Here is a 111706-nt window from a genome sequence, read left to right on the forward strand (position 1 = left end):
CTGCTGCAGCTGCTGTTACTGCTGCTCCTGCATTTTTGACATGCCTCCACCCGCTACGTCACCACCACACTTTTCGCAGGAATGACAAAGCACAGTTCTGAGCTAGCCATACCGACATAAACGAGTGGTAGGTAATAAGAATGCCTCTTAATGGACCCTAAACGACCAAAGTATACATGCAATTTCAATAAGTCTCGTAAATCATTCGCAAACTATGAAATTTATCGTTAGATATTTTTAAAATATCAGTGTGTCAAACTTACAATTATATATATATAGAACCGTATTTTGATTCACTATATATATATATATATATATATATAATGTAGACTGGAGGGTTATCCTTAATTATTCAGTGTAAAATTTAAAAAATGGAATGGAGTACTCTGAAAAATGTTAAATGCTTCAAGACCTCGGGGGTTAAAGTTTTAATTATCCATAACAGTTAAGACAACAGGAACAAGACGAGATTTGTTGAATCTCACGGGTGTAAGTCCTTCAGTTACGCGCATAGCATACATTTTTCAACTTCTCGGGGAAATTTCTATTATTTATTAAAATGCACTATTAGCAGTCTGTATTTTATCGATCCGCTGAAACGTTTCAACATTTACGTTGCTCCACTTGTGAATAAAAAATTATTTACTTTGCGTGTCAAACTCGCTTTGATAAGAATTCTCCAAATGCAAAAGGGAATAACTTTTCCGCTAAAATATAATATTATAATACCGAAAAGGAAGTTTGAATAGTTTTTAAATGGAGTACACAGTTGGGTCCCCTTTAAAACCCGGAGAATTCGATGAAGCAATATTATATATGTTATCAAGTTACACAATATATTATGAGTTTCGTCCGAAATGAGCCGGGACGTTCCATGGAGCGAAGAGAAGCCTGGCCATATCTAGGATGCATCAGTCTAGTTCGAAGTAGCCGGGTCGAAGTTTGAGCGGATATTGCCAGGTGGAAGACGCGCGAAGGGAGTGAAACCGGAGTTCGGAAAGGGGGGAGGGAGGCGAGACTATCGGCCAGCACGATGACTGGATAAGGGGGAACCGAGGAAGAAACGGAGACGAGAGTGCAAGATAAACGTGATCGTTGGATGGGATGGGAAATGCTCGAAGAAAGAGTAGGGATTGCACGACTCGGTTTTTAAGTAATTGCCGACCCTCTCGAGGGCTTTCGTCCGAGCGAGGCGAGGAGGAGGACGAGAAACGAGAGCATACCATAGTGACTCGATTAAACAACACCCCGAAGCGCCATATTATAAACGCACCGTTATTCCTCCTCCTCCACCTCCTCCCCGTTCGATTCTTCCGCCTTGACTTCTTCGATTTTCAACACCCTCCCCCTCCTTCAACGCGATGAAAACAGAAATCAGAAATTTCAACCGTATTACTTTATTTTCGGATTCGTTATTCCAGAATCACTTTTTCTCAATCCGCCCAGCATATTCATTAATGATTGTTAAAGACTAATGAAGATTAAGTTTCACGGATATTTGACGCATAACTTTAGATATTCCGTCGCATTAGGACCGTGGACGGAAATGTCCGTTAAGGCTGTCGAGCACGCGATTTCCGTGAATAAGTATTTCACGCCAGTGTGCCGCAAATTTTGTTTCGTCAGCAGAGCATCGCTAACTCCCCCCCCCCCCCCCCTCCTCCTCTTTCTCCCTTCCTCTCTCTGCTTCCGGACCTGGTTTTCTGGCAAGACGCCAAGATTAATTATTGTCTTTGAACAAGCCATCTGCGACACGACTGGGTACGCTTCTTGATTTTGTTGTGCAACCACCTCGTCTTTGATGCTGCCATTCTCCGGCAGGTGCAAACTACAGATCCTCATTACGTACCAATACTATATACAGCTTTCTATCTTTCAGTTTCTGGACCAGGTTGTAATCTCGCGAGGCTCCGGGCTACAATGAAAATATTAATCTTCGTGAAACTCTACTAAGAAAAAAAGATCGGAGATAAAGAAGAATAAAAAATAACATAGATATTACACGGAATGCTAGAAACTTGAATGAAAGTGTTGAATATATATATATATATATATATATATATATAAAAGGTAGGTAACGAGCAACTCGAATTTTATTAATCCGACTAATAAAAGATTATGGATCACAACGACACCCACAGCTGCAATACGATGACACATGGAACGTTACAACTGTTATTATTGCATCCCCTAGCCAATAACAGTCTTTTGAAAAATACACAAAGCAAGCTTCCTACGCATCTGCGACTGATTTAGTGCAATTGACGTTTTAATAACGAATACTAAGAAAATCTATATACAGATAATAAGTATCGGTCTTAATACTCGACGCTTCGTTCTTCCGCCTATGACCATTGTAGCAAATTTCCCTCTCTATCCTTTTTACTCGTAACGATTTTACCATCTGTTTAATTATCGAAGGTGACCTTTGATGATTGCACTTTAATTACGTTGTTAAGCTGATGCGATACTCGATGAAGCGCACATTTCTCCATAATGCCTTGACCCGTCCATCGTGCTTGGGTATCACGTGTTTCATTAACGCTTACCATGTTTCATATCGACCGCATCCATGCTCATCAAATGGTTTTAGCCCACTCAAAGTTTCTGCACTTGCTGTTTCGTCCCGAAGAAAAAGACATTTTTCAACCAAACGCATCATCGTTCCAAGAAAATATTTCAAATTATTAACAGTTATCATCGTTTCGTTGCTAAGAGGTTATGAAATTTCTTGCAGATTTGATCGGACAATTTTAAGAAGAGGAGGGCCATGGACGCTGGCTGGTACGAAATGCGAGGCAATTTTAAGAGGACAAAAAATCCAATGGGGCGTGTGGACTATTGGCGAAAAAGGAAGAGAAAGAAGATGGGCAAGCTGGATGGAAAGAAATGGACGGACAGTGATTTCGCGCATCCCGATAGTCGAGCGAGGAAACGGCAGGTGTACTTTTGGAGGCAGCTGCAATCAAAGCCACCATCTGCTGCTGCAGTAATATACGTTCGGTTCGGCCACTTCGGTCGGCCTGCGCCAGAAAACGATAGGCCGTTCGTGCGCGCTGTGTACATAAAGATTACCTGCCTATAAGGAGCCGTTGTGCTGTGCCCCGACGCTCGCAATTAGACCTACCTGGCGAACACGCGCTGCGCTCGCTTAAGATTACCTGATTTCGCCAAACCCGATCCTTCTTCAAAGTCTTCCTCTCTCATCTTACCTTCCTTCGCGCTCGCGCCTCGTTCCTCTACTTTTTTCTGCCCTTGTATAACTTGTCGTAACAGTTGGACGGCACGAGTCAACCTGCGCAAAACTCCAACAATGGCTTCTCTCTGTCGCGCGCGCTCACGCTTAATTTAACCTCTACCCAATATTCAGTCCCTCGAAAGACTGTTCGATCGTTCCCCTTTTAAGAGGCTAAATTTCTGCTTTGAGGTTATGTGAAGAAACTTGTATTACTTTAAGAGTATGTGTAGAGTATTCTTTATATTTATTTTTTCAATCTTCATGGTAGATAGTTCTCTTTGGAGAATTAAAACAATGTTTTATGCAAAATGTAACTATCATAACAATGATTAATCCTTATGATATTGTGTTTGAAAGTATTGTACAGGTACTGCCACCTATACCGACGAAAGCCAACTATACACGTATAAGCTGAATACCAACATGTACCGTTTGTGTACCAATGTGTACTTAACTAGTTATGTACACTTGCTAAAGTAGATTTTCAACGCGCGCTTGCTAGTAATTATATTTGTGCTGAGAGAGAAAGATGGAGATAATAACTTTTTTTACAAATAGATCATAACTTCAAATTTTTGCGACCCGAAAACATCAGGATGCGTTGAGAGATTTCTGTACAAATATTTTAACGTAATGCATACATTTTAGAAATAATTATTTATTATGAATACATGAAACTTTATACACTCTATTATTGTTAAAGCAAATTAAATCTTACAAATGCTTCGTCAGTGAAACATATAAACCTCACAATCAGGTATCTAACTCAGTAATATATAGTTACAGCTACCTATAAACACATCGATCAATTACTTTACATCTTAGTGGTATAAAACATTACACATTACAGGAATAAAGTATAAAACTATTTTAATAACGTCCAGATCGGCCATCCCTGCCTTTGTCGTCTCTTTTACGGCGATCTTTTGATCGCGATCTTCTTTCGCGCGATCGAGATCGGCGCTTCCGATCTCGTCCTCGTGATTTGGAACGAGATCTTGATCGTCCTTTTCCACCTTTCTTTCGACTGTACAAATATCGGCGTAAATCCCGAGATATGGGCTTCAGATGCATGAAGTTACAAAACCCAGAGCGAGTGCACTCCCTGAAAAGTTTGTTTCTTAGCTACAAGTTTAGATAACTATTTTTTTAAATTATGAATATTTTATTTGGAGATTATACTTCAGTTATACCTACCCCATTTCATACTGACGACAACAAGCTTCACGAAAATCTGTCACAGGTGATAATTCTGCATATACTGGTCTGCCTCCAAACCATCGATTATTTAAATCGTTCACTGCCTTTTCCGCATCCTCCTCCCTACGGAACTTAATGTAAACGTTTCCAACCAAATGGTCTCCCAGATTATCACAGACGTTCATTTCTTCTATCTCTCCATATTTGTCTTCGCATTCTACAAAAACATCTTCAAAAAAGTTGTCATAATGCTCTTGCATTTCTTCATCCGACACATTGGCAACCACTAGAAAATATAAAAAGTATTATTAGATCCTAAGCATAGCGTGGTTGAATAATTTATCAAAGCTTGATTGCTTACAGTGGGAACCATCCGCGCTCTTAGCTGAGTTTTGTGGATTGACATAAAGATTTTGAAGTAAACACGTCTGTAAAATTCAAAATGGTTAATTAATATAATTAATGCATTAATTATCCAGGAAAAGGGTAATATCTCAATGGTAACTAATTTAAAATAAAAATACCGCCAATATACTACTATTAGCATCCATGCAAATTTACATGACTCCTATATATAGTTTGTAAATTATACGTTTACTATTGTCCTAAACTTTACCTGGCTAAATGTAGGTTTATTGTGAATTCTGGAGCATCGGTCCCCATGTCGACACGCTCCAATTTTAAAGTAAAACGAACAGTTTACCCTGTAAAAAGAAAGTTTTGTCTAACCACAAAATTTGTATACCTGATCGCGCAAAATTGACATTACGACTTACTTGTCTTTTTCAGTTCCAAAAATAGAAGCTAAATATTCGGCCATGATGTCCAAAAAACCTTCTATTTGTCAAAGATAAAAATAATAACTTTTAATATCTTTTGAGTTATTGCCAAACCTAATCAACTGGACACTGGAGCTGGACTAAGCTGGACTAACCTCAACCCAAACTAACCTCTTTAACTTAAATGTTTCTACGCGTTGTTGCACATGCGCAAACAGCACAATAACGTACGGCGCGCATTTCAAATCCTTTAACAGTAATTTTATTAATCAATAATTACTGATAAAGCAACATAAAAGCAAAGAATATATTATAAAAAATGAAATTTATTCAACAAAACAAACTTACGTTATCTTAAAATTATTTTACACATAAAAGACGCACAAATATAAAAAATATAATTATAATGATAGTTCTCTGGGTATCAAGCCCTCCTCTTCCAAATGTTGCCTTAACTTATTTTTCTGTATTTTTCCGCTAGTAGTTTTAGGATACTCGTTAACAAAATGTATGTAACGCGGAATTTTAAAATGTGCTATTTTTCCCTTACAATATTTCCTCAAATCGTCGGTAGAAACTTTGGCTCCATCTTGTAAAATTATGCATGCGCAAATTTCCTCACCGAGCACCTTATCATAAGCTCCTACAACCTGTACCTCTTTGATTTTCGGATGAGTTATTAAAAAATCTTCAATTTCCTGAAAAAAAAAATCAATTTTATTCCTTTATATCAAGTTGATGCTTCATTGATATATATATATATATATATATATATATATATATATATAACGTGTACATAAATATAATAAAATCTATGAAAGAAAACCTTAGGAAAGATATTTTCACCACCCCGAATAAGCATATCTTTGATTCTCCCTACAATGTGTCCATAACCATCTTCGCGCAGAATAAACTGGTCGCCTGTCTGTAGCCAGCCATCTTCACGAATCATTTTTCTCGTACTTGTTTCATCGTCAAAGTATCCTAACATATTTATGTAGCCTCTAATCCAAAGTTCTCCAACCTGGCCAAATTGAACGGGAGATCCATTCTCGTTGACTACCTTTCAAGTTAAAGGACAAATCTGCAATAACGTTACCAGTTTTACAAGAGTATACTTTTTCAATTTTTACCGTAGCTTCTACGTGATCCGAAAGGTGACCAACGGTGGTTTGAGCCAATGTCACGTCCTCCCCAGGTAACGATTGAAATGCTACTCCAGTACACTCGGTTAAACCGTATATTGACTTAAAAAGAGATAATTTATGGTAATTATTAATTAATGACAAAACTGTTCCGTAAGAAACGAATCTATATAGTCGGCGGGGACACGTTAAAGGGAAAGCAAAGACTTTAGAACTTCATTTGGAAAGGAATCGACCGTTGCTTCGGTTATCCCTCCTAGGAACAGAGTTTATGCATACGAACCAAGGGACTCTTGTAAGATATGTGCATAGATACAGGAGAATTCGAGTCATCGACCCCTCTCTCTCTCTCTCTCTCTCTATCGCGCGCTTCCTCTACTCCCGAGTCTCTATATGGTTCATTGTGTTACACTTATTAGAACAGTTAAGTTGGTAATTAACACCTTATGGGATGGGCAAGAATCTTTTAACCTAATTCGATAAAATGCATATTTGCAAAGTACACACCAAAGCTATATACGCTATCTTCAATTAATGCAATAATTTCATTTCTCAATAATTAATGCTCCTCTAAAAATAGCTTTTGCTCGAAAAAAAATAATGCACGCGTCTTTAGACCATATTCGTGGTTTACCTTCATATTACTCAGACCAAACAGGTCTACGATCCTCTTAAACATTTCAGGTGACGCTGGAGAACCTCCAGTTTGGCCAACACGCAAATTTGTAGGCAATTTCATTCGTTGCTGCGCATCTAATAAGTTCAACTGAAAAAGAAAACAGTTTTAATATTGATTAAAGTCATTCCGAAATAGAGAGAGAGACTGAGTTTTCACTCACCCACATTGTAGGAGTCCCAAAAGAAACGGTACATTTTTCAATAGAAATAGCTTCCAAACTTTTAACTGGATTGTAAGAGCGTGATTCCAGTACTATAGAGCTGCCTTCGTGCAAACTTCCCAAATACCCTGACAATAATCCAAATGCATGGAAGAAAGGTACGTTGAAACAAATTTTGTTATAACCCACGCCCAGTTCTGCCCTGTGTGCTACCTATATATACACAAATTAAATCTCTAAACCTATATTGAGAATAATCGGCAATATTTCAATCTAACGAGAACAGCGATAGTAATACCTGACGAGAATTATTTACTAATGATTTGTGCGACAGAAGAGTGGCTTTAGGATGACCTGTTGTCCCAGACGTAAATTGTACGTTGGCACTCGAACGACAGGAAATATCACTTTGCTCGGCGCCTATGGCTTCAATTTCCACTCGACTCGCCGAACACTCGACGTCGCAGAATCGATGAGCACCACTGCGAATAGGCAAGGATCGTTGACAGTGCCCTTCTTGACATTAATATATTCAAGTATAAGCACAAAACATGTATTGAATAATCTTACGAAATGTGGTCATCGGAGTAAACGATTATATGCTTCAAACGAGGACACGACTCTTTGGCTTTGAGCAACATCCGTGGGTAGTTTTGTGTTTTGAATTCCGCAGGTGATATCACAGCCTTAACGTCAACTTTATTCAAACAATATTCAAGCTCCGATTGTTGGTAGGCAGGATTGATACCAATCAGAACCTGGCCCAACCTAGCTATTGCTGCAGCAGATATCAACCACTCGACGTCGTTCGGACCCCAAATTCCCACATGATCGCCTCTCTTCAGTCCCAATTTTTTCAAACCTCCTGCCAACTTATCAGCCCTCCGAAGAACCTCGGAAAACGTCAAGCGAATGTTTTGGTGGACGGAAAATATCAATTCTCGATCCGGCCATTTTTCCACACTCTCCTGCAACAATTGACCAATCGTCTTATCGTTTATAGGTTTCTCACTGGAATGCTTCAAGTAGGCAAGATTCTCGTTTGCTCCGGTGACGCCTTGCTGCTTTTCTATACGCGATTCGTTCCTCGTGCACGAATGTCGCGCTGCAAATATATGAATAATTTTAGCAAAACACGCGCAAATATTATGACATGCAAATTTCGAGGACGAATCTTTATCGCTATAAAGTTGTCGTAACTTACCACAAACATTGCTTCCTAGTGCGTGGAAACATTTCAATTTGTGTTTCTGATTTCTCAAACAAGTTAAATGGTTACAAAATTGTTCCACCAACCGCAACATTTTCCACAAATATAAACAGTAATTTCTTTAAAGCATCTAATTACTCTAGACTGATTTTTACTTCCAGCCGAGTGCTCCGAAGTACCATTTCCTTCATTCACTAGATATATATAAAACACTCCGAAGTAATAATTCAATCCAGTTTATATTATAGTGTGTATGTGCTAACTAGCTACTATCCATGAATATTTCTTATCTGTACTTCTGATAACTTTATTTCTAATTTACGTCAACATAAACAGGGTCCCGGAGGAGAGAGATAAAGTTGGTGTATGTATAAAAAAAATCTGATTAAATACCAAGTGTATCTTTGAGGGGGATATACATAATATAAATAAAAAAAGTTTGTGTCACCGAGTACATATTTTACACGTTACGTCAATTAGTTATGCTAGGAAAATCTTTTACCAGATAAAATTTTAATAAACTCTCTTAACACTGACAGTCCATACTGTCGTAAGGCAGCACAGTGACTAACTCGCTTTATCAAGGAAATGCAGTAAAAAAATATTTGCATTTCAATATCAAATGTGTTGTTTTCCTATATACTACCATCGTATAAGAATAACTTAAGATAGTAATTGTTTTAAAACAATTACTAACGTACAACGAAAAAATATAGTCTTCAGCATATTTTTATCAACCGATAATGGTGTCGATATAAATTTTGTTTAAAAGCAGCTTGGTTGTCTTCAGAAGGAATCATTTTTAATCAATGACCCTCGTAACTTTATCAAGACTTTTACATTTTGTATTACGTGAAAAAAGTAAAAGCATACTTGGGGTTATATCTAAGCACAAGATTGATCTAATCATGCCAGTCTCTCTACCGCAATGCACCTTAGTACGCTCACAGTAGAATATTTATTAGCGATTAAATATGCCAATTGGATTCACAGAGGCGTTCTAGTTGAGCGTTCTATAAACTATATTTAAGCCATGGACGCCGCCGAGTAATGAGAGCTGACCTAGTATCTCGACATTGACAAAAACTGGCCTTTCGCAGTAACAAGTCAGTTTTCTTTAGATGTATGGCATTCACATGCTATTAAGCAAAGATTTATTTCGAATGTTGCGACACCAATTACCGTTCTGATAATATACTTTCTTATACAATGGCTAATACATATAAGTATACACCTAAACCAACGAAGCAACGCCTCGGTATATAAATGAGAATAATCACCAGCAGCATCGCGAGAGCTATTATAATTCACGTGGTAAAAAAAGAAAAAAGATGTTTAAATGAAAAGGAAAGAAACAAATTTGGATGGTCGATTGTAAAATTGCTGAAAATTTGGAATAAAGAGAAATGTGCTATATAATTACGTGTGTGTTTTTATCGAGGGTATATAGCAAGAGTATATTTGAATACGATCGGTAGTCCATTAAGAGAGTCGGTTGATAAAAGGTAAATTCGTGTGAACTTGATTCGTTGACACGAGGGAAGGCTGGAATGAGGGAAAGACGTTGAAGGAGAAGGATGTGAATAGAGTCGGTGCTTGTCGGTCGGAACAAAGGGGGTCTATAGCACAAGTCAGAGGCTTTCGAGATAGGTGGATGGCGTGCCTACTGGCCAGCACCGGAAGTCGCGTGTCGACGGTAAGCCTGCCTCCCGCACCCTGGCCCCCCCGAGTCCAACGACCATTTTCTTACGTTAACTTCCACCGACGAGACCAGCACGAGCTACCACCAACGCTCACTCTTCTCCGCAAGTACGTGCGATCACTGGTGATAGTGTGGTGTTGGTGAGCAACCACCCTGACGAACCTCGGCAGCAACACGACGATTGGTCGATCCCTCCATGAAGCACCGCACGAAACCTACCCTCCTCCACGTAGCGTCTTCAGAATCGTCAGGATCACCGTTGTTACCATACCAGCCGCGCAGCCCTTAGTTTAGTTTCTGACGGCCTTCGACTCGCCCAACACTCAACGCGCAGTTTAAACCACGCGTTCCAAAAGAACCAACCTTTTCACCCTGTCGCTCCAATTTTATACACACTCGAACGTAGCAGTGAAAATCCCAAGATCCAACCTTTTTCTATCCCGTTTAAATATTGAGATTCTGAAAGAGAAAGCAGTGTGCGAGTCTTTGAGGAGAGGCGTGAAATTTCTCGACGAACGCGTTCGGAGAATACGTCGTGCTGTATTTCAGAAGTATATAGATACGATGAAAGGATTTTTCTTGTTAATCTCGTAAGAGTGCTCGGGGGGTGAGTTGGTAATTTTTCGTGCGCTCGATAGGGTTGGCGTGAAACGACCTCGTCCCAAATGTAAATCTCGACGCGAAAAGGGGTGGGAGGGGGCTCGATAGGTGAGGGAATTCAGAGTCGGGGAGTGACAAGGGTCAGCAGTGCGGGGTTAAAGGCTAGCCCGCTTGGAGAACAGGGTTGATCGCGAACAATGCTGACGTGTTACGGTGTAAGATGAGTAGCAACAACAAGAAGGGTGGGGCTGGAAAGGACGAGAAGAAGAATCCATCTAGCAAGGAGGACAGTCCTTCCGGCGTGAAGGATGACGGGGGCTCCGCATCGACCGGAAGTAATGGCGGCCCCAACGCGGAAACCTCTCAACCCGGAAGCAAGCCTGGATCCGCCGGTGCAACCGGAAGGGAGCAGGCCCAGAGGCTTCTGGGCCTTGCAGCCCGCGGAGAATGGTCCCCCGTTGACCAGCTTCTCAAATCTATGGAAAAAACGGTACAAAGCGCGGGCGAAGATGGCGTCGTGGCTCCTCTCATTGGCGTAGCAGATCCGGTTCGTAAATATTTACCGCATGCACTTATCTTCGAGAGAAACACTCGACTCTCTCTCTCTCTTCTTTATTTGCTCCGTTCTCCAAAATGAACCCTATATATATATATATATACACGCAGGCTACCTCGATGACACCGCTGATGTACGCCGTGAAGGATAACCGTACAGGATTGCTGGATCGAATGATCGAGCTGGGCGCCGATGTAGGAGCTAGGAACAACGTGAGTTTCTCCCTCTCTTCTGTGCGGTAACAAGATTGCACGATAATAGTATAAATCATGCTACAGGAGATTTAAGTGCGTTGGAAAATGAGGAATAATTGCATAATTGGGATAAGAATAATGGGAAGGGAATTTGTTTCTTTCTTTTCTGCCGTTGAAATAGTTGGTAATAGGAAATAATTCAAGGCGACATTGTGCTATTAGAATCGGTTCGTGATCGTGTTACGTGGCACTGGCACATAATCTCGCTCGAGCAGCAGGATGGCAATGAGGCAGCTGGTATAGGTAGGGGCCTACAACACGAGCCACGGAACGTGTACAGTTAATGATCTGCCTGTAATCCGTGCTAAGTCGAGTTGCGGGGGTGAGTGTAGGTTGAGAGAGATTGCGTGAAGGAGGGCCAAGGCCAAGGGGGCTTTAGCGAGCGAGCCGGGGAACGAGTGAGTAAACGAGCAAGTAGGCCGACCAGTCACTAGGACGAAAAAGTAGTCCGATTCCTAGCCGAGATTAATAATATAGAGTAAACCGTATAAGGCTGAGCAAAGCCTCGTGAGTGCAAGCGGAGACTCCCTTGTACTCGCGCGCTCAAAGGTTAAAGCAACAATTACGCTCACCCAAGCGTTCCGCCACTCGAATTCTTCGCAATCAATTTTACTTTTCAGGGACACGGACTTTTTCCGACATCGATAACTCTTTCTTAGAATCCATCTTTTGTCCGTCCAATGCATCTATATACACATATATTTATTTCCATAAAACAGCACGAAATCCCCTTCGCCAAGGTCAAGATCGTCACTTAATGGATTAAAATTCCTTCGCTGCGATGAAAATGCAATCCTATCGAATCTTGTAGGATTGGTCACGGGACATTTTTCTTACGCTCTTGTACGAATCGTAGACATAATCACCGGTCGATGTTATCTTTGATCAAACTTGGTCTTGGCTGGGAGTAATTTCGACCGGTATTTTTTTGCTGACGATCGTAAAATAAATGCTTTGCCAAGTTCTCCAATACATGTATGTATATATAGATATAGATATAGATTCTCTGCGAACTTCGGGTCTAAGACGGAAGGTAAGATGAAGCAATTCGCGGGAAAGAAAATTTTCGTTGTGCGTGCAGAGTTGGTGCACACCTGGTTTTATCGACCAAGGAACACCGCTCCCACCGTGACCCCGATATAATTTTCAAATTGCATGCTAATAAACTGCGATTGGAATGGTGAAACGCCGCTTAGGCTCGTTCGGTTAATACTGGGCGAGGCAAAATGAAATTTACACCCTTATTACGTTATTGCTGAACCCATTCAGCTCCCACGTATATATATACACATATATATGTACTGTATATATCCAATGTCCTATAAATCCGTAGCCGAAATGATGCACGAAAGGTATCAGTGTACCACAAGCCATGGAGGTTTCATTCGAAATCAATTATTCCACTGTTCGCAGGACAACTACAATGCTCTCCATATCGCTGCTATGTATTCGAGGGAGGACGTGGTCAAATTGTTATTGGCCAAGAAAGGGGTGGATCCTTATGCCACTGGAGGGGTAGGTCTAGCTCCGTACTATCCCTAAAAACTTTGAATCTCTTATGAAAGAAATGGAAAAAAAATTATAGTCGAGGCAACAAACTGCTGTTCACCTGGTGGCATCGCGTCAAACTGGTACAGCAACCTCGATTCTACGTGCTCTATTGGCAGTGGCAGGTCGTGATATTAGATTGAAAGTCGATGGTGTGAGTATTAGAAATTATTGTCTTAAAATAAAGCTATGATACTCGTACGGTGGGGGGGAGAGCTTTAAAACTTGGCACATCTTTCTTGTAATAATCGTAACTCGAAGAAAAACGTTTATTTGGTCCGCTTTGTGTATTCACTTTGTCCAAGGACCAATAATTACATGGCAATTTTTAATGGCTAATTTTTTATAAGTTTATTTCATCGGAGGATTCTTTTGTTTCGGAGAAAAATTAACGAATGTTCCAAGGTGTGAGAAAGGCGAACCAAAGGTACAAGCTTCTGCCCTATACCGCACGAATTTTTTCATCAATAACAAAGTTCTCATATACGGTAGGTGAATAATAATTTGCGTTTCATCGCAGTACCAAAGGTCAATGACACGTTCGTGTTGAGATTGCAATGAATCAAGTTTGTATAATAGCCGGAACGTCGTTACTGATTAGAGAGAATTAAACGATCCAGAGAGAGAGAGAGAGAGCATCGCGCAACTCGCATATAAGTTGGTCTAGAAAAATGAAGAATTTTCTGTGGTTCGCGCCGAGCGATGCTCCGGGCCGTTTCATGTCCGCATTGCTCGCGTGATGAGAGCCAAGCACCGAAACTACCAGTGCCTGGCACTGGATTCCACCATAACTCTTCTCTCCCTTGCTTTTTCTCTCTTTTCCCTTCTTCTATCTTTTCTTCCATCTCTGCTTTTCGTCCACCTCTCCCCTCCCCTCCCCTCCCTCTCTCATCCCCCCTCCAACCATTCTCCGCACTATCAACCGAACCACATTTGCATGGAAGCCTCGAAACTTCCTGCAAACTCGTCAATTTTTCCTATTTATTTCTTGCTACAAATGTCACTGAATTATTACAGCTCGATAAATCGATCATTCTTAGAGAAGAAAACTATAATACTGCATGTGACGCAATTATTGAACGAAATAATTCTACAATTCATTCGTATTGCTGAACTTTATTGCCGCGAGAATTGAAAAGTGTTTCAGCATTTTGTTGCGTTGTATCTTGCGGCTAACCGTGTGCAATAGTTCGAAGGTATCTATTAGTCGTAATTATCGTCGTTTCGTGATAAAGAATCATTGAATTCAAAACTACCACGTGCGCGTGCATGGAACATTCATCTACGAACCGAAAGGAAAAGTTTAAAGTTAATTCGGAAACAAAGTAGCTGATAAAATAGCTGGAAAAGTTGAAGAAAACTGATAAGTTTTTCTCTTTCAGAATTATAGTGAGAAAATTCAAAAAAATTATACACCGAGAAAAAATTGTCCATGCACGATTATTTAACCGCAATGTAAAAATTTTGCATTACATCAACGAGTTGTTCATTATTATAGAACAAAATTGCTCGTCGCTTGAACAATGCTTGAATATTTTTCTCTGTGTAGGAAAATTTTATTGCTCCTTGGTCAAATTAAGAATAAATGTGTGTACAGCATTGAATGAAATAATGATAGATGGACAATAATGAAATAAATAATTCACAGCGAGGGAAGATACCGCTATTGTTGGCAGTGGAAGCAGGCAATCAATCTATGTGCCGAGAACTTTTAGCACAACAGGCACCGGATCAACTCCGTGCAACCACACCAGCAGGAGACTCCGCTCTGCATTTGGCAGCTAGGAGGAGGGATATCGATATGGTCCGAATTTTGGTTGATTATGGTGCTCCAGTGGACATGCAAAATGTAAGACAATTAATTCATAGCTATAATCTGCAGCACATGCGCATATATCGCTTCTAATTCCATTCAAACCAAACTCTTCTTTACAACCTGCACACATGCCCCTCTCCGCAACTATATGTACGTGATACAAGCTTTCATAGTTGAGTTATTTAAGACTCGACTGAAAACTCACAACACACTTCCAATCCGTAATAAAGCCTCTCCAGGATTACCATTGATATCGATCGAAGCCCATTCCAAAGGCGTGCAAACAAACACCTCCTTTTATACAAATTTCATAAACGGTCGCTTGAGTTTACGTTTCTTGAAATTTCATATATACATTGCATATGTTTCAAGAGAACGTCATCCTAGTTCAAGGTTTCTGTTTATACGTTAAACAAATTAAATGCAACTGCGTATCACAGCCGTATATATATAAAGTAATAAAACTGTTCAGCGTTTTCTTTCCCTTTTGAGAGAAATTTATAAGCAAGCAGATATGGAATTAGAAAAGGGATAAGGTAATAAGAAAACACTATTTTAATCTGATGAATTTATTTTAAGAGGAGCATTTCGTATATTTGCAGCCGCGTTATAATTCACTGATTAAATCGTACAAATTTTACGAGCATTTCTATATTAAGGTGGAAAATGTGCATGCGTAATGAATGAGAGTAATTGTCGCAATGCGTCGACGACTTTCCAACTTCTCGGAGCTTGAACGAGATTTTAGTCGGAGTAAGTTCGTCCCGTGTGAAAAAACGCAGGCGGGGTCGGTCCGTACGGTTGGCGCGGTAAACGGAGGGATTTCGCGAGAGCCACGGATGAACCGTATATATAGGATCATCAGTGAACCCTATATAATTATCGACCAAATAGGGAATGTTTTTAATTGCGCGAAGAGAGCTTTAATCCGGTATATTAAGATTTTTAATCAATCGTTATATATATATAGGGTGACGGTCAAACGGCGCTCCACATAGCTAGCGCCGAAGGGGATGAAACGCTGGTAAAATATTTTTACGGCGTGAGGGCTTCGGCATCGATCACGGATCATCAGGATCGCACGCCTATGCACCTGGCAGCGGAAAATGGACACGCATCCATTATAGAATTGCTCGCGGACAAATTCAAAGCGAGTATCTTCGAGAGGACCAAGGACGGATCAACCCTGATGCATATCGCGTCGTTGAACGGCCACTCGGAGTGCGCCACGATGCTCTTCAAGAAAGGCGTGTACCTGCACATGCCTAACAAGCGTGGTGCAAGGTCCATTCACACCGCAGCCAGATACGGCCACGTGGGAATCATCAGTACTCTGCTCCAACGGGGCGAAAAGGTGTTCCTTCAGTTTTCATCCTAATACATATGTACCATAAATCCTGATGAGAGAATCAGTGTATATATTGATACACGAGGAAAAGGGGAGATGAATCAATCGAATGATATTCGTAGGTGGACGCAACGACCAACGATAATTACACGGCCCTTCACATCGCCGTGGAGAGTGCCAAGCCAGCGGTCGTTGAGACTCTTTTGGGGTACGGAGCAGAGGTGCACGTTAGGGGTGGGAAAATGCGCGAGACGCCTCTTCACATAGCGGCTAGGGTACTGGATGGGGATAGGTGTGCCCTGATGTTGCTGAAATCCGGAGCTGGACCAAACTTGACGACCGACGATGGACAGACACCGGTCCACGTGGCTGCTAGCCATGGAAACCTAGCCACCCTCCTCTTGCTCCTGGAGGACGGTGGAGATCCAATGTCCAAATCCAAAGTACGAATTTTCACCTTCGTACAATAATATACACCTTTGTAAAGCAATGATCATTGTTCTCTTTATCAATCAACGTAACTGAATGTTGTGAATCTCAATATCCTTAGAACGGCGAGACGCCCTTACACCTGGCCTGCAGGGGTTGCAAAGCAGACGTTGTGAAGCAGCTGATAGAATTCGTGAAAGAGAAGAAGGGTTCGGAGGTGGCGACTTCTTACGTGAACAGTTTGACCAACGAGGGTGCCAGCGCTCTTCACTATGCGGCGCAAATCGAGCCATCGGAAGTCGAGACACCCGGGGACGACAGGTCGATAATAAGGGTGCTGCTGGAGAACGGTGCCGATGTCTCGATGCAGACGAAGCAGGCGCAAGAATCGGCCTTCCACCACTGCGCTTTGGCAGGGAACAACGAGGTCCTCACCGAGATGATCAGCAACATGAGCTCGACGGAAGTCCAAAAGGCCTTGAACAGGCAGAGCGCCGTGGGTTGGACGCCATTGTTGATAGCTGCTCATCGTGGCCACATGGAACTCATAACTACCCTATTGGCCAATCACGCGAGGGTTGACGTATTTGACCTCGAAGGTCGCTCCGCCCTTCACTTGGCCGCAGAACACGGTTATCTTCAAGTAATTACACACTATCAGTTCCACGCACGCACACACACGCACACGTCTAGCTTTCGCTATTAAACAATAACCTATATATAAAAATGCAATTCTTACCCGATCAGGTGTGCGACGCTCTTCTGGCGAACAAAGCCTTCATCAATTCGAAATCTCGCGTTGGCAGAACCGCGCTTCATCTGGCAGCCATGAACGGCTACTCGCATCTCGTCAAGTTCCTCATACAGGATCATGGAGCGGCCATAGACGTGTTGACCTTGAGGAAGCAGACTCCGCTGCATCTGGCAGCAGGAGCGGGTCAGCTGGACGTTTGCAAGCTTCTCCTGGAGCTCGGGGCCAGCATAGATGCCACGGACGATCAAGGACAAAAGCCCATTCACGCCGCAGCGATGAACAATTATGCGGAAGTGGCGCAATTGTTTCTTCAGAGACATCCTAGTCTGGTTATGGCTTGCACCAAGGACGGCAATACCTGTGCCCATATCGCGGCGATGCAGGGGAGCGTGAGAGTCATCGAGGAGCTGATGAAGTTCGATCGACAAGGCGTCATAACCGCGAGGAACAAATTGACCGAGGCCACCCCCTTGCAGCTGGCCGCCGAGGGGGGTCACGCGGAAGTCGTCAAGGCCCTCGTCAGAGCTGGTGCATCCTGCGCCGATGAGAATCGAGCTGGATTCACCGCTGTCCACCTCGCTGCTCAACACGGACACGGACCGGTACTGGAGGTCATGAGGTCCTCTCAGAGCCTCAGGATCTCCAGCAAAAAATTAGGCGTCACCGCACTTCACGTTGCTGCTTATTTCGGACAAGCTGGTAAGTCAATGTGTTTCGATATACTGTAAACAGATATTGTATGGATATAGTGCGTCCAAACTCAAATTTGCACACTCTGTATCTTCAGTCGAGTTGAAATTTCGAAAAAATGCTGAAGCAATTTATTTTTAAGTTATCGAGGGGGTGAATTTGAAACTTGGACGCAAGATTTGATCGATCCTTCGAGATAAAACTGACCTTGGGCATTTTTTATTTGAAAGAAATAGGAGATTGTAGATTGTGCAAATTTTAATTGTGACTTATACTATATACTACTGTATTATATATTTTCAAAGAATTTAGCTTTTTTCTATGCACGAACGTTTTCGTCGATAAAACAATGATGGATTTATAATTAAATATAGTTTCTTTTCGTCAGTCTTAATTTCATATACCGAGTAACTTTGAATTTAAGAGGAAGAATTCTATTAGATTTTGGTGAGTGTATTAAAGTCGCGCGTTATCTATCATCGGTTTTCCCAAAGCCGCACGGATACGACCTACAATCTTAAAGCAGATTTAACCTGGAAGACTATTGCGGAGCAGCTATAAAACACAGTGGTTTGAAATGGCATTAAAGGACTAAAAGTTCCAGATCTTCCAGATGAAAGATAAAGAGCACTGCATCGTGTGCGACTAATTTAAAGTTAGAGTTCGAGCAAGTCCATTAAGATGATTAATGTCCCGTAATTATACTAAGTAATAATTAAGATCGAAAGATGACCGAATACTTTGGAAAAAGTTGCATATAACGAGAGTTTTTAGCGCGTGCTCGAAAAGAAGCTCGAAGAAGCCTTGATCTATTTTTAAAAGCAATAAGTTTTATACACATGTGTAGATACGGTAAGAGAATTATTGACCAATGTACCTGGGACTGTAAAATCCGACCCTCCAACGGGAGGATCGTTAGTGGGGGAACTGGGAAGTGAATCAGGCATGACGCCGCTTCACCTCGCAGCGTATTCTGGAAACGAAAATGTCGTGAGGCTTCTTCTGAATTCCGCCGGAGTTCAGGTAATATTACATCTGTGTATATATATATATACACACATACACATATATACTCTGATGTAGGAATAAAATGAAACGATAAAAGGAATAATATTTCTCGCAACATCTCTAACGTCGCTTGTGTTCCATCGTGAAAAATTAAGGTGGACGCAGCTACCACCGAAAACGGTTTCAATCCTTTGCATTTGGCCTGTTTCGGAGGACACATCACGGTCGTTGGCCTTTTATTGAGCAGATCGGCCGAATTGTTGCACAGCTCGGATCGTTATGGAAAAACCGGCTTGCACATAGCAGCGACTCACGGCCATTATCAAATGGTGGAGGTTCTCCTTGGCCAAGGGGCTGAGATCAATGCGACTGATAAGAACGGGTGGACACCGCTTCACTGCGCTGCTCGTGCCGGCTATTTGGACGTGGTGAAACTCTTGGTGGAGAGTGGCGCTTCGCCGAAGAGCGAAACGAACCTTGGCTGCGCACCCATTTGGTTCGCTGCGTCCGAAGGTCACAACGACGTCCTCAAGTATCTCATGGAGAAGGAACACGACACTTATGCTCTGATGGATGACAAGAGGGTGAGTATACGGTATACAATTGACATATATATATATATATATTTCGCTAAACAAACAACAGCGACGAGAACAAATAACAAGCTCGGTTTGTCGCATTATTATTGCACAGTTTGTCTACAATATGATGGTGTGCAGCAAGAGTCACAATAACAAGCCCATCGAGGAGTTCGTGTTGGTCTCGCCGGCCCCGGTGGACACCGCTGCGAAACTGTCGAATATTTACATGAAATTGTCGGAGAAGGAGAAGGAGAGAGCCAAGGACTTGATAGCAGCTGGTAAACAGTGCGAGGCTATGGCCACCGAACTTCTGGCTCTGGCGGCTGGCGCGGATTCGGCCGGGAGGATTCTGACGTCGATGGATCGCAGAAACGTGGAGTTTCTCGATGTCCTGATCGAGAACGAGCAGAAGGAAGTGATAGCCCATACGGTGGTTCAACGTTATCTTCAAGAACTCTGGCAAGGGAGCCTCAACTGGAACGCCTTTAGAACGATCTTGTTATTTATCGCTTTTCTCATCGTCCCTCCGGTGTGGGTGGTTTTTGCTCTTCCACTGGGTCACAAGTACAATAACGTGCCCATCATCAAGTTTATGTCTTACCTGACGTCACACATTTATCTAATGGTCTTTCTGCTATTGGTTGGAATCACTCCCATCTATCCAGTAGTCAGGGCCAGTCTTTTGCCATACTGGTACGAGTGGTGTCTTCTGGTCATGTTATCCGGCCTGCTGCTCTTCGAGTTGACCAACCCGAGCGACAAGAGCGGTTTGGGGTGGATCAAGCTGGCCGTTCTTCTTTTTGGAATATTCGGCGTCGCTTTCCACCTCATGGGATTCGTCGTGGTGGAGAGACCGTACTGGCCGACATTGCTCTACTTGAGGAACCAACTGTTCGCCTTGAGCTTCCTGCTGGCCTGTGTGCAGATCCTCGATTTCCTGTCCTTCCATCATCTCTTCGGACCATGGGCCATCATCATCGGCAACCTCATGAAGGACTTGGCCAGGTTTCTCGCGGTGCTGGCCATCTTCGTATTTGGATTTTCCATGCACTTCGTGGCCTTGAACCAGGCCTTCAAGAACCAATCTCTTCACGAAGCTCGCATAGAAGACAGAAAGCGAAAGAACGCCTTCAGCGATGGTAAGTCTGCACATCTACGCGCACATTCAAATCTTTTTTCCAAATACTCTTATACTTGATTCCATGGCGATACGCCACTTGTAGAGGAAGAAACGTTAGACCTTGGACAAAGTATACATATATATATATATACTATACCTATATATGTCTTTTATATATCTCATTGTTAGACAAGTGAATGTTGAGTAGGAATAATTTTGTATACCTTCAAGTGTGTTGCGACGCAGTCGAGATGAGACATGCAAGGATACGTATATAATGTACATACGACATATACATATTAATATATATATATAAATTTCTATAATGTCAAGTATACCTATTATATGTGTATATATAAAGAGGAAAATGTGTTTGACTGCGTCGACAACGGTAGAACAATTGTTTCAGTATATATACTTAGTTTCCTTCCAATATGTATAATTAGTAAACGTAGAGTATTGAATTTTGTTCGATTTTATGAAAGTGCAAGCATTTCCTACGCTTTGTTGGTATCACCAATTTTTACTTCTCACGATGTCTCCCCAAGGATGTCCCGGGTTTGGTCAGGCCCCCTAATTCGAATAAATCAGACCCTCATCCAAAAGCTACGTATGATCTACTTTGCGTTCACTTCGTTGCTATATAAGGTTTACCAAAGGTTCGGATAAAAGTGTATCGCTATACAAATGTAAATATGCACGTGCAGCGTACTTAAATAAGTAGGAAAATTCTGATCCTCGAGATTCTAACATTTGACAACAATGAAGATCATATATATTTAGGTTCTTGTATAGAAGAGGGAAGATTTGGACTTTTATCATTTATCTTAAAATGCATTTAATCGTTCAATCATTAGTGTAACAAAACGCCATCAATGTCGAATCATTTCACAAGCATATAACGAAATAAATTGCCATGATAGATTTGTTGATGGCCAATGATACGGAATGGATGATGGAGACGCCAGCACCGGCGCCTCCTCGTCGCTACGGCCGGTACAAGAAAAAGAATGAGTGTTGTGACGATAGCAGCAAAGATTGTAAGTTTTGCCGAATGACAAAATTGCAAGCAGAAGCAACAAAAGACAAGAAAACAAACAGCATTGGCACATGCAATACTGAATGCAGGACATATGCTCCATTTTGGTGTTGTCCCGTTTGCATTGTGCATCTTGACCGATGTGGCCCAAATGTGTGCGTGAGTGTGTGTATGTCTGCGTGTGCGTTGCCTTTTAAACATGCTGCCTGATAACAATACAACAAAATATGCAACATCGATGAGTCTTCATCCAATTATGCTATTTCCGCTGCGATTCGGAACCATAATGCACGCTCTGAGGAATATTCTTACCTATACTTGCACCTTCGGTCTCTCTTTCTACCTTTCTTTCGACCAACAACAGCTTTTTTTTGCATCTTGATAATCGAATCAACGAGGAAGAAGCTAAGAGAAACACGAAGAAACATAATCGAGTGCGTATACCCTATACGACAATTCCACGCTTTCAACTTTTGGCCAAGCCGTTCAATAACATGCAGCTTTTCTCAATTACTTGTTATGTCAGTATTCCGAATCGCAGCATCAAATCTTTTCCAATTCTAGAAATGAGACAGCAGTAGCGGATGTGCTTGCGACTCTCTCCCACGCTCCATGGCAGTTTAAAACTATATTTTTTTACAGGCTATTGACAAATGTACTCCTAACGAGTTCAAGTGTTTTTTTCTCATCGTCACGTGATCGTGCGACATCTGCAATTTTTATGTTGCCTCTCTGTGTGGCAATATTATTGACCATTTTTTCCTCTAGACTTATCACATGTACTTATACAATCTATTTTTCATACGAAAACAATATAAAATATATATATATAATATGTGTATATAATATTTTATATATCGATGATGAGCATTTAACAAAAAGGAATATTTCGGTTCTGTTCGCGAAAAAAATCTCTTGAAAATTTTCACAGTAGAGGAGAAAAGAATTTTAAAGGAAAATCCATGAAAATGCTGCTCTTTGTACGCTTAACGAAAAACTATAGATGGAAGAAACGGGACACCATCGACTGTGGTTTCATTTTGCTCATCGTGCCATTCGTATACTTCTCGTATGAAACGTGGACTAAGAGCTCTTCAACGATAGCTTGCATGCGCTCGATGTAATACGAAACGTTTGATTCGAACGTTCGCGCTTACTTGGATCCAGGTGTACCGGGTGTGGGATCAATTCGACGTTAGCCCTGAAACAGCGTAAAGGGGACAAAGCGATTCCGAGAGGAAAACTTTCGCGTGTCGTTGATAAAATTTCTCAGGAACTCAAACATTTTTGTTCACGACTACCTTGCACTGGTCGAACATTCGTTCCAATAACGGTTTTTCTCTATAGAGTCCCCCCGCCTCTCCTTTTATCACGTTTCCGCACGACCAACTCGAAGTAATCTCCCACCCGGTAGAAACACCTAAATTACACACACCCTATAGCTGAACATGTAAACGATCGGCATAACAGTATAGCGTACGACTCGAACGTTTTATTGAAATAAAAAAATAAAATAGAAAAAAAAAGGAAAGGTGCGCGTTTAAATGTTTTTCACGGTGACGTTGAGAATGAGAAACTCAGCAACGGGAAGAAAAAAATTTGTGTGTGCGGAGATGCATGTCGCTTTTTGTTCGAAGCGAACCACGTCTTGATGTGCACAACAGCCGTGAGCGAAGGACCAGGCCAGGGTTCATCCGAAACGCTATCGCATCGTCCTTGGTGTGGCGATCGAAAGAACAAGAAGATATTTTTCTGGATGTTATATATACGTTTAAGCATTACGCTGATCCGTGCACCCAATTGTGCACCCCGACCCCCCCCCCCCCCCCCCCTCTCCCACGCAGTTTATTGACCTGCATCGATATGCGATTATCAGTGTCACTTTGTCGTTTGCACGAGGATTCGCCAATACGCGCCCTTCTCCGCGTAATCAGATCTTATCCCAACAACCAATATAAGCTATGATAGAAAACTTTCACGGAGACTCTAGAGACCTCACGATGCATGCTTGGCGACGAATTTACGCTAAACGAAGCGAAAATAGAATAGAATATGCATATATTTATTACTATAGATACCTCACAGCATCCTAGAGGAATAACGATAGAAATCTCTTATATATATATATATAACAAATATGCATATATGCAGAGACACAGACGCGACGCACGAGGTGCATGCATTCGAAGCGGAAGAAAACCCTGGCAAAAACAAAATTTCCTCCAACAAAAGAACCCAAAAACAGCAAACGAACAAACAAACAAACCAATCAGAAAAAAAAACTAGCAACGACGAGAACAAAAATTGTATCGATACAACACGGGGACAGAGACGCTAGTGACAGAAAAAAAAAAAAAAAGCTGAGCACACCTTGAGATAAATACGCCGGCATGTGCATTCGACGTTACATATATATACCTGCAACAGCCCGAGCATGGCCTTTTGAGTCCGTAAACAACGTTATAAATATAGCATGAGCATGTTTCATTCGTTACACACGCTCGGCATATACACATGTGTTGCGGTCCACAAAGTAGCCAGCCTGTGTTGTTTTACCGGCACGAAAGCAACTCTTATAAAAAAGCTAACCGTCCAATTTTCTGCCAACAAACAAAGCAAGCCAAAGCAAAAAAAACAACAACAGCAAACAATTAGGAGCGTAGAAAAGAAAAGTATACCTCGAATTCCAGTAAAGATGAGTCCGATACTCGCCTTTGAGTACCTTTTCTTCGCGGTATTTGGCCAAACGACCCACAGCGAGCTCAAGGTCGAAACCATGCAACCCGAGTGGACCTCGGTCCTCTTCAAGCTGGCCTTTGGCGTTTACATGCTGGTCTCGGTAGTGGTGTTAATTAATCTTCTCATCGCCATGATGAGCGATACTTATCAGCGAATACAGGCACAATCCGACATTGAGTGGAAGTACGGACTCAGTAAACTCATCAGAAATATGCACAGGTAAGACTCTCACAACTCTCTTTTCTTATACTTTTCTCTTGGTCCTTTTTTATCACCCTGTATATATATATATGCTGCATAAGAAAAAATTCGCGAGCAATGTTTTTTTGCAGAACAACGACGGCTCCATCGCCACTGAATCTGCTTACCACTTGGATAGTGTACTTTATCAAGATATGCAAGCAACGAGCCGCGAAACGCAAACGTCCGTCGTTGATCCACATGATGGGTCTGCAGCGTACCGGCAGACTCTCGCCAAGGTCAAAAATGGGAGCCAAATGGTTGGCCAAGGTTAAGAAGGGTCAGGTTCGACCCAAAGACAGCGTCACTCTATCCGTGATGCACTTGAGTCCTCTGGGTAGCCAATTGTCGTTCAACAGTGCTACCAGAATCGAGAGCGTCGTCGATTGGGACTCGATCAGGAAAAAATATCTAGCCTTGACCGGAAATATCGAGCCGGAGAAGGAGCACGATAAGGAGGAGAAGGAGAACGAGGAGGAAATGGAGGATGATTATGGACCTACCGCCTCGAATGCTTCTACCGTGCCCGCAACGGCGACCACTCCTCCGATATAAGACTTCTCGATAGCCAGAAAAATCATTGTTTATATACTAATAAGGAAGAATGGAGGGAAGAAAACTCCAAAAATAGATGGATAGAAACAATATTATAATATATAAGAGAGAAAAAAAGGCAAATAAGATTTTTATATACTTATATACATATAGATATACTTAGTTTTAAAAAATTGGCACTTGTAAGTCTCTTGGGCAAGAAAAGTTTGCAGGCAACCCCTATTGGTATACAGAGGTAACGGTAAATCCACGAGGCAAAAGTCTTCAAGATCTTCCGTCAGTCGACTAATTCTTTAGGCTCTGATAGTAAGTAATTTGATAATAAATTATGTATGCGAGCGTTGATACACATGTTTGTATTGGAAAGAAATAAATGTTCATTCGCCTGTTCGGAGCGGGCGCTTGTATCCTATTTCCAGCATGGCCAACAACGTTTGTCGATCGAATCATCATTATTGCCATTCATCATCCACAGCAGCAGTCCCTTCATAAAGCGCGGCACGAAGAGTGCACGCATTGCCGCGGATGTCCGCCGTTACGATATGCCACAATAACGACGCTTGCCGTGGCAACAGATATAGTTTTCAGGCTTAAAGCTGATTCCGCATATATATATATATATATATATATATACTGCATGCAAAACAATGAGGCGCCCCTACCCTATATACCAACCTACCCCCCCCCCCCCCCTCAAACCCTCTTTCTCATTTCTTTCTTCGTCGTCCTAAATCGATCATCACCTAGCATCGTTGACAATCGCATCCTTTCTAATATATACTAATGCGTTTAGAATCCTGATAGATACGCCAATTTGAGAATACAAATTAATATACACACCCCTCTATACCCTATACCCCCTATCTAGCTTTGGTCTGAGAATGTATTAGTTTTAGTTGATTATATATGATTTCTGTTGAATTTTTTGTCTGTGACATGCCAATGATCGATATCGCTACCATATAGCTATATAATATATTACACGTATATACATCTATGTAAGTAGTGGATATATATATATATATAGATGTAATAGCATGACGTGTAAAGGGAATGCGAGGCAGTAGGGAAAAATGCGGAGAAAAGGGAGAATTGGAAGACTCGTGGTGATGAATGCGTATTTACAGTAAAGATGAATCCAATACTGGCAGTTGAGCTACTGTTCTTCGCCATCTTTGGGCAGACGACGCACGAACAGTTCAAGGTCGAGCCAGTGCAGCCCGACTGGACCACGGTTCTGTTCAAGCTCGCGTTTGGCATTTATATGCTGGTGTCGGTGGTCGTATTGATAAACCTTCTCATTGCCATGATGAGCGACACCTATCAAAGGATTCAGGCTCAATCGGACATCGAGTGGAAGTACGGCTTGAGTAAACTCATTAGAAATATGCACAGGTAAGAGAAAACGGGCCATCGTCGTCTATATATATATATATATATATATATATTGCTCTTCCTCATATACAATTTCTTTTCTCTCGATTAACGTATATATATATATATATATATATATACACGTATGTCGATCGTATACGCGCGACCAGCACACTGGGCGTCTGGGCCGCGCTACAGGGTCGGGAGATCCAATTTTGATGCATGACGCATGATTAATTTTCTCTGTCGTGAATTGCACCAAGTTAATGACGAAAAGCGCCACGAGGTTGATTGAATCGTTGTGCGTAGGACAACCACCGCACCGTCGCCCTTGAACCTTCTGACCAGCTGGCTCTCCTATCTTTACAAAGAGTGCAAGAAGCGCGCGACGAAGAAACAGAAACCGTCGCTGGTGAATATTATGATGCGAAGAACGGGCAGGCTATCCCCGCGCACCAGGATGGGCGCGAAATGGTTGTCGAAAGTGAGGAAAGGTGCGGCGGCTCAGAAGGACAGCGCCGCTGGACTCTCGGTGCTCCGCTTGAGTCCTTTGGGGAGCCAGCTGTCGTTCAGAAACGCAGTTAGAATCGACAACGTCGTTGATTGGGACGCAGTGAGGAAAAAGTATCGTGACTTGTACGGGAATAACGATCAGCCCGAGAGATCAGTGGAGGAAGCCAAAGAGGCGACCATCGATCCTTTGGCAGCATTCGAAAACCCTGGCGCAACTTTCACTGGCACCGACGCTATTTTACCAGCAGCCTAAATTCTCCCCAACGCAGCCACTCTACGCTTATACTATATATACATATATATTTTTATACACGCAGCCAATACTGGAAGACGATAATGTATCGCTATATACCAACCATGTGCCTTCGTACGTGTCTATGACTCTATACATGGACAGTATATTTACTTGTCGAATAAACGTTTAAACTGGTACACGAACGAATATTGATGAAATGTTTATATAGTTATCCTATCCTATCCTCGATAGCAAATGACTAATCAAAACTGCCTATACCACGTTTTAGAGACTGACATGGAAAATTCTGTGCGCATAGGAACTGACCCTGCGTCTTATATTTTACGGTTAGTTCAAATATTAATACAGACATTTTCTTTTTATTTCTTTCCATCTCTATCTATCTCTTTCTCTCTCTCTCTCTCTCTTTCTATATATATATATATACATATATATACATATCTTTCTTTCCGTCTCTCAATGTATTTTATGTACAGACAATTTTTCAGAATTTTTACCAATTTTTATTCCGTAGTGCTGCGGCTGACTGTATAGAGCGTACGCATATAGAGCGATTGAAGCACGCACCACAAATCTTATGCTAATGTTGTCATTGGCGAACTCGAGTGTATGGAAGAGAAATCTCTGTGCTGATCACACGACTTTTTCCCTATATACTGTATAAAAACTAAGTCGTTTTTGAATCGACGTTATTTCTTTTTGCAATAACGGCCAATCTCTGCAAGTATATATCGAAGTTCGCTGACGCTCCGTTTTACTCACGTTAATAATTGTACTCGACGTCATGACGTCGTTATAACCTTTATGTATCTATACATTTATAAAACATGCAATTATAGTGTATATAATGTATAATACATTTTACACGCTTCCCACACCAAGTCTTGTCATTGCGAAATAAGTTTTTCTCTCGATAATAGCAGCCGATGGACTTCCGGTTGCTACGGCGTTCGAAGCCGGAAAACTTACGACTCGTGACAGATTTGATCGGGAAGCTGAAACGTCATCCACATATATGCCTGTGAATTTATCATGATTTCATCATTCAATGTGGCATGTGTGCTTGTGAAACTATCATCCGTCATTTATGGCAGCGAGTCCTTTAGAGGCACTCTTCAATTTATTATTCGCACGGTTTACACCAAAGACACACCTATACCTCGAGACAACAATATTTTATGGATTCACGAGCAAATACAGAAACGAAAGACTTTCGATGCATTTGTACAATGCGCATATATTATTCATCTCATCCACCGCAATCATTCTCCCATGGGTCTGAAGATATTTTTAATGGTCACATTGTGAATTTTTTGTACAGTGATAATAATCAAAGGGGTATTTTTGCGACCACTTTTTCAACTAGAAGCGATCATCATTTTATCGCATGTTTAGATCGATCAGTTTTTCTCGATTTTTGCAAAGTAGACAAATTTTTAACAGAGACCAAAAGTACAAAGTTCAGGGGATAAGGAGGCAATTGGTCGGGCATGAATGTTTGCGTTATTTTGTAAATAGGTCTAAGTTTAGTGCTTAGAGAATAAGTTGCGAAAATAGAAATACATTTTTTCAACAAGTACACGCATTAATATTATATGGTACACGTTTCTATCATCAGTATTTTAATTCTTATATATAATATATGTATCTGCAAATTATTCATAAAATTTTAACTGCCATTCTTTTATGCATACGATAAGTATATTTTTTGTCGCTTTTAGATGGAAAATCATTTAACGAAATTTTGAAGGAAATCAAAATCGATAGTCAGTTCATGCGAATTAGATAGTCAGTGAAACTGTAAAATCCTAGCCTTTAGAATGCTCTATATAGACAAGACGTTTGATTCTATCAGTCGACTCATCAATAACTTAACGTAATTATTGCTGGCTTTTTGCAGTTAATGTCAGTCTAATCGACATCACCGAAAATCTGTTCTTTGCTATTTTTGGACAAAAGGACACTGATAACTTCTCCATCTCATTGAAAAGGCGAATGCAACCAACATGGACGATATATCTATTTAAGGTTGGACGTTGATATTTTAACTTTGAATATACTCTAACGCATAAATTCGCTTCGAATCATTAATCAATCGGTTCTTTCTTTCCGCAAACAGATGTCATTCTCCATCTATATGCTTGTCAGTGTTATAGTGCTGATCAATCTACTGATCGCTATGATGAGCGATACTTATCAGAATATTCAATCCCAGAGCGACACTGAATGGAAATATGGGCTTAGCAAACTAATCCGTAAGATGCAAAAGTAAGCTTTAATATTGCTCAATGAGATCGTCGAGTTTTCTCTTCTCTATATGTATAGCATATTTTTAAATCGATAAACTTGAAATTGCCAGAACTCGCACGGCTCCTTCGCCCTTGAATCTGATTACCAGTTGGATAACGTATATAGCCAAAGCTTGCAAAAAGAGAAGTAGCTTGAAGAGACGAGCCAACGTTGTTCAGGGTTTCGTAGGACGCAATGCTTTAGCCAAGCAGCCGTTCTCTCGTGTAAGTGCTAATACTTAATCTTCGGTCCATGTTGCATGCGTGTCTCATTATTTGCTGTTTAAGCGAAACAAACGCTTTCCTTTCTTTACAGGATAACAAAATAATTCCTCTGCAACGACACAAGGATAGCATAAACTTCTCGCTGTTACAAACGAGTCCTCTGGGAAGTCAGTTATCTCTGAGACAGGCGCTGAGAATCGAAAATGTTGTTGACTGGAATCTTATACGCCGAAAGTACAGAATGAGATTCGGAGATGAAGTTGAGAAGCCATCGGAAGAGAACAATGCTCTTAATGGATCGATCTAAATGACTCTCTCGTATATAATTCTTTATAGACTTTGTAGATTTTTAATATTCTCCTTTAAACATATATAAGATTATTATCATATTTATACTGTAACCATGATATAAGTTTAAACTTGTAAGTATTATTAAAATACCTCCTCTGGATTAATTTAAGTTTCGAGCCCCATATTACCAGATGTATTTCTGTTCATCTCTACCTTATTAAGAATCATATATGACACCTTTGCCATACGGCGGATTGGAATTAGTTGCCAAATAAAACACTCCTCGTGATCCGGTGTCTACTTTCTCACCCATAAATACAGTAAGATTCGATTTGCACTGCTTAGTCTTAAATCTCAGCCAATCATCACACGGAAGACTAGGAAATCCGGTAGAATTAACGATGGACCACGTCATAAATTCGTGCGATCTTCCATGACTGCAGTATTCTTCAAGAGATAATCATTGATATATTTTCAAGAATTTTTCTGTTTTTTTTTTTTTTTTTTTTTTTTTTTCATTATTATTTATGGATATAAGAATGAAACTTACGTGTTGTAAGAATTGCGCATCCAGGCTGTTTGAAAGTTCCACCGTTTGGATAAAAATCAACATGACCAATAGGCCTAATGAAACCTACAGTTCCTGCACAGGTATGTATAACGTCTACAAACTTTGCATCTGAAGGATCTAACCGATCCATTGGACTCTTGAGAAACGGTGATTCGAAATTTGGTCTGGCTGGATCCATACCGGTAATTCTTCCAATCTTCCCCTGTAATTTTTCTCCTGCAGAACCAGCTATATGGGCACCCAAGCTATGACCTAGGACGTGGACATTGTCCAAAGAAAAATTCCTTGCGCTCGCCAGAAAGTGTAAAAAGCTGCCTAAGTAGTTCCCCACCTTTTGACATACATTAGCATCACGTTAGATGGAAAGAAACAAGCGTATAATTGAATAAACTGAAAATTTCCATTGATAGACAAGCATACCTGACGAGTGAGCTCAGCTGCTATCGAATATTCTTTAAGAGATCCAGGAAACCAGTTCAGACAAACCACATTGTAATCCCCTGTCTCGAGATATTTTGTTTTCATTTCTAGAATCCAACGTTCTCTGGAACTATCGGTCCAGCCATGAATAATTATCTTTGTTGTTCGCGAGCCACTGAAGGGTGATCTTCTTAGCACCTCGAAATCTCCCACTTTCAAATAGTAAGCATCAAAAGGATTCTGCCTCGTGTACAACTCGAACAGTATATCGTTTTCTATTATAGAAACAAAATAAGATACATACGTCATCATCGTAGTATTACTTTTAATTGATAAAGACGAATCAAAGAATTTAAATATATCAATTATGAGTTATTTGAAATAAATACATTAATACATTTTTTAGATGGGTGAATAATTAAATTTCAACGCTAATTCAGAATTAAATTATAGAAATCAGTGCACTTTTAATTGAGTTATTATACTAAAATATTTTTAAATACAAGTAAAATTTATTACTTGTAGCGAGAAACGTAAAATATGCCAAGGTAGAAAGATTCATGATTGCAACATAGCAAAAATTACGCGAGCTTGCTTTATGTACTCCAATTTTTACCAATTTGACAATTTAAGTTTATCATTTCTATTATCTACTACTATTGTTAGATACAGTCAAATAGATAAGTACTACCTTACTTATACTTACCGTAACCCGTATACTTTTTGTCATTTCTTTTTCTCAACCTAATAATAGCTTTAAACATTTTATAAAATTAGTAAATATGCAATAGACATAAAATGATCTTTTATTAGTTTTTAAACAAGTCTTACAAAAATTCTTTATCACAAAATATATGTGTTGGAGATCGAGTAGCAATCTGAAATGCGGACGGCTCGGAACTCTCAACTATATAAAAATATTGTAAGATTTTAATTTCGTAAAAAAAAATAAGTTAACAACAAAGTCGGTGTCTCACTTATAATTAAAAAACTATATTGACAATGTTATTATATTTAAAAAAAAAGATTAATACTAACTTATTAGTTAACATACTGCTAAATTTTTGGTGATACTAGTTTTTTGGCCATTTAGTAGTTAGACTTATTTAAATATAATCTTTGTGTACCCATCCTTTCATGTTCAGTTACATGTATATTTAGAGAAGCAGCGTATTCCCTTATACAGCCTTCTTCTTCCGGTGTTAGACCTTCAGGAAGCGGCTGTCTTAATAAACCATCATCACGTGCAAAATTATCACATAAATCACGAATGGCAATTTGTATATCTGTTGTATTCTCTTGGTTTTTAGAGGTATTCAAACATTTGGACCATAAACGTTTTTCTGCATCTAAATATTTTCTCTGTTTTTCATTAACCTGTAATGAAATTTCAACTTTTTTAATAAGTACTTTTTGCTAAAGCCTGCGGCGCTCTATGCTGAATTTCATGTTAGATTGCTTGCTAGATTTGTTAGGTCCGATCAGATTTTTACATATAGTTCACATCTGAATCACCATTGACTTTCACAAATCTAGCAAACGATCCAACATCAAATCCAGCATAGGCTGCCGACGGCTTTAGATAATAAAAAATTATCATCATGACTGAACTAATTGATAATTACTAATTGAATTTCTTTTAATATATCAGGATTGCGTGGCTCCATCTTATTAGCGATTTGAAGCATTTGCATTGACCTAGTGTATTCACCCATTTTTAATAGTGCCCGGCCATGACTACATAGAACAACAAATAAAATCGTAAATTTTAATAAATTAAAGGTAATTGTACTAACAAACCATTAGCAATATATATGATCTAACTTAAAATATGTCTTGACAGTCTTTTCAGGAGATTTGTTACAAGCAACACAAGCTAATCGTGGCATATCCATTTTATTGCAGCAGATTGAAAGATTAGTGTAAGCCTTTGTGAGTAGTTTATTCATCTCCTGTTCCTCTTCTTCATTTTTCAACACAGTACCATTTAACCAATCAATGGCAATTTTATATCTGATAACAATAAATGAAGAATTAAAGAAAACAAGTTTTGACATTAGTATTTTTATATTTGCAAATATTTGTAGAACATTTACTCACTCTTTTATAGCCATTTTAATATTATGCCTTTGGTAGCTAGCCCGAGCGGTATTTAACATATCGTTAACTCGCTTTGCAACATGACAGAACATTTTCTTTTCTTCTGGTGTAAGATTCTCGAATGTGCCTAATGTCCCATTGTCAATAAAATCAAATAAATGAACAACAAACAAAACATCTTCGTTAGGTGGAATACGCGGAGGACAGCCAAATTTCCCATACGCCAAATCAGAGCTTACAATAAATACTGCAATTTCATGCTTTTGCATTGTTTTTATACCACATTCTAATCCCGCTAATAGCTGCCCTTGATTGAGACGAACTGAATTTGGTCTGCCATGAGCATAAGTAGAATCAAAAGGCTCATCATTGTGTTCCAAATATCCTATATAATGAATTGTAACTTGAGCATCATGTGGAATAATATCTCCAGTCCCTTTTCGCTTCACCAGTTTCAAAACCTGGAAACATTTAATAACTCCTTTTTTGTGAAAGGCAATGAAAACAATAAGTTCACTACAAAAATACAATAGATTCTAAACCTTTCCATCCCGATTTGGAGAAATATCTGACATTTTTTCTTTTAACGTTTCAAAACCAATAGTAAAAATCATATTTTGTGCTTCATCATCTTCCTCACCATCCGAATCCTCCATATTTATCATTTTTATCATTTCATCACTATTTAATGTTACACCTGGTTTGTAATGATACTCATCTTCATCTTCTTCAATGTAATCATCTCCAAGTTCAAAAACCATTCCATCTTGTGACATTAAGTCTCTATATTTCAAAATTATAAAAGTAAATTAAAAGCTTATGACAAACTATTATAATTAATATAAAAAAAAAAAACAATTAAGATAAATTTTGTATCGTTACTTTAGCTTAAATCCTTCAAGTGCATTTTTAAAAGATGCCATTTTAATGATTATATGTACACGTGATCAATCCAAGGCATCCAATCCAAGGTTCGATTTCACTTGTCGCTCCGCGCTCTGCCGCGCTCGTCGCTACTCGCTACGCTAGCGACAAATGGTCACGTGGGACAAAGTATACCCTTTCTCTTTTACATACATAGGGTCTTTTCCTAACAGCGGAGCATAGGAGATTCGTGTTAGTTGACTATAGCACTCGGAATGATCGAATCTGAGAGCGCTGATTGGTCAATATTACGTAGTATCAACAGATAATAAGCCGTTACCAATAGTTGGATACAAAAAATGAGATTCATCCGCCATATTGGTGTGGAGAATGTTTACATGCTGATCGTAGCAGAAAGAGGTGTAAAATGGAAAAATATCAAATGTTGTCGTTACTAAAATAAAAATTGAATACTTTAAATGAAAATGAAGAATATTCGTACTTTCCATTCATTATTTTCAATTTTTACTTTAGTAACCTTACCATTTGACATTTCTCCATTTTACACCTCTTTCTGCTAGGATTAGCATGTAAACATTCTCCACACCAATATGGCGGATGAATCTCATTTTTTGTATCCAACTATTGGTAACGGCCTATTATCTGTTGTACTGACACCGGCCCTAAATTGCTGATTACTGCGAAACAATAGCGGGCATGGGGAATGAACATATGGCGAATGGTCATCGAATACCGAAGCCAACACAGAAAGAAGGAAGGAAGGAAGGGAATGAACATCTCATCTCTCCTAGCCTAGCCTAGCTGAGCTGACTTACCACTGCTTACCACCACTTGAGGCGTCCCGCGTCCCGCGTCTGAACTCTGAAGTCTGAGCTACGACTTAGGGCCGTATTCATAGACGTCACTCGAGTTCAACTCAAGTTTTAATGCTACAGTTTACGTTACATATACTGTAGTATTTTAGCCTGTTTCGAGTTCGAGTGGAGTCACGTCTACATATGAACACATATGAATACGGGCATTACGAGTCTTTCGACACAAACATACTAATCTCATATTTCATTACAAAACGAGAGAAAAAAACAGTGCCTTTTAACTCTGTTTTTAACCACCTAAAATTTTTTATTCAATTAAGCTGTAGAATAGTGTAGAAGGAACTGTAAAGCTGTATAAAGAAAATATGAATCCTAGTAGCTCTAATATATTTCTAGACGTGGATGATGCAGCATTGGCAAATAAATTATTGCTTCCTGTAAGTTAATTTTGAAAATTATACTTCTCAATCTTTATGAAAGGCAAGATATCTTCTTTATAATTTACTAATCAAACATTTTTTTTAAAGCAAAATGAAGAGGATTGTGAAGTTAATGAGATGATAAAACAATTTGAAGAAAAACCATATTTTCTGATAAAACCTGTACCTGGTATATATTGTTTTTAATTTTACTTATAATTTGACAAATTATATTTACTATTGTGTAAAATTATTGTTATTCTAGGAGTTTGTATAAAAACTAAAACTTCTGAAGGTGAAAAAGTTTTTATTAATGTATGCACTTCACCAAAAATACCACCTCCAAAACACATATCAGATGACCAATTGTTAGAGATATTATCCGAAGAAGAGCCTACCTTTACAATACCAATGAGTATAGGAAATGAAAGACTAGAAAATGACAATAGTAATTACCTACCAAGTGAAAATATATTTATTATATAGCTTTTTAATGTATAGAATTTTAATATTATTTATTATTACATAGAAGGTTGTGCCTGTTCGACATATGATATAGTATTAAATAATGAATATTTTGACAAATGCCAAAAGAACTATAGCTTTTGGGTATTTACAATATCAGTTATGATGGATGGCGTCTCTAATAAATTTCATAAAACTCTAAAGATAAATGATTATGCGATTTTAAAGAATAAAAAGGTAACTATATTAACAATTTTTTAATCTAACATTCAATTAATATAGTGATATATAAATGATAATGCACTATTAATATATTCACAGGTAATGGGTAAGTTACAAGAACATAGAATAGAAAATCGTCAGGTTAAACAATCTCTACCACTTAAAAAACCATTGATTGAAGAAATAGTTTCAACAAATAAAATAGAAGACAATAAACAAATTTCACAAGATACGGGTAAAGAGTGGCGATATCTACTTTTAGAAAATTCTGGGATAAATTCAAGAAAGTGTCTAATTGGCTTATTCAAAATATCACTCATGGTATGTCCAATTCAATTTATAATACATAATGCTAATGTCATATTAATAAATTTCTTTTTATCTTCCACAGTGCCATGAAAGTATTCCAGTAGTCCACGTAGGACCCGATCGTGTTGTTATTGTTGTCACGAAAAATAAATTAGTGTATGATGTTTCATTACCATATCTCATAGAACCTGCAGAAGTTGAAGGTCTTTTTGATACAAATATGAAAGTAAGAATGATTAGAAACCATGTTTTAAGAATTTTTATAAAAAACGGTATTTTTTATTTCAGATGTTACGATTAAACATGCCCCTAAGTATTCAAAAACACTAAGTATATAATTAGTATACATTTTTGCTCCCTGTTTTCTATTTAAATTTAAAGGTGTTTTTAACACAAAAAGCTTTATACATCCACAATACGTTTATAAACTTAATAACAGTAATAAGGGAGATAACAATAAGCAAAGAATAAAATTGTTCAGCTCTAAGGATATTATACTTAAATCTAAAGTATCGTTAACTCACCATACTAAATTTTACCAATTTATTACATATTTATGGTTTAAAGTTTTTGTTGTCAGCAGACCAAAACTGGATTCTTTAGAAAAGAAAAGTTAATTTTAATGGTTTGATTGCAGGCAAACCAGAGTATGGTTTTACTTTACAAAAATATCTAATATAGCTTGTTTCTACATACGAGGCTTCCTCAAAAAGACGAGTTTCACTATGGACCGAGAATTTATTTATGAATACTTAGAAAATATTAAAATGCGGGATTTGAATATCGAAATCTTTTCTTCATTTATTAAAGACAAGTCATTTATACAATTGTGTTGTATATAGATATAACTGAAGTCTTTTTACTGTTTAAAAGTATTACATTTGGCAACTCTATTTAATAAATTAGGCTTACATATTTAAAGCTTTGCAAATTGCAAGTATAAAAATGTAGTAGCATATTAAGTATAAATAATAATCTGTATTTCATTAATACCATTGTAAATAGGTAAACAAAATTGAGGGAATTTTATAACTCTGTATAAAATGTTGAGCGGCCAATACCAATTATGGTAAAGATATTAGGTATTAGGTACACAGCGTTTACACCTATCATAAAGCAGATTACGTATTTACTGACTAGATCAATAAAAATCTTTTTAGGATTCCCTGAGAAATTTTGGCTTTGCAGTAATTCTTTATAATTAAGTTTATATATAGCACAAAAAATGGAATAGACAAGGTATTTACAGGTTACCTTAGTCCCAATAACTAAACTGAAACCTATAACGGTTCTTAAAATAAGTTGACTTAGCATAATAAATGATGGCCAAGTAATTTGAAAAGGAGGTGACAAAGTTAATGTTGTATATAAACCACTAATATAATTTAACCAAGTTCCAATATGAACACCGACTGTTACTGAAACTACCATAGTTGTATCCCCCCTATAATAAATTGTTTTTTATATTGTTAACTCCTATCAATAATTATTTGTAGATAATAAGTAAATACCTATGCTCATACCTTGTTGGTGTCCACTTTTCACTTAATGGATGATAAATTATAACACAAATACTAATGGCAGCTAGTATCAACAAAAACCATATATTTGTGACAAGATAATAATCTGTTATCTCCATAAGAGGTACTAATGGAATCATTAAAATAATTGCTAATAATAAACCAGCCACAATATCTAAGATTGTATGCATTCCTAAGTAGATTCTACTTGTAGAAACAAGTGTGCACCTAAAAAAGAAAACAAGTTTATTGAACTAAGTGCATATTAAGAAGCATTTATTGATTTAGTAATTAGTTATTCTGTAAACATAAATCTATCATTACCAAAGAAATGCAATTAAACAACCAATAGGAAACTGATATGTGTATCTATTCATAGTGAATAAAACTACACTGAAAGGGATTGAAACTCCAATCATGGCATGAGTTGATGGCATTCCATATTCCTGTGACCATTTACTCTGTAATCTTACTGCTGGTGGACATGACGGCCTTGGCCAACAAATTATATCTTTTAACACTTGACCTAAAAATAAGAAAGTATGTTTGAATTTCATTCTATTATAAAAAGTGATATAACTTATAAAGTCAAGGAGAAGCAATGTGATCTTACCAGTGGTCATAACAACAGCCCAAACCAAAATAATTCTACGTCCCACAGCCCCATCAATATTCCAAAACCAAAATGGAATGAATGTTGAGTAAAATATTTCATCACCTAACTCTGTTCCAAATAAAAATAAGTAATACCAATAATAATTTGTAATTGTATATGATTGGCTCATGGAGGATCTAAAGTATTTTTCCTTTGAATAAACTTGCTCTTCTTTCGTGGAAACATCTGATTTGGCATATCCATTATAATTCGTTTGTAATGTTGAACAACCATTTATATTTTCTGTTAAACTATGATTAACGTCTATATCATTGAAAGAGCCATAATGTGAATAAATTTTATTCTCCTTTTCATTCTTGTAATACTTAACTTTTTCATTATTCTCTTTAGAGTCATAATGAATTTTAATACCAAAAAATTCTTGAATATCAGCAACCAAATCTGAACTTTTTAAATAATCAATTGCCTTCCACATGTTTTAAGTATACTAATACTAATGGTTTATATATGTTAATTGTATGCTATGCACCATCTAAATAAAAATGTTACATTTTAGGAAAAAAATAACAACTTTTCTTAGCTGTGTGATGTATTATTTGATGAAAATGATTAAACACTTTACTTGGCTCAAAAAGTGTATGAAATTCAAATAAATGATTCATTATGCAAAAATTTAGTAACATTTGCATTATTAATTATATTTGATAAAATAATACTCTAAAACTCACTGCATTTTTCTAGTTGATTTTCTTTCATAAGCAATCTTAACTGATTAGGTATAAAGGGAATAAGTACTTTATTGCATCATCTAGAATAATAAAAGTAATATTATTAGCATTAATGAAATTGAGATTGATTGAATAACTTATTTAACACGTGATATTTTGCTGACACGACAATACATTATTATATATAAATTGGTATACAAAAATATTACGAAAAAAACGTTACCTAACCCAGCACATCTTAAAAACTTGTAATTGTACACAAATAGGTTTTTAAAATATTTGAGATTTATAAACAAATCAAATAAACATTATATATGTATTGAGATAAATTCAATCCTTTTTAGAATAATTTTTGAATATCCATTACTTTCTATTCACATAAACTCATTTTTTTACCACAAATAACATAAATATACAGGAAAGTCAAAACCGGCTATACAATTGCTATAAGCCTATAAATCATTAGGTGTGTTTTATTTAGCTACACTTTTAACACTTTTCTACACTTTCCGTATTTCTGTCTTTGTCCATAAAAAGTGCACAAAGTGTAAAAAGTGTAGCAACTTTTTGCTAAATAAAACAGCTATTAATTATAATCACATACACTATTGCTCAATAATCTTGCGTCAGGCGAGGGGCAGTGGGGATAAGAGAGGCAAGGGGTTATCTAGGGAATTCTAGTGGACACCGTCAAATTTTTGATCGGCTATCCCTTTGACGCAAAAGAGCTGTCAAAAGCTAAATTAACCTGTATTTTGAAGAAATACAGAAACATAAATATTTTTAAAAAACAAATAAGAAGAAAGAAAGAAAGGATTTTAATAAATATATAAAGAAAAAATATCAGATGAGTATTAGTTAATAGGAAATGTTAAAGTAATTGTTAATTATTAAGAAAATATACTTTGTGGTTTTTTTATTTCTGTTACAGGTTAAATGCTGTTTCTGATGAGCTTAAATTACAGAAAAGAAATATATATAGACCAATAAATAAAAAAGGACTAATTTATGAAGCATTTCTGTGTGGACCAGTCATTTCAATAATTATGATGTAATGTTCTAATAGTGAATGTGTAAGCGTTTGGTGTATATACACAAAGAAATTTTATTATAAATTAATAATTATATATAATAATGTGTTGATTCTTATTACTATAAATTAAAGCTAGTTCAATTAAAATATTCTTTTTCTTTCCTCCTTATCTGAATTCTATACATACATAGTAATTACATATTCTCGTAGAATCTATTCTTTAAACTAATTAAATTGTAACTATTTGGAATGTGCAAGTCATAACTATTTGCTTCAATGATATTTATTATTCATTGTAAGAGAAATTGCATAGAGCCTCTGCAAATTTCTTATTAATATGTCACATCCTTCTACATATTATCTTTTATGACATTTATATGCCTCCTTTGCACTATTTTCTTCTAGTCTATAACATATAAAAATAATTTTACAATCATTAATTATTATACGCAGATCTGATGATTCTGCTGATCTCTAATTAATTTTATAAATATTGAAATCATTGATAAACCATTGTCTAGTTAAATTTGAAAAATAGGCATTTGAATGATGTTATTTAAATTTGGTATCTCTTTTGTGAGATATGTTTTCATAGTACTTGGGAAGATAAAGTTCTTTAGAAGGTATGTGTACACTAATGAGTTCATTTTGCTTTCAGCTTCGAATAGTTTTTCAACTACGTGTTTGGATATACATTTTGAATATAGAATATATTTATTTTGTTACTCCTATTATAATGTTGACAGAATTGGTAGTAAGATATATCAATCATCTGAAAATAATAGAATATATATATGGCGACTAGATAAATTAAGGATTTAAGACAGATAATTCTCAACAACAAATAGGAGTAACAAAATAAGTATTGTATATTAGGAATGGATATCCAAATATGTAGTTGGAAAATTATTTGAAGCTGAAAACAAGATTAACTCAGCAGTATACATGAATGTATTGGAGGACAATATCCTGTCAAATGTAAAGAAAAGATATCATGTAGACGAAGTACCAAACATTATATTTAAGTACAATAAATTAAGTGAAGTGTCTAGATTCTTCAAATTTAATAGAGCAATAGCTTACCTATCATCCTCACATTGATAGAATCAATTAGACAGCAGAATAAGCATACTTCAGCGTATTTGAAAATATCTAGAGAAATATTGGTATATGTTGAAAACTAGAAGAAGAAGGAACAATCAAGGCAAATAAATGTCACACAAGATGTGAAAGAATGTGACAGATCAATAAGAAATTTGAAGAGTCTCTATGCAATTTGTCTCGCATTGAATAATACAAATAATTGAAGCAAATAGTTATGACTTGCACATTTCAAATAGTTGCAATTTAATTAGTTTAAAGGATAGATTCTATGAGAATATCTAATTACTATGTATGTATAGAATTTGGATAAGGAAGAAAGAGAACGAGTATTTTAATTGAACTAGCTTTAATTTATAGTAATAGGAATCAACACATTATTATATATAATTATTAATTTATAATAGAATTTCTTTGTGTATATACACCAAACGCTTTCACAATCACTATTATAACATAATTAAACCATAATTATTGAAATAACTGGTCCACACAGAAATGCTTCATAAATTAGTCCTTTTTTATTCATTGGTCTATATATATTTCTTTGCTGTAATTTAAACTCATCAGAAACAGCATTTAACCTGTAACAGAAATAAAAAAACCACAAAGTATATTTTCTTAATAATTTATAATTACTTTAACATTTCCTATTAACTAATACTCATCTGATATTTTTTCTTTATATATTTATTAAAATCCTTTCTTTCTTTCTTCTTATTTGTTTTTTAAAAATATTTATGTTTCTGTATTTCTTCAAAATACAGGTTAATTTAGCTTTTGACAGCTCTTTTGCGTCAAAGGGATAGCCGATCAAAAATTTGACGGTGTCCACTAGAATTCCCTAGATAACCCCTTGCCTCTCTTATCCCCACTGCCCCTCGCCTGACGCAAGATTATTGAGCAATAGTGTACCACATTAACTATTAAGTTGGTGGTTAGGGCGGGCATTAGGCAACCTATCAATTTATGACGGCCGTATTCAGTCAGCCGTATGCATATGTTTTGCATAGTCGTTCGTTTAAAGGACCTCCTTAGTAAGGACTCCTTACTCCGTAGGCAAGAAATGAGCCAATCACAATGGAAATAGCGACGGCCATATTAAAATCTCTGTTTGTGATTGGTTGGTTGTTTAATGCTACAGTCTACTCACTACTACTTTAGTATACTTTAATATACACAATCTTGCGGCAGGCGAGGGGCAGTGGGAATAAGAGAGGCAAGAGGTTATCTAGGGAATTCTAGTGGACACCGTCAAATTTTAGATCGGCGGCCTGAGGACTGCTGGGCAGTGTTGCCAGAAAGTAGACCGTCGGTCTACAGAATTTCCCCCTCCACTTACCACCACAGATGCAGGCTCGCTTGCGTGAGCCATCCCCGCTTCTACCGCTGCTCGATGGTCACGAACACAAGTAGAAGCGTCCGTACATGTGTCGACTGGCTTCGCTCGCTCTCGCCTATCCTCGGATTAAAGAGAGAGCGGAGATACTTTCTCGGACCTCTCTGTCTTTCTCGCTGTTAGCGTCTAGCAGAAGTTCGAGGCAAAATCTTTCCGCTTCGCTTTGCCGAAAATCTACGAATATTTTGTTATTTACATTTGCAGCCTAATGCCTTTATACATGTTTTTCAGCATTTTATATAAGCATTGACTTATTTAAATCAATAATAAATTAAGGAAATGCGTATTTGATATATAATAATTATTTTAACTACAATTTCATCGTTATATTTCGCTTATTTCCGTAAAAGCTGCATTTCATTAATTTATTATTGATTTTCGTAAGTCAATGGTCATTAAAAAAAAATTTAATTTAAAAAAAAAAAAGTAATCGGCAGGAATCGAACCGGGATCCACGAATCGCCACGCGGTTACCTTACCGCCTAGACCACAAAGCTTCTTCGGTGCACCGTAGGCAGAAAGTCTTCTTAAGGACTTGAAATCTTCTTTTGCACCGTATAAATAAACGAGCAACCGACAGCTTTATTCATTATTATTCTGTCATAATGGTACAAAAATTAAAGAATAATTAAATATTGAATAGTTTTCAAAAGCTGTTCCAATAGCCAAGGACGGAAACTACGAGCGTTGATTATATTTATCTTCGTTCTTGGTTATTGGAACAGCTTTTGAAAACTATTCAATATATAATTATTCTTTAATTTTTGTACCATTATGACAGAATAATAATGAATAAAGCTGTCGGTTGCTCGATTATTTATACGGTTCAAAAGAAGATTTCAAGTCCTTAAGAAGACTTTCTGCCTACGGTGCACCGAAGAAGCTTTGTGGTCTAGGCGGTAAGGTAACCGCGTGGCGATTCGTGGATCCCGGTTCGATTCCTGCCGATTACTTTTTTTTTTTTAAATTAAATTTTTTTTTAATGACCATTGACTTACGAAAATCAATAATAAATTAATGAAATGCAGCTTTTACGGAAATAAGCGAAATATAACGATGAAATTGTAGTTAAAATAATTATTATATATCAAATACGCATTTCCGTAATTTATTATTGATTTAAATAAGTCAATGCTTATATAAAATGCTGAAAAACATGTATAAAGGCATTAGGCTGCAAATGTAAATAACATAAAATATTCGTAGATTTTCGGCAAAGCGAAGCGGAAAGATTTTGCCTCGAACTTCTGCTAGACGCTAACAGCGAGAAAGACAGAGAGGCAGTGATGATAGAAAGCGGGTATTCGTTCCCCCCACTATGCAAGCATAGGCTCACTACGACTCCGAAAGCCTTCTGGAAATTCTGGCATGCGTGAGACATCCCCACTCGTGTCCCTTCTCGCTGATCACACAGCGATGCATACGTGTCTCGGCTTCCGTCGCTTGACTTCGGCTAGCTTCGTTGAACGTAGAAGTACGAAAGAGAGCGGTATACTTTTCTCGGACCTCTCTTTCTCGTGCTCGATCTTCGTTCGTTTAGCCAACGAGCAAAGCCGAGCAAGCCGAAGCAAATTAAGAAATGTCTTTTTTGGCAGCTATGATAAAAAAGCTGGCCACGTTGAATGAATATTAAAATAATATTTATAAGCAGCCATTAACTTATTAGATTTTATAATAAATAAGGAAATGCGATGATTTTACGTAAAATTGATAAATTTTGTTGAGACTCATATGTTACGTATTATTGTTAAAAATATTTCATTTTCTTAATTTATTATTTAATCTAGTAGATTAATGGTAATAAAAAAAAAATTCATTATGAAAAAAAAATTTAAAAAAATTGCACGAGTCTTCGGGAATCGAACCCGAGCCCGCGATAACAGCAGGCAAGCGCCTTACCATCTACGCTATGGCACTTATTTGGCAGCTTAGAAGCAAAGTCGCAAGTCGCTTGTTAAAGCGATGGAACCTTTCTCTATTAAGTTTAATTTCCAGAAGAAATGATTAATTATAATCTTATATTTATTTACTTCGTATGTCTTTTCATAATAAAACAAAATATTTTGTTTACATACTTCTAAACATTAATGACTTTAACAGCTGTAGCTTCAAAAAGTGACTGTAACATTGCGGAGAGAATTTTTGAAAGCTGCAGAATTAAAAATAAGTAACCCAAGAATCGTATTTGGTATTTAATATGTCATTCCTATTGCAATCTATTTAATTTAAAATACCTCATAAATAGAAAAACGATTAATCGTTCTTAACAAGTAAAAGCACGTAGCTGACAGAGATTAAGTCGATATTTATAATAGATAATATATGAAAATAAATAAATTGTGATCGATTTTTTGCATTTTCAAATATTAGTATCGCATAATTAAAAGAGGTAGTGCAAAAGTGGATGAACTAGTCTAAAGGATCGATATCGCAATTTTGGCAGATCATCGAATAGTTCCTCCCGATCTTTCTCCTTTAATTTGTACAATTTCTGAGAAATAAGCATCGTTTGCTAATTTTGATTTTCTCCTTCCGTACGAACATTAAGGTACGGGTACACGGCGCGTGAAGTGCCTTTTTGAGTCAGAAAAATTGCTTTTATCGAAAAAAGTTATTTAGACATTGTAGAAAGTAGACATTTATGGCTACATATAGATATGCTTATTTCTCAGAAATTGTATAAATTAAAGGAGAAAGATCGGGAGGAACTATTCGATGATTTGCCAAAATTGTGATATCGATCCTTTAGACTAGTTCATCCACTTTTGCACTACCTCTTTTAATTATGCGATACTAATATTTAAAAATGCAAAAAATCGATCACAATTTATTTATTTTCATATATTATCTATTATAAATATCGACTTAATCTCTGTCAGCTACGTGCTTTTACTTGTTAAGAACGATTAATCGTTTTTCTATTTATGAGGTATTTTAAATTAAATAGATTGCAATAGGAATGACATATTAAATACCAAATACGATTCTTGGGTTACTTATTTTTAATTCTGCAGCTTTCAAAAATTCTCTCCGCAATGTTACAGTCACTTTTTGAAGCTACAGCTGTTAAAGTCATTAATGTTTAGAAATATGTAAACAAAATATTTTGTTTTATTATGAAAAGACATACGAAGTAAATAAATATAAGATTATAATTAATCATTTCTTCTGGAAATTAAACTTAATAGAGAAAGGTTCCATCGCTTTAACAAGCGACTTGCGACTTTGCTTCTAAGCTGCCAAATAAGTGCCATAGCGTAGATGGTAAGGCGCATGCCTGCTGTTATCGCGGGCTCTGGTTCGATTCCCGAAGACTCGTGCAATTTTTTTAAATTTTTTTTTCATAATGAATTTTTTTTTTATTACCATTAATCTACTAGATTAAATAATAAATTAAGAAAATGAAATATTTTTAACAATAATACGTAACATATGAGTCTCAACAAAATTTATCAATTTTACGTAAAATCATCGCATTTCCTTATTTATTATAAAATCTAATAAGTTAATGGCTGCTTATAAATATTATTTTAATATTCATTCAACGTGGCCAGCTTTTTTATCATAGCTGCCAAAAAAGACATTTCTTAATTTGCTTCGGCTTGCTCGGCTTTGCTCGTTGGCTAAACGAACGAAGATCGAGCACGAGAAAGAGAGGTCCGAGAAAAGTATACCGCTCTCTTTCGTACTTCTACGTTCAACGAAGCTAGCCGAAGTCAAGCGACGGAAGCCGAGACACGTATGCATCGCTGTGTGATCAGCGAGAAGGGACACGAGTGGGGATGTCTCACGCATGCCAGAATTTCCAGAAGGCTTTCGGAGTCGTAGTGAGCCTATGCTTGCATAGTGGGGGGAACGAATACCCGCTTTCTATCATCACTGCAGAGAGGTCCGAGAAAGTATCTCCGCTCTCTCTTTAATCCGAGGATAGGCGAGAGCGAGCGAAGCCAGTCGACACATGTACGGACGCTTCTACTTGTGTTCGTGACCATCGAGCAGCGGTAGAAGCGGGGATGGCTCACGCAAGCGAGCCTGCATCTGTGGTGGTAAGTGGAGGGGGAAATTCTGTAGACCGACGGTCTACTTTCTGGCAACACTGCTGGCAAGTGGCAGCAGTGGCAGCAGCTGCTAGCTGGCAGTGAATAGCAGTGAATAACGATCTCCATTCGTGAGTGCCGATCTTTTGTTGATTTAGCATGATTTAGCATCATCCATCAAATTACGCGGGTACGAGAAGAAATATTATCTGATTGTTTAACTACTTAAAAAAATTCCATGCGATAATTTATTAATATTTTAGTCATCATAAATGGATAACCTTCCGGAGGTAAATAACAACAACTTTATTTTTATATTTTCAAAAACTACCCGATAAGCTTAACGGGATCCCCACGCGTACTTTACCGACAGTACAAGTCAATAAACGATTAATTTAATAAAATTCCAATGCTAAGCAAATTGAACAATCGGGCGTTTGTTGGACAATGTGCCAGTCCTAACGAGTCAAACGAACTTAAAAACACTCAAATTAGTTGAAAAATAACGCTGTACTATTGTGCTACGTTCTTGAAGAAAGGTTACTTTTGGTTATTTCCACTTCAAGAACGCGGGACAGTAGTATGTACAACGTTATTCTTCATCCGATTTGATTTTTTTTAAGCTCGATTGACTCGTTAGAATTGGCACCTTGTTATAAAGAAGCCCGTTTTTGCAGTTTGCTTCGCATTTGACTTTTATTAAACGAATTGTTTATTGGCTTGTACTGTCGGTAAAGCACGCGTGAGGGATCCCGTTAATAGTAGAAAATTTAATTTAAGAGATTATTCTATAAACACAGATTTCTATTTGTTTTTACTAAACTGCCGCACTAATATACATTAATTAAATATATTAAAATAAGGGAAATGATGTGTTTAAAGCATATTTATCTTATTTTGACTAATTGTGTCAGTTCAGTAGTATAGGGAAAAAAAACAGGCCCAATATGTGCATGATTTTGTATGTTTCTATAGTTGAATGTATTTAACCTTGAAATATTGTTATTTTATAGAAAACCTTTGGGGAAGTTCTGCTAGATGATGGATATACGGAACTGAAAATGGCTATACACCTGTCTCGTTTGAAGAATGACAAGAAAACTATTTTTTTGGGAAACCGAAGTCAGACCGTGCCCCGAGCTTGGCCAAGTACGTCTATTATACATCCAGGTACATATGATACAGACAGTATGAGATCTGCACGGGGAAGTGATGTGGTATCATCTAGTAATAATTTTGGAGCTGTTTTATTAAAGAAAAATGATCTTTTTAATAAAAGAAATCTTGTAGCATCAAGTGTGGAAAGGTTTCGTGTTAGAAAACATGATGAATCTATAGTAATGCCACCTCCTGAAACAACTGATATTCCATGCAGTTCTAGAATGATTAAAACTGATATAGACAAAAGTTCTTCAATGTCTAATTATAAATCATTTTTGGATTGTCATCAAAGTATTTTTAGTAGTGAGAATTCTGACTCAAAGAATAAAACGTCATTTAGGAAAAATGAGACTCTGAGCTGTAATTCTTCATACCAAGAACAAATAAACAATGTTGGGAAAGATGGGCTTGTTTTCAAGAACTGGCATATAATTCTAAATGACCAATTCCAATTAATTATTAAAGGAGAAATAAATAGGTAAATATATTATTTGCATACATAGAGGTACCTTTAAACCATCCTAGTATGGATATAAAAGGATACTTATCTTCGTAATTATAAAAATATCAATTTTTTGGGTAGTTACTTTTACATACATATTTTATTTACATTCAGAAAAGTTTTATGCCTTGGATGTATCTTGAATGCCTCATTCCATATTGGGTTTTTCTATAATTATAGCATATAGAATTTATAGCACTTAGTATCATTGTGTTTAATCAAATTTTAAAACTGATATACTTTTATTGCTTTTTTAATTCAATAAAATTTACTGTTTATTATAAATGTTATTGTTTTTTAACAAATCATATTCATTCAATACTAAATTGAATCACATACGAAAATATAGAATGCTGTTAAAATCCAATTATATGGAACTTACTATTAGCCAATTGGAGAAGAACTCTGTGTATTTTTAGTTTCTAAAGTTTGCTGTAATATTTTCCATGCTTCAGTGGGAGAATTGCAAGAAGTAAGCCAGTCTTGAGGAGATTGTCTGCATCCATTGTTAAGTCTATTAAGGGAACAATCTATCATCTTGAAGGAGATATAGTAGATAAACGAAGAGGTAAATCAATATCAATTATTGCTTTGGCTTTGAAATATGATTATATATTTTTTTAATAGAATTACCGGACTATGTGAGAAGCAAATTTGTTAATGGTTTTCCTGATGATTGGGAGAATGTTTATCAAATGTGGAGATCTTTTGTCTCTAATGGTTCTAAACCTACTTTCCGTTGGCCTACTGCAATCACAGATAGCGAAGACGATCTACAAAGCGAAATAACAGATATAACATTGTCATATAAGCCTAAAAGGATTTTGGATCCATTAACTTATACAAATGAAAAAAGATCAACCACTGCACTTCCTACCTATTCTCCAAAAGAAAATAAAGATATTTTTAGTACTGAAAAAATTATAGAAAACCAACAAAATTTATCTAAAAGTAATGAAGTTTTTGACGCTTTGTCGAAAAATGATAATTATTCTTTACAAAAATCTCTCAGTAGTGAAAGAGAAGGGGAGGAGAATAGAGAGAGAAATAAACTTGAACTTCATGGTCAAAATCTTTTAATGTCACTTGTTGAAATACAACAACCATTGACAGAAAAACTGTTAGCTGTAGCTGATAATCTAAAAAATAATATTTGCTCCCAAGAATACCTTCTGAAAATATTACAGTTACTTAAACAACTTTGTTCTATTATGTCATATACAGAAGAGCTAACATTAGCTCAGAACATTCATGTAGCTAGAATTAATGATCAGAAAGAACAAAAGAAGTTATTAGTAGACTCTGGCGCTGATTGTGAAATGGAGAATAGCGGTGCTAAAAGGTACAGTGAACCAAGAAATCAAACACCAAAAACTTCTATACTGAGTGATATAAGTGAAAGCGAAATTTATTTAGGAGTTCCAAAAGTTTCAGCAACATTTATTGAGAAGCATATGGTCATGATACGAAATCGTCATCAGAAACGTCGGATTAAAAGACCAAAGGGATTGAGAGATGTGAAACAGCTAGCGAAGAAAAACCAAATAATAAATGACCAAAAGATCAATAAAAACAAATTAAGAAACTTTTCGAATAGTATAAACAATGATGTAAATTCTAATTTTAATTTTACGGAAAACGATGTGCCTGAAGTAATACAGGGTAAAATTGATTTACAATCTCGTGTAACTGCTGCAAAACACATAAGCTTTAGATCAGAGAAGATTCATGTAGATTCTAAGTACATAGAAAGTATTTTAAACAGCAAGAGTAATAATAGCGATAATAATTCTCAAACAGATCCAAATGTTGTACAAATGACTAGGATGTATTCAGATAAAGAATGTACGAAGAGTAGCAATAATTCTACGAATAATTTTTCTGAAGATATAAAGTTACGATGGGAGCCAAGAATAGTATTAACTGATATTATGACTAATGCAAATTTCAAGAAGACAAATAATCCTTCATCCAGTGGGAATACAGATGACAATGCTAATTATAAGATGAGGTATAGATCATCTGAATCAAAATCTCTAGAAAAATCAATTATTACAAAGTATTTAGAAAATAATCTTGACAAACAGAAAAAGTCCAAAAGTTTAATAAACTGGATACCTGCAGTGATAAATGTGTCTAGCGGCTCATCGAAGTTTGGTTTAATATTTAAAGGAGATCTATTAAAGTAAGTCATTTTTGAAATAAAACAAAATTGTTATAAACTAAGGCATTTACAAGCTATTTTTTTTAGCAACTTGGGGCACACTGATCACTGGAACTTTTCTACCAAGATTGTAAAACAAAGACTATCAGCGAAAAAATTTATAACAGTCGATGACGATATTTATACATTAGTTGGTTCTATGATGGATACGAAACATGGTAAATTGCTTTATTTAACGGGATCCCTCACGCGTGCTTTACCGACAGTACAAGTCAATAAACAATTAGTTTAATAAAATTCAAATGCGAGGTAAATTCAACAATCGTGCCTTTGTAGGACAATGTGCCAGTCCTAACGAGTCAAACGAACTTAAAAACACTCAAATTAGTTGAAAAATAACGCTGTACCATTGTGCCGCATAATTGAAGAAAGGTTACTTTTGGTTATTTCCGCTTCAAGAACGCGGGATAGTGGTTGTACAACGTTATTCTTCATCCGATTTGAGTTTTTTTAAGCTCGATTGACTCGTTAGAATTGGCACCTTGTTATAAAGAAGCCCGTTTTTGCAATTTGCTTCGCATTTGAATTTTATTAAACGAATTGTTTATTGACTTGTACTGTCGGTAAAGCACGCGTGAGGGATCCCGTTAAAGGGCACAAACTATTTCGCATGCAACGTCCTCATTTGTTGACGGATTGTAATGTTATTTCATGTTTTTGGTAATGCCAGAAGATTATCTACAGAGGTACATTAAGGGGATGCATTGAGCGACTCAAACACTCATTCAAGTTTATCTTCCAAATTATTAGGAATATGAACTTTTTTGTAGAGATTAAATTTACTCTTTTGACTGTACTGAAGCGCGCTACAAACTCGATTTCTCAAAGTTATAAAAAATAATTTTCATAAAAATTATGAATACTTGTAATTTTGTTGGTCACAATAATATTGAAAATTAGGCCTTGTAGCGCGCTAAAGAAAAGTTCTATGACTAATTTGAGACCAAGAAGAAACAAATATACCTAAAAATGTGGAAGATTTTTTTGAAAAACTAAATTAGCTATTGAAATACAAGTTTTACACTATTTTACGGACGGAGAAGTTTCACAGTGCGTTAGACAAGGACAAGCCTATTAGCTCTCTTCGCTTTAGAAGGAGTACCCACTCTCTCCCCACCATTTCCTGCTAAACAAACCAGTTCTCCTACACACAGCAAGGTGGCTGGCTAACGCTGCCTGTCGGTGTGAATCCGTAGCGGAATGGAAGAACAAATAATTATTTGTAGATTTTAGGGTTAGGTTTTCGCATATCCGGCGTTGTACCGCTCTTCCATATCATTTTTAGTCAACTAACTCAAGTTTTTTGAGACTTGTAGATGACAAAATATTTTGAAAATTTTACTGTAGCCTCCCGAAATGATATGGAAGAGCGGTACAACGCCGGATATGCGAAAACCTAATCCTGAAATCTACAAATAATTATTGGTTCTTCCATCCCGCTACGGATTCACACCGACAGGCAGCGTTAGCCAGCCACCTTGCTGTATGTAGGAGAGTTGGTTTGTTTAGCGGGAAATGGTGGGGAGAGAGTGGGTACCCCTTCTATACGAAGAGAGCTAATAGGCTTGTCCTTGTCTAACGCACTGTGAAACTTCTCCGTCCGTAAAATAGTGTAAAACTTGTCTTTCAATAGCTAATTTAGTTTTTCAAAAAAATCTTCCACATTTTTAGGTATATTTGTTTCTTCTTGGTCTCAAATTAGTCATAGAACTTTTCTTTAGCGCACTACAAGGCCTAATTTTCAATATTATTATGACCAACAAAATTACAAGTATTCATAATTTTTATGAAAATTATTTTTTATAATTTTGAGAAACCGAGTTTGTAGCACGCTTCAGTACAGTCAAAAGAGTAAATTTAATCTCTACAAAAAAGTTCATATTCCTAATAATTTGGAAGATAAACTTGAATGAGTGTTTGTGTCGCTCAATGCATCCCCTTAAGCAAATTAACAAAAACTTTAAAAAAATTGTTTAAATAAATATATTAACATTTATGAAACAACAAATAAATAACAAAATCCCCCAACGTACTTTACTAAATAGTGTTCTTGCGTTTCCAAAAAGTACAAAAAAATGCAAATCCGTCAGTAATGACGATGCTGCATTTTTTTGGACTTTTTGGAAACCCAAAACCATTATCTAGTAAAGTACATTGGGGGATTTTGCAATCTATTTGTTGTTTCAATAATGTTAATATATTTATTTAAACAATTAAAAAATTTTTTTTTTAATATTGTCAATGTATTTCAGTAGATAATTTTCTGGCATTTCTAAAAACATATAATGACATTACAATTCGTCAACAAATGAGGACGCTGTATGCGAAATAGTTTATGCCCTGTAATGTCGGTATACGGATTCCTTTAATATATTATTTTAATAAAACTGTTTATGATTATCTATACCTAATGAATTGTTTAGTTGTTCCAGAAATGCTACTAGAAGAATGTAGAAATGGCTGTCCCACAAAAATAGAAGATTTTTGTAAAATGTGGAAATTACTGGAAAAAAGTAAGTAAAGAAGGCAATTTTTTTCGTATTGGAGAATAAAAATGATTAACTATTTCAGAGGCAAAATTGATAAAACCAGAAACTGATCATAACTTAACTATCAATACTTTGGATGTTCCCGTTAGTTCTAGGAGAAGGAGAATTTTACCTCCTTTAAGTTACTGGACTGGTAAATATTATATTTTTAGGAAAATGTAATTACTCCTAACATGTCTGTTAATTTTTAGGCGAACGAGTAATTTTAATAGGCGAAATCCCTAATTATAATCTAGGTATGTCGCCGAAGTTTGAAAATGCATCACCTTCGCTAAGACCTAAAGTAAAAGTGAGTTAATAATTATCTTTGTAATTATTTGGCGTAAAACATTACTAAAACTGTAGGAGAAGCCGGAAATGACAATCAAAGTAGATACCAAAATTGTTGCGTTTATAAAGTTAATCTCATAGGATTATTATCGGTTTTGAAAGTAACTGTAACATTATTTGTTAATAAGGCCAATGAGAAAGATGCTACTGTGAGTTCGAAGACGGTCAAGAGGGAAACAGCGAGTAGCTCCGATTCATCTGAATCGTTAACTATAAATACTATACGAAGAATTATAAATAGATTGCATTTTTCTTCCACCGATTCAAGCGATAATGAAATTAAACGCAGTAGTAAAGTAGTTTATTTTTATTTTCATAAACTTAATTTGTTAATAAAATAATTAATCTGTATTATTTTATGTTTTAGAGACGAAAGTCGAATGTAAGTCAAAAAAAAAAAACGGTATGTAATGACTAGTGCTAAATTTGTTAAATAAATATGTATAAAATTTTTATGATATTAAACTTACTTGTTTTAGGTGGATAAAGATAAGCAGACTTTACAAAGGAAACTTAATTAGAAGAGCCAACAGAAATCCGAGTTAAAAACGACTAATTCAGAATCTAAATCTTCTGTCTCGTAAGAGTTTTTTTTATATTTAATATGTATGTAGTTCTTTACAATAACATACCAATTTATTTAGGTATTTAACGCAGCAACAATGAACAATAATGCAGAATTCAATTCGTGAATTGACCTTCAAATTTTACGAAGGTACCATGAATGGCGACGATGTTTTTTCCGAAGATCAAATGTCTACTATTTAAAATTAACGTAAACCGTAAAAGGAGTATTAAAAAAATGGTGAAATCAAATAGAATTTTGTTGTATCACTTTAAGAGATTTAATATTAAAAAGTGTTTAAAGGTACTGAACCAATGAAGGTTCTTACCCAGATAGCAACTATTCAAAGTATCATGTTTAATCATAAACTGATTTTCTTTTTTTCCGTCAAAATGATATATTCTATAAATCACATTTTGTAGAAACTTATTATGATGAAATTTATGAGCTATAATTATAGTATAATTGTAAGATCTTATTGTGACATTTACTGTTGAATCTTGCGATTAGATTTTGTTTCATATTTGACTCCAAATTGTAAGAAAAATGTGAGTTCATACTATGCTGAGAATAGGGAAGTTTCTGACAACAGTATGTGAGTGCTTTGGGGGACATTTAATGCTGAATAATTATAATTCGTTATTTTTCGCTTATAATTTATATATATTGTATAGTAAAGTAACGAATATATTTGGATAGTTTTAATAAAGGATTTATTAATAATTTTATAACAATAAAAATTTTAGTAATTAAAATAAATAATATTAATTATATAGATTAAAAAATCATAAGGTTCATTTTGTATTTACTCTCTTTTAAGATTTCGGTGTAGAAAGTATAGAAAATAAATATAATAACTGCAAATTGAACAAGTGTGCTATCTTCTCATCTGAACGTTCCCGCGGTTTCTCAGTCGTAACGTTACCGAATTGGTTCTCGCATAATTCATCAATGCACTCAAATCGTGAATTCGGGGACCTGCTTTGGGGCATACTGAGTGTATTTCTATCTTTTTATTATTAGTATGAAAGCAGAGGATAGAGATATTCTCAGTGCTCACTAGTGCAGGTACTCGAATTCGCGAAAAGTTATCTAATTTAAACAGGATTTCAAATTATTATTAAAGTAGATTAATCGTGTAAGTATTTTAATTGTATAAGTATAAAATACATATTTTATCATTTTTCCACCCTTTAACCCTCTTTTATACAGGATTTATTTAATTTGTATTTTGTGCAGGTTATGTTGGTAATAATTCTTTTCGTATAATATTCCCAGATAGCAACGTCTGAAACTTTAGGTTTAATCACGACGTGATATGTATATTTTACCGCATAATGCTTTATTTTTGTGATCAGATTATGTTAAAACATAACATGTTAATATTAATGGTCTATAATGTCAATATGATCTTGAGCTCACATCGTGACATTTACTGACGTATCGTGAGGACGTGCTATGTTCTACATTTCACGTCATATTGTAAGAAAAAAATGAGATCATGTAATGATAATAATATGAAGATTGCTATCGACACACCATGAGTGAATTATGAGTACATTGAATGTAATTGTGGTAATACATTTAATATTTTCAAATAACGAGTATTCAAGAAGCAAGCTTATATATCGCTATCAGCGCTACAGCACGTACATTTTTTTTAATTAATGTGACCGATAAAATTACAGCCAGTCGATATATATAGACAAATGGAACTTTACTGCTAACTAACGTCACGCAGTGTAATGGACAAGGTATCAGTCTCATTATTCCATCGACCAGCGTTCAAGATCCACCAGGGAAAAGGATTTTTCATCAGCAAAAGTACGATCAAATCATTTGGGCATCAAAAATGAAAGTAAATTAGATTAAATGCAGAGCGAAAATGTTGTAACGCCGGCGTTAAAAATTGAAGAATTATCCTACATGAGAATTCAACATTTTCTATCATTTAATGATACCTCATGACGTGAGCGCAATCTGAGGAACAAATGAGTCCTCATTTGTGTCTATTTTTGTCTTCACGGAATACTGCATTCTGAGGACAATATGACAACATTACGACAGGATTTTGCTATCTGGGATATACCAGTTAATGCAATGGAAGCCTATGTTTTTTAGGTATACTGCTTTCAGTTTCCTGAAGTTACACACTATATGCTCTATTACATGTGAAATATTGAAATCATGAATTCCTTTCATATTTACACATCTACACGATTTTATTATAATTTTCATCAACTATGTGATTTCTAATTCCAAAGTTGTATGCCCAAAATCTCTTGCAAGCACTTCACTCTCAAGGATTTTCTTATAAATTAACTCATATTTATCCATCATTTTCTTACCTGTTTCCCTACACATCAACTTTGAATTATCGCATTTTCTCCAGCACACTAGTGCCATTTATATTTTCCTTTTATTAATATAAATTAGGAAATACACCAATTCATACGATGAATGCCTCTCATCTTTATTAAATATACAGCTTTCAGTTTCCTAATTTTACTCACTGTATGCCTCATCACATGTAAAATATTGCAATCATGAATTCTTGTCATATTTACAGATCTACATGAGATTGTTATTATTTTCATCAACTATGTGATTTCTAATTCCAAAATTGTATACCCAAAATCACCTGCCAAGCACTTCAGTCTCAAGGATTTTCTTATAAATTAATTTATATTTATCCATCATTTTATTAACTGTTACTTTCAACATCAACTTTGAATTATGGCACTTTCTCCAGTATATTAGTGCCATTTATATTTTATATTCATTAATATAACCTTGGAAATACACCAATTAATGAAATGGAAGCCTCATCTCTTCTTAGATGTACATCTTTCAGTTTCCTAAATTTATTCATTGTATGCCCCATCACATGTAAATGATTGAAATCATGAATTATTATCATCTTTACACATCTATATGATTTTATTATAATATTCATTAACTATTTGATTTATATTTCTAAAATTTTATGCCTAAAATCACCTACAAGCCCTTCACTTTCAAGAATTTGCTTAGAAATTGATCCCTTTTTTACCTTTTTCTTAACTGTTACTCCCAATATCCACTATGAATCATGGTTCTTTTTCAAGCAAACTATATAGTGCCATTTGTATTTTCTTTTCATTAATATAAACTAGAAAATATACAAATTAATGCAATGGAAGCCTCTCTTTTGTGGATATACTGCTTTCAGTTTCGCAAAATTATTCACTGTATATTCTATTGCATGTAACATATTAAAATGATGACTTTTTACATAGTCTCATTTCTAGATGATCTTATCATTATATTTATTATTTAATTGACTTATATATATTTCAAAGAGTTTATTATGCCAAGAATCACCTGCAAGCTTTTCACTATTAAAAATTGGCTTCCAAATTTTTTAATTTCTCCACCTTTTCCTTAGGTTTAACTCTCAACATTAACTTTTCATTATGGCTCTTTCTATGGTAAACTGGTATCATTTCTGACTTCTTCTATTAAATATTGCAGCTGAAGTCTGCACAATGACACAATAAACACGTTATTGTAATTCAATCTGAAATAAAATCTCACTAAGTACCAAAAAATATATTGCATATTATATTATAAAATTTAATGTTATATTTTTATAAAAAATTAGATTTGAATAATTTTTTTGGAGATAATAATAATTTCTTTCTATTCTGATTAGGGGAGCGTAGATAAATATTTGGTTTTAATATTTTTTTATATTATAATTGAATATTAAATAACGATTAGAAAATATTCATCTACTTTTCTTTAATCGTAGTAATAAGAAAGTTTTATTGTCTCCTGGAAAATTGTTTGTATATATAATAAGCAGAAACTGTTATTGTCTCATGGAAAATTATTCTTATATGTTATATAACCTATCGGGCAGTTGAAATCCATATGAGTTTAAAGAAAAGAAAAAGTTAAACATGAATTTTGTTAATGACTTCCATACCTAAAATTTTAGCATATGTTTATCAAATATCTTAACAATTTCTTTTAATTAATATGCTCCTAATAATCACCGATGCACATAAATGTTGAAAGTATACTTCTCCTTGGCACAGTGTTGAAAATATTTAAATATTAATCTTACTTCATCCGGTCAGCTCTATATCATCAGCAATGAAATTGTCAATGGAAATTTTCTGTCTCAATTTAATCTGAAAAAGCAATTTCTCACAAATACCAAACAATATATGACATATTATATTGTAAAATTCATTTTTATCTAATCGTAGTAAACAGAAACTTTATTATCTCCTGGAAAATTGCTCATATACATGATATAACCTATCGGACAGTTGAAATCCATATGAGTTTAAAGAAAAGAAAAATTTAAACATGAATTTTGTTAATGATTTCCATACCTGGATGTTTAGCATGTGTTTATCAAATATCTTAAAAATTTAATTTAATTAATATGCACCAGATAATCACCGGTACACATAAATGTTGAAAGTATACTTCTCCTTGGCTCAGTGTTGAAAAGATGTAAATATTAATCTTATTTCATCCAGTCAGCTCTACTATCCTCAGCAATGAAAATAGAAATGTTCTATCTCAATTTATCTGAAAAAGAAATTTCACAAAGTATATTAACATCCAATATTGTAAAATATAATGTTATACTTATCTAATAATTGTCGACACCTTATGTCATTATTATTCGAATTCATTTATCATTTTGAAAATTTAACATATTCACTAACATAGCAATGATTAACCTCACACTACAATTGACAGTTAACAGTAGTCGCCGGATTAATTATATCGATTACATTTTATTTTATATGATAGATTATAACACTGGTTTTGTCGTTGAGTTTAACCAGTTGGCAACGCTGAGAAAAAATGACGTCATTTTCCTCTTAGCGGCCAACTTCAGCCCGAGACATACATTCTGGCTGGAGAAGAAGATGACGAAGGAGAAGAATCTTAATTTTCAATATATATAGCTAACTGAGTATGATATCTCTGGATTGCGTGAACTTATTTTGATGTTCATGGGCTCAAATGAAAGCTTGTTCAAAACTATTTTAAGAAAAGCTTTACTTGAATCATGACAATGTATCATTCATGGAGAAAAATCGATTTAAAAACTGAGACGGCCAAACTTGCTGTATAAGATACAGTAGTGCCTCGACAGCGGTATAGATGCGGCTATACCTACTTTTAATGTTTGCCGTCGAGACACTACCGTGTCTCTTGATTAAATGATATTTTTTATTTTCAATATCAATAATATCCCGATGCCTATCCATTTTTTCATCTAATTTCGTTTTTAACATTTTTTGCTTTATTTCAGAGTTTTCTTTTTAAGCGATATATACATAATCTTCTTTTAACTTCATTTCTTGATCTTTCTTTTGTAAAAGTTCATTATGTCTATGCCTTAAATCTGTTTGTTTTACTTCTAGTAAATCTAAATATTGCTCCCAATTGTGTGCCAAATCTATTTTTTTAAATTTTTCTTGCTTTTTTTCTTTCTGTAATTCCTCACTTTACATGAAGGTATTCAAAGATAATATATTAATAAATAATAATTATATTTTAAAGTAATTCATTTTAAAATCATACACATTACCTTTGGTTCACGACTGAATTGTTTGTTATATTTTTTTCAATTATGTGATCTTCCTTGTCCTGATTTTTCTTTTTTATCTCTTCAGTACTTTCTAAGATGGTATAATTACCAATTGAGCAGGAAATATTTGTAGGCTTCTTTGTATTTTCTACATTTGCCTTTGCAGAAAATGAAGAAGAAGTTGAAAACTAGCTGGGACAATTTTTCTTTATATCCGAAAATGTCATCAAACTCTTCGTAATACTTAAAAATTTTTAGCTGCCGCCCACTTTTGCTATTGTTATCGACACATTCCTTATATGATTTGTGTAAGGCATTAAATTTCCATCTAACTTGATCTCTGCTAAACTGAAAACAGGTTATCTGTATTATAATTGACAAACTGTGGATTACTGTACGGATACAAAAAATTTGTTTTTTTAGCTACGCTTTATGGTCTTTCTGCATTTTTAGTATATATTTGATTTTGATCTTATTCTTTAATGAAAAAAGTATGTTGTATATGTATATATAAGGGAAGAGAAAGAGATTTTATTCTGTCTTATTAATTATTTTACAGTTGACATTGTAAACTACAGAAAACTCAACATAGTCAAAATGAAGATGTGACTCTTACTTGAAAACCTAAATCATCCATATCTAAAACAATCTGATCCCATAAATGAGTTTTCTTTTTAGGATGTTCTAAGGAATCTTTATCTGCATCATATATGATGCTAGCATAGATAATATTGCATTATGAGTCCATTGAGCAGCTGTAAAACAATAATTATAATAATTTTGAGTATTTATTTAAAGAAAAGCACCTTATAACAATTATAATAAATGCCAACTTTAATTAGGCATATACAGAGGGTGTTTCTCTATCGGCGGAATATAGGAGATTCGTGTTAGTTGACTATAGCGCTCAGGAGATGGTATCTGAGAGCGGTGATTGGTCAATATCATGTAGTGCCAACATGAAATAGTACGTTACCAATAGATGAATACGAAAAATGAGACCCATCCGCCATTTTGAAGTGGAGAAGTGTTTACATGCTAGTTGCAGCAGAAAGAGGTGTGAAATGGAAAAATGTCAAATAGTGAGGTTACTAAAGTAAAAATGGAAAATAATGAATGGAAAGTTCGAATGTTATTACTTTCCATTCATTATTTTCCATTTTTACTTTAGTAACCTCACTATTTGGCATTTTTCCATTTCACACCTCTTTCTGCTACAACTAGCATGTATTGTAAACACTTCTCCACTCCAAAATGGCGGATAGGTCTCATTTCTCGTATTCATCTATTGGTAACGGACCATTTCATGTTGGCACTAGATGATATTGACCAATCACCGCTCTCAGATACCATCATCCTGAGCGCTATAGTCAACTAACACGAATCTCCTATATATATGCCGCCGTTAGAGAAACACCCTGTATATTAATTTTAATTAAATGATTTTCATATTATTTAGTTTAGTTAGAAATGCATTTATATTAAAATATAATTAAAGCATATTGATAATAATATCTTACTTATTTTATTTGAAAACTCCGTGGACTCCATTGCCTCCATTATCTCCATATTTCAAACTGCTTAAACTTAAACTATTTAAACACAACTGCCACCTGAAGACTGTACCGACTATACATAATTACAGTATTTTTCTTTTATTATGTTGATATTAGTGGCATTTAACTCTGAATTTCTTAGAGTTTGACTAGCTGTGTTTCAGGGTGTTGGAAGAAAAATTAATAGGAACATAACTTGTGTTAGAATGTGTTACACAGTGCTACACTGTGTTGCTAGTAACTTCAATAGGAAAGCAGCCGTTGTAACCGGGGAATACGATACAGGTTAAAAATGAAATAACAGACACTAAGAGATCCGAGAACACTTATTTATTCAAGAATGAATCACAAAAAACTAAACTAAATTATCCCGAGGGAAGAGGCCTCCCGTGATGTCCGGGCACACTTATTATACGGTGCACTGATTTTACTAATTCACTAAAAAGAAAAGGGGGGAACACAGGGGGGAAAGCAATGGGCAGGCAACGGGCGAAAAGGCGGCGAAGGGAGAGCAGAAAAAGGAAAGGAACAGGGCAAAGAAAACTTTTCCATGGCTCCGACTGCGATGTCCGGCGATCCCACAACGTCCGTCCAGAATACTTCACAAAACTCGACGAAAACCAAGGTAGGGGCTGCTGCATTGAAAGCCGACGTGTTTCAATCGCAGCAGCGACGACCCAATTCTCTGTACAAAATACGTACGATTGCTCTGGAAGTCGAACAAGGTGTAGTCCAATTTGACACTTATTCCCTTGTTCTCAGTGTCATTCCCCTCATTCCGGGGGTTCCAAGTATGCATAGTTACGATCGGGATCCAGGGACCAATCAATGATTAGGTATGGATCCGCGATCCATAGTTCTCGCCGTTCCGGCTAATTACTCCTATGCTTTACAATTTACATGATAGCTGGCTGTCTACCTCCTGCGCGAAGATCCTGCGTGGTCGTCCTCAGTAGCAGACGACGTTAGCGCTTCAGGATCCTGCGGCGGGGCGATGCGGTGCGGGGTCGGCAACGGTGGGCCGGTAGTGGCGCGGGCAGGGGAGAACGCAGCTAGGCGCACGAGGCGTCAGCGCGGTAAGGAGAGGGGACGGTACTCGCTGCTAGGCGCTCGCGGCGCGAAGCGCGGTAAGGGGAAGGATAGGGCGACGCGTAAACATACGCGGACGGTACAATGGGTGCGAAGGAGAAAGACTTATCGCGAATTCGACTACCTGCACTAGTGAGCACTGAGAATATCTCTATCCTCTGCTTTCATATTAATAATAAAAAGATAGAGATACACTCAGTATGTATACCAATGCAGGTCTTCGAATTCACGATTATGTGGATTTGGCATGGGTTAGAGAAGGATGAGGGATAACAGTTTTCAAGCTCTTGTTGGAGCAGAGGATCCTTATTCTAGGATACTTATAATTTTAGCATTGGATATAATATATTTAACTCTAAATAAACTACAACCTACTAACATTCGCTCAATCCTCAATCATGCTATTTCCTAAAAACATTTACCCTCCTCCCGCGGATGGCAATTACAATATCCCTTAAGCTTGTAACTACATTACCATCGCACGGAAAGTTCATCCTTTCTCACTCACTCACTCACATACATACTCAAGGGTAGGGGAGGCGCCAAGGGGGAGAGACGAGAGAACTAAAAAATAAGCATGTTTCTGTAACGGGTTTCTACCACATTACAATGTTAATATGAGGGGGGAGGCTGCCCGGGGCTATGGTATATATCTAGTATTGTCTGAAATCTTGATAAAACCTGATGTGTACATACCTAATGTAGTGAGGTTAGTTTATAGGCCAAGCAATAGAGCTTGAAATGATGAATTATTTGACATAAAACCTACCTGGTAACCGGCTATGCCATCAGGTGCAGGACAGTCCATAGATTATTCCCACCATGTTTCCTACTCAAAAATGTCATTTGTTAATTTTTTATTAACAATTATTAACAAAAAATCGCGTTTTTTTTAGTTTTTTTCATTACAAAATGTTAACTATTGAAGGAATGTAAAAAGTGTAAAGAGATGAATTTTAGAGAATAGTATTATGAAGAGAATGGTGGTTCAAACAATCCGATCGGTTAATTAGAACCGGAGAAAAATCGGAGAAACCTAAAAAAAATTTCTTTTTTTTTTAAATTCATAACTCCGCCATTTTTTAATATTAAGAGCTCAAACTTTGCACAGAGACAGCTGTTGGTAAGTACTTTACGTGTGCAAAAGCTGGTTTCTGTCGGATACTTAGTTTTTGCAGAATCCTCGATTTAATTTTTTTTTGCAATATTTTCGCGGAGGGCTGCTTGCGTTTGAGACCGTCCGATTAAAATGTTAAAAATAGATTTGAAAACTAGACAATAACAGCAACAAAACGTTTATTCTATTTTTTTAATAAAATGCGTTTAAGTGAATGAAATTCTATTGCGAACATGAGCAGAAACGGCCGAGTGCGCGAGAGCGGTCGGGTGGGGGGAACGGTGCGGAGTTGAGGGGAAACGTATATATAGTAATACGCGCGCGCTGCGCCTCGCGCACTCGGCCGTTTCTGCTCATGTTCGCAATAGAATTTCATTCACTTAAACGAATTTTATTAAAAAAATAGGAAAGACGTTTTGTTGCTGTTATTGTCTAGTTTTCAAATCTATTTTAAAAATTTTAATCGGACGGTCTCAAACGCAAGCAGCCCTCCGCGAAAATATTGCAAAAAGAAATTAAATCGAGGATTCTGCAAAAACTAAATATCCGACAGAAACCAGATTTTGCACACGTAAAGTACTTACCAACAGCTGTCTCTGTGCAAAGTTTGAGCTCTTAATATTAAAAAATGGCGGAGTTATGAATTTAAAAAAAAAAGAAATTTTTTTTAGGTTTTTCCGATTTTTCTCCGGTTCTAATTAACCGATCGGATTGTTTGAACCACCATTCTCTTCATAATACTATTCTCTAAAATTCATCTCTTTACACTTTTTACATTCCTTCAATAGTTAACATTTTATAATGAAAAAACTAAAAAAAACGCGATTTTTTGTTAATAATTGTTAATAAAAAATTAACAAATGACATTTTTCAGTAGGAAACATGGTGGGAATAATCTATGGACTGTCCTGCACCTGATGGCATAGCCGGTTACCAGGTAGGTTTTATGTCAAGAAATATTCTCTATTGCTTGGTCTATTAGTTTGTGATTAGGATAGTGGCATACCCCCCCCCACTGGTGTGGCGCCTTGTCGTGGTGGGGGGGGGGGGGGCTCACCTTGGGTCGGCTTCCCACCCTTCACCAACCGGTATGGTCGGTGGGGGGCCGGTCGTGGGCTCCGGGTGCCAAGACCACACCAAACCAACCAACATGGACAGTTCTGGTTCGGATAAACCGTTTACGGTGCAGGGGAGGGATACCCTAGTACCGGTAGCTGAGGGGGTGGTCACGCAGGCCTCCCTCCTACCGTCAGCAAGCTACTGTGGCACTTATACGGATGAGCGGGCCGCGCTGAGGGAATTTGCTACTGCTCTGGCTCCGGAAGTGACACTGCAGGCTTCCGTGATCAACAAAGCTACTGCGAGGAAGAATAAGGAGACCACCAAATCCATGTATAAGAAGGTCAAGTCAGTGGTCAAGATGATGCAGACTTTGAAGGCGGCAGCCCAACCTCCGGAATCTGAAGGACGCAGGACCAGGGGCCAAACCAGGGCTCAAACGGATGAAGATGTCATTACGATCGATGGGGAAGGAGAAGAGAAGGAGAATGCTACCATTGCGTCAGCACCTCCCAAATTATCCAGGACAGATGAGGCACGGCAGGGTTACGCCAATAAAAATGCAACGGAACCGGCGCTACCTACTAGGAGCATCACGGAAGAGCTGCAAATGGCGAAGCGGACCGAGATAGTTAATGAAAGGCAATTGGAGGATATGAAAAAGAATCTTCAGGATGTACAGGCGAAATCGGCGTTATTGTGTACAATAATGGAGGAAAATCCTGGGGAACAACACCTCATAAAGAAGCGGGAAGATGACATGCGTCAAGCAGCGGATCGATTATCGGAGGCTTAAAACGACTATCTCAAGGTGAACGAACTCCTTCTGCTGAGGATGGAAAATCTGATGACATGCATGGAGCTGATGTACACCAGTCATAAGTAGGAAATGGGTGCCCTCATTGCGAGGGTTGATGCCATTGAGAAGGCGGGCATGATCACCTCCCCAGATCGGACGGTTCTCAGAGAGGAGAAAAGGAAGAAGCGGGCACTGGTAAGTGCAGAGCGGATTGGAGAGGCCCCCACTACCCCCCTACTTAGAGAATTTGGCCGAACAACGGCAATGGAAGTGGAGAACACACTCCCACTGGATAAGAAGGATCCGACATCCACAGGAACTGCCTCCTGGACGACGGTAGTGGCGGCACTAAAACCACAATGCCAGCCGTCCAATTTTCAAACTGCGAGCCAGGCGAGAGCCAGAGAGGGTTCGAATAGAACGGGTACCTCGGGAGCCTTAGTACCGGGCTTCTCTTCGGCGAAGACGAGAAGGAAGAGACCTCCAAGGACAAAGGCGGTTAAAGTGGTGGCTAGCGGCGACGCGAAGATGGACGACATACTCGCTGCTATAAGGACCAAGGTGAATCCCACAACAATGGGGGTAAGCATATCGTCGATAAAGAAGACAAGGGCGGGCGAACTGCTTATCGAGGTCGGTGCTGACACGGAGAACTCCAAGGTCGACGAGCTTCGGACTACAATAGACCGGGTTTTGAATGGAACTGGCAAGGCCTCCCATCTTATTCCAACGACGGCGGTGGACGTTTTGGATATCGAGACTTGGACGGCGGAAGAAGAGATTCTATGGGCAATAGAGGAGGTTGCGAGCCTGCCACATGGGGACAGCTTAGCGCGGGTGGTTTCCAGGAGGACAATATTCGGGAATTTAAAGAGGGTGCGTGTAGTACTCCCGGATAAGGCAGCGGAGGCTCTCCTACTTGCGGGTAAAGTAAGAATAGGATAGTTAATGGGAAAGGTACGGCCGGTAAACACTCCGATGCGATGCACGAAGTGCCACCAAACGGGTCACATGAGAGTAGCATGCAGGTCATCAAAGGACAGAAGCGAGCTATGCATGAGGTGTGGAAAAGGTGGACATAGGGCTGCCCAGTGAAGGGAATACACCCGCGGTGTGTTGTGAGCAGTGAAGATAGAGGGCTGGATGGTGCGCACTTTCCCTTCTCAAAAAACTGCTCGATGACAGCCGGGGTGAGACAAGGGGAGCGAACGGTCAGCAAAAACGCTGTAGCGAGGAAGGGATAAGGGTTAGGCAGCTAGACCTTGGCCACGGGCGGACGGTCCAAGCTGTATTCATATAGAAAGAGCGGTAAACGACGACGTGCACATTCTTCTGATGACGGACTTGTATAACCTTCGTAAAGGGGGAGCTTGAATTGGCAGTCCTGGTCGTAAGACGGCGATGGCCAATCTTACGGGTGAGCCTTGGAGAGAAACCCAGGTGCGGGAATACTTTGTTTCAGGAATGTGGCGTGGAATACTATTTGTGTCTGTCTACCTCCCTCCTTGCGAGTGGGCGAGGTTGTCTGGGTGCTGACGGACATCGGTGATGTCATTGCCGAGACCGGGCGTGTAGTAATAGCGGGTGATTTCAACGCGAGACACCATCTTTGGGACCGCCTTACTAATGCCAGGGGTATTAAGGTGGTGGAATTCATGGCGTCACATGGGCTACGTCTGTACACTGAAAAAGGAGTACTTACATTCGAGTCGACGAGGAACAGGAGTTCAACGGTTGACTTGACTATCGCCTCACTGGGATTAGTGCTAGAAGGATGGATGACTACGGAGGAAGACAACTTATCGGATCATTATATAATCAGTTTTGATGTCCGGATGACTACGGCCACCCCTTCAGGGTCAATTCAATTTAAATGTACCTCCAGATGGGCTAAAGCGACATTGAACCCTGGAATGGCCTCCTTGGCCTGTCAATGGTTGCTGAGCGGGACGAGAACGGCGATATCAGACGTTAGTAGGGCGTTAGTTGTGGCTTCGGATGCGCCGATGAAGCGGAAACCGGTATACAGCAAGCGACCGGTAAAATGGTGGCGGAACCCGCGATTACATACGCTATACCGGGAACTGTCAGCGCTCAGACGACGAGTGCTTCGCACTAAGCTATCGGGCAAGGAACAGGTGATTGCTGCGTGGAAAGCTGCTAGAACAACCTTTAAGAAGGAAGTGCATAAGTCCAGGGGCGAGAGCTGGAGGAGTTACGTGGACACCCTGAACAATGACTCTTGGGGCCCACCTTTCCATCGATTTTTTCGGGGTCCGTCCGCTAGACCCGTTGTGCGGTCTGCAGCAGAAAATGATGAGCTGATTGCAGAGCTGTTTCCTTGGGACGATGGGACTGATTTTGTAGCGACGAACAGGGACGAGGACAACATGGAAGACATTCCACAGGTGACAAGGGAGGAGGTCCTACGGGCCATTAAGGCCATAAAATCGAATTCAGCTCCCGGAGAGGACGGCATCGAAGGAACCTTGACTAAGGCTGTGGCTGAAGTGACATCGGGACCGATGGCTGCGGCAATAACGGACATCCTGCGTTCGGGGGATTATTCGAGAGAGTAGAAAACCCAGAGACTGGTCCTGATTCCCAAGGCGGACCCGAATAAAGTTAGGCCTATCTGCCTGGTATCGACGGAAAGTAAAATTGTGGAGATGGTGATCGAGGAACGTTTGGAGGGGATATGTTCCCACCGTGGGGTTCCCAGCTCCAATCAATTCGGTTTTAGGTTGGGGAAATCGACGATTGATGCCATAGAGTCGGTGATGGTGTCCTTCAGACAGGGGAGGAGCGTATGCGACTACGTGATGATGGTGACGATAGACATTGCAAATGCCTTCAATACGGTTCGACACAAGGCAATAACCAACGTGCTGGCCGCAATTGAGGATATGCCGCGTTATATGGTGATCGTGATAGGTATCTGCCTGGCGAATCGCTCGATAGTGTGTAACGGCTCGGAGGGCGACTCTGTTTATAAGTGTTACCGAGGGGTACCTCAGGGATCGGTCTTGGGCCTAACACTATGGAATATTGTCTTCGACGCGGTGACGAAGATAGAGGTTCCAGAGAAGTGTAGTCTGACGGCCTTCGCGGACGACGTGGCCTTGGTTGCTCGCGGGAGATGTCTAGATAGCGTCGCGATACTGATGGAAGAGATGATAGCCACTGTTAGCAATAAACTGGGAGATCTTGGTCTGACTATCTCCTCAACGAAGTGTGAAATGATGGTAAAGACCGGATACAAGGACGCCGTACTTGCGAGAGCCTCCCCTAACATACGTATCGGCGGAGTAACTATAGTGGCAGTGGAATATATCAAGTATCTAGGGGTGTGGATCGATAGGAAGCTGACTTTTAAGGAACATTTGCGGGTGACGACGGAACGGTCCGTAACATTGTCGCGGGGGCTACATTCGGTGCCGCACAGAGTGAGAGGACCGATGTAATTTTTGAGAAGGCTGTACGTGACGGTAGTATACAGTGTATAGCTGTGTACGGGGTTCCTGCGTGGGGCATTGTCCTCAGAAGAGCTACGGCGGCCAAGAAACTATAGTTGCGGGTACAAGGCCTATCCTTCTTATGGCGACGGGGGCATGTTGTTCCGTCTCTACAAAAGCCATACAGGTCACCGCGAAAGATATTCCCATTGACCTACTGGCGAACGAAAGGATGTTGGCGTGGGAAAAGATGAAGACTCTACGAGGGGAGGCGTCACTGGTTCATGCGGAGAGGGAGCGAGTGAAGAACCTCTGTAGGAAGGACACCATCACCATGTGGCAGAGAAGATGGACGTCCTGCTTGAAGGGTGGATGGACTGCCAGGATTATTACGGATGTTGCGAAATGGACGGAGATGCAACGAGATTGTCCAATCGACTATTACGTCATCCAGATGCTGAGGAACCACGGGTCGTTTATGTCCCATAGACAAAAGATTGGGAGGAGTAAGTCGGTTGCGTGCCTGGGATCGGACAGTGGTGAGGATAACGCTGAGCACCATCTATTTGAGTGCGTAATGTGGAAGGAGGAACGACTGTCTCTGTGGCCGGAAGATGAATCGCCGAGCCCGGAAACGCTGGTGGATTACCTGATAGCGAAGGAAAAGTGGGCGGAGTTACGGACATTTTGCAGGGTCACTATCATGAAGAAGGACGACATGGTGCGGGGATTAGAAATTAGCGGGCTCAATGTAGATTCCAGCAACCTTGAAGAAGCAGGAGGACACTTGTGAGGAGTGACAAGGTGAATACGTCAAGAAGAAGAGGATGAACGAAAGTTAGCAATGGTCAAGGCCAATGTGTAGACCTAACCATCGAGGGACATGGCATTGTACCTACAATGTCAACGCGAGGGAAAGGTTAGGTTGGGCAACCAACCTAACTTGAAGGGTAATGATGGGCGGAAGGTTAGGGCGACCCATGCCTTCAGGGATTCAGCCCTAACCTTCCAATCTAAGCCCAGTGCAGGGGTTTTAGTGGGTATAAGCCACCGTGTTACACCACCATGCGGGGGAGTCCCACATAACCTAATCCGGGTAACTGTCCTTTTCAGGACACTGCCCTTGGTAGGGCGATCCCGGGGGAGGTATGCATAAAGCATTTCCCCTTCACTTAAAATAGTAAAAAAAAAAGGATAGTGTGGCTTAGTGCATATTTAGTAAATCTACAGGTAAATCCAATTACTTATGATAAAAGGAATCAACAATTAGATAAGTATAATATTTTATTTTACAATACAGAATGCAGTAAACTTTGTGGTACTTTGTGGAGTTCCTTTTTCAGATTAAATTAAAATAAAACAGACCGTATTTCATTGCGGAGGATAAAACTGACAGGATTCGCTGAGATATATATTTACAACATTGCGGAGGGTAGAACTGACTGCATACACTGAGATTCATGTTTACAACTTTGCTAGTGAGAAGTTTATGTTCAAAATTAATGTTTGTCAAACAGTATCAGAATTATATTAATTGAAAAAAATTGTTAAGGTATTTGAAAATTATGTATGCTATACTTTGATGCATTGAAATCTTTAACACAATGCATGTTTATTTTTTCTTTTCTCTAAAATGGATATGGATACCAAATGTCCAAAATGTTATATCCTATATTTGAACAATTTTGCAGAACACAATAAAAGATTTTTATTACTACGATTAGAGAAAAATATATGAATATTTGCTAATCATTATTTAATATTCAATGATAATATAATAGACCAAATATTTGTCTACGCTACTCTAATCAGAGTAAAAAGAAATTATTATTCTCTCTACGAAAATGTTCCTAATTTGGGATATGATTGTTCAGAAAATTAGTATGAATATTTTATTAATAAATAATAATCTAGCATTCCTGACTTTATCATAAAAATAGAAGAGTCTGTATTTTCATGAAAATAAGACTTTTGTAAAAGAACTGTGGTCTGATAATAAGCACAGTTAACTCTAGGCTTAATTTGGAACAATTAATAAAAATAACAATGTCATCAATCGAATAAGCTGAGGAAATTAAGTAGTATAGTCAGTAAAATATTTAAAATTAAGAAATGTATACTGTAGAAATAGCAGTTTTTCTATTACCAAAATAGAATTTGATGGTTTTCAAATTAACAGGATAATTGCCAAGATCACATACTGTATGCAGTCTTAAAAAATTTAATCTTCAAGTTGGCTAAAAGATAATAAAAATATCTTTTGCATTATGTACGGTATATGAGTTAACTATAAAAACATCTTTGAGTTGATATTAAAAAATCTTGATGAATAATATGTAATAAGTTTAATGCATGGACTACAGAAAACATGTTAAATATATTTAATACCTAACAAGAATCTATTAGATATTAGACCAAATCTCTATGGGCATTATATGTACTGTATTTCTTTCATTTCTTATCCAGCTTGCAGTTATTAAATTCTCTATTTAAGTGTAGCAAATTTAAAACTAATGAAATGCCCTAATTCCTACATAAAATCTGGTAGAATACAAATTTCATGTGTAAGAGCAGACTCTCCAAAAATGTCAAAAAGGGACTAAAATTTCATAAATATTATAAACATTAGAACCTTAAGGCCCATTCTCCCTTTAAGATATATACAAAAATTATTAACGGGAATACGCGCGTATACCCACATTACAGGGCGAAAACTATTTCGAATGCAGCGTCGTCATTTGTTGACGGATTTGCATTTTTGTGGACTTTTAGGAAACGCAAAAACATTATCTACTAAAGTACGTTGGGGGATTTTGCGATTTAATTGTTGTTTCTCAAGAATGTTAATATATTTATTTAAACAAATTTTTTTTTCACTTTTTGTTAATTTTCTTAACGTAACTTAGTAGATAAGCTTCTGGCATTTCCAAAAACCTGTAATAACTTTACAATCCGTCAACAAATGACAACGCTGCATGCGAAATAGTTTTATCCCTGTAATGTCGATATACGGATTCCCGTTAAATTCACGTCATTATTATATGCATTTAGAGCATTGTAGTTTAATTTCTTTTCAAAATGTATTAAATTTTCTCATTTATAAGCATATTTTAAGAAAAACTTGCAGGTGATTTTGGGCATAAAATCTTAGAAATATAATTCAAATAGCCGATAAATATTATGAGAGTGTCAGGTGGTGCTACTGTTGAAACGCCACTATCTCAATGCGGTGACTTCGGTAGTTAGTACTAGTTCGTTCTTGTTTAGGCCTTCGAGCTGAGAACATAGACATATTTGAATAAAGATATATTTATGAGTTCTTAGTGTTATATTTTATACTAATACGCCTAAGTACACATGTATAGAGAGAAGCCTCCAAAAGTGTAATTATGATAAGAATTCATCATTGTATTATTATGCATTTTATTTAATATATTATTAAATTAATATCTTGAATTGAAGCTTTACATTGTGTAATAATGTGGACATTGGACAATGTTTCATTAGCTTGAATTAGATAAAACAATTATTTAGTTTTAATTCCTATATTCTTGCAAAATGTTACGAGACCACACGAAAAACAAGCTTTACCTGCAAAAAAGGGCGGCAAGTACATACATTCTCTAGCGTAAATAATATAGTAAAATAAAATATTCGAATTAAAAAAAATGAATGAAATCCAAATGTTAGATAAGTATATATTTTTACCGTGACAAAAGTTAAAATTTCGAAAAACAAATATAGTAGCACAACAAAGTTGCTTGCCGAGCCTACAATATTCAAACCTAAGTCGCTATCTTACAATATAAGGTCTGAACCTTTGAACAGAGTTAAGCTACAATTTTAGTTAGCTTTTACTTCAGACGAAGATCAAACTAAAGCAAGTATTGACGATTACATGGAGACAACTTGATATTAGCGAAGACAGCGCTAAGCTTAAGTTCTGTTTAATGTTACGGACCTAAGCATTGCTTTTCGTAATTTCAAAATGTGGCTATTTAATGTTATTGCATATAACTGGCTTGGCAACTAACTTTGTTGTACTACTATTTTTTTCAAAATTTCAACTTTGGCCACGATAAAAATATATACGTGCCTAACATTTGTATTTCACTCTAATTTTTTTAATTCTAAATAATATTACATTATATTATTTACGCTGGACGATTTATGTACTTGCCGTCTTTTTTTTACAGGTGAAGTCTGTTTTATGTGGGTTCTTTTAAAGACAAATTACTTTTCTCTTTTATTTTATTGCCAAGTGCTTCCGTAATGTTTATATTTAATTTTTAAATGATACATTATAAATTAATACTTTAATCTAAAAAATTATTGAATTTGAATATTAACTGTAAACTTGCATATCTATTAAATAAAATTAGTAAACTGCAAAATAATTTATTATGTTTGTTTTGTAACAATATTAATTGAACAAATACTTCTATGTACAATGTTTATTAATTTGAAATTAGATGTAAATTTACATGAATAGGAGAATGGGTTATTTACAGTCTATAATGCAATATTGTGCTCAAGTACATATATAGTTTTCTATTACATGGCAAAGAAGAATTATGCCTATAAGGTCTGTTTCTGTTATCTGCAATATTCTATTAAAATGGTATAATACATGTTACTTATACTGTACAGTTTTTCAGTCAAGTGCAAACTGGGATGCTATTTTTTAGACTATTCGTCTGCTTATCTGCTCCCCTTTTTGAAATAGTATAGAGAAACATACAAAAAATGGTAACTTAACTTACACTTGACTGAAGAACTCTGTTGCATAAGAAACATATTATATCATTTTAAGTATAAAAGTATATATAGGCAAAAAACAGATCTATAATAATCGGTCTTTAAACGATCCCCCTTTAGAGATGTAAATTTAAACAATAAAATTTTACAGTATATCTGGTGAATTTCCTATTGATTAAGCATAGCATGGGTAATTCGTTAACAAGCACGAAGTTTCAATGTGTAGAAAAAAATTAATTTTTATATACATTAGTTCGGTGAAAATTTACCAATTTTGCATGAGTTAGCCAGACATCTTGTAGAAATTTTAATAAATTTATCGAAATTATTAAGGAATTATGGAAGATAGAATTTACGATTCATGCAATTTTCATAAGTATTTTATACGGATAAGAATTTGCACTCTCCTTAATGTAAAATTAATGGTCTTTTTCAAGGATGATGATTTCATGATCCATAAGCAGTGTCAACTATCGATTTTTTAGCCGAATCGCAGAAAAATGTGATCCACGTGTGCTCTGTTCCAGCCTTTTTGGGGTAGCGAAGAGGCATTGTGAAAATCTAGAATAAAAATTTCTATAATTATTTGTTACTTGATAGTATCGAAAGCATTCTTATTAACGAATTAATCTGTTTTATTTAATATTTTGTTTTGATAATTAATCACGATCTAATATTTCGTTAATTATGTTGGAACAGCTGTATTTCTAGGAAACTTAAAACCAAATGGACAGAATTATGTAAATATATACTAAGCAACAATTTTAGAAGATGTGTCAACATCATTAAACGTTGTAGGATGGAATCGAAAAAATTTGTTTAATAGAATTACAAAAAAATTCCAATTAACGATATATAACAGAGATTTATTATTAAATTCCGGATACGTGGTTTGAAGCTGCGTAACGATGAAATTTTCACCATCGATTTCTGAGTTAACTATAAATGAAAAAGTCTGATAATTATTTTTTTTTAAATTCTTTTTGTTTAACACTAGATTGCCTGAAGAAGTCATTTTGACTGCTTTTTAATTTCTGTTAGAGAAAAATATGTATGTAATAATAGAATTTCTTAGGATTTTAAGACTTTATACAAGCTTATGTACAAAAAGTCTTAATATTCTAAGAAATTATATTATTATAAACACTTTTTTTCTAACTGAAATTAAAAAGCAGTCAAAATGGCTTTACTTCTTCAGGCAATCTACTGTTAAATAATTTTTTTTTAAACGAAGCAATAACGGGCCGCATAAAGAAGGGGAAGCCTATTGAAACTAATGAAAGTAGTAAAACAGTGCTCCACTTCTCCACTGTCCCAATTCACTTCTCAGCGTCGAGCTCAAGACCTCCGCTGCCCACTGTGCAGTTACTCGAACACTTTTTGTTGATTAAAAAAAAAAATATTTCAAAAAGGATGAGAGCCCGCGTAAAAAAAATCGATCTTAGAAAGATCTTAATTTTGGCTTGAAATATAATCGTAAGATCTTAGTAAGATCTTACATTCGTCTTTCAGGCATTCTTGCTTTGGGTCACAAACAAGACGAATATGTAAGATATTTCTATGATCTTTCTAATACTTGAAAATGGTATTCTTGATTTGTATATATAGGACAGCCCGCGTAAAAAAATTTGGACTTGCAAAGCGCTTGGATTCGGCTGGAAAGATCCTCGAAAGATCTTGGAAAGGTCTTTCCAGTGTATTGGAAAGTAGCTTGCTCTGTCCCGCCAGCAAGACAAGTTCCGAGCTCTTGGCAAGCGCTTTCCAAGACGATTCGAAATTTGAGAAAGTAAGAAGAATAGGTTATAATTAATTTGTTTATTTATTTATTTTCATATATTTGTTATTATGATTATCGATTAATACAGATATTAATTAATTTTACTGCATGAAATTTTTTTTCCGCGGTGGGACTCGAACCTGGAACCGATGCCAATCTCACGTACAGCTGTCCGACGTTTGCACTATTCAGCTAAACTGGGATTTCTATATCGATTGCTATTTTAGCGTATATAGAAACAATAGAAAAATATGTCGTATTCTGATGTCAGCGACAAGATTACTTGTGGACGACTTTTAAGGCCTGAAATTAGTAACAAGACATTATAGGGACGTCTTTAGGATCTGAATGCTGTGCGGGATATTTTACGAAGCTAAAGCTAGCGTTCGATGCGAGCAATTCGATAAAGCTCAACATAGCCTGAAGTAAGCAAGCAATGAAAATAAAAAAATATGCATCTTCTTCCTTATTTCACAAGGAACAGATCCATATAGGTTAAAAAGTGGACCCGGCAAGGGAAACAGCTGAAAAAAAATTGTAGATGCTTAGAATGTGCGACCTTTTTGCAGATTTCTCTATGTTTTAGCTAAGTTTAATCCCGCTGCTACCCACAGAAAATTCGTCAGTTAATTAAACAAGTATGCATCTTCTTTCTTATTTCATAAGAGAGATATTCATATAGGTTAAGCAGTGAAGCCGGCAAGGGAAATAGCCGAAGAAAATTAGTGAATTCGGATTATAATAAACGTAAAATATTTGTGAGTACGTCGCACATTTTTAGATTCTATAATTTTTTCAGCTATTTCCCTCACCGGTTACAACACTTCTTAACCTATATGGATCTCTTCGTTATGAAAAGAGGAAGATGATGCATATTTTTTTAATTGGCTAACAAACTTCCTATTGGCAGCAGTGAGATAAAATTTAAGCGAATAATAGAAAACTGTATGAATAAGTCGCACTTTATTACTTTCAATCATTTTTTTCACCTATTTCCTTTGCTGGCTCCACTGTTTAACCTATATGGATCTTTCTTATGAAATAAGAAAGATGCATACTTGTTTAATTAACTGACGAATTTTCTGTGGGTATCAGCGGGGTTAAACTTAGCTAAAACATAGAGAAATCTGCAAAAAAGTCGCGCATTCTAAGCATCTACAATTTTTTTTCAGCTGTTTCCCTTGCCGGGTCCTCTTTTTAACCTATATGGATCTGTTCCTTGTGAAATAAGGAAGAAGATGCATATTTTTTTATTTTCACTGCTTGCTTACTTCAGGATATGTTGAGCTTTATCGAATTGCTCGCATCGAACGCTAGCTTTAGCTTCGTAAAATATCCCGCACAGCATTCAGATCCTAAAGACGTCCCTATAATGTCTTGTTACTAATTTCAGGCCTTAAAAGTCGTCCACAAGTAATTTTGTCGCTGACATCGGAATACGACATATTTGTCTATTGTTTCTATATACGCTAAAATAGCAATCGATATAGAAATCCAAGTTTAGCTGAATGGTGCAAACGTCGGACAGCTGTACGTGAGATTGGCATCGGTTCCAGGTTCGAGTCCCACCGCGGAAAAAAAATTTCATGCAGTAAAATTAATTAATATCTGTATTAATCGATAATCATAATAACAAATATATGAAAATAAATAAATAAACAAATTAATTGTAACCTATTCTTCTTACTTTCTCAAATTTCGAATCGTCTTGGAAAGCGCTTGCCAAGAGCTCGGAACTAGTCTTGCTAGCGGGACAGAGCAAGCTGCTTTCCAATACACTGGAAAGACCTTTCCAAGATCTTTCGAGGATCTTTCCAGCCGAATCCAAGCGCTTTGCAAGTCCAAATTTTTTACGCGGGCTGTCCTATATATGCAAATCAAGAATACCATTTTCAAGTATTAGAAAGATCATAGAAATATCTTACATATTCGTCTTGTTCGTGACCCAAAGCAAGAATGCCTGAAAGACGAATGTAAGATCTTACTAAGATCTTACGATTATATTTCAAGTCAAAATTAAGATCTTTCTAAGATCTTAAGATTATAGTTCAAGTCAATATTAAGATCTTTCTAAGATCGATTTTTTTTACGCGGGAGGTGATAGAAAAAAATGTTATAAGACTTTATTATTTATAATTATGTAAGGAAATCTATGTTTAAAATTTATGTGGTACATATCTTTGCACCGTTCATATTTTTAGAACTATATTATTGTGTGCGAATATCGGGATTATCTTAAAATATAATAACTGGTATTATTTTGCATAACTACGTCTTATTAATGATTTTCCTAAAAAAAGAGGTAACATTCTTGTGTTATAACATAATATTCCACTGAAAATTGAAATCACTATATCTAGTTGATAGAATTAAAAACATACTAATATAGCATGTGTATTAGAATTTTTTTGATACGCGTAATACTATATGTACAGAGAGAGATATTGAACTGTACTAGTGTATACTTTTGAGATTGACATATACTGTCTCTTTTGTGTAAATATGCATTCTGAAATTTAAATCATTTTTATATACTTCATTAACATCATTATTCATCAAGTTTACATTATTTTCCTTAGTCTTTAAGTATCCATGTGTTAAATAACGATTGTCTGTCATAAACTTGAAAAGAACATTTTGTAAAAAAACATTTAATCAAAACTGTTTAGAGCGCTAAACATTTGTATGCATTTCTAACAAAAATAATTATATAAGATCTAGGTACGAATTAGCAGAGACAAACAAAGTACTTTACATAAATTTTTGATGAATTTTTCCAATTCGGTGTAATTTTCGGTAGTCTGAGACAGGACAAAACTTTCATTGCACAATACAGCAATTATTGCCACCAATATGAAAAAGATTATCTTTCTCGTTCCATTCATCTTGAACTCTAATTTGATCTATAATAAACAATAAATTTCAAAATAATTGTATATGACAATATTCATTAAACCGGTATTTTAGCTTCACTCTAACATACTTTTTTAGATTCGAAAATCGGCCAAAATTTTCGTGTTAAAACCAAAGATGGATTATATTAATTTTTTGTTGCCTCTCTATGTTCGACAGCCATCTGGCAAATATTCCTGTATTATCCAGCTCTATAGTATTATATGCATTATAACGAACAGTATACGTTATCAGCTCGGCGTGACCAAATATTTTGTTATAGTATGCATTATCAATCATTATGTTTCTTTAACGGTATAATAACTACTTAAATGTGGAATATTTCATTTTAACCGGAAACTCGCAGTTTAAGAAAATGGTTCTATAAGGCGAAAAATTTTCAAAAATTAACAAGTTAGCTGCCGCGCTGAAATTCTTACAACGTAATGCATATGGACTTGCTAGTCACTGATAACTCCTGCGACAACCTCTCTTCCTAGATGGTAAAAATTAGTTTATTTAATTCACCCTCTAATAGATTTCGAATCGCCTAGCCAATAAAATGTCTGAATTCATCATATTTTTAAATTTTGATATTTAATTAAGGGCTGGATAATATAAAGATTGTATAATATTAATCTTCTTACAATTCATTTACTTAGATTAGGTTATATAATTACACTATATAATTACCGGTGGTCAATGTTATTAATGGTTCACTATGTATAATAATATAAAATGCATGATAAAAACATAGAAAACTAGGTCTTATTGTTTATGAGATGGGTCAACATAATTTTTGTAATAGCCATAAAATAAATAACAGCTGTTCCTAAATTCAGTCACCTAAAATGACTAAAGCTTGAAAGTTCTTTCAAATATATTTTTTTGTAAATAATATACTTATTTTTCTTTATTTATTTTAAAATAGAATGTACATAATTTACTTTATCTGAATAATAAAAGGAGATATGAGAAAAATGTATTGTTAGCTATTTTATTCATATCTTTTTATAAGTAATATGGTATAGTTAGTGAATTTTGTACCACGAATAAGAGCAATCAATTTTATTTTAAAGATAAAGCAATTATTGTCCTTATGCTTGTAACTTAGGAAAAATAACGATATTTAACAATTTTTTATTTTACGAAGACTACCAATAATTCACGTTAGAAAATCAAACATTACCATTTCACTGCTAAGTATAAAAGGAATGTTACTCCTAAAATGGTATTACGAATATCTTCCAGCACGGTGGCATATAAATATTGTAAATACCCCTATTTTACCTCTTAAATACTATTAAAATCATATTACAAAAAATTAAAGCTGTTGGTGAGAAACTGTAATCATCAGTATATGTATGATCATGTAGACTAGGGAAATATGATGTATCCATCCCAGTCGTCAAAAGAAGGTGACGTGCGTCCTCTGAGGAGAGAGAGAGAGAGAGAGAGAGAGAGAGAGAGCACTGGAGTCGAGGAGGGGAGTGAGTAAGCAGAGCAGTCAAACGTTAAATCGGTATTCGGTAGTCTTCCAGGGAGTTGGGAGTATGGATGTCACGAAATCGCTATCAGGGAGCTGATAGGGTGAAAGTGAAGTCCAGTTGCTGGTCTGGGTGAAGGTGGCAAGTCGTGGATCGGTTTGACGATTTTGGCTGCGAGTTGAGTGCAGACATGGTGGCTGACGACTGGGATGGAAGGGAGATTGTAGAATGTACTTGTTAACCCTTTTAAAATAAATAATGAAAGACCTTGCTTGGGCTTTTCCCTCATTCCGGAGATTTTTTATGCCTGGGCAAGAGATAGCATTTGGATTCGCGGAATAAACATGGTGTTGTTAATTAGCCCTCCTGAATCCATTCCCAATCCTATTCATGAAATGAAGACTATGAGACTTAAAAGGTAAGTGATAAACAAAAGCATTTAGTTTAAAATATAATTTCTGCTTTTGAACATAGGTCGTTATGTTGGACTGTAAAATCATGCTTATATGTAGTCGTATCGCAATGAGCTAAGAACATTTGTAGAAAAATATTACAATAAAATTTAATAGTATATATCAAGCTGCCTGTTGAAAAATAATCTACTAAAATCAATACAATCATTTTGTTTCACCCTGTATATTATCCTCGCCAATATCTTCTTCCATCATTCTATTATATACCTATATAGGATGAAACTGTGGCCCCCCTCCCTCCTCCTCTTTATTATCGATCCTTAGGAGACTTGCCATGCTGCATTCATAACTTCGTCTCTCAATATCTTGACAACTGATTGTGCACTAGCTAATATACTAAATTGATTTATTTTATAACTTTAACTGATTATGTTTCCAATAAACCAGGTAACGTCAAAGAAACATTTAAAATTTGTTGCAGTGGTTGAAGCATCGTTGCCATTAAAAAATTCAACGTTGATTTTATGATGCCAGAACACCGATTATTCTACTAACGTCTAATAAACATAAAAAAAACCTTATTATTTAACGTTTTTTTCGAATAACCAATATTAAACGGTTGAATTTAGGTAATTTTCATAATGTTTTTTAAATGTTAATACATTCTGAAAAAAGAAAATGTTTAAAAGACGTTATTAGGGCAATGTTTTCTTCTATAACCATCAATAAACGATTTAAATAAGGTAATATTTCTAACGTGCTTTAGACGTTGATTTTTCAAAAAGAATTAACGTTTAACTTACATTGAAGGAATAACGTTTTTCTCCATAATCAATATTAAATGATTGAGTTTAAGGAGATAGTCTAATGTGAGCATCTCTAAAAAGAAAAACGATCATTTTCAATAATATTTTATTCAAAAACTGTTGCGTATAATAAACCAATTTTTTTTTCCTGAAAAGGTAAAGATTAGGAGAATAAGAAACAATTGTTATAATAATAAATTAATATTTAGCAATTTATTTATTTACATTCTCTTCAACCAATAGCAATAAAAACTTGTTCCTCTGGCACAGGTGATTCCATTCCTCCCAAATATCTGAAACTAAAAATTGATTAATTTTCTTAATTTGTGATAGTGTCGCTATCGTCAGAACCTCAATTATTAAATCTCATTGTAAAATAACAAAATGGCTATAATTTTTGCACAAGCGAAGAAAAAAAGCATTTTTTTGCATTAATCACTACAATATTATATGTTAGAATCAAAATTTTAATACGATTAAGGTTCTAACGATAGCCGTGACTGTGCTGATAATGTATCGAAATTTTAAGTCGGTATCTTTAACCAATTTTTCGAAATCATCTACGCCAAGATAAAATGTGTCACTTCCAGAAAAACGCGTTTAAAGTTTTACCTAATGAAAACTCATACAAAATATACCTTCACGGCTAATCAGTAATGCCATATACAAACATCTTTCCTTCGGCACCTTCAATATATATATTCATATATATGTATACTTGTAAACCCAGGTATAATTATAACACACACACACAGTTGCTCCAAATACTTATCCATATACCTGCTGCGAAACTTCAGAACCTGCCAAAATACGTGTAACTACAGCGTCTGTTTCGAAATATTATAGGCATTAAAAAAAGAAGAAATCAACTTAATCCACTATAGAATATCGATTATATGGATCTGTAACAAGGCAAATTCTCTTGCCTTGATACATAACTTATTTCTAATTTTGAAACACCGCGCTCAAACGAAGTGTCTCTCGATCCCGGGTGGCGGCGCTGTGCCCGCGCGCACAGCTGCCACGATCGCCTACCGCCTGGGCGAGCGAAAAGTTGGGCGCACACACACCATTGCACACCGTTGCACACCATATTCAACTGTCAAAAGGACCAGACGTCCACGAGAGAAATAGGAAGCTTTGACTTAGAGGAATTTTTCTATGTAAGTGGAAGGACTACTGAAGTTGACGCTATTGGAAGGAAAGACGGATCGTGGGAGGAAATTTAATTACCCTGGCTGCATCCCCGCTACTGTCCATCCTAACCTGCAAATTAATAATGTTGTGCATGCTGTCCATAATTATTGCTTAACTGTTCTCACTGCATGGAGGTAAGCGTTGTGGCTCCCGATAGGACCCAACGTTTCACTATTAATAGGTCTTTGTAAATTTAATAGTGGCTCCGGTATGAGCAGGGCGTGGTAGGTCCAATAAATGGAAGTGTCACTCTGACCCTAGTTATAACAGTCAGATTTAAGTAAATTCTCTGGCCTTAGTTAATTCCAGTATCTTTTATGTATATCAAGGAAAGGCCTCTTTTCTGTAAATAGTTCATTTTGAGACGTAGCAGCTTGTCCGGTGACAGAATTTAGGCTTTATGCCACATATATATATTTTATTTCTTTCTTTACTTATACACTTGTATATAGTTTGTATCATACAGTACCTCCAGACTAAGGGTTAATATTATATTCTGGATAGAATATTGTAATGAATTGGTGAATAAGCACATTAAAAAGGGAGATTAAGAGACTCCGTTAGACAACACTAGTCACTTAAATTTTCGGGTAGTGATTTAGATATTCAGATGGACTTGGCTACGCCTTGCTTGACCTGGTGTTACCTTTTTGCTTGTTTTTATATTTCCTACAGGAATAGTGCAGTAAGTAATTAGGTTCTTGAAGGGCTAGCGTTGGATGAATTTGGAGAGAGTCTGCTGTCCAATTAGACTTATTCATACCTAGACTGAGGGTCATCCGATTATTCTACATCCTCGATATTAGCTAATATTCATATTCATTTGTCTTATTCATATACAGGGCGTTTTTCTAACGGCGGCATATAGGAGATTCGTGTTAGTTGACTATAGCGCTCAGGATAATGGTATCTGAGAGCGCTGATTGGTCAATATCATGTAGTGCCAACATGAAACGGTCCATTACCAATAGATGAATACGAAAAATGAGACCTATCCGCCATTTTGGAGTGGAGAAGTGTTTACATGCTAGTTGTAGCAGAAAGAGGTGTGAAATGGAAAAATATCAAATAGTGAGGTTACTAAAGTAAAAATGGAAAATAATGAATGGAAAGTTCGAATGTTCTTACTTTCCATTCATTATTTTCCATTTTTACTTTAGTAACCTCACTATTTGACATTTTTCCATTTCACACCTCTTTCTGCTACAACTAGCATGTAAACACTTTTACACTCCAAAATGGCGGATGGGTCTCATTTTTCGTATTCATCTATTGGTAATGGACCGTTTCATGTTGGTACTACATGATATTGACCAATCAGCGCTCTCAGATACCATTATCCTGAGCGCCATAGTCAACTAACACGAATCTCCTATATGCTGCCGTTAGAAAAACGCCCTGTATAATTACTTTCTTGTGAATAATTATAACTTCATGGCTCTTGTCTTTATAAATTAACAGTAGATTTGGGGGAAAATCCCATGTATCTTTATGTAATTATCTAAAGTTGATACTTGTAAATTGATAGACAGAGCTGTTATAGAATATAGTTCTTATTTTAATTTTTATTAATGTGTAATAGTAATTTTCCTAGAGAATCCACTTTAATTCCACAGCATGCCACGTCCTTGAAAAGTCTCAAGCCGGCAACCCTCAGACTGGCTCATATACAAGGTTCATGAGCCTGGCGCTCTCTATAAGTAAAGTCTGTGTGCCTTTGCACTGATTTCCATTTAAAATTGTGCCTTCCCCACATAAACAGAAATCATGTCGCAGATCATAAACTATCGAAAAATGCAACAAAAATGATCGACTTCTTTGCCTTGCCGCATTAGAATACCCCCCTCAGTAATTATCTAAATGTGTTTGTAACGTTGATTTTGTAAGAGTAAGACTTGTGAGGGCAGCACCTGCTAGACCCAGTTATGATTAGGAGCACAGATTTTAAGTGACAAAAGTAGAAAGATTGGATTAGTTTTGGACAGGGAGAATTAGCGACGAGTCGACTGAGGACGTTATGTGCTGATTTATGAGGAATAAAATGTTTGGTGTCCAAACGACTATCGAGTTTTACTTTCTAAATTCCTACAATGTTTGGATTCGGGATTTGTGATTTCATATCTGGCTCGATGGATTCTTACAATTTTTTCTAGATAAATAACTTTTTCCTTCATAAACAATGCGAAATAGTTGAATTTAGGTAAGATATTTTGCCTTTAATTTAGCCATTGTTTATTTCTATTATCGTTTCATTAGTTTCAATTACTTTGGATTTTTTAAACAATTACATAAAACCAATAAACGTTGAAATAACGTTGAAAAATGGAATTCAGTAATTGATTTATTGAAATTATTAAAGAACAGCAGGTGATTAAGAGCAAAGAATAATTGACGCAATTAATTTATAGACTACATTAAAAAAGAAAACAGACAATAGGAATATCTCTCAATTTAGTAGAATATATCCATTAAGACTATTCTTGTAGCATACAGGTGTGTGGCTTAATGGTAAGGTGCATGTAGTAAATGTATTTTCTTTCAGTTATTTCAGGATTTGTACGAGTTGCAGCATCACTAATACATATAAGAATCGTCTGTATCGCTTCTGAAAACTAGGTATTCATTATACATTATAATAACTAAATAATCTAATGTCATTAAACATATAGTTTACTCATACAGATTTGTTTACAAGAGAGAAACTTTGAGAAACGTATATGTTTGAGTCCATCTCTGTCCAAAATATTTTTCTTTTTTTATACATTTATATATATGAATCATTTTAATAATTACAAAATGTAATTTTTCAAGATCAAATGAAAATATATGCATAAATTTACTAGCACTATTAAATAATTATATCATTACAATTTTTCAACCAGAAAAGAGACGTTGAATCAACCGTTGAAAAATAAGTTGATTTTGTCGTCATTGCTTATGTGAAAACAACCATTTATAGTCCTTTATCAAATAACGTTTTTTACACTTCTCAAAAATAATTACGAATTAACATTAGTTTTCGGAAGAGAAAACCCGTTGATTTTGGCGCCATAGCTTACGTGAACAAAACTATTAATAAACCGTTATAAAATAACGTTTTTTTTCCACGTCTTCAGTTTTACTGATGAGTATCAACTTATTGAGGCTGTTAATGTTATCCGTTTAACAATATTGCAGTTAAACTGGTACTGTATCATTTTCATATTTAACTTATTGTTCACAATAAAATTAAAATTTGTTTCTAAAACTATCAGAGAGTGAATATCTATTTAATTAACTAAGTGCATACTACAGGCTTTTGATATATAATATAAACATGGTTTAACATTACAATCGCATATCTTTTCAAACTCTTTTAAATTTCTGCCACGTAAACAAAATAGGTGAAGAGTGCTAGCAATATTAGGCTTTCTGGGTGGAATAAATCGGCCTCCTCTACACCATCTTTAGACATAAACTTTATATACATATAATTTATAATAAATATACAATCATTAATTAATAATTTTTGGCCATGCATGTAATAAGTCAGTTGATAAATTGTATTTTTGTAATAGATTTTTTGCTTTTTGAGAAAAGTTAATCGGATGAAATACCGTGGCGGGAGAAGAAATGATTTCAAATATTGTAATAATTTAATGAGAATAATTACATGTATAATGATCATTACGTTTTCTTCTTTCCTTCGCAGATTTTCTCCGAGAAAGTGCAAAGCGCGCGCTTATTTTAATAAGATTATTATTCATTACATTACTTGTCAGCCATTTCGCAATTAAGTATACGAAAACGTCGGAAATTCTGAAAAATTCGTTGCTGACGGCCCACCATCTTTCACATTTATGTCAATTAAAATTTATTTACAACCACGTAATTATAACCCGTGAATAGATAATTCGAATGTCTTCTACAACTTGGGGTAATTGAACAAGACATTGATCGCCGTCCGAACCAAAAATTTTACTTGATTAAGCGCAAGCCTTTAATCGCATGTGCATTTAATATGCCATAGTACTGCCAGGATGAGTAATGAAAATAATTCGTTTCTATCAAAAGACTAAGCGATGCACGGAAAAATGTGCTCCTAATGAATTAAATCTCATAATTGAATCTATTTCAATCGCTCAGTGTTTCGAGGCTTTATTTTCAGTTTTAATCTAATTTTTCCGTGTACCGCTGCCGAGCAGAGTTTCGAGCAAGAAAAATTTGATTTGTTAGTAGACGAGTAAGGCTCTTAATAGACGTACACGATTAAAAATGTTTTCGATGATCATTTTGGAAGATCTTTATTAGCCGATAAGTGAGACTGAATAGCTGAGAAAATCTTGTTTCGTGCAATATTGAACATCGAAGCGAAGGGATTTTACAGAGGCTAGAGACATATTACATTGCGTAGAATTTGTGCGACGTATACATTGAAAATTAGAACTCTTTAAACTTCTTTTAATGGGTGGGTGGGTGGGGGGTTATTTCTAAATAAACGGTTGCACATGACTATGAGAATTGATCTGTGTCCTGCGTAATTGGATCTGATAAAAAGTATTTTCACCAGCCCCTGCCAGTGGTCCTCATCTGAATCTCTCGATAACCAAATCAATTACGGTTAGAATAAGAAATTTTTAGTTTCTCTCGGAGAAAGGAAATTTTCGTTCTACTTACATTTGCTTACAAGCAATGTATTCGGATAAAGCAGAATTCTTTTATTCAACGCGCAAGATGTAATTCCATTTCAGCTTATGTATGAGACGAGATTTCTGCTGATTTTTTTCAGGAGTGTATCCCCAAAGGGAAGCTATCAGGATTAAAAGAATCTCTCTATGAAATAATGACTTCTTTTCTGTTTTTTGCTTGTCCATGCTCGGTTTGCTTAAAACATTGGGCTTGAGTGGTCTTTATCGTAAAATTAATGTAATTTTGGCGGATTTGTCTTAGTTGTTATTATCCCTATAGACTTAAACCCGTTTGCTTGCGATAAGTACTTCATGGATGATGATTCGGTGATGGGGTTTTCTCGCGAAAGCAGTGTGTCAAGTTGAGGATTACTTAGCCAAATCGTAGGAAAACGTGATCCACGTCTTGTCTTTTCACGCCGCTTCCTGGTAACGGTATGCCTTTTTGATAATCTGAAACTAAAATTACATTAGTCAATAATTCATCAGCTACTATAGTATAGGATCATTTCTTAATATAGATCGAGTATCAACATAATATCATATCTTATTTATATTAAGTAATATATATATTTATGTGTTACGAGAAGTAATTCATTATTTGTATGCATCGAGTCTTCGGAAAAGGTAACAGTAACTAAGCTTGTTTTACTCACTCGTCGACTCGCTTGAAACTATTCAAAAGAATCGACTGAGTTTAAGAATACTCTTGGTGGTCATCGAGTGTTATGCGATACTCTATACCAAAGATTAAGTTAATGTCTCCCGTTGGTAAAATTAAAAGGACGCTAATATTGGTTAAAAAAACAATTTAAGCAATGATGCAATAGTAATTAATTCTTTCTAATGCGATAGAAATAAATTTACTCTTTAAATGCTGGACAATCAAGTATACCAGTACATTATTGACACTTTATAAATAAAACCACCCACATACGACTTTCCGAACATTGGCCAACATTTTTGAATATAATGTTGGTGATTTAGGGTGGTTGTTAAGTGTGTGAGTCATTCGCACAGCTTGTTCCGCTGCCAATCACACTACTGATGATAATAAGCCAACGTTGGCCACGTCGCGTTGTGTGGAGGTGGCTTAATAACAGGGAAATGGATCAAACGTCTCTTCGAGTCTTCTCGAGACAAGTTTTTAAGCATATGCATAAAAGCGTGTCAACTATTCGTGGCCTTCACTCGTAAGAAATATAGATATAATTTTAAACTATGTACGTTACCATTGTCGTCAATATAATTTTCCATCGCTACTCCAAGCTCGTGTATGGTTGAGAGCGCGTCACAAACTTTCTGGATTCTTGGTGGTATTTTGTTGAACAATCCTGGATTGCACTGTATTGGGGGCAATGCAAAACTTTCATCGAGCAACACACCAACCGTTGCCATAGATATGAAAAAGAATATCGATCCATTCATCCTCAACTTTTAACTAGAGAACTCGACCGATTCTGCAACTTTTTCTCAATCTCACCCACTCGGATAGATTTTACCTGAAAACATTAAAATAATACAATTTACAAAAGTACTGTGCATGGAAAATCAAATAAATACGGATGGGTGGTTTCTCAAAACTTCAATTTAATTTAAGGCTTCTATTTAAAATTTAATATTGGACAAACACTCCGTCACAGGTGAGAAATTCAAATTTTGTGCAATCTACACTCCCACGCAGTTTGCTAGAACACGTATAACTATCGTTGTAGGTACTATTTTTAGAATCTAGCTTTCAAATATAAGACATATATTGCAGTTAACTTTGTATTCCGGTCCACTGTTACGCTATATGTGACATAATACATCTGTACAATATTTAAATAATGTCAATTCGAAAATAGTAGATAAAAATAAAAGAAATTCTGAGGAGAAGTTTTTATATTTCATAACATATTTAGCATATGACATTGGTTTTCATTTAACACTTGAACTATACTATTGGTAAATGTGAAATTTATTTCACCTAACTAAATCGGATTTTCAACCAATTAAACTCTTTATAAAAATTGGTTTTTCGTTTAAATATCATATATATTTAATGTAATAAGTCACATGCCTTTATGTTAGTTAATATTTCAAAAACAAGAAACCTACAGCCAGTGAAATATTTGATAGCTCTATATAATATTAAAGAACTGCTTTATTAGTTATTGTTATTTTTGTCTCGTAGATTCTGTAATTTTTTATTATTATTAAAATCTAGAAAGTAATTAGATTGGATAAACAGATAAATTGTCCGTAATTTTGTCTTTCTTTAATGCATTTTGTAATTCTCCATGGCCATCTGGTAAATAGTATTTCGTCCTTATATATATGTTGCAGTCAGTATTCTACTAGCACAATGCGATCAGATGTTTTACGTCAGAGCTAGTGCAGTCTGCAAGTTGGGCTTAAAGGGACAAGTGTCAGGCACATTCACGAAATTCACTTGCTTCATCTCCTATTGTAGCTTTTGAGTGAAATAACCTAACTTTTTATATGCCTGTAAAGCTGGTAGTACACACACACACACACACACACACACACACACATTTCCTTTATAATGGTTTTATTTATAATATTCTCCTACATAACAAAAATTTCCTTCCTCTTCATATTCATTTTTAATTTAATTATTCCTATAAACATCTAGCATTATTATATACGATAGTATACAGATGTAAAAGCTTATAAATACTTTTTCCTGATCTGGTAAAGCTACCAAAAATGTAGTTAACCCTTTAACCTGGAAATTAATCTAGCTTGGACAGTGTCGAAATAGATCATTTAAAAAAATTATTTGAACTTTCATAATACGCAATAAAATGAATATAAATTCCGCAATATAAACAATGTTCTTATGTACGCGCACAAGCGCACACAACATTCTCGCAATCTTTAACGTGTGTAGCTCGTTATTGCCCGAGATGGCACTTGTACATCGTCACGAGCCACACACGTTATTCCCGGCCAGGGGGTTAATGGAGATGGAAACCGGAAACAGTATATCAAACGCGGTTCAGTGTTTTCTATTCTATATTTATATTAAATATAGTGTATTAGCATTCAATATATTACATTCTTTACATTACAATTATTATCATCTGCCCGACACTACTTACTCAATGAATTGTTATTACTGTGTGTTGAAAGCAAATATAAAAATAAAAATGAAGAAAAAATATCACTTGACCATACTTAACCTATATACAATACTCGTTTCGTAGCCTATTCCCATATAAAGGGTGAATCAATTGATCAATCTACGCGAATATGCTGAAATCTAACAATTGAGTAAAAGTCTTTTGAAAAAAAGTTCTCTAGCTTAAAAAGAAAATAAGATGATTTTATTGGTTTGACTTTGAATTGTCAATTGAAATCTGCACAAAGATCATTTGATTATTTTTTTAATGAAACGTTCTATTTTTGATTGCAAATTCTTGTGGCTGACCTCAAGAACTTTTTAAACCCTTTTGTTCATTTCTTCATTTTATTCAGTTACTTATAAGATATTTCGATTTGAAACTACATAAAGTTGTGGATTATGTTGAAGTTGTCTGTTTGTCTGTGTGTTTGTGAATGCTACAATTACATATGAAAAGAAGCTCACACACATATACTTTCAAAATAAAATAGCTTAGAAAGGACTGGATAGAATGAAAAAATGAAAAGAGGATCTTGCAAAGCTTTGGCAGACAGTTATAAGATTATGAAATAAAAAATCGAGTTTTATTTAAAAAAAAACTCCAGATGATCTTCCTGTAATCTTCAAATGGCTTTCTAACGTCAGACCAATGACACCACACCTCATGTGTGCTCCCCTAAAGCCATACAACTTTTGTTTGAAATATTTTCTACTGGATCATTAGATTTCGAGATATTAACGTGAACAGAATAAAATGGACCACCCTGTATATTTTTACCAATAGTTCTACACACAACTCTCAATTACCTGTAAAAATAATTATACCTCTTTAAACCCTCCTATAAAGAATACTAAATGTACTACCAAATTTATGAAACGGAACATTCTTATTTTCGATGTGAAATTTCAAGTTGGGGAATGTTTTTAATTTGCTTCCTAAAGATTTATATTTCCAGTAACATTGTTTCATTAAAAAATTATAATAATATAAAGAAGATACGCCTAAAATAATCGAACGAAAATTCAATAATACAAGGAATTAGAACTACGTCGTACGCGCGAAAAGTTCTGGCTTTAAAAAGATTTGATTTGGAAAATCTTATATGTATATACGTACTATATTGCTTCCTCCGAAATTGCTATCCCACTTCACTACCTTTAAAATATTCATATTTAAAACCTCCTCGTTAGAATACGTTAACAAATATTTTAACAAGAAGCAACTAAGAGATAAAAGGTTTTTCACAATTGTTTGTGAATGTGTTTCGTTAAAATAGTGGGCATAATCGTCTACGCACATATTACGTTATATATTATCTCATATTATTAACTTTTTTTTCGCTTCTAAATTTACAGATAAGTTCTACCGTAACCACAGAAAATGCACGACACACCCTGCATCCTACTGCTTAATTTATAGTATTTACATTATTTTATTATTTAAAACATTTGCCCGTTTTTCACTTATTTCTCAAGAAATGCAATTGTATAAATTTCAACTACACGATTACTTATTCGAAATTAGGACTGTTTATTGCAATTAGCTTATTGGCTAGTCTTAAAAAACTGTTTTTCTTAATTAGGTCAAAAAAACCGTAATTAAATTGCTAGATTCCTAGACTTGCTTTACTGTTAAAAAACAAATAATATTTACCAAAATTTTAAAAACTTGCTGTTTGGATCAAAGTTATTAATTTATAGCTATACTTTCAGATTTGCATTAAACAAGTGAAATCATCATACCGTATAGGTATATAACTATGTAAATTTTGATTAGCTCCGCTAAAATAATAATACACACAGTGTGCAGAACGTTGTAATGCAAATAATTAATTTGCGGGTATTAATTACTACATTGTTTTGAGAAATAGAAAATTTTTTCAAAAATGTAAACAAACTACATGAGATAAACTTGAATGTTTATCCTTTTGACGTCACAAAGGCAAGTATCGAATGTGCACTTTGTCACCAAATTAATTACTGTGAAAAGGTTATTAAAAAAATTTGCTAAGTAGGGGAGCCAGGGCCTAGATGCAACAGGGGTAAATTGTAACACGCTTATAGCGAAAAGGTGTTTGAAATTTTTTATCAAATTTTTACTGAACATTTCTAATATGACAAGCCCTGTTACGTAAACAATCATTGACTAATTTAAATGGAAAAATATGAGACGCATGTAACACTCTTCGTTTTAGCCGTTAAATGGTAAAAAAATATTTTCACAAATCTTGGTTTAACGCGTTCCCGCCAACAGGGGTGCTTTATTTGTTATTCTCGGCATCCGACGGCTCTCTGACTTCTAGTTTGTTTCATCGGACGGAATGACCACTAATGGTACGTGTCGCCTGATAGGCCAATTATGTACGTATACCACCAGTGGTACACTCCGCCCAATAGGGCAGGTCTCTATGTACCACTATATAGTGGTATATGCTGGCGGGAACGTGATATGGTAAATTAATTAAAACCAATATAAAAAATGAATACCTACTTTTAATTGGCTATGTTCCAAGATTTAAAATATTGCTGTAATCTTCTCACTACCCGCAATATATTTTTCTGCATAAACAGAAACGTTCAAAAATTTAGGTTGAAGTAAATTGTAAAAGTCTTAGTTTGTGGAGATGCTTACAGCATATTTACCGAATAATTGGTGCAGTTCGTAATTTACTGAACATGGACCTAAAATGTGTGAGTAAAACAAATTTACATTTGTTTATGTTAATAGTAATTCGATGAAATTTGTGATTAATTTGAATAATATTCCTTTTATTTCATTATGAATATTTAATAGTAATTATAGGTGAACCTTTATTTCATCGATTAAAAAAGGAAAGGTAAAAAATGAGATTCTACATGTTGTCATTTTTATTGCAATGCTTGCAAATCATCTGTTACAACTCGTCCTAAATGTGGGGCAAATTGTGTGTGCATAACGGTTGACTGATTTTGAACAAATATATTTTTTGCTGAGGTTAGTAAAAGATTAATTTTCTCGTGTATTACATGAATGAATAATTGAACTTTAGGAAAAAATAGTTATATCATCAAGAAATTATAAATAAACTAAAAATTATTCATATTTTTCCCAAAATTTTTACACAAATTGTCCCAAGTTTTTCCTCTTCCTTATTTTTTATCTTCGCGATCGCTTTATTCGACGGTGTGTTTTAAATTACCAAGGTTTCTTTTATAATATTTGGTAAGAGTGGGGAAAAATAACCCCTGAAGGTTTTATGGAAACTATTCATACTATCCGTTTAAAAATGAATTAATATTAAAATATAAATTTTTAAATACATCATATAATATAGTAATGTCTTATTTAATAAGTAAAAAATTGTTAGCGGCATTAATATGTTTGTCACATTGTTTTTTTGTAAGATAAGCAATTTTTGAATCATATAGGAAATAAATGTGGGGATACTTTTCAAATCGCTCAATTGGGTAGATCATAATAATTAATATGAACTTTTATTTCGTCTTAAAATTAATTTAAAATTGACTTTTGTAAAATTTTAAGATTTGATGAAAGATGCGCTACGCACATTTGGAGCAAACCCATCCCTTAGTGGATTCGTCGGTAAGAAGCAGACTGTGACTCAAAAAGTAGTAACAATGATGGTGACGAATGTATTTTATATACGACAAACGGTTTAAAAATATGAGACCCATAGAGAAGATTGGATTCAATGTACTTTTTTCATTCTTTTTACGGTCTAAGTGATTATACTTGAATAACATTGTTTTTTTATAAAAAACAATGTTAGCGATAAAATAAGCTTTTCTACTTTTTTATTAAAAATTTTATATCTCCTTTCTATAGTATCTATAGTTATAAGATCATAATTTAAATTATTCGGCAATGCATCACTTTACCCTCACTCGTAGGCTTAACTGATCTTTTTTTATAAGGTTTACTTTAAATAACCGATTACTATAAAGCATCTTTAATAACTTAAATTTAGCAACCACTTGGAAATATAAAGTAATGTTTGATCTTCGTTACATAAAATTTTTGCTATGTTATGATCGACAACAGCGTCGCTGCGATGGATTTTCCCTTAGAGGGATCATTTTACACCTTCCCTACTATTTATTGTAAAACGTCTTATGAATATTTCGTTATAATTTATTTAAAGATCTTTGTATACGTATAAACTTTGCAAAATATTCTGAAATTATTGTTAAGCGATCAAAACTGTTTCGTAAACCATATATATGCAATTTCCATATTGACTATAAAAAGGTCATTACATTACAATATCTGAACTCATGAAAATTTATAACATTTATTTGTAATTTTTTTGTTTATATTGCACACATAAGCAAAGAGAAAAGAATTACGTATACATTTAGAAATTAGGACTATGGAGGACACGATTTGTATACTTCGTATTTGCAAAATTCTACAATAGAGCCTCAAAAATAAAGAAAGTATTATACAAATAATGTGAATAACAATTATTCGGTTTTTCACATTATTTTATAAAAATTCAAAAAAATTACTCTGTAGGGCAATTTAACGCATGCCTTCGGAATGAACGACCCTGAAACTAGGGGATAGATACTTTTCGAATTTTTATTGACATTTTGATATAGTGAATAATCTGATGAAGGAGAATAGTTCCGAAACCAATTTTTGTCATGCTAAAGGGTTATATGGAAAAGAATATTCTCTTGTTTGTATAAAAATCGAAAATTCTATGCTACAACAACTCAAAGTTATCTCCTCATATTTACGGCGTACAGTGTTCAGGGAGTTGTAATAGAGATGACAAAAAAATTTAATAAGTATTTTGTCAAAAGGCGTTCCGACGCTTTGCACGAACCTTAATTTATAAAAAGAAAAGAATTAAAATTTCTGGGGCACTTTGAAAAAATCATGTTTTTATTAAAAGTTTTCAGATTACCTTCATGCAAAAGCGTTAGAACGTGTTTTAATGAAAAGCTTATTAAATTTTGATTTAAGTCATTTACAACATCCTGGGTGTTTCATAGAGCAAAACTGATGTGATTTAAGCAATTGCTGTGCTGCCATTTACTTCTTTTGTTATAAATAATAAAGATATATGCTATAGGTTAAATATTAAAATTTATTGTAGTTTTATCATTTGTCTAGAATTGAAGAACTTGTGTATCCTCCAAGAAAAAGTGTGCATGGAAATAAAAGGTCATTTACAGGAGAATCTCCCCTTAAGTCGAGGGCCCGCGCGAATTCATTGTCCTGGCTAATCATTTTAAATTACGTCTAGAATTTCCTTCCAACGTCAATACCGAATGCTCCTTCACATGTTAATTCCACCCTTGCTCCTTTTACATTTGGCCCCGAATTCTCAGAGGAGCAGCAACGTCTCGGTTGATTATTATTCACTTTAATTTGATCACTATAGCAAACATTGGCTTTGATAAAAGATACAGTTCTTTCTACATAGTGCTATAACGTTATTAGAGAGCCCTAATAAATAAGGTAGTCACGAGAGAGATTTAACGTAATCGCAAGATACCACTAAAGTCACAGCTCGTCGGGGATAATGATATTAAATTGTGACCAGATTTCTTATTGCCAGAAAATAAACGTATTGATAAATCAGCTCGTTTTGTTATGATGTCCTTCCTAAATGAAACTACCACCTTCCACTTTTTCCTCTTCGTCTTCTTTTCGTAAAATTACGCTTTTGTTCCTTTATCCTGATTTGGTGCTCGTGTGCTAATAAATTTCTTTCGGTTACGCAGGTGGCCGAAGATAAACTGGCCGGATATTAGGCTGCAGTAAGAGTAATAAAGTTTTCTCGTCAAAATTAAAACGAATGGGTTAGAATTATTTTACTGTTTTTTTGTAGAAGGACCATATATATATATATATATATATATATATATATATAGAGAGAGAGAAAAGTGAGGCTGAGGTGTATTGAATTTCGAAGAATGCAATTGAAGAATAAGAACGGCTAGCTCAAGTTTAGTTGAAAAGGTGGAAAGCTCTTTGGACCACTTGACCTCCTCCCTTTTGTACTTTGATTTTCTTGATTAAAGAAAAGGAAGAAGAAACGAACGAGCATAACAAAGAATTCCTGACGCATCGTACGCGCAAAAGTGAGAATCGAGCTGAAAATAGAGAAGAAGGTTACTGTACAGCGATGGATCCTTGGCAAATAAACAAATAATGCGACACAATAATTGAGAAACTTGGAGAATACTTTGAAATAATAGAACGAAGAGGAATCCTTGATTGATAATTAGTTGACTTGTTGCAATTGGCAAGCAGGATCGTGTATAGAACAGAACGCATGAATGAAATGTGAAACGCAAAATGGTTTGTAAATAACCAGACTTGATTACGGATTGTTAAATAACGCGCATTTTCACCAATTTTCCATTCGATATAATTCCAATTGAAAGTTTCGTCCCTACGATAGTATGAAAGATAAACGATATTTCTCAAAATTTGACGATGTACAGTGAAAATGTACTATATGTGTGTGTGTGTGTGTCTATATATACGTGTCAACAACGAAAACAATAATTCCCTGATACGAATCATGGCTGGGCATGAACAAATATTTACTAAAAATATTGATGCCAGTGTGTATAACGAAAATATTGAATTTTAATTTAGGATCGATAGAAAGGCTGAATTATCGATTTAAATAAGAAATACAAATTGATAGCATAAAACGTAATACGTAAAAGAACGGTATAGAAATGTGTTTTTAATTTTGAGAGGACGAACCAGTTGCAGGTTTGCATTTAAGGCCAGGCAGCTCATTATCTTCGACTTTCACGGATGTTAATTTCGCTGAGATTTCTAATTTCCTGTTAATGAGAGCTTTTGTGGAAAATAGTGGCCTCAGAGGAAAATCGACTTTATCCGTTAGCATAATTCAAAGAATTGGTGTGTGCAGCTTATCTCAAGGTGATTTTGTGTCGAAGAAAATGTTGCATTACCTTAATCTATCGAAGAGACGTGTAAAATGTATGACAGCTTGGTGAAAGTATTTCATTAGCACATTAAACGAATCGAATGTTGCGCCTTTCGAATAACATTATATTCCCGAACGAACGACTCGAATAAAGATATTCCTGTGAACCTTTTGCTGCCAAGATCGCATATTCCAGAAGAATCCGTGAAAAATCTTTTCTAAGAAAATTCTATTCAGCCTTGAGAAATATTTATCAGAATAATTTTCATAAGCTATTCTGCCTTATCAATATTGTCAATTCTCTTATAAATGTTCTTCTTTTTGCAAAATTATGCACTCACTGATTTGCTTTAAAGCAAAATTTGTACTATACTATGTGTAGAGATAAAGTGGTGTCGTCAGTTTCTTATACTACAGCCTTGAATATAATCAATTTTATATTTTACCAACATGAAAAGTGTTCCGAGAAAAATTATACCTTAATAAAGTTCAATTGAAACTCAAACCATTCAATGCTGTAGTTGGATTTAATCTATATGCTTATTATATGAGTGTGTTAAAAAACGTAAGAGAATAAGGTATTTGACGTGAAACTTCGAACCATTAACTATTGCAATCTGATCATATATATATATAGTAACAAACTGTTTCATACGTTTGGTGGTATTGGTAAGAGTGGAAACTGAAACTTCCTTTTTTCCCTTAAACTGAAGTTCAACCCCTTCATCGCCCCAAGTGCGCAGACGTTTATCATGGAATTTATTCTATGCTCGTTAATTATTTAGATTATACACATACAACTTCAATCTGCATATCGCGTTTTATAATCCATTCGCAGTGGGGCAAGTTGCTTCGTACACGTTTATTATACAGAAAACTTGAAACCAAAGCTCGGGCAGCGTTCATCCATATCCCGTGAATGGGCAGTGAAAATGTTAATGAGAATTACTACGAAATAATTTTAGTTGGAAAATCGTGAAAATTACTGACGCACATCAAAATATATAACTGATATTATAATCTCCTAAGCAAATACCTCGTGTGGTGCAGTAGAATTCGTATCGTTGCATATTTCTAATAAGCAAAGCGCATATATATATACTGATTAAATATTCTGTAAAAGAAATTGTCAACTAAAAAATACTTTGGGAGCTACATGTTTTTCTCTATTTCTTTGTAAAATTATATATATATATATATTAATCTAAAAGTATTAATGCACTGAACAAAACAATAATTTATTTCAATAAATGCTTATTTAAATTGTTTTTAATTAGACTTGTATATTTGGCTTAAATAAATTGTTTATTGAATTAAACAATAATTTATATCGAATAAAAATTCAACAATTTAATTAAGTTTTATTAATGTTAAGTAAATATTTCATTAATATTATTTCAAACAAAGTTTTATTTAGGCGATATTTTTTTTAGAATTTTATGCCATATATTAGATTTATCAAAGAGTGACATAGAAATGTGAAAAAAGGAGGAAGAAGTGAAGTTCGATATATGGGCACCCTAGCAAAAGGTACACCGTTTCGTGGACAAATGTTAAAGAACAATCCTGAAAAGTGATGTTACTCGATATCTAGCTCAGACACAAGACATTATTTTCCCTCGTCAAGTATTTCCCATTCATACATTATTTTGCACCCATATTCAACGAAAAGTTTACACACTACACCAAACCCCATAATTTTCATATTTTAAATTTATTTCCCTATAGAAATAAAATGACTACTTTATCAATATCAATGTTTCTTTTAGAATATTTTACGAATGTCAGCAGGAGATTTTGACGAAATTGCTTGTAATAGAAGGCTTGTGATGGTAGGTAATTTTGCTCGACGAAAAAAAAAACACTCACAGTAAGACAAATGTATATGGACATCCTACAAAAAGTTATATTGTATTGCGGAGAAATACCAAAGGACTATTCTGAAAAGTGGTGCTGTTCAATATGTAGCTCAGACATGAAGCATTAATTCTCCTCGTCCAATATTTCCCATTTAGACGTTATTTGCCATTCCTCTCCGACTAACAGTTTACACTACACCAGAGCCTATAATTATTTTGTTTCTCAAACTTACTTCGTAAAAAATGACTGCTTTATTAATATTAATGTACTTATATAATATGCTGCAAATTTCACTGGATGGTTTCAACGATATTTTGTTGAATGGAAAGTTTGATGATAATTTTCGATAGACGAACAAAGAACTCACGGTAAGACAATATAAATACCATTTGAAAGAGTGAATAAAACGGACCATTTTCCAAATCCCGGGGTAAAGCCCGAAGCAACAAGTTGCAGCAGCACACACACAACGCATCCTTTAAATTTACATTTTATTAATATTGCTCGACGTTAAAATGTTTTCTTGCAATTTCAGAACTTATTGCCTACTATAAATATCACAAGATTCTATTGCCAAGAATATTTTATATGACATTATAAACGCGACGTTTTAATACTCGCAATAATTTCTGGAGATAATCTATAAAGATAAATGAATGAAAAATATGTAAAAGCTCATGGTTGAAAGCGATGTATATATAATTACGCAATTGTCAGTGAAGTAAATGACACATTATAATATTTAATTTTTTAGTCACTCCGTAATTAAATAACAACTCTTGGTCAGTAATTAATTGTGAACGTTATAAGAAAAAGTTATGAACAAAAGTGGAGCTATTATTTCCATCAAGGATCTGCGATAAACTTTAAAAACTTCAAAAGTTTATTATGGAAAATGCTACATCATTTTTGCGTTGTACGTCGACAATGGACTTAAAAACTTATTTTTTATAATCCTCCATAAGCTGCAATCTTTGATTCCTTAAAAGTGCTTTGAGCATAATTGAAGCGCGAATAATAAAAGAATTACGCCCACAGTGTCCTTTCAAAGCACAGTTTTCTCCTAAATTAATTAAGCTTTTACTTAAAATGTAACAAATAAAAGGGAAGTTTCAATGAGGTTATAGCAAAGTATAAACACAAATCTAATCGGATTAGCAAACTGAATATCAGAGCTTGAAACAAAAATAATATTGACCTGCAGAGATGGAATAATTTGATTGGAGAAACAACTAGCATTAAGTTACGATTAAATTTTAAACGAGGTGAGATGAACAAAGTGAAAAAAATAAAAACTCTAACAGTTCAACTAATTCCTCATAAAAAAATGTTACCTTAATTGATATAAGAATTAGGATACAAGAAAACATCAAGTATAAATAGTGGCAAAGCGAAACGATGAGACTATGGACAATTCTGCAGGATTATCAGTTTTCATGATACCAGAAGACGTTGACGCAATAAACACACTGATATCCCTTTATTGCCCCCCCCCCTCCCCATAAGTGAGACTAATTTTGTCCGTTAAATAAGATTTTAAGAGAGAAAGTTTGACGTATAAAGAATAATATAATTAATTGTTTATTAATTAAAGATAGGTGCAACTGACCTGAGAGTTATGAAACCCAATGAGGATTTGTTTGGTAAATCGAAGAGAGATCCCAGTGATGAGAGTAAAAACGTGAAACGACGGTACGAGACGAGAGAGTGTATGTGTGTGTGTGTGAGACAAAGAGAAAAAAATAAAGATAGGTACGCCTTGGAGTTTTCAGGTTGAACGATAAGCAGACAGTGGCGTAGTCTGCCAAGTGCCATCCCTTAAATACGCACCATTCGAGTGCCATGCGCTGTTCATGGTCCACCATACTCACCACTATATCTTCCTTCCGATCAAACACACCTCAAACTTTTTCTCATTACACAGTGTTGTAATTCAAAAATCGATCCACTCGCCTCCCACTTTTTCACCTCTATCGTACTTTGCAATTTCTTTGGAGTTTCCAAAATTCTCTTCTCTTCTCAAAATTCCTTCCCCTCTTCTTCGACCTTCCCCACTCTTACCTCTACCTTATTCTTCGACTCCCTTTATTCTATTTCTCACACGAGCATCGCCAATTTTTCACCCCACCCGCACTGTCTTATTTCCCACCTTTGTTCTTGTTTGCAAACTCCTGTTTGACTCCCCTCGTATTTCACATTCATTCATCATTTTCTCAGCCATTAATTTCGTTTATTTACTTTTTCATCGTCGCCCCCACCACCAGGCCTCTCAAAAATCATTAAAGCAACGACCTCTCGTATGTAAACAAGCATCATTCGAGGCTTCCATGTGATAATTCTAGCAACCGCGTACGTAGCGAAAATTTCCGTCCTTTTTTCCCAATCGCATGACTGAAACCGCACCAGTTTTCACACTCCTTATTATTCGTGATTTACGTAAAGCTTGATTCCCAACGAAAAAAATACGTTCATATATATAACATTAATTTTATTATTAGCACAATGCTTCCTTTAATAGTCATAACAAATTATATGGTCTACCTACATAAATTTGCACCATTAGTGATATGTTTAATATTCTTATAAAAATTTATCACATAACAAAATTCATTTAATCTTAGGTGAAGTGTTAAAAATGATATTACAAAAAATTGTTTAATAATATAAACGCAGGCATATATTCAACAAAATTGTGGCTTTTTAAATATATATATATTGTGTTCTTCCAACACGCATTATCACAATTATCGAAATATCGTTTGCTAAGACCGAATGCCTAATTTAAAAATTATATTTCAAATAAATAATGGTACAAAGAAGTTAATAAAATTCTGAACAAATTATTTAAACGTGAAATCATTAATGTTTTTTATAATTAAAAACTGGTTATGAAAGATAAAGCGATAGATATTTATAACAAATAGAATGAATAATCTGAACAATGCCAATGAAGAATGATTACTTATCAAGATATCATGCGCATAAACTAAAATAGGTAAATGGTTTTTCGAAGAAAATGCAATTAAAATTGTGAATGAATAAGCTTTATAAGTCTTACCACTGGGTTCACTATACAGATTTATAACTTCTTTATTTTTCTAAATTCCATCTTATAAATGTATAAGATTTGTTTTATTACTTTTAATATTCATTATTTAAAAAATAGCAACCTTTTAAATAAAAAAGCTTTGCTAATTTCGATTAAAACATTTACAGACTTTGTAATCCTGAAGCAATGAGTATATGATCGAGTACACGTGTATTTGTATAAAGCGGTTTTTCACTACTACGACATAAAGCATACTTGTCAGTAATATTCAGGGACACATCTTCATTTCAATTTAAAATATATAAATAATGCGTAGAGCTATATACAAGAACAGAATTTTAAAACATTCAACTTTCTAGTCCATCTGTTTCAATATTTTTTAAAATATTGTTTTTTTTTTTTATATAAATACAACGCCATTAAATACAAGAGTTTTTTGCATAATCCAGCGAAGTTATTTAATCAAAAATTATAATAACTGTATTTTCTAAATAATATTTTCATTACAAATATTAATATTACCAAGTGAACTGGAATAAAATTAGATTAATTCGTTTGCTACGCCGGACTGTGAGGCTGTGTGAAAATCTGAAAAAAAAAAACGTGTAATAATATTGTAAAAAAATATTCATCACGATTCGTCCAAACATAACCTTACAACCTACAGTCTAGATTTAAAAAACGTGTCAAGGAATACCTGTAAAATGCAATATTAAAATGGTTACATGTATAGTACTCTGTAAAATACTTATATAGACAATAAGGGCTGAAACTATTGACAGCACGACACATGTAGGTAATGATAAGGAAACGGAATAAAAGTTGATGAATGCTAAATTTGTTATCCTTTACTGTAGATGGTTTTAATATCGCGAATTCTTTGCACGAGTTTCGTAACATTTGAAGAGGTTGCTTTATATAAAAAGGAAGGGAGAGCTAGCAGGATAGGGATAGCAATGGAAGAATAATAAAAGAGAGGAGTAGATATTGTTCGAAGTCGAGAAAGCGAAGAATGTGGACATGTAAGTGAATTTGCTTCTCGACGTCCCAACTCGTCGACCCGTGGGAGCAGACACTTCTACATATACTACATTCCGGATGAAAATTTCATGCTAATCTTGGGATAAGCAAAGAAAAGTTCTCGCAATTCTTTTTTAACGGGGTCAACTAGCGCGATAGTAGGGAGCTTCGAATTTTTTCTCCACTCCGAGCATCAGCAGTTGATGAAAGAAATAAGGAAGTTCTTCGATCTTATAAAATATTAAACGTTAACGCCTGTGGTACTACAAACGCCAACGCATAAATCAGAGTATGGACAACGTATATAATATAAATACATTTTTCTTATTTCTTTCCTGTCTCTCTAGATTTTAAACCAACCGTCGCATTATGCGTATACCAAAGCGTATTACCTTACGTATGTATATATAGACAGTTTTTAAATAAGAAGAATTTGTGATTCTCTTAACCATATGGTAAATTAATGTATAATAGTTTGGAAATATACTTAGATAAGAGCTTGTTTTAACTATCGTTTGCCTCTCGGGCTCGCGGTTACGCTTAAAAAATGAAATCAAGGTCAGTGTAAGCTTTTCGAGAAAATGTTGCGTATACTCAAAGAGGAACTATTTTAACAATGTACAATTTGATTAAACGATTTAATGAATATTATAATTTGAAATAATTGTTATGTGAGAGATGCACGTTTGTATTCATAACGATTTTACGAATAGCTTTAGAGAAAAACACTTATGTGAATATTCAAGGTGTATGATTTATATGTTATTTAAACAAATGAGTCTACATAGACTTTTATTGAATTTTAAATTAAAATCTATAGAAGCAAAAATATGTAATATATATAGAAGGAAAAAAAATCTTTCGGCTCTTTGGCAGTAGCTTCTTGAAAAAAGTTAACGGGGGTAATATATGTAAATAGAAAAAAAGGAAAAGTTTTCATAGTCTACTACAGTAACGATATAAAAATGTTAAAATTATGCTGATATAATTTTAAAATAAATCTTGGAGCCTTATTGAAGTTACATTTTCTGACCGTGTAATTAACTAGCGCGTGTTCAATTAAATCACGACACGAAAGGTAGTATATTTTACGAATCGACGAATGTGATAGGACTCAAAACCTATTAGATTGGTCTTACTGAAATTTTACGGATAAATTTTCAATTTTTCAGTAATTCATTAAAAAAGGGTTTTATAACAAAATATATAGCCAAAGTTTTGGGTTAAACTTTTGTGGCTTTTTTAGGTTCGACATTTTTAAATCTCCACTTTTTTACTTGTTCATCAGACTGCGCATAATATATAAATGTAAATAATTAGAAAAAAAAAGTGAATTTGTAATTTTAAATGGATGTTTCTAAAGTTAGAGGTAGCATCAGTGACGAAACATGCCAAATGCACTCTACATTAACTGGCAATAACACAAAGATTTAATTAATATTTTATAATAAAAAATATATATCATATTCTAATGACTTAAAAATAAACTATATAAATTGTTCAAAATTATACGTTAAGTATATAGGACTTTTTATTAAAGTAAGAAACAAAAAGTATGATTATTTTATTTACATCTGTAGATGTATTGGCCAACTTTTAAGATGACACAAGATTACAGAGTCGTGTTCAAAAGCAGTCATATAGATACATCTCATTAATTTCTCTCTCTCTCTCTCTCTCTCTCTCTCTCTCTCTCTCTCTCTCTCGTTTCACAGTCAAAATGCTGATTGCTCAAGGAAATTTGTAATTCTGTAATTGAAGTAATTTCATTGCTGCTGTAAAAGTGAAGGAAGACCTTCGGTTAACGGTGTTGGTAAACAGGCAGTTTAATCAGTGCGTAATTGACGCGCTGGATCGAAGTGAAAAAATGAAAATTAGTCTTAATGAAATCTGGTAGATTTGCAGCTGGTACCAAAGAGGCGACATCCTGCAACGTTGACAGCGAATTTCACGCTCGACTCCTTAGATAAAATGAATTTTCTATGCAACATGTTCGGAGACTGGCAACCATAAAGAAACTGTCACGTATTTAGACGCCTAAAAGCTCAGCCACAGCAGAATCTACTCTTTTTCCTTTCTTTATTCCTATGAGCAATCTGTGCTTCAAACACATACACACACACACACACACACACACAGTTATCGAGAACAAAAAATTCCAATGTAATATTGCCCTAATTTTTGCAAAAATATTCCTACTCTCCCAACCTTTCTTTTTACCAATTTTTATCTTTGCTGAATTTTTTGCAATCTCGAAGACCGTTTACCGCTTATACGGAAGCAGCACGCATCACTGGCGTAGCGTCCCTGCTTTCAAACTCTATTATATCAAATTTATATAGTACAGACAAGTTCATTAATTCGCTCAGATATGGCTGGGTTTGTTTATATGATTAGAACTAATAATCTAGCAAACTAAGTTTGATAATGGGTGTGACGTTATAAGACGACGATAAAACGTAGAATAGCCTAATTATTGCTCCCAGTCCTACACACCCACCCACACACACACATTGGTGTAACGAATAATCAAGCTTGTTTGTACAACAGTTGATTCCAGTGAAATAAGGCATTTAATTTTTTTCGATCGAACCTACCGGAAGTGGAACGAACAGTTCCTTCTGTAGGGGAGCTGTTTATTATATAAAATTATGCTGTGCTTGTTTTTGCAATTTCCTGTGTAGCAAGTATCGAATAATAATATAATCTTTATAGAGGAATTTTTTTCTAAGGGCATGTAGGACCTAACTTTATTATTTTATTATAGATTCGATATCACATTCATTAAATTTAGTATTAAATGCAGTGAGCAGGATTAGTCAAGAGAAACTGGTGCTTATAACGAAGATTGCATGGAGATTATTCAATTAAAATAGTGAATAATTAACGCTTTGAAATTTCATCAATTGTGATGATAGAAACTTCTATATATAGTCAAATAATCCAAGTCCTGTATACTGTGGCTGGAAAAGAAAACGTAAGTGAAATTATTATAAAACTAGTACTAGAAGATTATGGTTATAATACCTTAATTAGATTCGATAAAATTAAATTGAAAAGATGAAATGTACGCGACAACTTATTTACGATTATACTAGGTAGCACAGATGCATGGATGAGGAAACACATGCTAAGCTCGTGTTTTAGCTGAGAGATGACAAAGTTTAACCTATTGGCCGATAAGTAGTTCAATTTCAATGCGAGTACAACACTTTGCACTTGAACGTGAATTCTTATCGAAAGAGAGAAGGACACAGGAAAAAATACAAGGAAACCAATTATATACGAATAAACGTAGGTAAGCAAACAAAAGGATTGGCTGAGAAAATCAGGTGATACATAATGCATTAAATGAAAGCCCTCGAGCAAAACAGTCTTTTTTTAGAGTCTCATACAGTATATTTATAGCTTTGAAATCGAGCAGAGAACCGCCGTGCTACCGAAAGTTTGTAGCGTCCAATTTCCAATACTGCTGGAAAGGTCATTCTTTGACTTTTGATAGAGTGCAAATTTCCCGCGCAATAACGTACCTCTACATATGGCATTTTATAACGTGTCAAACATATGGTATACATATATAGGGAATGTAACAACTGTGACATGGGATTTGGAAGATTTTTCAGATATTTAAACTGTTTTTATCAAAATGTCTCAGGTGATATTATGTTTAATATATTATAAGAAGATCATTCATATTTATCACGTAGCCGACGGCTATCTTATATAGCATGTATAAGTTCTTCAGGTTATATGCATATCAACTAGTACATACATACTATACGTCGAGCCTTAAATACTTACATTGGCTATGCATGAAAGTTGTCAAAGACTGCTGCAATATTTTTCTCCTAGCTCTCGGTGAAAATCATTTTTATCAAGATGCATTAATTAGCACGCTTTGTAAAACTTTTATTTATGTTACACTATAAAAACTATTTGTGGAAAATTATGTTAATCTTTGATAAAATCCAACTACACTTTCAAAGTGCATATGTGTATTAATAAAAGTACATTGTGTGTTGGTAAGCTCACGCAAGTAAAAATATGCATATGTCAATAAAATTTCTTTGTGTGCGTTTAAAATTCGATAAGTAAAAGTATCGTTAAAAAAGCAGTATACATATAACACGTACTTTCTTCGAGTAAATATAAAATTTAAGCGAATAATTTTTACTGAATACAAGAAAATATTTTCCAATTATGGAGAACTCGCATTTCAAATATTAAGAATGATGTTGTACGATTACTATTTGTGTGTGTAGAAGGTTTGGACACACAATGAAGCTCTGTTAGGGACGTTGTCACGATAAAGCAGGCCAGCCTAATATGCGCCGTAAGGGCAAAAATATGAGAAACTATATCAATCGAAATTTGCGCTTTCAATTTTTTGCTCGTTATGTTACACATGAGGCTTGCTTTCTTTGCCATTTCAACGGCCCTAATTTTGCATAAAAGAGTATTAAAATTAGAACAAAAAGTATGTATAATAATATGAAATTAACAAGAAAAATAACATTTCGCAATTCCTCGCATTATCTGGGTATATATACATTTTACTTACTAGTGGCTCTTTATTATGATCTGTCACAATATAATTCATAGATATATTCAGAAAAAAAATTTAATACATTACCCTACACGCATCAAGTATACATATAGAATTGGCCTGGTGCATTCCAATACTACGCCATGGAATACTGAAAACGTATAGCGATGTATGCATATATACACACATTATCTGCACTCAATATCGATATCTTTCGTTATGTTTGTGGTGATTTTTTTCGTTTACGTAATTATTATGCATTTCACTTACTTAAATTTATTATCATTGTGTTGGTATAATATGCAGCAAGTCTAATTTTCTCATTCAGAGATTAAGTGTTATATCCAAATTAAAAAAGGAGGTATAACAACTTTATATAAACCAATTAATAACAATATTCACGTTAGAAGAGGAAATATAAATTTCTTAGATAGAAACTGTAGATTAAATTAAAATTACCAGTTAAAATTAGGATAAACGTTATTTTAATAGAAGTAATATTACATGGAAATTATGTAAATTTATGCCTATATATTTATTGGAGGGATCATTAAAAATTGTGTCCTTTCATTTTTTGGTCGAGGCACCCATCAAATCTACAGCAAATAATAAAAAAAATATTCTTAAAACCTGGGCTCTGAGAAAAATTCTAAAGTACCCTCCGAGCCGGATATACTTTTTCTCATTTAAATATGGAATTATGACGAACTGCAGAAATTAATTTCGGATTTTCCATGTACATAACCTTCAAATTTGTAAATCGTATTAAACTGGCACGTATACATATAGATATTAGTATTTGTAGAAAATTTGCGCGCGTTCAACATTTCTATACAAATGCTAATACCTATACTGTACTGCTATGTTCGGTTTAAAAATTTTTAATGCAACAAATACGAAAAATAAAAAATGAATGTCCATGCACAGTTCGTCAAAAATCTATGCTATTTAAATGGGAAAGAGTGAGCGGCTCGGGAAGTGTTTTAGGATTTTTTCTCAGCGTCTAGATTTCAGAAATATTTTTTTTTATTTATTCGGAGTATATATTTGAGGGTGCCTTGCTCAAAATGAAAGACACAATTTTTAACGAACATCCTAATATACAAGGTGAAGTCCTTAAAACACCCCAGAGCATAGATACAAATAGACGCGTGATTCTTCAACTAAGATTTATTCAATTTTTACATTTGACCTTTTTGAAAGCAAATAACGAGAAGCTTCGAAAACGTTCCATGCTATACAATTGAATATCTCTTATAGTTGGAGAGATACACGTCATTTTGTACCTATATGCTCTGGAGGCCCGTCTCACGTGAAATATCATGTTCTATACATATTAAATTTCATGTTAACGTATGCACTATTGCACAAAGAAATAATAGTTATACTATTTGCAACAACAACAAGACATTTACGGATATTTCGAATTGAAACGAATTGACATCAGACCCCGTATGCAAATTGTTATATCAGAACTTTTCTTGCAGAAAATATACAGGGTGTATCACTGCAGATGTATCATAGAATAGTCATAAGAATTCATTTATCTTCAAAACGAAAAGAGATATCAGTTTTTACCAAGTAGCTCCCAGAAGCAATTAAAAAGAAACATAAAAAAGTCCTGTAAAAATATACTTTGTTTATTATAACTATATACCTAAATAAATTAGCTGCTATCCGTTTATGCGTTGATCTACATTTAATAATATACGGACTTGCATCGATTTTATTCCTGAGATTAGAAATAGATGTAGGTTCTATTGGCAAAACTATCTTGATCGTCAATTTTTTGGAACCAGATCGATGCAGGTCAGTGTACACAATGTATAAGATTAACAATTAAAAAATGGTACACCTGTTATATGAGTCAATATATGTATAAACTTGATAACGATTACACATGCTACTTTATAGTACAGTTTACGCGAATAATTTCAAAGTTATACATATGCGAAGCGTCCGGCTTAAAGATGATAACCCAAATAAATTAGAGAAAAAAGCAAAATTTTAGGAAAAAAGCATTTATAAAATTTGTAGGTTCAGCTCTTTTTATGCAAAATTTATTAATGATTAAGATTTCTGTGATTTTAACCTTAGACGAATAATACAATGACTCTATTTTATTGATCAGGCACCACCAAAATAAACCGTTGTGAATAATATAAATTACTAAAAATAAAGAACTGTAATTCTTAATAATTGTTTAATTATGGACGAGACCTAACAAAGTCTATTCTTAAAAAATTTCTTCCTAATATATTTTTTTGTTCTGGGACACTCCAGACCGGAAATCCTTTATCTCATTAAAATCTCAGTTAAATGACGCTTTGATAAGCTGTTTTTATGAGCACTCGAAATCATTGCACAGTATATTATATGATATAAAATTTAGACCTGTGTGTGTGCTGCATACCAACACGTCTGCATGGACCTATAATAATCTATAGTGATATACATATATACATTAGCTGCAATATCTATTGGTAAATTGTGTCATTTTTTCAATGATTTTTTGATAAACTTATACAGGTACACGTTTCATTCCACTGAAATTGTATCGGTATGCAGGCAGTGGGCCTATAGGTATTAACTTAATTAACTTATGATAAACATGTGTGAAATTAACACTAGATTTACGGACGTTGATCAGACCTATTTTTACCAAAGTGAGATAATTTGACTAATACATGAAAATTGAATTTTTATACATAGAAATTAGTTCTACTTTAAATTAAATGAAAGATTTATTATTAAAAAATTTATTGAAAACACTTTTTACATGTAAATTATTATTTTGAAATACCTTTGAATGAGTCAAATTGGCTCAATCCGTAAATCTGGTGTTAATGTAGAAACCTCTATACAAAGCAAAGAAAACTCACTGCTAGTTAAGCTGGTGATATACCATTTTAAATCTAATAAATTATATCTATTAATTTTTTTCATGCATTATTTCAAAAAAAATGTTGTTTACATAAAACATATAACTAAACCTAGTATAACAGTGGTCATTGGATTGTTTTATCTAAGCAAAATGAAAATTATACAGTAAAAGTACTACATATAATAGTAAAATCGCTAATCTTATGTTGAATTAATTTCAAATTTTTAAATTTGCATAAAATTTTGTATAAATTTACCTTGAATGTAAAAGACTAATTAACATTTTAATAGTAAAATTGTGTAAACTTTACATATTTGTATAATAGATTTTTACATGCATTTTTTATATAAATGTATTATATTATGTAGAAGTATAAAAGAATACTGCACTAAAATGGTACCAATCTATTACAATGTAATCGATTGTGTTTATTCGTGTCAATTTCATCCTTCTATACGGGCATCCTTTCTGTATTTTTATCCCGTATTATTGATGTGTTTTTGTGTGTAAAAGAGCTTGTGCACGCTTCTCGAAAACAGTTCAGTAGCTCAATGTCCTTGTATCGATCATTTCCAAATGTTTTTACACCCCCTTTCAATTTATTTGGTACACGTGCGTAGGAATGAATTACGCCAACAAGCCTAACAGATATCAATTACACGAAAATTTGAAAACTATCCAGATCTCCCCTGAGTCACCATTCTGTCACACGTTTGGATAAAATTATTCTCCGTCGCACCTCTTCCTTCTGTTCCTTGACGCTAATGTTGACAGAATGCTGGAAACGTATGGAAAAGGCCTTAATATGAAAATATAGCTTCGTCCTACTGCACATGATAGAGTTACAAATTCAACGAATAACAGCGTGAAATAAATTCAACGAGTTCGATAGGGGTTAATATGTACACAATGACATACTCGAAAATATATGTGTTAATGGTAATTACTTTTTTATGTAAACAGTAGTATTTCGAGCACCGGTACAATTTACTTCCGTTGGAAGGAAAATACACCCAGATAGAAAATAGAAAATAACTTTTTCGTCATACAAAAGTATATATTTATTTAACAGTCAATTAAAAAACATATAAATGAGAAAAATAAAATTTATTATTAGTGTAGATATATTTTCAGTGGTTCGGATAATCTGAAATTAATAATATATTAAAAGGCTGATAATTTATGAAAGTATCATTATAACCGTAAACAATATTATAATTTTGTGTTTTAATTTAACCCTTCGTCAATAATTTGGGGTTTTTTACGTCCGGGCTAAAACGAGCAAATCACTATAGTTTTTTCACTGAGCTGC

The 111706-nt window shown here is 35.3% G+C and overlaps 10 protein-coding genes and 1 long non-coding RNA gene across 31 annotated transcripts; 4 read left to right on the top strand and 7 right to left on the bottom strand.

The window, feature by feature from the left end:
• Positions 1–3886: 3886 nt before the first annotated feature.
• On the bottom strand, positions 3887–5399 carry LOC136784082 (splicing factor U2af 38 kDa subunit-like). Of its 2 annotated transcripts, none has more exons than XM_066744583.1 (5): positions 5215–5399; positions 5055–5142; positions 4800–4866; positions 4436–4724; positions 3887–4343 (listed from the first exon to the last, which is right to left on the bottom strand). In XM_066744583.1, exons 1-5 carry the CDS (start codon positions 5256–5258, stop codon positions 4109–4111), a joined length of 723 nt encoding a protein of 240 aa, XP_066600680.1. In that variant the 5' UTR covers positions 5259–5399; the 3' UTR covers positions 3887–4108. The 2 variants fall into 2 exon arrangements, with proteins under 2 accessions (XP_066600680.1, XP_066600679.1); XM_066744582.1 differs by having other exon boundaries at positions 3887–4358.
• A 46-nt stretch (positions 5400–5445) lies between these two features.
• Positions 5446–8959, bottom strand: Acsf2 (Acyl-CoA synthetase family member 2). Its single transcript, XM_066744581.1, has 9 exons — positions 8406–8959; positions 7772–8306; positions 7500–7683; positions 7202–7414; positions 6997–7128; positions 6351–6464; positions 6044–6280; positions 5566–5915; positions 5446–5465 (listed from the first exon to the last, which is right to left on the bottom strand). The coding sequence occupies exons 1-8, from the start codon at positions 8503–8505 to the stop codon at positions 5619–5621; spliced, it is 1812 nt and encodes a 603-aa protein (XP_066600678.1). The 5' UTR covers positions 8506–8959; the 3' UTR covers positions 5446–5465; positions 5566–5618.
• A 1932-nt stretch (positions 8960–10891) lies between these two features.
• nompC (no mechanoreceptor potential C) lies at positions 10892–30369 on the top strand. 5 transcript variants are annotated; one of them, XM_066744572.1, is made up of 16 exons: positions 10900–11260; positions 11380–11481; positions 12937–13038; positions 13109–13225; positions 14720–14920; positions 15858–16241; positions 16358–16678; positions 16786–17307; positions 17412–18117; positions 18956–19131; positions 19272–19700; positions 19810–20836; positions 29434–29561; positions 29653–29801; positions 29893–30046; positions 30138–30369. In XM_066744572.1, exons 1-16 carry the CDS (start codon positions 10934–10936, stop codon positions 30351–30353), a joined length of 5061 nt encoding a protein of 1686 aa, XP_066600669.1. In that variant the 5' UTR covers positions 10900–10933; the 3' UTR covers positions 30354–30369. The 5 variants fall into 5 exon arrangements, 4 of the variants coding, with proteins under 4 accessions (XP_066600668.1, XP_066600671.1, XP_066600669.1 ...); XM_066744571.1 differs by lacking the exons at positions 29434–29561; positions 29653–29801; positions 29893–30046; positions 30138–30369 and adding exons at positions 21741–21857; positions 24547–24814; positions 24928–25397 and having other exon boundaries at positions 10892–11260; XR_010824366.1 differs by lacking the exons at positions 29434–29561; positions 29653–29801; positions 29893–30046; positions 30138–30369 and adding exons at positions 21741–21857; positions 24547–24558 and having other exon boundaries at positions 10894–11260; positions 19810–20228; positions 20366–20836.
• On the top strand, positions 25563–27834 carry LOC136784083 (short transient receptor potential channel 5-like). The gene is made up of 3 exons (XM_066744584.1): positions 25563–25696; positions 26518–26785; positions 27074–27834. The coding sequence occupies exons 2-3, from the start codon at positions 26523–26525 to the stop codon at positions 27528–27530; spliced, it is 720 nt and encodes a 239-aa protein (XP_066600681.1). The 5' UTR covers positions 25563–25696; positions 26518–26522; the 3' UTR covers positions 27531–27834.
• A 162-nt stretch (positions 30370–30531) lies between the features above and the next one.
• Positions 30532–31446, bottom strand: LOC136784084 (pancreatic lipase-related protein 2-like). Its single transcript, XM_066744585.1, has 3 exons — positions 31329–31446; positions 30888–31239; positions 30532–30784 (listed from the first exon to the last, which is right to left on the bottom strand). The coding sequence occupies exons 1-3, from the start codon at positions 31431–31433 to the stop codon at positions 30555–30557; spliced, it is 687 nt and encodes a 228-aa protein (XP_066600682.1). The 5' UTR covers positions 31434–31446; the 3' UTR covers positions 30532–30554.
• Positions 31447–32116: 670 nt separating this feature from the next.
• LOC136784070 (inactive peptidyl-prolyl cis-trans isomerase FKBP6-like) lies at positions 32117–35184 on the bottom strand. Of its 4 annotated transcripts, none has more exons than XM_066744552.1 (7): positions 35129–35177; positions 34311–34518; positions 33971–34211; positions 33429–33889; positions 33153–33341; positions 32954–33065; positions 32117–32705 (listed from the first exon to the last, which is right to left on the bottom strand). In XM_066744552.1, exons 2-7 carry the CDS (start codon positions 34349–34351, stop codon positions 32418–32420), a joined length of 1332 nt encoding a protein of 443 aa, XP_066600649.1. In that variant the 5' UTR covers positions 34352–34518; positions 35129–35177; the 3' UTR covers positions 32117–32417. The 4 variants fall into 4 exon arrangements, with proteins under 4 accessions (XP_066600649.1, XP_066600651.1, XP_066600650.1 ...); XM_066744554.1 differs by lacking the exon at positions 35129–35177 and having other exon boundaries at positions 33429–33555; positions 33709–33889; positions 34311–34657; XM_066744553.1 differs by lacking the exon at positions 34311–34518 and having other exon boundaries at positions 35129–35184.
• Positions 35185–35319: 135 nt separating this feature from the next.
• Positions 35320–37033, top strand: LOC136784071 (PIH1 domain-containing protein 1-like). Its single transcript, XM_066744555.1, has 7 exons — positions 35320–35565; positions 35656–35737; positions 35813–35995; positions 36077–36249; positions 36334–36555; positions 36626–36769; positions 36832–37033. Exons 1-7 carry the CDS (start codon positions 35494–35496, stop codon positions 36871–36873), a joined length of 918 nt encoding a protein of 305 aa, XP_066600652.1. The 5' UTR covers positions 35320–35493; the 3' UTR covers positions 36874–37033.
• A 152-nt stretch (positions 37034–37185) lies between these two features.
• LOC136784069 (sphingosine-1-phosphate phosphatase 2-like) lies at positions 37186–40033 on the bottom strand. 3 transcript variants are annotated; one of them, XM_066744549.1, is made up of 6 exons: positions 39631–40000; positions 39408–39487; positions 38677–39211; positions 38388–38589; positions 38067–38291; positions 37186–37987 (listed from the first exon to the last, which is right to left on the bottom strand). In XM_066744549.1, exons 3-6 carry the CDS (start codon positions 39152–39154, stop codon positions 37570–37572), a joined length of 1323 nt encoding a protein of 440 aa, XP_066600646.1. In that variant the 5' UTR covers positions 39155–39211; positions 39408–39487; positions 39631–40000; the 3' UTR covers positions 37186–37569. The 3 variants fall into 3 exon arrangements, with proteins under 3 accessions (XP_066600646.1, XP_066600645.1, XP_066600644.1); XM_066744548.1 differs by lacking the exon at positions 39631–40000 and adding an exon at positions 40012–40033 and having other exon boundaries at positions 38388–39211; XM_066744547.1 differs by having other exon boundaries at positions 38388–39211.
• A 6745-nt stretch (positions 40034–46778) lies between these two features.
• On the top strand, positions 46779–55166 carry LOC136784074 (leucine-rich repeat and coiled-coil domain-containing protein PF3D7_0703800-like). Of its 11 annotated transcripts, none has more exons than XM_066744566.1 (13): positions 46780–46986; positions 47991–48147; positions 48268–48616; positions 49096–49208; positions 49268–50825; positions 50892–51022; positions 53288–53377; positions 53436–53546; positions 53605–53702; positions 53872–54039; positions 54111–54146; positions 54223–54323; positions 54388–55166. In XM_066744566.1, the coding sequence occupies exons 1-12, from the start codon at positions 46954–46956 to the stop codon at positions 54262–54264; spliced, it is 2886 nt and encodes a 961-aa protein (XP_066600663.1). In that variant the 5' UTR covers positions 46780–46953; the 3' UTR covers positions 54265–54323; positions 54388–55166. The 11 variants fall into 11 exon arrangements, with proteins under 11 accessions (XP_066600656.1, XP_066600663.1, XP_066600664.1 ...); XM_066744567.1 differs by having other exon boundaries at positions 47991–48126; XM_066744559.1 differs by having other exon boundaries at positions 46779–46986; positions 47991–48616; positions 53297–53377.
• Positions 55167–73424: 18258 nt separating this feature from the next.
• On the bottom strand, positions 73425–78595 carry LOC136784061 (uncharacterized). The gene is made up of 3 exons (XR_010824364.1): positions 78504–78595; positions 78276–78423; positions 73425–74304 (listed from the first exon to the last, which is right to left on the bottom strand). It is a non-coding gene; the product is annotated as an uncharacterized lncRNA (long non-coding RNA).
• A 6045-nt stretch (positions 78596–84640) lies between these two features.
• Ms (Myosuppressin) lies at positions 84641–100668 on the bottom strand. Its single transcript, XM_066744478.1, has 3 exons — positions 100505–100668; positions 88215–88484; positions 84641–87441 (listed from the first exon to the last, which is right to left on the bottom strand). Exons 2-3 carry the CDS (start codon positions 88408–88410, stop codon positions 87356–87358), a joined length of 282 nt encoding a protein of 93 aa, XP_066600575.1. The 5' UTR covers positions 88411–88484; positions 100505–100668; the 3' UTR covers positions 84641–87355.
• Positions 100669–111706: the final 11038 nt, after the last annotated feature.

The sequence above is a fragment of the Prorops nasuta genome, unplaced genomic scaffold (assembly GCF_024137725.1).
Source record: "Prorops nasuta isolate Cenicafe-Biocafe unplaced genomic scaffold, Cenicafe_Pnas_1.2 PNAS00045, whole genome shotgun sequence".
Classification (NCBI taxonomy): Eukaryota; Metazoa; Arthropoda; class Insecta; order Hymenoptera; family Bethylidae; genus Prorops; species Prorops nasuta.

Excerpts from the sequence above, each read along its gene's own strand:
- LOC136784082 (XM_066744582.1), bottom strand. The coding sequence starts at position 5,258 with ATGGCCGAATATTTAGCTTCTATTTTTGGAACTGAAAAAGACAA. Across the intron at positions 4,867-5,054 it reads ATAAACCTACATTTAGCCAG|ACGTGTTTACTTCAAAATCT; the intron begins GTAAAGTTTAGG and ends TGAATTTTACAG. Across the intron at positions 4,359-4,435 it reads TGTCGTCAGTATGAAATGGG|AAACAAACTTTTCAGGGAGT; the intron begins GTAGGTATAACT and ends CTTGTAGCTAAG.
- Acsf2 (XM_066744581.1), bottom strand. The coding sequence starts at position 8,505 with ATGTTGCGGTTGGTGGAACAATTTTGTAACCATTTAACTTGTTTGAGA. Across the intron at positions 8,307-8,405 it reads ACTAGGAAGCAATGTTTGTG|CGCGACATTCGTGCACGAGG; the intron begins GTAAGTTACGAC and ends ATATATTTGCAG. Across the intron at positions 7,129-7,201 it reads TTGGGACTCCTACAATGTGG|TTGAACTTATTAGATGCGCA; the intron begins GTGAGTGAAAAC and ends TTTCTTTTTCAG.
- nompC (XM_066744571.1), top strand. The coding sequence starts at position 10,934 with ATGAGTAGCAACAACAAGAAGGGTGGGGCTGGAAAGGACGAGAAGAAG. Across the intron at positions 14,921-15,857 it reads CTCCAGTGGACATGCAAAAT|GGTGACGGTCAAACGGCGCT; the intron begins GTAAGACAATTA and ends ATATATATATAG. Across the intron at positions 21,858-24,546 it reads TGACGATAGCAGCAAAGATT|TAAAGATGAGTCCGATACTC; the intron begins GTAAGTTTTGCC and ends CTCGAATTCCAG.
- LOC136784083 (XM_066744584.1), top strand. The coding sequence starts at position 26,523 with ATGAATCCAATACTGGCAGTTGAGCTACTGTTCTTCGCCATCTTTGGG. Across the intron at positions 26,786-27,073 it reads CTCATTAGAAATATGCACAG|GACAACCACCGCACCGTCGC; the intron begins GTAAGAGAAAAC and ends CGTTGTGCGTAG.
- LOC136784084 (XM_066744585.1), bottom strand. The coding sequence starts at position 31,433 with ATGAAAACAAAATATCTCGAGACAGGGGATTACAATGTGGTTTGTCTG. Across the intron at positions 31,240-31,328 it reads CAGCTGAGCTCACTCGTCAG|GTGGGGAACTACTTAGGCAG; the intron begins GTATGCTTGTCT and ends GTATGTCAAAAG. Across the intron at positions 30,785-30,887 it reads ATGCGCAATTCTTACAACAC|AATACTGCAGTCATGGAAGA; the intron begins GTAAGTTTCATT and ends TATCTCTTGAAG.
- LOC136784070 (XM_066744552.1), bottom strand. The coding sequence starts at position 34,351 with ATGGCATCTTTTAAAAATGCACTTGAAGGATTTAAGCTAAA. Across the intron at positions 34,212-34,310 it reads CTTGAAGGATTTAAGCTAAA|AGACTTAATGTCACAAGATG; the intron begins GTAACGATACAA and ends TTTGAAATATAG. Across the intron at positions 33,890-33,970 it reads CTCCAAATCGGGATGGAAAG|GTTTTGAAACTGGTGAAGCG; the intron begins GTTTAGAATCTA and ends AAATGTTTCCAG.
- LOC136784071 (XM_066744555.1), top strand. The coding sequence starts at position 35,494 with ATGAATCCTAGTAGCTCTAATATATTTCTAGACGTGGATGATGCAGCA. Across the intron at positions 36,250-36,333 it reads CGATTTTAAAGAATAAAAAG|GTAATGGGTAAGTTACAAGA; the intron begins GTAACTATATTA and ends ATATATTCACAG. Across the intron at positions 36,770-36,831 it reads TTTTTGATACAAATATGAAA|ATGTTACGATTAAACATGCC; the intron begins GTAAGAATGATT and ends TTTTTATTTCAG.
- LOC136784069 (XM_066744548.1), bottom strand. The coding sequence starts at position 39,154 with ATGTGGAAGGCAATTGATTATTTAAAAAGTTCAGATTTGGTTGCTGAT. Across the intron at positions 38,292-38,387 it reads TGTTTAATTGCATTTCTTTG|GTGCACACTTGTTTCTACAA; the intron begins GTAATGATAGAT and ends TTTCTTTTTTAG. Across the intron at positions 37,988-38,066 it reads GAAAAGTGGACACCAACAAG|GGGGGATACAACTATGGTAG; the intron begins GTATGAGCATAG and ends AATTTATTATAG.
- LOC136784074 (XM_066744558.1), top strand. The coding sequence starts at position 46,954 with ATGGCTCACGCAAGCGAGCCTGCATCTGTGGTG. Across the intron at positions 46,987-47,990 it reads GCGAGCCTGCATCTGTGGTG|AAAACCTTTGGGGAAGTTCT; the intron begins GTAAGTGGAGGG and ends GTTATTTTATAG. Across the intron at positions 51,023-53,287 it reads TATGATGGATACGAAACATG|TTGTTCCAGAAATGCTACTA; the intron begins GTAAATTGCTTT and ends TGAATTGTTTAG.
- Ms (XM_066744478.1), bottom strand. The coding sequence starts at position 88,410 with ATGAATGGATCGATATTCTTTTTCATATCTATGGCAACGGTTGGTGTG. Across the intron at positions 87,442-88,214 it reads AAATTATATTGACGACAATG|TTTCAGATTATCAAAAAGGC; the intron begins GTAACGTACATA and ends ATGTAATTTTAG.